Source organism: Pseudophryne corroboree, chromosome 3, assembly GCF_028390025.1.
Source record: "Pseudophryne corroboree isolate aPseCor3 chromosome 3, aPseCor3.hap2, whole genome shotgun sequence".
In the NCBI taxonomy this organism is placed as follows: domain Eukaryota; kingdom Metazoa; phylum Chordata; class Amphibia; order Anura; family Myobatrachidae; genus Pseudophryne; species Pseudophryne corroboree.
The window spans coordinates 671528037-671672215 of NC_086446.1; the positions used below are offsets into that span (position 1 = coordinate 671528037).

Here is a 144179-nt window from a genome sequence, read left to right on the forward strand (position 1 = left end):
TTTCTGTACAGAAAATTTGGATTCATTCAGGTTGGCAGCTTTACCCCAGAGGCAATACAGTTTTTAAACTAAATTTAGAGTAACCTGCTTTTGAAATCTGATAGTTATGTGCTATTGTATTAAATGTCTACTATCCCACCTTTGAACTAAACAACACTATTGTATAATTTGTACTTAGTGCCCGCATTCTTACGCACTTTGCGCAAACACGCGACCACGCGTGTCTCTTACGCTGCGTGCGCAGTCCTTTACTTTGCCCGAGACACGTGTACAAAACCCTGCGTCCGCAATAAAACAAATCACACAGCTCTAAGTATAAATGTGAACAATACTAATTACTATTGCCCACTAGACACAACTTGTTCTGTATAAACTTTTATGCAGACCTGCGTTTGTGTCTTTATACTTATTTCCTTAAACATTTATTTTTAGTTTTAACTATATAGCAACAAATGTATCCGGTTTCACACAGATCTATAATGACTCTAGCAATAATCAATAATTTAAATGATATGATTCAGATTGGATAGCTATCTTGCAGAACATACACTGATGTAAACACACACATAATTATAATAATATTATATATATGTATACCATTCACTGGTCTCCTATGAGACACCTTACCCATTCAGTGCTTCTAAGTTGCATATCAACAGAGGTTCATATGCCTGTTCAAGAGGGTAGTGGGACAGGTTAATTAACATTTCAATGGCTATCTTATAGCAAGCAGATTCTGCAAGTCTTGGAAGGAAAAAGAGAAAAAAAAAACTTTGTTTATATCTGTGTGTAATTCTTACATCAAGTATTCATCTATTAATTCTCACTAGGCCCAGCTGAAACTATTTGTAATTGATTATGGCATGGGTTAAATAAATGCATTGGTAACTCATAAATGGTGTTTGATGTGACCAAGGAGAGCTGATTATTCTGAGCAGTGAAAATCAGCCATTAAGAAAACGACCTTCCCAAAATGGCCGCTGCTCCTCCCCCTTCCACATCCATGAGGGTTACACAAAATGGTGGACAGGCCATGTGGTTAGTCCAAAATGGAGGACAGACCATGCGGCTTCCTTTGTCACAAAGAAATCACACATCATACAAGCACCAGAATTTATTTTAGGCCTGAGTTAAAAATAAAAACTATATCAAGGCTATGCAGCAACTTTTAAATATACTTTTAAACCTACTTAAACAGATAAAAATCCAATCTGAATCAAACACAATATGACTTATTTGAACCTTGTTTTGCAACAATAAAAATACATTTTAGCATCTTAAATATTATGAGAAACGCATTGTCCCTTGAATTTCATATCAGCGGCTTACTGATAACACAACAATACATTAACGTGGATGTTATTTTCATCAGCTTCTCGATGCGTCCATCAGAGCCGGTCAATTACAGCCGCGTTTGTAATGTACAGTGCATCATTAAGAACGTGATATCGCGGACCAGCCCCATCTAAGAATGCCAAATTGAATTCTCACAAATATTTAAAATGCCCGCTCTAATATATATTGTAAACATCTGCACCTCTTATTACCATATCCCATGACTGTGCGCTATACATCGCAAAACACTGCATCCCATAAGAGAAAACAATACACCCACACATTATCTGAGTTCCAAAGCTCATTGACGTATATATTTGTTATTAAAAAGGATATGGATTCAATATATATTACAAAGTACAGTATACCTATAGTTACATGATTACAACTAACACAGTAAGCAGATTTAACTTACAGTTACATACAGTTACATGCCAGCGATACAATACCATTATCCTTAAGTTATATAAATTCGTCTTTCCATATCACTCTCTCTCTCTGTAATGTAATGCTGGGACTCCATCTTCCTCTGAGACCTTACAGCAACTCTGAGACCAAAACAGGAACTACCTTCCTGTGTGATCAGTGTGTTATCTAGTTTCTGGGGGAGGGATTCACGATGAGTCACCAGTTCCTTTGTATGTGCTGAACAGGCTCAGCCCTGGGGACGTCCAAAGGGGCTGGCCTGAGCTTCCTGTCCACTGTCCTATTCGGAACATCCATTGTTCTAACAAAAGTGATTTTAGCTTTTATACATGTCATCATAACTATCTGTCACAATGTCCTACAACTTAATAACAAGTATCAAATTAATCTACACATTAAGCTGGTTGTTTTAATAGAAATATGACAGGTCTATCTTGCTTCGTTCAAATAATACACATTCATGACATTAATTCATTAGATATAATTTTAAATTATCATGATGTCTGGCGCTTGATATTATTATAATTATGTACTGTATGAAATAAGTGTCGAATCCATCTCTGTGGCATGTCCGTGTAAATGTGTGTGTTACCATATATTGCTGTGCTCGCTGCGCGTATTTGTAGTATAGCGACTTATATGTGTGTAGAGTTTGTATGTTCTTTAATGTAATATTTTTGACTTCGACAGTCCACCCTTTGGCAGTAAACAATAGCTGCCCTCAATTATTAACATAAGTTACATGATTACAACTCACACAGTAAGCAGATTTAACTTACAGTTACATACAGTTACATGCCAGCGATACAATACCATTATCCTTAAGTTATATAAATTCGTCTTTCCATATCACTCTCTCTCTCTGTAATGTAATGCTGGGACTCCATCTTCCTCTGAGACCTTACAGCAACTCTGAGACCAAAACAGGAACTACCTTCCTGTGTGATCAGTGTGTTATCTAGTTTCTGGGGGAGGGATTCACGATGAGTCACCAGTTCCTTTGTATGTGCTGAACAGGCTCAGCCCTGGGGACGTCCAAAGGGGCTGGCCTGAGCTTCCTGTCCACTGTCCTATTCGGAACATCCATTGTTCTAACAAAAGTGATTTTAGCTTTTATACATTTCATCATAACTATCTGTCACAATGTCCTACAACTTAATAACAAGTATCAAATTAATCTACACATTAAGCTGGTTGTTTTAATAGAAATATGACAGGTCTATCTTGCTTCGTTCAAATAATACACATTCATGACATTAATTCATTAGATATAATTTTAAATTATCATGATGTCTGGCGCTTGATATTATTATAATTATGTACTGTATGAAATAAGTGTCGAATCCATCTCTGTGGCATGTCCGTGTAAATGTGTGTGTTACCATATATTGCTGTGCTCGCTGCGCGTATTTGTAGTATAGCGACTTATATGTGTGTAGAGTTTGTATGTTCTTTAATGTAATATTTTTTACTTCGACAGTCCACCCTTTGGCAGTAAACAATAGCTGCCATCAATTATTAACATAAGAAAAAATATTTCATACCATAATCTGTGACCTAGACACAAGTATGTATGCATTTCGCAAATCAGACACTTGACTATATTTGGGGAAGACAGGGAGGAGGAGGAGACATCCTCTATATGCAATCGGCGGTCACGGGACCACTGGTTGGGTGTGAGACAACATTCAACCTATAGAGTATGCTGGGACAGTGCTTTGGCCTATAATGTCTGATTTGCGACAACATTTCACACATACATGTACCTACGTCCTTGTACACTGATGTTTGGATTCGATTGAGGTTCTGCTGGGTAGATGAAGTAGACACAAACAAATCGTGAAAGTGACATATAAAATTTTCATGATCTATATATTCTTATCATTTTCTGAACATTGTTTCCATTTCTGGAACGTATGCTAGGTCTGTTTAATCATTGAACAAGGGTTATAGGTTATAAGTAGTGTCCTTCCTAAATAACATAAACCTTCGGAGTTCGGGGAGAGCCACTCATAAACCTTTCTCCCACATATATTAATGAGCTCTTTATCTGCAATGTGTGAATAGCCATTGTCTGACTGTTCCTGATTACCTCTGAACTCCATAACTACTAGACCTTTGATTTTTCTCTGACTTTAACAAACTGATCGGCTAATCCTGGGATCCTATAAGGAGATCACTCCTTCCTACAGAACCAGTTCCAGTCCCACACTCGACTCCTCATAAAAAAAAACCTCGCAAAAATAGAATATCCTGAAAGAAAATGTTTGTCAGCGGGAAAGAGAGAAAAGAGAAATAGAACAAAACAACTCTTGTTCATAACAAATCAATTACAATGACTGGTCTTTCTGCAATCCTTTAGTACGCTCAGGTAGTGTTCAACAGTGCCGCCTCTCAGTCTTCACGGAACAAAGTCTCTGGTGATATGAGGTTCTCTTTGCCTTGCTCTTTGGACACACAGTTCACTTGGAACACACAGTTCACTTTGCTCTCCACTTTGCTCTTTGAACACACAGTTCACTTGGAACACACAGTTCACTTCGAACACACAAACTTGATGAATGTGAGCAATAAACTACTTTGTCATGAGTTCTCTCCGGGTCAGCGACCTTCTTGCAGTGGGACGAGTGGACCCAAGTCTCTCTTTCGGCGACCTTTAGTGCTGTCAATAAATCTTGGTATGGTCCTTCCCACCTGTCTATTAGGCAACCTGAGCGTAAGAACAATCACACAGTCTCTTGGTTCACAATCAAGACAGTTAGCATTTGGCATACCAGCAATCAACAGTTTCAAGTTCTTTTGTCAAGTTCTCAAATGCTGGCTCATCTCAATAAAGTACTGTACTGTCACCTCATTGGTGTATTTCTGATCATTGTGCGGATCAATCATGACATGAGGTTGTCTTCCAAAAACAACCCAAAAAGACACAAATACCAAAACAAAAACAAAAACAAATTTCGAAGAGGGTGATTCTTTGAGTGAAGATCTGGGAGTGGTTCCGAAGCTACATAATACTAGTGGCAGTATCTATGATCACAATAGTACAATTTCAAGCTTTGCTCCTACTTCTAGGGGTACCATTATCTACACACAAATTTCTGCGCAATTTTCCTTTGCGGTAAACACAGCAGCATCCGTGGCAGCAGGAAATGCCTCTACCCAGTTTGAGAAAACATCAGTGCACACCAATACATAACAATAATTCCTAAAGGGTGTTAACTGTACGAAGTCGATTTGTATTTCCTGAAAAGATCCGTCTGCAGGAGGGATATGGGATGGCTCTGTTGGTATTGCTTTACCAATATTCTTCCTCAAGCAAGTAAGACAGGTCATTGCTCTCTTACCTGCATGAGAATAGAATCCTGGCGCACACCAGTAGGGTCTCATCAGCCTGCACCTACCCTCTTTGCCTAGATGAGTCAGACCGTGTGCCACCTCAGCTAGACTTGGAAGATATGCTCTGGGGGCTACTGGCTTACCGTGTCCACCTGCCCACAGTCCTGAGGACTCCTGGACATACCCCTTTGTCCTCCAGACTGCCTCTTCCTGCAGGGAACACAAATTTTTGTATCTTAATTTAACTATCGTGTGTTTGCAATGTAGAGTACCATGAGCATAACTAAAAAAAAAAGACATATCAGTGTCTATACAAAATTTTCCTTCACCAGTAGTCCCATTCTCCACCCTTTGTGCATGACAAGGCACACAGCAGTAATACTGGTGTCATCGTGCTGTTGAGATATACTGGGTTTGGGCAGAACTCTGAAGGACCTAGGCATGCGGAGTTTGAACTGTACTTGGGTCCATGTATTGTACCACCCTGTGTGAACGCAAAAGATGAAGAGGAAAACTGTAGAGAAACAGAATAGAGGTTGGTGACAGATGAGTTTGTAGAGGTGGAGAAGATTTTATAAAAATTTGACAACTGGATTGGGCACTACGGGGAAGTGATTCTCTACTTGGACTACTCCTTAAAAAAATTTTCTGTGTGTCTTATCTCTACTGGGACTATCCCAGCCATCAATCCAGTGTCCTGTCCATCCTAAGTTCATATGGAACCCGGTATCTGTGAGTTAATTTTCTCTACCTGTGATGGACATGCATCTAGAACAGCGAAATGTAACATTAGTAAGTTGCATTTATTCTGTTCTTCCCATTAACCGAATCTGTGTTTTCTATATGGCTCGTGATTCCTTACTATATGTCCCTTGGTCCCGTCTATGTGTTTAATAATGTGGCTTGTGTTTTCTGTCTAGGGGATCTATATTGACTATGTGTCCTACTACTCCTACATCTCTGGCAAAATGCCCTTCCTTCCTACAAGTGTAACATATTATTGACCATTAGGGATCTGGGGTTTGGGCTGATGGGTCTTTCCTGTATGTGCCAGTATACTTACCGTCCTCAACCTCTCCACCTGTTGGTCTCTGCGCCTAACACTATTCTTGTGATGTTCAATAGCACACTATCTAAGATTAGCTACTGTGACCTTTCCAATTTTGCAAAGAAGTCTGCACCCTGACACTCAATGCCTTATTGAGCCCGTCCATTTGCACAGAGACAGCCACCTCCCATTTGCCGAATTAGTGTTTACCAGTGGTCTTATCCAGATGGAGAGTTTTCTATTACTGCAAGAGACAAAAACAAAAAAAAGTTTAACAAGCTTCTAGGTCATGCAAAGTATTTCATTCAATCCTTCTCATCCCGTATTAAGGGTCTGTACGTGGTCCAACAAACATTTTCAAGCTCATCTTTACTAGGGGCATTACTAGGAATGAATACTTCTTATATGGTAACTGAAAGAAATACCCTGGGATTACCTTGTCTCTGTCCGCTTTCCTACTGGCAAATACTAATGTGCGGACAGGTTTTTCTCCATTTCTGACGTTACTTTCTTGATTTTTTTTTCTTTTTTACTATATATGTACACGAATGATACCATACTTACCTGTTCCACTGGTCTCAGCCACTTCCCCCACAGGCTACTGCTCTTCTTTTACCGGTTGGATACTCCTCTGGGTGCATGAGAAATGGCTGACAACAATCAGGTCACCTTCTCCTCCTAAATAAAACTTCAACATTCATTAGTACATATATAGGTTACAGTCATATTTTTATTATTTTTATTATTTTCTATAGTTTGTATGCTGGCCGTAACTGCTTCCACATCTACATAAGGCGGTGTACTTGCATTCCCTTTTTTTTTCTTTCTACTTATTTATTTATTGTTGCTACAAGTTCAAACAGTTCTTATTTTTCCATTCTTGTCTTATATGACTTTGGTTAAACATACCACCTGCAGTACCTTAGGATCAAACTCACCAACCCGTCTTGCTGCGACAGGTTTAAACACTTTGTATGTCTGACCCTTTGTTTTCGGGATTTTATCAGACATATTCTTATCCTTAAGTTCTGCAATACCTCTGGTTCAAAGCTGCCCACTTTAGGGAATGGTACCCTATCTTTGTCAGTCATACATTCCCATTCAGACAAAAAGTCTTCCGTGTGTGATCCATATTTACCACACATAATAAACCTCGCTGACCCCCTGGGCCGCGGCACCTCAACCTGAACCCTAGTTACCAAACGCCCACTGCTTGTGCAATTGGATCCCATTGCAGACTTTTTCCTTTATACGCAATCCCCAATGCACACCGCAGATAGACGGTGAAAGTTCTCAGAGCGCTTTCACCCACTCCTTCATCACTGAGTACCACGACTCACTCCAATAGTGACCACCGCGTACCCAGCGAGACCCTAACTGGTTTCTATTCACTGGAAGCGTTTAGGAGTGACTTACGTATTCCAGTGAATATCTGCCGCTGGAGAATTTCCTGAGAGAGACCAGCGAAAACTCCCTATACATCTATACACAAATCACACTTGCGTATGATCTATACAGCGCTAATGATACCGCAATTTTACGCAAAAGTTCGTAAAGGGGTATCCAGTTGCGCTATATATATCGCACCCACAAATGCGCGGTATATATATACTTGTTACCTATCTGCCGTACAACCACGGGTCTTTGTACAAACTGAGACCCTCAGTCCGGAGCGTAATACCTTCAATACTTCGCAATACAATGCACTATCACGCTCCTCTACAAATCACCTCACGATTTACGTATTTCAATCTATATTAACGTGAGGCAGCCACTTCACGCCACCAAGCCTCCTCTTACTTGATGTACCACGGGACCCGACTTCCGGGGTTCAGTTCCACTCACTCCTACGTTCGCTCTCTCAAGTACACTTTGTCTTTTCTGTACAGAAAATTTGGATTCATTCAGGTTGGCAGCTTTACCCCAGAGGCAATACAGTTTTTAAACTAAATTTAGAGTAACCTGCTTTTGAAATCTGATAGTTATGTGCTATTGTATTAAATGTCTACTATCCCACCTTTGAACTAAACAACACTATTGTATAATTTGTACTTAGTGCCCGCATTCTTACGCACTTTGCGCAAACACGCGACCACGCGTGTCTCTTACGCTGCGTGCGCAGTCCTTTACTTTGCCCGAGACACGTGTACAAAACCCTGCATCCGCAATAAAACAAATCACACAGCTCTAAGTATAAATGTGAACAATACTAATTACTATTGCCCACTAGACACAACTTGTTCTGTATAAACTTTTATGCAGACCTGCGTTTGTGTCTTTATACTTATTTCCTTAAACATTTATTTTTAGTTTTAACTATATAGCAACAAATGTATCCGGTTTCACAGAGATCTATAATGACTCTAGCAATAATCAATAATTTAAATGATATGATTCAGATTGGATAGCTATCTTGCAGAACATACACTGATATAAACACACACATAATTATAATAATATTATATATATGTATACCATTCACTGGTCTCCTATGAGACACCTTACCCATTCAGTGCTTCTAAGTTGCATATCAACAGAGGTTCATATGCCTGTTCAAGAGGGTAGTGGGACAGGTTAATTAACATTTCAATGGCTATCTTATGGCAAGCAGATTCTGCAAGTCTTGGAAGGAAAAAGAGAAAAAAAAAACTTTGTTTATATCTGTGTGTAATTCTTACATCAAGTATTCATCTATTAATTCTCACTAGGCCCAGCTGAAACTATTTGTAATTGATTATGGCATGGGTTAAATAAATGCATTGGTAACTCATAAATGGTGTTTGATGTGACCAAGGAGAGCTGATTATTCTGAGCAGTGAAAATCAGCCATTAAGAAAACGACCTTCCCAAAATGGCCGCTGCTCCTCCCCCTTCCACATCCATGAGGGTTACACAAAATGGTGGACAGGCCATGTGGTTAGTCCAAAATGGAGGACAGACCATGCGGCTTCCTTTGTCACAAAGAAATCACACATCATACAAGCACCAGAAGTTATTTTAGGCCTGAGTTAAAAATAAAAACTATATCAAGGCTATGCAGCAACTTTTAAATATACTTTTAAACCTACTTAAACAGATAAAAATCCAATCTGAATCAAACACAATATGACTTATTTGAACCTTGTTTTGCAACAATAAAAATACATTTTAGCATCTTAAATATTATGAGAAACGCATTGTCCCTTGAATTTCATATCAGCGGCTTACTGATAACACAACAATACATTAACGTGGATGTTATTTTCATCAGCTTCTCGATGCGTCCATCAGAGCCGGTCAATTACAGCCGCGTTTGTAATGTACAGTGCATCATTAAGAACGTGATATCGCGGACCAGCCCCATCTAAGAATGCCAAATTGAATTCTCACAAATATTTAAAATGCCCGCTCTAATATATATTGTAAACATCTGCACCTCTTATTACCATATCCCATGACTGTGCGCTATACATCGCAAAACACTGCATCCCATAAGAGAAAACAATACACCCACACATTATCTGAGTTCCAAAGCTCATTGACGTATATATTTGTTATTAAAAAGGATATGGATTCAATATATATTACAAAGTACAGTATACCTATAGTTACATGATTACAACTAACACAGTAAGCAGATTTAACTTACAGTTACATACAGTTACATGCCAGCGATACAATACCATTATCCTTAAGTTATATAAATTCGTCTTTCCATATCACTCTCTCTCTCTGTAATGTAATGCTGGGACTCCATCTTCCTCTGAGACCTTACAGCAACTCTGAGACCAAAACAGGAACTACCTTCCTGTGTGATCAGTGTGTTATCTAGTTTCTGGGGGAGGGATTCACGATGAGTCACCAGTTCCTTTGTATGTGCTGAACAGGCTCAGCCCTGGGGACGTCCAAAGGGGCTGGCCTGAGCTTCCTGTCCACTGTCCTATTCGGAACATCCATTGTTCTAACAAAAGTGATTTTAGCTTTTATACATTTCATCATAACTATCTGTCACAATGTCCTACAACTTAAAAACAAGTATCAAATTAATCTACACATTAAGCTGGTTGTTTTAATAGAAATATGACAGGTCTATCTTGCTTCGTTCAAATAATACACATTCATGACATTAATTCATTAGATATAATTTTAAATTATCATGATGTCTGGCGCTTGATATTATTATAATTATGTACTGTATGAAATAAGTGTCGAATCCATCTCTGTGGCATGTCCGTGTAAATGTGTGTGTTACCATATATTGCTGTACTCGCTGCGCGTATTTGTAGTATAGCGACTTATATGTGTGTAGAGTTTGTATGTTCTTTAATGTAATATTTTTGACTTCGACAGTCCACCCTTTGGCAGTAAACAATAGCTGCCATCAATTATTAACATAAGAAAAAATATTTCATACCATAATCGGTGACCTAGACACAAGTATGTATGCATTTCGCAAATCAGACACTTGACTATATTTGGGGAAGACAGGGAGGAGGAGGAGACATCCTCTATATGCAATCGGCGGTCACGGGACCACTGGTTGGGTGTGAGACAACATTCAACCTATAGAGTATGCTGGGACAGTGCTTTGGCCTATAATGTCTGATTTGTGACAACATTTCACACATACATGTACCTACGTCCTTGTACACTGATGTTTGGATTCGATTGAGGTTCTGCTGGGTAGATGAAGTAGACACAAACAAATCGTGAAAGTGACATATAAAATTTTCATGATCTATATATTCTTATCATTTTCTGAACATTGTTTCCATTTCTGGAACGTATGCTAGGTCTGTTTAATCATTGAACAAGGGTTATAGGTTATAAGTAGTGTCCTTCCTAAATAACATAAACCTTCGGAGTTCGGGGAGAGCCACTCATAAACATTTCTCCCACATATATTAATGAGCTCTTTATCTGCAATGTGTGAATAGCCATTGTCTGACTGTTCCTGATTACCTCTGAACTCCATAACTACTAGACCTTTGATTTTTCTCTGACTTTAACAAACTGATCGGCTAATCCTGGGATCCTATAAGGAGATCACTCCTTCCTACAGAACCAGTTCCAGTCCCACACTCGACTCCTCATAAAAAAAAACCTCGCAAAAATAGAATATCCTGAAAGAAAATGTTTGTCAGCGGGAAAGAGAGAAAAGAGAAATAGAACAAAACAACTCTTGTTCATAACAAATCAATTACAATGACTGGTCTTTCTGCAATCCTTTAGTACGCTCAGGTAGTGTTCAACAGTGCCGCCTCTCAGTCTTCACGGAACAAAGTCTCTGGTGATATGAGGTTCTCTTTGCCTTGCTCTTTGGACACACAGTTCACTTGGAACACACAGTTCACTTTGCTCTCCACTTTGCTCTTTGAACACACAGTTCACTTGAAACACACAGTTCACTTCGAACACACAAACTTGATGAATGTGAGCAATAAACTACTTTGTCATGAGTTCTCTCCGGGTCAGCGACCTTCTTGCAGTGGGACGAGTGGACCCAAGTCTCTCTTTCGGCGACCTTTAGTGCTGTCAATAAATCTTGGTATGGTCCTTCCCACCTGTCTATTAGGCAACCTGAGCGTAAGAACAATCACACAGTCTCTTGGTTCACAATCAAGACAGTTAGCATTTGGCATACCAGCAATCAACAGTTTCAAGTTCTTTTGTCAAGTTCTCAAATGCTGGCTCATCTCAATAAAGTACTGTACTGTCACCTCATTGGTGTATTTCTGATCATTGTGCGGATCAATCATGACATGAGGTTGTCTTCCAAAAACAACCCAAAAAGACATAAATACCAAAACAAAAACAAAAACAAATTTCGAAGAGGGTGATTCTTTGAGTGAAGATCTGGGAGTGGTTCCGAAGCTACATAATACTAGTGGCAGTATCTATGATCACAATAGTACAATTTCAAGCTTTGCTCCTACTTCTAGGGGTACCATTATCTACACACAAATTTCTGCGCAATTTTCCTTTGCGGTAAACACAGCAGCATCCGTGGCAGCAGGAAATGCCTCTACCCAGTTTGAGAAAACATCAGTGCACACCAATACATAACAATAATTCCTAAAGGGTATTAACTGTACGAAGTCGATTTGTATTTCCTGAAAAGATCCGTCTGCAGGACGGATATGGGATGGCTCTGTTGGTATTGCTTTACCAATATTCTTCCTCAAGCAAGTAAGACAGGTCATTGCTCTCTTACCTGCATGAGAATAGAATCCTGGCGCACACCAGTAGGCTCTCATCAGCCTGCACCTACCCTCTTTGCTAGATGAGTCAGACCGTGTGCCACCTCAGCTAGACTTGGAAGATATGCTCTGGGGGCTACTGGCTTACCGTGTCCACCTGCCCACAGTCCTGAGGACTCCTGGACATACCCCTTTGTCCTCCAGACTGCCTCTTCCTGCAGGGAACACAAATTTTTGTATCTTAATTTAACTATCGTGTGTTTGCAATGTAGAGTACCATGAGCATAACTAAAAAAAAAGACATATCAGTGTCTATACAAAATTTTCCTTCACCAGTATTCCCATTCTCCACCCTTTGTGCATGACAAGGCACACTGCAGTAATACTGGTGTCATCGTGCTGTTGAGATATACTGGGTTTGGGCAGAACTCTGAAGGACCTAGGCATGCGGAGTTTGAACTGTACTTGGGTCCATGTATTGTACCACCCTGTGTGAACGCAAAAGATGAAGAGGAAAACTGTAGAGAAACAGAATAGAGGTTGGTGACAGATGAGTTTTTAGAGGTGGAGAAGATTTTTTTAAAATTTGACAACTGGATTGGGCACTACGGGGAAGTGATTCTCTACTTGGACTACTCCTTAAAAATTTTTTCTGTGTGTCTTATCTCTACTGGGACTATCCCAGCCATCAATCCAGTGTCCTGTCCATCCTAAGTTCATATGGAACCCGGTATCTGTCAGTTAATTTTCTCTACCTGTGATGGACATGCATCTAGAACAGCGAAATGTAACATTAGTAAGTTGCATTTATTCTGTTCTTCCCATTAACCGAATCTGTGTTTTCTATATGGCTCGTGATTCCTTACTATATGTCCCTTGGTCCCGTCTATGTGTTTAATAATGTGGCTTGTGTTTTCTGTCTAGGGGATCTATATTGACTATGTGTCCTACTACTCCTACAATCTCTGGCAAAATGCCCTTCCTTCTTACAAGTGTAACATATTATTGACCATTAGGGATCTGGGGTTTGGGCTGATGGGTCTTTCCTGTATGTGCCAGTATACTTACCGTCCTCAACCTCTCCACCTGTTGGTCTCTGTGCCTAACACTATTCTTGTGATGTTCAATAGCACACTATCTAAGATTAGCTACTGTGACCTTTCCAATTTTGCAAAGAAGTCTGCACCCTGACACTCAATGCCTTATTGAGCCCGTCCATTTGCACAGAGACAGCCACCTCCCATTTGCCGAATTAGTGTTTACCAGTGGTCTTATCCAGATGGAGAGTTTTCTATTACTGCAAGAGACAAAAACAAAAAAAAGTTTAACAAGCTTCTAGGTCATGCAAAGTATTTCATTCAATCCTTCTCATCCCGTATTAAGGGTCTGTACGTGGTCCAACAAACATTTCCAAGCTCATCTTTACTAGGGGCATTACTAGGAATGAATACTTCTTATATGGTAACTGAAAGAAATACCCTGGGGTTACCTTGTCTCTGTCCGCTTTCCTACTGGCAAATACTAATGTGCGGACAGGTTTTTCTCCATTTCTGACGTTACTTTCTTGATTTTTTTTTTCTTTTTTACTATATATGTACACGAATGATACCATACTTACCTGTTCCACTGGTCTCAGCCACTTCCCCCACAGGCTACTGCTCTTCTTTTACCGGTTGGATACTCCTCTGGGTGCATGAGAAATGGCTGACAACAATCAGGTCACCTTCTCCTCCTAAATAAAACTTCAACATTCATTAGTACATATATAGGTTACAGTCATATTTTTATTATTTTTATTATTTTCTATAGTTTGTATGCTGGCCGTAACTGCTTCCACATCTACATAATGCGGTGTACTTGCATTCCCTTTTTTTTTCTTCCTACTTATTTATTTATTGTTGCTACAAGTTCAAACAGTTCTTATTTTTCCATTCTTGTCTTATATGACTTTGGTTAAACATACCACCTGCAATACCTTAGGATCAAACTCACGAACCCGTCTTGCTGCCACAGGTTTAAACACTTTGTATGTCTGACCCTTTGTTTTCGGGATTTTATCAGATATATTCTTATCCTTAAGTTCTGCAATACCTCTGGTTCAAAGCTGCCCACTTTAGGGAATGGTACCCTATCTTTGTCAGTCATACATTCCCATTCAGACAAAAAGTCTTCCGTGTGTGATCCATATTTACCACACATAATAAACCTCGCTGACCCCCTGGGCCGCGGCACCTCAACCTGAACCCTAGTTACCAAACGCCCACTGCTTGTGCAATTGGATCCCATTGCAGACTTTTTCCTTTATACGCAATCCCCAATGCACACCGCAGATAGACGGTGAAAGTTCTCAGAGCGCTTTCACCCACTCCTTCATCACTGAGTACCACGACTCACTCCAATAGTGACCACCGCGTACCCAGCGAGACCCTAACTGGTTTCTATTCACTGGAAGCGTTTAGGAGTGACTTACCTATTCCAGTGAATATCTGCCGCTGGAGAATTTCCTGAGAGAGACCAGCGAAAACTCCCTATACATCTATACACAAATCACACTTGCGTATGATCTATACAGCGCTAATGATACCGCAATTTTACGCTAAAGTTCGTAAAGGGGTATCCAGTTGCGCTATATATATCGCACCCACAAATGCGCGGTCCAATCGCACAGCATATAGGTACTTGTTACCTATCTGCCGTACAACCACGGGTCGTTGTACAAACTGGGACCCTCAGTCCGGAGCGTAATACCAAAAAAAACCTTTTTACTTCAATACTTCGCAATACAATGCACTATCACGCTCCTCTACAAATCACCTCACGATTTGCGTATTTCAATCTATATTAACGTGAGGCAGCCACTTCACGCCACCAAGCCTCCTCTTACTTGATGTACCACGGGACCCGACTTCCGGGGTTCAGTTCCACTCACTCCTACGTTCGCTCTCTCAAGTACACTTTGTCTTTTCTGTACAGAAAATTTGGATTCATTCAGGTTGGCAGCTTTACCCCAGAGGCAATACAGTTTTTAAACTAAATTTAGAGTAACCTGCTTTTGAAATCTGATAGTTATGTGCTATTGTATTAAATGTCTACTATCCCACCTTTGAACTAAACAACACTATTGTATAATTTGTACTTAGTGCCCGCATTCTTACGCACTTTGCGCAAACACGCGACCACGCGTGTCTCTTACGCTGCGTGCGCAGTCCTTTACTTTGCCCGAGACACGTGTACAAAACCCTGCGTCCGCAATAAAACAAATCACACAGCTCTAAGTATAAATGTGAACAATACTAATTACTATTGCCCACTAGACACAACTTGTTCTGTATAAACTTTTATGCAGACCTGCGTTTGTGTCTTTATACTTATTTCCTTAAACATTTATTTTTAGTTTTAACTATATAGCAACAAATGTATCCGGTTTCACACAGATCTATAATGACTCTAGCAATAATCAATAATTTAAATGATATGATTCAGATTGGATAGCTATCTTGCAGAACATACACTGATATAAACACACACATAATTATAATAATATTATATATATGTATACCATTCACTGGTCTCCTATGAGACACCTTACCCATTCAGTGCTTCTAAGTTACATATCAACAGAGGTTCATATGCCTGTTCAAGAGGGTAGTGGGACAGGTTAATTAACATTTCAATGGCTATCTTATAGCAAGCAGATTCTGCAAGTCTTGGAAGGAAAAAGAGAAAAAAAAACTTTGTTTATATCTGTGTGTAATTCTTACATCAAGTATTCATCTATTAATTCTCACTAGGCCCAGCTGAAACTATTTGTAATTGATTATGGCATGGGTTAAATAAATGCATTGGTAACTCATAAATGGTGTTTGATGTGACCAAGGAGAGCTGATTATTCTGAGCAGTGAAAATCAGCCATTAAGAAAACGACCTTCCCAAAATGGCCGCTGCTCCTCCCCCTTCCACATCCATGAGGGTTACACAAAATGGTGGACAGGCCATGTGGTTAGTCCAAAATGGAGGATAGACCATGCGGCTTCCTTTGTCACAAAGAAATCACACATCATACAAGCACCAGAAGTTATTTTAGGCCTGAGTTAAAAATAAAAACTATATCAAGGCTATGCAGCAACTTTTAAATATACTTTTAAACCTACTTAAACAGATAAACAATCCAATCTGAATCAAACACAATATGACTTATTTGAACCTTGTTTTGCAACAATAAAAATACATTTTAGCATCTTAAATATTATGAGAAACGCATTGTCCCTTGAATTTCATATCAGCGGCTTACTGATAACACAACAATACATTAACGTGGATGTTATTTTCATCAGCTTCTCGATGCGTCCATCAGAGCCGGTCAATTACAGCCGCGTTTGTAATGTACAGTGCATCATTAAGAACGTGATATCGCGGACCAGCCCCATCTAAGAATGCCAAATTGAATTCTCACAAATATTTAAAATGCCCGCTCTAATATATATTGTAAACGTCTGCACCTCTTATTACCATATCCCATGACTGTGCGCTATACATCGCAAAACACTGCATCCCATAAGAGAAAACAATACACCCACACATTATCTGAGTTCCAAAGCTCATTGACGTATATATTTGTTATTAAAAAGGATATGGATTCAATATATATTACAAAGTACAGTATACCTATAGTTACATGATTACAACTCACACAGTAAGCAGATTTAACTTACAGTTACATGCAGTTACATGCCAGCGATACAATACCATTCTCCTTAAGTTATATAAATTCGTCTTTCCATATCACTCTCTCTCTCTGTAATGTAATGCTGGGACTCCATCTTCCTCTGAGACCTTACAGCAACTCTGAGACCAAAACAGGAACTACCTTCCTGTGTGATCAGTGTGTTATCTAGTTTCTGGGGGAGGGATTCACGATGAGTCACCAGTTCCTTTGTATGTGCTGAACAGGCTCAGCCCTGGGGACGTCCAAAGGGGCTGGCCTGAGCTTCCTGTCCACTGTCCTATTCGGAACATCCATTGTTCTAACAAAAATGATTTTAGCTTTTATACATTTCATCATAACTATCTGTCACAATGTCCTACAACTTAATAACAAGTATCAAATGAATCTACACATTAAGCTGGTTGTTTTAATAGAAATATGACAGGTCTATCTTGCTTCGTTCAAATAATACACATTCATGACATTAATTCATTAGATATAATTTTAAATTATCATGATGTCTGGCGCTTGATATTATTATAATTATGTACTGTATGAAATAAGTGTCGAATCCATCTCTGTGGCATGTCCGTGTAAATGCGTGTGTTACCATATATTGCTGTGCTCGCTGCGCGTATTTGCAAGTATAGCGACTTATATGTGTGTAGAGTTTGTATGTTCTCTTTATGTAATATTTTTGACTTCGACAGTAGGATGGGGAGAGGTCCCTGACACAGGGAGGAGATTAAGAGCTGCCTCTGTTGTTCATGCTGCGGACCGGCACCGCAGCCCTTTACAGTGTGACAGGCTCTGAGCATCAGCAGGGAGGGAGAGCGGCACCCCTCTCAAGCCCAGCACCGCCCTGCTTTGCAGACCTTGCCGAGGTCTGCTTGTGCTACCGGCGCCGATGCAAGGCGCCCTCTGAAATTTCCAGCGCCTGGAACCACCCTCCCTACGCCCCTGCTCCCCGCAGAAGTGCAAAGGCATCGCACAGCGGCGATGCCTTTGCACTTCCAGAGTAGCTCCCGACCAGCGCAGCTTTAGCGTGCTGGCCGGAAGCTACTCGTCGCTCCCCGTCCTGCAGCGGCTGCGTGTGACATCACGCAGCCGCCGCGGCCCGCCCCCCCAACGGTCCGGCCACGCCTGCGTTGGCTGGACCACTCCCCCTAAACAGCGACTGCCTCTACCTCAGAGGCAATCGCTAGGCAATGATGGCTGACATGCGCCAGTGCTCTGCGCCGCTGGTGCATGTGCAGTTCCGACCCGATCGTTGCGCTGCGACAAACTGCAGCGAGCGATCGGGTCGGAATGACCCCCAATGTTCAGTATCATGTCCCTAGTACTAATACTGCTTTCATATATTGCATTGGCTATTTAAACCACACTCACATTAGATAAATGAATCCCATATTGCAGTGTGCTAGTAGAGAAGCCGTAGATACTTGCTTGTGTTTGCCCCTCAGGCTGAAAGTTGCCCGCCAGCCCCTGGTTAGGAGAGTTGTCAGGCTTTAATGAGGAGTATGAAGGTATCTGAAGTGACATGTAGGATTCATCTCACGTACTGTATATAATGTGCCAACACTAAAATGTTCATTCACATTTTAATCTATGCTTGTATAGATGTAACTGGTTGTCACTATAGTTAGAATATAATTCTGTTTGATTATAATCTCTATTGCAATTAATCCTGCACTACCAATACCTGGCTGCTTCTAATGCCCTTTCACAAAGCCGCAAAAAGCCAGGTTATTGCCAGGTTAACCCAGGTTGTGTCTCGGTGTGAATGGGATAATCTGGGTCCAGTGACCTGGGTTGGTCGGGGAAGGATGTCATCTCCAATCACCCGCTAAGAGAAGCCTCAGCAATATCCCCGGTCCAGCCTGCAGTGTGAACGGATTTCAAGCCCGTGACAACAGCTTAAAACTCATGTTCAATGGCCCTGGCTACATCCGGGAATGCAGTGTGAAAGCGGCATAAGAGGTGTTCTTTGATGCCAGTAGCCGTGGAGTCTCCAGACTCTGAATATTACTCACCTCTTGGTACACTGTAACACTTTAACTTGACAGGTTTCAGACCTGTGTCTCCAAAGGGCTCCAGTAGCTTCTCTGACAGTTATTACTGTGTACTGTAATACCTCCCAACCAGTGGCAGCTCCAGAAGTGGGGCTGCAGCACAATCCAAATTTAAATAGGGGAGCTACACTAACTGCTAGTAAAGGTGCACATACACCTAAAGATTTCTCTTCCAATCTGGCTGGTTGGAACGAAAATCTGGTAATGTATGGGAGTAAATGACATGGGGCCTAATTCAGACCTGATCGTAGATGTGCTAAATTTAGCACATCTACGATCAGGCACACTGACATGCGGGGGGACGCCCAGTACAGGGCTAGTCCGCCACGCATGTCAGGCCTTCCCTTCCCGCAGAAGTACAAAAGCATTGCACAGCGGCGATGCTTTTGTACTTCATGAGTAGCTCCCTGGCAGCGCAGTTCGTGCGTGCTGGCAGGGAGCTACCCGTCGCTGTGCTGGTCACTGCGGCTGCATGTGACGTCACACAGCCACTGCGGCCCAACCCCTGCATGGTCCGGGCCCGCCTGCGTTGCCCGGCCCACCCAGCGACCACCTCTGCCTGTAGAGGCAATCACAGGGCTGAGACAGCCATTGACTGTCTGCCATGCACTGACACACTCAGGCGCCCACGCAAGCGCAGTTCAGACCTGATCGGCTTCTGTGCGAAAACTCACAGCACCGATCAGTCTGAAGTAGGCCCATGAATGGGAGCAAATGACAGTTGACCGTTTCAAATAATGTTATTCGCTCCCATCTATTACCAGATTTTCGTTCCAACCAGCCAGATTGGAAGATAAATCTTTAGGTGTATGGGCACCTTAAGTCCCGGCCGGCAATGTTTGTCAGCAATTGGGATGGCAGTTGGTGTGGCTCTCCTACTGTATTTGAATGTTGGACAGCGCTGCTGCCGCACCTCTGGGGCTTCCACTGCTCCCAACTGTTCTGATTTTGGCAGGACGGTCCTCATTTGTTAACCTCAAAAGGATCAACTTATATAAATGAGGGTGGCCTGTAGCAGGATTATTTGGGGTGGGATGTGGTTTTGGCAGAAAGGGTTTATTTTATCCCGATTTATATGCAAATGTTAGGAGGTGTGTATTTTTTTTTTTTAACAGTATGTGCGTTAAAATGGGGTGTATTCAATACCTGTCGGAAACTGCCCTCTTGTCAGGAATACAGCAGTTTCCAACTGTTTCAGGTCAGAAGGTGTTCCGACCTATTCAATGCCGACACTTTTTTTCCGACAAGTCGGGAATTCCCAACTTGTCGGAAAGCACTCGGAAGCCGCCGATCCACGTGTGTTGTCTGAAATGTGGCTAAATCCGACAGGTTTTAGCCCCGTTTCCGACAATGTCAATCCGACTTTTAAAAAAGTCGGACTGGCATTGTCGGTGAATGAATAACGAGTACCAGGTTATTCTCCCGGCCTACTGCTCCTGCCCGGCACAGGGAGGACACAGTGACACACTGCAGCCCACAGCCAGCCCCTCTCCGGCTGCACGGATCGCCCTCCCCAAAAGTGCAGAGGCGGCCTGTGCCCCGGTACCTGCAGATGCTCCTGGAAGCAGATGGGAAGTATCTGATCCATGGCGGTTACTGCTGCCGTCTCTCTCTCCCTTCTACCCGGTGTGTGGCTCTCTCCGGCTGCCTCTCTCTCGCTCAGGGGACGGTGGACAGATGAATCGATCTCCCGGCTGTGCCGCCTGTCTGTGGCTGCTGGGGCTGTCTCTCAGGCAGGAGCCGCAATGGTGGAAACGGGAAAGCTGCCACTGCAATCCAGAACGACAGCTTCACCCTCACTCTGCACCCTGCCCCCTCCTGTCGAATTTGGCTCGTTTATTGAATACTGCTTTGTCAGATCCTTTCCGACAATGCTTGTCGGAAAGGATCCGACAAGCATTTAATATACCCCTAGAATGGTGTCAGACAAAATGAGTATAATCTGTTTTTTGTAGACAAGGACAACAAGACAATAAAATCATCTAATGACACATTACAAAGTGCAGTACCTTTAAAATGTACAAGGATGGTAAGCTTGCCATGTTGGATTTAAGATATTATGATCTGTTGAAAGGCGATAACTATTTATAAAATACTGTAATTCCTATTTAATGCAGTTGGACCTTATTTCAGCATCAATAGCACTGAACTTCTTTTACAACTCTTATTTTGGTCAAAAAATGCTTACCGCAAGCAAGTTACTTCTGGTGAAGGCAACTAATCAAAGTATTTGACACTTTTGTTGTTCAGACCACTGTACTTTTTAATTGACTAACAATGTTTTCTATTGATGATCTAACCTGTCCCTCTCATTCTGTCACATATAATGCACTGCCAGGCATTTTCTCCGATCTCTCCAAAGGATAGATCTTCAGCTCTGGAAATCTATCTGACAAATGATACTGCTAGAACAATAAGCGGGGACTGTATAAACAGCAATAGTTTCCTTTTATTTATTGATTATTTATGCTCTCTATTTATTTGTTTGATGGGAATTATCCATCTGTCACATACAGTTCCCTGGTACACGGAGAAATGTTTTAGTGAAGAAGAAAAGCTGGAACTGTGTTTTTTGTATGCGCATAGAAGCAGGTTTAGATTTAATTACTTATATAAAATGTGGATGTTTTAGGTGAACATTATGGGAAACACAAAGTTGGACAGAAATTAAAAACGGTGCACAGGTAATTGTGTAAAGAGGTGCTGTAGCTTAAAACAGTCAATCCAGTGTTTTCATTTGCTCTATCTCCAGAACCATGGGGTTTATTCAGGTCGCATCGCTAATTGATGCAACGCAATAACTTTGGCTGAACATTGTGCTTTACCCCTATACTCTTTCAAACCTAAATGATAAAACCTTTCCAGACTTTTGTGAGTGGCAGGACCACTGTTTCCCGTAGTTTAATGGCCTGATTACGAGTTTATCGCACAAAGCTGCTTTTTGCAGCCCGTGCGATCAACTATACTCCGCCGATGGAGGTGTTTTTTTTCCCATAGCAAGGCTGCGATCGCTTGTGCAGCCCTGCTAAGGGGAAAAACATTTGTGCAGTTTCTAAGTAGGTCTAGACATACTTACCAGCTGCGACGTTTTCAGTCTGTTCGGTCCTGGCTCTGACATCAAACACCCGCCCTGGACACGCCTGCGTTTCTTCAAACACGCCTTCGTTTTTCTTTCCACTCCCAGAAAACGGCTCAGAACGCTGTGTTGCCGCCCAGGAACTCCCACCGCCTGTCAATCTTCAAGCGATCTCTGCTGCGATCACTTTCTTCATTCCCTTCGTCGTTGCCCGGCGACGCACGTGCGCATTACGGCCCCCGCGCATGCGCAGTAGTGACCCGGTCGCAGCTGTGTGAGTGAAAGCACGCTGCAATTGGGTCATAATGACCCCCTAAATCTGCTAAACAAAAACGGCTAAAGAGCAATTAAAGTCACTTTTTAAAACTAATGTAGCAGCTGCTGTGTATTACTTTACTGAATATTATACATTATACAGTATATTGTAACTGGTGTGCTTATAGTAGTTATATATAACTTAATACATGCTCCTCACTTCGCTCCTCTGCTGAAGGTTCCTTTGTTAAGAAAAGCTTCTGTATCTAATCAGGCATGTCTATTGAGTTTTTAGAAAACTCTTATGTGTTTTGAGGGTAACAGAAGGGAAGGAGCTAAGATGGTACGGGAGCAGTACAGTCAACACCAAAAGAAACATTGCATTCAATTCTTATATACAATTGAACATGTACATTTCTAATAATCTGCCCCGACACAGTATATATCACTGATCTTGGAGGGAAGACAAATAATATCATCCAGACATGAGTAAAATATAGAGGAGCAGAAGATAGTACATAACAGATAATGATTTAATATTATGTTCTACTGCAAAACAAGTAAGGTCACGAGGTGGGGTGGGGGTGTACAGGGGTCTTGAGAGACCCAATCTCCAGGCAATTTGCTGTCAAAAGGGTTATACACCATAGTTTAGGGGTGAGATTTTTGTGATATTTTAGCCAGGGTGGAACCAGATGGCTGAAGTTAGAAATCATTAATTATATATGCCTCATTGTATAAGCAAAAGAAACTCTTTCTAATATGACAACTGAGGAGGAAGGGTCAGTTTTCTTTCCAAATGGAGACTATCTGGCATCTGACAGGTGTGATTCGGATATGCCATACTGTATTAGTCTCTGTGTGTGTTTTAACTTTTGAGATTGGTGGCAGTAGTGGGGAATATAAAAAGTATATAAGAGTGCTTCTATTTGTAATATTAAATATAAGATTGTAAACCTCTTTTCACATTGGAATTCATTTTGGACAACCCCATCAGATGTGGGGAGGCTACCCTCTGGCCTGCAATGATTCCAGTAGAGCTTATTTGAGTCTGGAAAATATAAATTAATTATACGTTCTTTAATTGACAAGCATATGATGGATGATGCTACCCATCCAAGGTCATAAATATCCTTGTGTCCCAGCAGATGAATAACAAGGCCCTGGCAGAGGCCAATAACCAACAAAAGGGATTGAAGCATTCAATGTTGGGGCTTCTGCAATGCCAGCAATAAAATTGACATAAATTTAAGGTATTGGAACAGTTCTGGTTCTGAAATATAGTCGACTTTACAGCAAGCGAGGGGAAAACACAATAGATGAAAATTGTCCAATATGGACAACAATACTTGCCTTTTTCATATAAAAAAGGATCTGTGATTGAGAAGAAAATGTTTGGTTGTTCAAAATTGGGAAGAGTGGAAGTAGCTGGTAAAAGAGCCAACATATGGATTTACAATCCCATATTATAAGGGACACCCTACAATTAGTGCCTTTTAAAATCAAGGCTCCTGCACTGAGAAGGAATCCAAAGGGAGGATGGAAGCAAAACCATATTGGTGAGTGCAGATTTGATAACCGCTAAAACACTAGTCCTGGAGTTCTTTTGCCGATACATCAATTGGTAATGCTAAGGGGCATACTCAATTATGCACGGGGTTTAACGGGCAGAAACAGCACTGGGTTTCCATTGGTTTTGCAAACCAACAATTTACTAAAGTCAATACCGATGGAAAAATGACCAAAACCCCACTTTAGAACATCAGAGCAATTGTGGGTATTTTTTTAACATAGACAATTATATGTGCCAAAGATTTACTAAGGGTTGGTTTGCAAACTGACCAAAAAAATAAAAACAGCCTAAACATGATGTTAAACCTGCCCAAACAATAGATCTGCCTATGGCAGGCGAGTTTGGGTGAAGCCCTGCACAGATTATTATGATCTCTGCAGGCTTTGTTACTGTAAAAAAGTAAATTAAAAAGATGGGCATTGACGTCTGCTTTTAAATGACAGTCAAAACTTATGCATAGTAAATGGTGTTTTTTAAGACTACAAACTGACGTTGACAATCATCAATACCCATCGGCTTTCAAATACTGTAGAACAAAAAGATGATCTTTAGTTAATTTACTCCGAAGTGCTTTTTGAAGACAAGAATCTCCCCTCACAATCACTTCTTTAGAGGGTATTCAATTAAGTCAGTTTTTATTGCCTAGGCAAAAAAGTGTGACTTTTTTCGCTATTTTTAGAGTGAATGGGGATGCACCCTTATCAACATCAGGGCCGTTTATTTACCTAGGCGAAAAATTCAGCAGTAGCGAAAAACATGAGGATCAGTGAATCCACATGTTTTCTCACCTGCACAGGCATTTTTTTCCAATGCCTTTTCACTAAAAAAAAAGGTGAAAAGGCATTGGCGAAAATGCCTTAATAACAGGTGAAAACGGGCCTCAGTTGAATAGGCGAATTCAATAGCTGTGAGATTACCAGAGCTAATTGAATACCTGAATTGTCTTCCTAATGAACATCATAAAAATCTACATTTTTGTGAATATCTTATTACCTCTATTAAAAGCACTATTATGTAAACCAGCATGTCTATTCCTTTAGCAGAACTACATGTGGTCTATAGATTGCAAGCTTTTAAGCATTGCCCCTTCACCTCCTTGTCTGTTCGTTTTATTACAGTGTTTGTTTCCAGTTGTAGAGTATGAATAAATGCTCATAACAGTGTGGTCCTCATTAGCTTTTACTCATTGAATTTTAACTTATGTGTCTAACGATAGACAAAACAAGGACAAACGTTCCATTGTGTCATTATTTTCGGCTCCTGTTGTTGTTTATTAGGTTACTTCCCAGATGCAATGACTTAGGGGGTCATTCAGATCTGATTGCTGAGCAGTGTTTTTTGCAGACCTGCGAACAGATAGTCGCCGCCTACAGGGGGAGTGTATTTTTGCCGGGCAAGTGTGCGATCGCATTTGTAGCAGGGCTACACAAACTGATTTTGTGCAGTCTCTGCGCAGCCCAGGACTTGCTTTTCCAGTGCGATAGAAACCTGCTGAGTCCACCTGCTATTTTTCCGGACACTCCCTGAAAATGGTAAGTTGCCACCCACAAACGTCCTCTTCCTGTCAATCTCCTTGCGAACGCCAGTGCGAATGGTTCCTTCACACAATCCCGCCCGTTGCAGCCGTGCGATGCGCCGGTGCAGTGCGGTGCATATGTATGCGCAGTTCAGATCTGATCACCCATTGTATGAAAATGTACAGCAGCGATCAGATCTGAATGACCCCCTTAGACAAGATGAATTTATTCCTATTATGTCAGGGGTATTTCCAGCGGTGCAAGTATGCGGGTACGCTCGGGTACGGAGTACCCATAAGAATTTGGCAGCGGGTACTCAGTACCACCTGCCACACACTTTGCCATTACCACAATTATAATGTGCCACAAAGCAACAAGACCATGGTGCTTGGCAGCATGACAGCTCCTCCCACTTTGCCAGGGTTACTGGGAGTGCGGCAGTGGCTGTATTTTCCTGTTATAATGGAGGCATTACTATATATTGTTATTAAATTGGGGGCATTACTATATATTTCTATTATACTGGAGGTAGCACTATATATTTCTATTATACGGGAGGCATTACTATATATGTTTAGCCTTGCCTCCAGATAAAAAAAATAAAATAAGGGGCTGTCGTGTGGCCACGCCACTAGTGTCATGTAGCCACTCCCACTAGCAGCATGTGGCCATGCCCCCTCACAACACATGACCACACCCATTTTTCGGCACTCAGTACCACTAAGAAAATATTTCTACTTGCACCACTGCGTATTTCTTAGGTGTGTGTGTGTGTGTGTGGGGGGGGGGGGGTCGTGCAGGGCATTTCCAAAATCATCAAATTATTCCTATAGTAATGGTTCAATTACATATTGGAAACTCACTGAAGAATGAAATATTTAAATATCTATTACCTGATAGAACCCAAGTGGTTACTTTTAGAAAGTAGAAAGTAGGTAGTCCGTTAGTGGGTCTATGGGCCTGATTCATGCTTGTAAGCACATGCCTACGCAGATGCAAATTTTTAGCAAATGGACTTGCTGATTATTGCAAGCTGCCGCCCAGAAAAAAATATAGACGCCCACAGGACCCATTGCACATTCCTCAGCATCTGCGCACACATATGCAGCATCGTCACAGTAATGAGGAACATTAACTCCCCAAGTGATGGTCATGCCATTTGGCCGCTGTAGTAGCGAAGCTGGCGCCATGTTTCTTTAGGTACATGATTGCAGCTGAAGGCAGATACACGCCCTGAAAATGGCAGCGACATGCCTGCATTTTTGCCACCACTCCCCGTTACCTTCGCCAAACGGTCCTTTCTTGTCAGTCACTCATTGAAATCCTCACTGTGAGCGGCATCACAAAGGTACCTTGGCACGTGCGCAGTGTGTTCGCGGTGCATGTGCAGTCTACTGATACTCAGTTGCGTGAAGATCGGCATTGCGTACAAACATGAATACAGGTGTGTGCTCCGGAATGAGAAGGTAGGGCTGCTGATTCATTAATGCTTATGATAAGTGTCATTCTGTATGCATTACAGTCATGAAGGTTGTACACATGGGGGATATTCAATTTGGCCCGAAGAGACATCGGGAGTAAAAAACCCCGATGTTTCTTTGGGTGCTGCGGTCGGGCTATTTAATTTGCTCGGCCAGTAACAAGTCCTCTTACACCCGAAAACACACAGGTTCAGTGAAACCTGTATGTTTTCGGGTGAAATAGCCCCGTTTTGAAAACGGGGCTGTTATCGGGCACTTTGCTTCGCCTGCTGGAGGCAGGTGAAGCAAAACCCCCGATAAGCCACGGCACGCCCGGGCTTATCAGGGCCAATTAAATAGCCCCCGCCGGTCGATACTTATCACCCGGCACCCCGGGCCAAATTGAATACCCCAGATAGCAAGACTGGAAGGCAATAATAAGAGTTTCGTTGCTGCATTGGTTAAATGTTAAATGTGGACTTACAGTATGATTGGTTGGGCATCGTGTTTCCACCAGGTGTGAGGGAGGTCTCTTGGGTTAGATGTTGGTCCTCTTTCTCTATGTAGGTCAGTAAAGATAGAAACATATAATTGACGGTAGACAAGAACCACTTGGCCCATCTTGTCTGCCCATGTACATGCACACACTAGGGTTAATTTTATTGTCAGGAGCAGCGGTTAAAGTGAGCCGGAACGGGGCGGAACTGCGTTCCGTCAGTTCCACTTGCGTTCCATTCCTCTGGCTCACCTCACCCCATGTGTCCCCGGCGCCGCAGCAGGGAGATGACGGGCGCCCGCTGAGATTGTGTTGCGAGCGGGCGCCCATCTCCCTGCACAACGGCAGCCGGAGGCAGGAGCTCAGTACTGAGCTCCTGCTTCCTGCGCAGTCACTGTGCGCTATGGGAGAGACGTCATGACGTCTCTCCCATAGTGCCAAGGAGCGGACGTCCAGATGACTGCAGTGGCCGGACACGGAGCGGGGCTTGGTAAGTATGGTGTGTTGTGGGTTTTTTTTTAAATTTGTGTAGCGGCGCATCTACTGGGGGGCAAACTACTGGGGGGGGGGGCATTACTACTGGGGGGAAAACTATTGAGGGGCATCTACTGGGGGCAAACAACTGAGGGGACATTACTACTGGGGCAAACTACTGGGGGCATTACTACTGGGGGGCATCTACTGGGGGCAAACTACTGGGGGGGCATTACTACTGAGGGTCATCTACTGGAGCAAACTACTGGGGGCATTACTACTGGGGGGCATCTACTGGGGGGCAAACTACTGGGGGACATTACTACTGGGGCAAGCTACTGAGGGCAAACTACAGGAGGGCATTACTACTGGGGGGCAAACTACTGAGGGGCATCTATTGGGGGCAAACTACTGGGGGCATTACTACTGGGGCAAACTACTGGGGGACATTACTACTGGGTGCAAACTGCTGGGGGCAAACTACTGGGGGCAAGCTACTGGGGACAAACTACAAGGGAGCTAACTACTGGGGGCAAACTACAGGAGGGCATTACTACTGGGGGCATAACTGCAGGGACATTACTACTGGGGGCATAACTACAGCGGCTAAACTACTGGGGGCATTACTACAGGCAACATTACTACTGGGGGCAATATTACACAGGGGCATTACTACTGGGGGCACTACTAATGAGGGCATTGTAAAGGGGGCACTTCATAAGGGGCATCACTCCTGGGGACATAAGGGGCACTGCTATTGCGGGCATTGCATAAGGGGCACCACTACTATGGGCTCTATATAAGGGGCACCACCACTGTGGGCATTGTATAAGAGGCGCTACTGCTGTGGGCATTATGTGTATTATGGGGTGCTACTACTGTGGGCATTATTACTATTGTGTAACACGCCCCTTTTTTTAGACCACGCCCCCACTGCGTGCGCAATACCTTTGTTACATTGGCGCTATGGGGAAGGGGGTGAGTTCCACCACCTCACTAGGACCACTTTAAGCACTGGTCAGGAGCCAATTAACCTATCATTATTTTTTGGGATTGTGGGAGGAAACCCACGCAGGCGCAGGGAGAATATACAACTTCACTCAGTTAGGGCCGAGGTGGGAATCAAACCCGTGACCTCTGAGTTGTGAGGCAGTAATGCTAACCATTACACCCTCCTTACTGCCACAGAGTGATGTAGTGAAGTCTACGTACTGTGTAATTGTCATTGTAAGTCAATAGATGGAGAAACCATGAATATATTAATGCAAAATAAAATAGGTGTAAATAGGATACTTTTATAAAGATGTGACGCTAATAAAATGTGGACATAAGACTGGGAGTAACAAGATAATGTTGAACAGAATATTATGTATGGATGAACATGAAATAGTTAAAGTATAACTCTGGAGTGTGGATGGTGTCAATATATGGAAAAAGGTAATAGGTAATTGTGATAGGATGAAAATAATACAGCTAAATGTATATGCTATGGGAAAAAATATACAATCCACAGCAACAAATAGGGTATGGAAAGGTATGTATGCAGACAGAATTGCTCCCATGGACACACTGTATGAGGCGTTCCTTTGCACATGCTCACTGAATCATATAGTTTCACTTTCACAAACTCGCTTTCAGGGAATAAGCATGACAAAATGTTCAGATGCCTGTAGTTCAAGCTCTGATTTATATCTGCCGTAACGGTATATATGACCTGGATGCAGTTTAAGTTTGTGCAACTTTATGGAAACTTCAGAAAAAGTTTTGAAACTACTGTACAACTATTTCTTCCTATTGTGTGGGCATTGCCTGCAAGCTGTTCTCCCACAGCACTACTCCTCCTGGTATGGCTTCTCCTGTACGTGAAGTAGCAGGCCAAGGTATGTTCCTGGCAGCTGCCAGTGGTATCTGTCTAGCATGTAATTGTAAGGGAGCTGTTCTTCACTTTCCATAATCTGTTATGTGCTGAGTGCCAGCAGTTTGTTTAGATTGCTTCAGCTTTGTAGCACCTGGATTGTTTCCCTTCTTTACATACTCTCCTGTGGGGATATTATTCTTAGGGTGTGTACACACGGTGAGATTTTTTCTTAAAATTTTGACTATATAGTCAAAATCGTAAGAAAAGTTAGTGCAGATCGCAAGGTGAAAGTCACCTTGCGATCCCGATGCGCGGCCCCGCCAGGTCGGCATCGCAAGAAAAGATAGACTGTGCAGGCAAGTCAATCCTTGCTAGATCGGTGTACTATCTAGTTCATCTCATATGTCAGTGACATCTCACATAAGCCAAAATCTCACAAAAAGCCAAAATCGTAAGCACACATAGTACAGATCTCAAGAAAAGTTAGTCAAAATCTGTCCTATCTGGCCTCCGGGGAGTTCAAGGGAAATCGCAAGTAAAAATAGGACATAGCAAGGATCTCACCGTGTGTACACACCCTATGTGTGCTTTATGCCTGGGCGCAGGCTGATACCACCTGTGTGGATGGTGTACCCGGAAATCCTAAGCATAGGTGATTATACTGTACAGTACATCCCCCTATACATTAATAATATTGGGGCAGATGTATTAACCTGGAGAAGGCATATGGAAGTGATAAACCAGTGATAATTGCAAGGTGATAAGTGCACTTTGGTCCCTTCACAAATAATTTGATAAGCCTTCTGGTCATTTTTGCAAGTTGATGCTGGGTTGTTGCATGAATCCTACCTGTCATTTGACCTATCAATTGTAAATAAGAATTATAGAAATGTGTATTTTAAGCTGTAACCCTTTTCCTGCCATCAGTCTGTGTTTAGGAAGCTGTATCGGCTTTGCTGGGAATAATATTTTATTATATTTTTATTTTAATCAAGAGAGTTTTGTATTTTTTTTTTTTGGAACAGATAGGTATTTAGGGTACCATAAATTAAATGTGTTTGTTAAAAATAGTGATTTGCACCGGAAATTTTTCGGGTTTTGGTTTTGGATTCGATTCCACGGCCGTGTTTTGGATTCGGACTTGTTTTGGCAAAAGCTCCCTGAAATTTTTTTGTCGGATTCGGGTGTGTTTCGGATTCGGGTGTTTTTGTACAAAAAAACCCTCAAAAACAGCTTAAATCATAGAATTTGGGGGTCATTTTGATCCCATAGTATTATTAACCTCAATAACCATAATTTCCACTCATTTTTAATCTATTCTGAACACCTCACACCTCACAATATTATTTTTAGTCCTAAAATTTGCACCGAGGTCGCTGGATGGATAAGCTAAGCGACACAAGTGGCCGACACAAACACCTGGCCCATCTAGGAGTGGCACTGCAGTGTCAATCAAGACAGGATGGCACTTCAAAAAAATTGTCCCCAAACAGCACATGATGCAAAGAAAAAAAGAGGCGCACCAAGGTCGCTGTGTGACTAAGCTAAGCGACACAAGTGGCCGACACAAACACCTGGCCCATCTAGGAGTGGCACTGCAGTGTCACCACGCAGGATGGCCCTTCCAAAAAATAGTCCCCACACAGCACATGATGCAAAGAAAAAAAGAGGCGCACCAAGGTCGCTGTGTGACTAAGATAAGCGACCCAAGTGGCCGACACAAACACCTGGCCCATCTAGGAGTGTCACTGCAGTGTCACGCAGGATGGCCCTTCCAAAAAATACTCCCCAAACAGCACATGACGCAAAGAAAAATGAAAGAAAAAAGAGGTGCAAGATGGAATTGTCCTTGGGCCCTCCCACCCACCCTTATGTTGTATAAACAGGACATGCACACTTTAACCAACCCATCATTTCAGTGACAGGGTCTGCCACACGACTGTGACTGAAATGACGGGTTGGTTTGGACCCCCACCAAAAAAGAAGCAATTAATCTCTCCTTGCACAAACTGGCTCTACAGAGGCAAGATGTCCACCTCATCATCATCCTCCGATATATCACCGTGTACATCCCCCTCCTCACAGATTATCAATTCGTCCCCACTGGAATCCACCATCTCAGCTCCCTGTGTACTTTGTGGAGGCAATTGCTGCTGGTCAATGTCTCCACGGAGGAATTGATTATAATTCATTTTAATGAACATCATCTTCTCCACATTTTCTGGATGTAACCTCGTACGCCGATTGCTGACAAGGTGAGCGGCGGCACTAAACACTCTTTCGGAGTACACACTTGTGGGAGGGCAACTTAGGTAGAATAAAGCCAGTTTGTGCAAGGGCCTCCAAATTGCCTCTTTTTCCTGCCAGTATAAGTACGGACTGTCTGACGTGCCTACTTGGATGCGGTCACTCATATAATCCTCCACCATTCTTTCAATGGGGAGAGAATCATATGCAGTGACAGTAGACGACATGTCCGTAATCGTTGTCAGGTCCTTCAGTCCGGACCAGATGTCAGCATCAGCAGTCGCTCCAGACTGCCCTGCATCACCGCCAGCGGGTGGGCTCGGAATTCTGAGCCTTTTCCTCGCACCCCCAGTTGCGGGAGAATGTGAAGGAGGAGATGTTGACAGGTCGCGTTCCGCTTGACTTGACAATTTTGTCACCAGCAGTTCTTTGAACCCCAGCAGACTTGTGTCTGCCGGAAAGAGAGATCCAAGGTAGGTTTTAAATCTAGGATCGAGCACGGTGGCCAAAATGTAGTGCTCTGATTTCAACAGATTGACCACCCGTGAATCCTTGTTAAGCGAATTAAGGGCTCCATCCACAAGTCCCACATGCCTAGCGGAATCGCTCTGTGTTAGCTCCTCCTTCAATGTCTCCAGCTTCTTCTGCAAAAGCCTGATGAGGGGAATGACCTGACTCAGGCTGGCAGTGTCTGAACTGACTTCACGTGTGGCAAGTTCAAAAGGTTGCAGAACCTTGCACAACGTTGAAATCATTCTCCACTGCGCTTGAGACAGGTGCATTCCACCTCCTATATCGTGCTCAGTTGTATAGGCTTGAATGGCCTTTTGCTGCTCCTCCAACCTCTGAAGCATATAGAGGGTTGAATTCCACCTCGTTACCACTTCTTGCTTCAGATGATGGCAGGGCAGGTTCAGGCGTTTTTGGTGGTGCTCCAGTCTTCTGTACGTGGTGCCTGTACGCCGAAAGTGTCCCGCAATTCTTCTGGCCACCGACAGCATCTCTTGCACGCCCCTCTCGTTTTTTAAATAATTCTGCACCACCAAATTCAAGGTATGTGCAAAACATGGGACGTGCTGGAATTTGCCCAGATTTAATGCACACACAATATTGCTGGCGTTGTCCGATGCCACAAATCCACAGGAGAGTCCAATTGGGGTAAGCCATTCTGCGATGATCTTCCTCAGTTGCCGTAAGAGGTTTTTAGCTGTGTGCGTATTCTGGAAAGCGGTGATACAAAGCGTAGCCTGCCTAGGAAAGAGTTGGCGTTTGCAAGATGCTGCTACTGGTGCCGCCGCTGCTGTTCTTGCGGCGGGAGTCCATACATCTACCCAGTGGGCTGTCACAGTCATATAGTCCTGAGCCTGCCCTGCTCCACTTGTCCACATGTCCGTGGTTAAGTGGACATTGGGTACAACTGCATTTTTTAGGACACTGGTGAGTCTTTTTCTGAGGTCTGTGTACATTTTCGGTATCGCCTGCCTAGAGAAATGGAACCTAGATGGTATTTGGTCCCGGGGACACAGTACCTCCAACAAGTCTCTAGTTGGCTCTGCAGTAATGATGGATACCGGAACCACGTTTCTCACCGCCCAGGATGCCAAGGCCTCAGTTATCCGCTTTGCAGCAGGATGACTGCTGTGATATTTCATCTTCCTCGCAAAGGACTGTTGGACAGTCAATTGCTTGGTGGAAGTAGTAAAAGTGGTCTTACGAGTACGACTTCCCCTCTGGGATGACCATCGACTCCCAGCAGCAACAACAGCAGCACCAGCAGCAGTAGGCGTTACACGCAAGGATGCATCGGAGGAATCCCAGGCAGGAGAGGACTCGTCAGAATTGCCAGTGACATGGCCTGCAGGACTATTGGCATTCCTGGGGAAGGAGGAAATTGACACTGAGGGAGTTGGTGGGGTGGTTTGCGTGAGCTTGGTTACAAGAGGAAGGGATTTACTGGTCAGTAGACTGCTTCCGCCCAAAGTTTTTGAACTTGTCACTGACTTATGATGAATGCGCTGCAGGTGACGTATAAGGGAGGATGTTCCGAGGTGGTTAACGTCCTTACCCCTACTTATTACAGCTTGACAAAGGCAACACACGGCTTGACAAATGTTGTCCGCATTTCTGTTGAAATACTTCCACACCGAAGAGCTGATTTTTTTGGTATTTTCACCAGGCATGTCAATGGCCCTATTCCTCCCACGGACAACAGTTGTCTCCCCGGGTGCCTGACTTAAACAAACCACCTCACCATCAGAATCCTCCTGGTCAATTTCCTCCCCAGCGCCAGCAACACCCATATCCTCCTCATCCTGGTGTACTTCAACACTGACATCTTCAATCTGACTATCAGGAACTGGACTGCGGGTGCTCCTTCCAGCACTTGCAGGGGGCGTGCAAATGGTGGAAGGCGCATGCTCTTCACGTCCAGTGTTGGGAAGGTCAGGCATCGCAAACGACACAATTGGACTCTCCTTGTGGATTTGTGATTTCGAAGAACGCACAGTTCTTTGCTGTGCTTTTGCCAGCTTGAGTCTTTTCATTTTTCTAGCGAGAGGCTGAGTGCTTCCATCCTCATGTGAAGCTGAACCACTAGCCATGAACATAGGCCAGGGCCTCAACCGTTCCTTGCCACTCCGTGTGGTAAATGGCATATTGGCAAGTTTACGCTTCTCCGACGACAATTTTATTTTAGATTTTTGAGTCCTTTTTTTACTGATATTTGGTGTTTTGGATTTTACATGCTCTGTACTATGACATTGGGCATCGGCCTTGGCAGACGACGTTGCTGGCATTTCATCGTCTCGGCCATGACTAGTGGCAGCAGCTTCAGCACGAGGTGGAAGTCGATCTTGATATTTACCTATATTTGGAACCTCAACATTTTTGTTCTCCATATTTTAATAGGCACAACTAAAAGGCACCTCAGGTAAACAATGGAGATGGATGGATACTAGTATACTTATGGATGGACGAGCGACTGCCGACACAGAGGTAGCTACAGCCGTGGACTACCGTACTGCGTCTGCTGCTAATATAGACTGGATGATAATGATATAAAAAATATATATATATCACTACTGCAGCCGGACAGGTATATATTATATAATGACGGACCTGCTGGACACTGTCAGCACTGCAGACTCCTAATGTAAGCTACTAGTATCAAGAAGATAGAAAAAAAAAAAAACACCACAGGTAGGTGGTATACAATTATGGATGGACGAGCGACTGCCGACGCAGAGGTAGCTACAGCCGTGGACTACCGTACTGCGTCTGCTGCTAATATAGACTGGATGATAGTGATATAAAAAATATATATATATCACTACTGCAGCCGGACAGGTATATATTATGTAATGACGGACCTGCTGGACACTGTCAGCACTGCAGACTCCTAAAGTAAGCTACTAGTATCAAGAAGATAGAAAAAAAAAAAAACACAACAGGTAGGTGGTATACAATTATGGATGGACGAGCGACTGCCGACACAGAGGTAGCTACAGCCGTGGACTACCGTACTGCGTCTGCTGCTAATATAGACTGGATGATAATGATATAAAAAATATATATATATATCACTACTGCAGCCGGACAGGTATATATTATATAATGACGGACCTGCTGGACACTGTCATCACTGCAGACTTCTAAAGTAAGCTACTAGTATCAAGAAGATAGAAAAAAAAAAACACAACAGGTAGGTGGTATACAATTATGGATGGACGAGCGACTGCCGACACAGAGGTAGCTACAGCCGTGGACTACCGTACTGCGTCTGCTGCTAATATAGACTTGATGATAATGATATAAAAAATATATATATATCACTACTGCAGCCGGACAGGTATATATTATATAATGACGGACCTGCTGGACGCTGTCAGCACTGCAGACTCCTAAAGTAAGCTACTAGTATCAAGAAGATAGAAAAAAAAAAACACCACAGGTAGGTGGTATACAATTATGGATGGACGAGCGACTGCCGACACAGAGGTAGCTACAGCCGTGGACTACCGTACTGCGTCTGCTGCTAATATAGACTGGATGATAATGATATAAAAAATATATATATATCACTAATGCAGCCGGACAGGTATATATTATATAATGACGGACCTGCTGGACACTGTCAGCACTGCAGACTCCTAAAGTAAGCTACTAGTATCAAGAAGATAGAAAGAAAAAAAAACACAACAGGTAGGTGGTATACAATTATGGATGGACGAGCGACTGCCGACACAGAGGTAGCTACAGCCGTGGACTACCGTACTGCGTCTGCTGCTAATATAGACTGGATGATAATGATATAAAAAATATATATATATCACTACTGCAGCCGGACAGGTATATATTATATAATGACGGACCTGCTGGACACTGTCAGCACTGCAGTCTCCTAAAGTTAACTACTAGTATGAAGAAGATAGAAAAAAAAAAACCCACCACAGGTAGGTATACAATTATGGACGAGCGACTGCCGACACAGAGGTAGCTACAGCCGTGGACTACCGTACTGCGTCTGCTGCTAGTATAGACTGGATGATAATGATATAAAAAATATATATATATCACTACTGCAGGACAGGTATATATTATATAATGACGGACCTGCTGGACACTGTCAGCAGAATGCGTTTATAGAATAAAAACACCACACGACGAGTGTTTAACTTTTCAGGCAGACAATCACAATATACTGGTGGTCACTGGTCACTGGTCAGTCACACTGGCAGTGGCACTCTGGCAGCAAAAGTGTGCACTGTTAATGTACTCCTGCTATAACTGCTCCCCAGTCTCCCCCACAATTAAGCTGTGTGAGCAGTGAGCACTCAGCACAGTCAGATATACATAGATGATGCAGCACACTGAGGCGAGCACAGATATGGTATACTGTGTCACTGTGTATCGTTTTTGTTCAGGCAGAGAATGGATTATATTAAATAATAATAAAACTGCACTGGTGGTCACTGGTCAGTCACTAGTAAACTCTGCACTCTCTGAGTACTCCTAAGCTCCAGTAAATCAAGTGTCTCACTCTCACTATCTATTTCTATTCTAAACGGAGAGGACGCCAGCCACGTCCTCTCCCTATCAATCTCAATGCACGTGTGAAAATGGCGGCGACGCGCGGCTCCTTATATAGAATCCGAGTCTCGCGATAGAATCCGAGCCTCGCGAGAATCCGACAGCGGGATGATGATGTTCGGGCGCGCTCGGGTTAACCGAGCAAGGCGGGAAGATCCGAGTCTGCCTCGGACCCGTGTAAAAAGCGTGAAGTTCGGGGGGGTTCGGTTTCCGAGAAACCGAACCCGCTCATCACTAGTGAAAATACGAACGCTGGAATCCCGACCGTCACTCTGCCGGCAAGGGTGCGAGTGGAACAAAGCCCCTTGTGGGCTCGGTGGCTTGCTTCGCTCGCCACAGGTTCTATTGTCGTGGACAGCCAGGAGTGGGAATAGCTGCTGCGGCGCTGCCGGCATTCTGGTGGTCAGGATTCTGCCTGCCGGTATTCCAACCATATCCCCACTAAAGAACAGCAGTACGGATGCTGATAGGTTAATTGGATCCCAACAAAATAAGCCCTAGCGTGAATGTGTGTGCATGTACATGCGGTAGGGAATATAGATTGTAAGCTCCACTGGGGCAGGGACTGATGTGAATGACCAATATTGTCTGTAAAGTGCTGTGAAATGTGCGTGCGCTATATAAATAACTGGTAATAATAAAAATAATAATAATAATAATAATAATAAAAAACAGCCATTGTGCATCTGACTTGATACTGTACTATATATATATATATATATATATATATATATATATGTATATATATTGATAATGCTGATTTAAATTACCTTATAAGCTTCACAAAAATGGGTAAGAGACAGAGTACGCAATTGGCGTATGGGGTACCGTAAGGGTACGCACTTAGCGTAGCATACGCTCGGCCGTGATCGAGACGCACATGCGGCACGCTCGCTCACAGCTTAATGCGTGGTGTCGAGCACGCTATAGGCGAGCGACTACCGTAATGCTACGCTCGGGACCACGAGGAGATCACGAGCGGCGCAGACGCTTACAAGATGACAATCAATAAACCTTGAATGTAACACACAGAAAGGATACTCTTATACTGTAAACCTTGTACTGAAACACTGTAGCGATATAACGCTGCTTAACCTTGTTAACACTAAAGCTGTTTGAGCGATCGAGACGCTCCTATTACCCACTGCAATGTAATGAACACACGATACCGTGCTAAGGATCCAACACCTTTACTAACAAGCTTTTAGTTATATTGAAAAAGGTAAACAGTTACAAGTCATACACTACAGACTAACATATAATTCTAACAGATTATCTAGACAGAAATATACAATATTGTTACAATCTTATACTAAACAGAGAGAGAGAGAGAATGTGGCCAATACAAACAAAGAGCGAGATGATTACAGAGAATTACTTACACACACTGGGAACGATCGCTGCGCAGTCTGGCACCAGCTCCGAGTTAGTCAATATGAAAACCGTTTGTGGAGTGAGGGGGAGCTGCTCAGGCTGGCTGATCTTATATACACTGAGTACAGTATACTACAAAGGGACCTACAATCTCATTGTTCATTGGACACAGGAATGTCTCCCCGCATCATATCAAAAGGTCATAGGTTAGTTTGAACAGGTGGGCTGTGACTATTTCAAACAGCTCAGGTGGGTGGGAATCTCCGGATTCCCGCCGCATGGATAATGAACTGCAAATATAGAATATGTCCAGAAACTACTAATGGCCATAACTACACGCAGGAGCGATTAATCTTTACCTAACCAACACCGGATTATTGCTATTAAAATACTCTTCGGTTAGGTACCAGACACCACTGTTCAACCTTAAACAGACCCTTTGTACCACGCAAAGAGGGATTCCCAAGTCCGTGAACAAGTCACATTAAACAAACTTACAGTTATTACTAAAGGGAACATTACCTATAAAACATGCTATTTGGTTCTATCATTAAACGATTGAGTCGCCCGCTAGATGCACACAAACTCTACCGTAAATGCACATACCACACGCTCGAGCGCATGGCCGAGGCGCCATCACGCGGCTGCGTATATCCGCACGCACGGGAGAGAATGTGCACATGCAGCAGGCACGCGCATGAGGTGAATATATGGCAACGTGTAGCGTGATATTTTTCTGACTTTGACAGTCCACCCTTTGGCAGTCACCAATAACTGCCACTTCCTAAAACAGTTCAAAAAGAGAAAAATATATGTCATGTATAATACATTTCTATGATTGGGTAAGGGAGAAGAGAAGAAGGTGGGAAAAAGGTATGACCTAGTGAGATAGTAGAAGCATGTGTGTATGAGTCCATGTTTGAGGGGTCATGTATCATTGTGCCGTACGTGTTTTAAATCAAGCTTCGAGGTATTGCGAAGTATACATTTGAATTCCTTCTTATCCCGTATTACGGGCCTGTGGAATGGCTGTCAAACTTTACTGAGCTCTTTTCGGCTTTTGGTTGCAACAAAATGGGGGAGCACATTTTAGTTGATGATACATGAATGGGGGGATATGTGAGTGCTGATATCTGTGTCTATATTCCCTATTGACTATGTGTGTCATTACCTGAAGGTTGTAGAAATGAAGATAAGAAGCAATTATGGTAAATGCAGTCATAAACTATGTGAGTTTAATATACATTTGCCGATTGAGGTCTTGTCTGATGTCTTGTCTTGATGTACATGTTGACTGTAGTCTCTTTGGGCTTTTGCTATAATGCGAGCAAAGCCGTTTCAATGTCCATAAAATTTTAAATCACTAAAGTTCTGGGCTAGCGTTTTCATTAAAGTCACTAGGGATATTTGGGGCCGGCAACATAGTCCATAAAAAAAATCTTTGTATAAATGTGGTCTTCAAATCCTTCTTCCAAGCGGGTCTTTGTACCTTGGAGAAAAACAAAGGAGAAACGGGTGAAAGAAACGGACTGTGGAATCACATTTTCATCACAACATTGTCTCTATCGTTGGGTCATAAATCAAATTAGTCGTTGTTATTGCAGTATCTTCACTTCTTAAACTCATCACTCGGGCACTATGTTTACACTTCGTTAAAACCCGAACGCATCTAAATATCAGACCGACCAATATGATGACACCCAGAATACACAAAAGAAATTTCCCTACATCCATGATAATACCTTGGGCCCATTCTCCTAAACCAGAGAACCAATTTCGTGGGTTCAACCATGACACCCAACTGGTCAGCTCATTACCCACAGCGGCAAGGGTGAGATTGTGTTTCCTTCGGAACTCCCATTTTAATTGCAAGATGTCATCCATCTTTTGGTCTATGACCTCGGCTGGGTCCTCCGTGCTGTTTGTAATATACGTGCAACACTTTATTCCATATTGAGTCGCTAGGGTAACACAATACCCGCCTGTCACAGCTGTGAGATAATTGAGAATCATCCTATGCTGAACCAGTTCTGTTTTGTAGGCTTGTAACTCTCTCCCCGTATACCTGAATGTGTCGTCATACATTTCAGTGATACTTGTCCACTTAGCTCAAGTACCTCTCCTACCGTTAAAGGGAATGGTACTAGTCCTGATTTGCTATGGCCTTGAGGTACTTGAGAGCATACCCAACAGTCTGTCTGATTTAATACTTTACCCACTAAGGAGTGATAGTCACTCAATGGATGCCGATCCATATGGATATTAAAACTGGACTGACATTTCTTTATGCACCCATCCTCAACTAAGTTATTACAATGCCTACGGATGCAATTTTCTTCAGCTAACAATCCTTCACATTGTCTACAAATAACATGGCTGCTAGATCGTTTTCTGGTACTCGCCTTTGCTTGGTGATTGTGTTGCTATTGGAAATTTACGCCTCCGTCTCAGTCATCAGAAACCCATTCTGGATCCTTTCTCGACCTCACTGGTACTCTCACCGAAACAGACTGCTCTGGTCAACATCATGGTCAACAGGAAAATCCGGATCACAGTCTCTTGGGGCGAGTCCATCTTACAGGAGGAGAAAAAGACATTTGTAATGGGGGTACAAAAACAGTTTGAGGGGGAGAGAAACTTGTTACGATAATTAGTTCTCTAGTCTTTGTTGTTCTTCTTGTTCTGTTGTCATCTCAAAGGTGCTGTCTCTCAGTCTTCCAAACGAACACTCCGGTGATACAATATTCCTTCCAAATCAGCGATCTCTCTGTAAGGAGCAAAAATCTTGCATTACCATTTGTCTATCTGATGTGTGACATACCATCTTTAAAACATGAGAAAGAGAAAGAAGAAAAAAAAAAACAAAAGAGAGAGAGAACAATTCATATATATGTGTTACATAAACCAACAATAAACAACGAAACATTGTCAGATCTTCCGTTCACCATCAGGCTGTCACATCTACATGTCCAATGGTATCTTTGCATAGTCTCTCCCACCAGTATTTCCATACTCCACCCTTTGTATCTGGCCAGGATACATCGATGCTGGTTGGTCATACTGGGGTTTGGTAGACTTCTGAAAAGGTCAGGTAGTCAGGTGATGTTGGAGCTGTTGTGGTGAACGTCAGAGATGGGGAAAAAGAAACATTTTACAGATACATTACAATTTTTACCCGGTCATTCCTGTGTCTTCAAGGAATGACCTCCCAATTTCATTAACTGTTACCTCAGGCTTTATCAAGGTTAATGATCAACTTTCCTAATCATAAATTATATGTGTGGACCAAAATTTGACATGCGTGATACCTGATTATAATTCCAAGTGTCGTAACTCTGCTCGTGTTCTTGTCTAGGGGGTCTGACTTTATGTGAGCTGTTACAGTTGCTGGCATAATGCCCTTCTCTTTTACAAATGTAACAAGCCTTGGGCTTCCTCCAAGTGCCAGTGACCTGAGGTCTTGGTTGATTTGATGCCTCCTCAAACGCTTGGATGCTCATCACCATCAACCGCTTTCCCTGTACTTCCCTGATTCCTTGGATACCATGGTTATGTTGTTGTCTAGGGGGTTGATATACCTTCTGTAAATTTCTTGATCTACAATCTCTTGCATAATGGCCTTCCTTCTGGCAATTATAACACCTTATCACCTTGGACTTAACCACAGGGATCTGAGGCTCCTTACGTCTCTGTGTTTCCCTGTGCTTGCTGATGTTTTGCTCATGCCCAACAGCGGACTTTCTTAGTGCAGCCACCGAGATATTTCTCCAGTTTGGGTTGGTGGTCTGTACCTTTGTTCTCAACACCTCCTTTAAACCATTCATTAATAACTTAACCGCTACTTCTTTATGCTGTGCATTTGTTTTGATGTCTGTGATCCCAGTGTCTCTAGCCATTACTTGCAGTGCTCGTTCGAAATAATTAGAAATACTTTCCCCTTCGTTTTGTCTTATGGAGAAGATTTCTTTCCACTCGACAACGGCTGGGAAATATACTCCTAACTGTCGAATGATCTGCTTAATACATTCCTGATTGTGTTCCTCCGTACGAGGTACCTCTGTGTCTAATTTACAATCAGCAATAAATTTCGCAGGGTCAACGCTGGAGGGCTAACATGCCCTCAGCACTGTCCGCCAATCTTTGTTGGTGGGTTCTGTGGAGTTTCCTAGTTCTTTAATAAATCTCTGACATGCAACTAGATCTTTCCTAGGATCAGGGAATTCAGACATAATTGACCTTAATTCTGTCCGAGACCAGGGACGGCGCATTGCACTGTCCTTGACGGGAATGATTCCCTGAGCGTCAGTCTTCCCATTGGAGACTGTGATCACCCTGACAGGACTAAATTCAATGACATCATCTTGTGTTGGTTCTTCAATATGAGGTACATTTGTTTGTGCATGATATATAACACCGTACGTACCTGTGGACACGACCTCACCTGACCCTCCGTTAGGGGGTTTGATTATTGCCTTTACCGAATTGGTCGCGTCCACCTGGATGTCTTGTGTGGTGGCTGCTGGAAAAGGTGCCGACATCGTTCTGGGCTCACTTTCTTGCTGGTAATCCTGAGGGAAGTTTAACATGGGGTGCGACTTGCACAGGTTAACAGTTGTACATTGAACAGTATTGCAATTATCATTGTTACGTTTATTACAATTATTCTTATCATTTATAATACAGTTGCTAAGTGCATTTTTATCATACACCAGTGTGCCATTCTCTGTAACCACCTTCTCTCCCATTGCCACATTTCTCTCACCAAGGTGAGAGTCAGCTGTATGAGCTAATTCTCCTTGTATTTCACTTTCCCGTTGCCATAACTGTGAACAATCATTTTGTCTAATCCTCTGCTTGGCAGATTTTATTAGACCTATCCTTTTTCGTAGGTTCTGTAATACCTCAGGGTTCAGACTGCCTACCCGGGGAGACTGTTCCCCATCATCCTCTGTCATTCGTTCCCATTCTTTGAATACCTGATACCTTGCGGACCCTTTGGGCCAGCAACTACCAACGTGAACCCTTGTTGGACGTCCCTTCTTTGAACAACTGGCCCCCATCGTTTGTAGATATTGCTGTCTTAGCTAATTCTCACAAACAGACCAGATTGCCCGCGGTAAGGCGACGGTGAAAGTTCAACTAGTGCCTTCACTCACTCTGCGCCCCAATTGGCCTATCCAATCCGTGGGATCTTTTGTAACCTCTATTTACTGGGGCGCGTGGGAGTATGCGATCCCTCCCCAGTAAGTATTGGTTGTTGGAGATTTCCTTAGTGAACAGCGAAACTCCCTTAAAATAACAAAAACCTACACAAATCACGTTAGAATGTACAAATAGCGTTTATGATCCCACAATAAATTTTTAATGGGTATCAAGGTAACAAACTAATGCACACAATTACGTGCGGTCCAGTCGCACAGCGCATAAATAACTACATATTTATACGCTTTACGACCAATGGAATCAGTTGTTTAGGCTGCGAAACCTTCAGCCGGAGCTTTTAACTTGACTATATGGGTGCTACGCCAAACCCCTCGGGCTGCGCTTAAATACCTCGCAGTCCTTTTGTCTGCGGAAACTACTTGCTCCTTTTACCTTCTACAATGTTAACGCGGGCAAGCCAGTCCACGCCACCAAGTGTCCACTCACCTGATGTGGTCTCCGACGGGATCCCGATTTGTGGGTTCACAAAAATAATACCTTAAGTTCCACACTCACTCCTACTCACTCATATGCATACTGATCTTTCTGTACAGAAATTCCTTTCATACAGGCAGGAGTCCAATCCCTGGGTTTTGCAATAGAAAAAGGTTTTCTTTTAACTAATACTTTTTGGAAAAACTGAACAACCGTGTGCTATTATCAGGTGGCTATACTATACCGCCCACCCTAAACAAGGTTATTGTGTGATTTGAGTCTCAGTGGGCGTATCCATACGCTCCGTTGCGTAAAACACGCCGCGTGCGTATGCCTTTGCGTCACGTACGTGATCTCGCACGTTGTCCGAGACACGTATGCACAAAGTGCAGATATGCCCACAGCGACACAATCAACACGCTTCTATCAATGTAAACGATATTCAACTATGATCGCTTACCGTACACCACACAGTATTTGCTATGCTGTGTGCGTGTCCTTTACAATTATTCCCTTAAAAATTATCCTATTTAATCTCAACTAAATAGCACCAGATTTCTTCAGCACATGTCTAATAATCAATTCTAATGGCAACAAGAAAGTGAGCTGCAACAATGTAGATGTGTGCGTGCGTGTGTGCGTATGCAAAAACAGAAATAAACAGTTTTAAAAGATACTAATGTATTGTTCTTACCTCCGGTTCCGGATTTCACCCCAGCACTCCTACAGCGTAGCGTAACAGACGCTTATCTAGTCAGCACCACTGTATCCCTCACCACCAATACGGATACGAAGGGATACTGCGTTCCCGCCCTTTGCTGACAGATAAAGTCTGATTACAGTAGTGAGGATATGTGGAGGACGGACGAGCCCTCAATTGATAATGCTGATTTAAATTACCTTATAAGCTTCACAAAAATGGGTAAGAGACAGAGTACGCAATTGGCGTATGGGGTACCGTAAGGGTACGCACTTAGCGTAGCATATGCTCGGCCGTGATCGAGACGCACATGCGGCACGCTCGCTCACAGCTTAATGCGTGGTGTCGAGCACGCTATAGGCGAGCGACTACCGTAATGCTACGCTACAAGCGTAGCAGACGCTCGGGACCACGAGGAGATCACGAGCGGCGCAGACGCTTACAAGATGACAATCAATAAACCTTGAATGTAACACACAGAAAGGATACTCTTATACTGTAAACCTTGTACTGAAACACTGTAGCGATATAACGCTGCTTAACCTTGTTAACACTAAAGCTGTTTGAGCGATCGAGACGCTCCTATTACCCACTGCAATGTAATGATACCGTGCTAAGGATCCAACACCTTTACTAACAAGCTTTTAGTTATATTGAAAAAGGTAAACAGTTACAAGTCATACACTACAGACTAACATATAATTCTAACAGATTATCTAGACAGAAATATACAATATTGTTACAATCGTATACTAAACAGAGAGAGAGAGAGAATGTGGCCAATACAAACAAAGAGCGAGATGATTACAGAGAATTACTTACACACACTGGGAACGATCGCTGCGCAGTCTGGCACCAGCTCCGAGTTAGTCAATATGAAAACCGTTTGTGGAGTGAGGGGGAGCTGCTCAGGCTGGCTGATCTTATATACACTGAGTACAGTATACTACAAAGGGACCTACAATCTCATTGTTCATTGGACACAGGAATGTCTCCCCGCATCATATCAAAAGGTCATACGTTAGTTTGAACAGGTGGACAGTGACTATTTCAAACAGCTCAGGTGGGTGGGAATCTCCGGATTCCCACCGCATGGATAATGAACTGCAAATATAGAATATGTCCAGAAACTACTAATGGCCATAACTACACGCAGGAGCGATTAATCTTTACCTAACCAACACCGGATTATTGCTATTAAAATACTCTTCGGTTAGGTACCAGACACCACTGTTCAACCTTAAACAGACCCTTTGTACCACGCAAAGAGGGATTCCCAAGTCCGTGAACAAGTCACATTAAACAAACTTACAGTTATTACTAAAGGGAACATTACCTATAAAACATGCTATTTGGTTCTATCATTAAATGATTGAGTCGCCCGCTAGACGCACACAAACTCTACCGTAAATGCACATACCACGCGCTCGAGCGCATGGCCGAGGCGCCATCACGCGGCTGCGTATATCCGCACGCACGGGAGAGAATGTGCACGTGCAGCAGGCACGCGCATGAGGTGAATATATGGCAACGTGTAGCCTGATATTTTTCTGACTTTGACAATATATATATATATATATACATATCCAGTGGCGGAACTAGCGAGCGGTGGGCCCAGGTGCGACAAAATGCTTTGGGCCCCCCCCCCACATCCCCCCACATCCCCCCCCCCACATCCACCCCCACACACATACCATCCAAGTCCACCCCTCACCCCTGGAGAGGATCTGGTGAGGGGGACCTGCTCAGGGCCAGAGAAATGGATACCTAGCAACAGTGCCGTAACTAGACATTTTAGCACTGTGTTCAAGAAACGGCATTGGAGCCCCACCCCTGCATGCAAAACAGGGGCAGTGCGCGCCGTAGGCGCGTGCAAAAATACATAGTGGCGTGGCTTCGTGGGGAAGGGGTGTGGCCACAAAATAATACCAATTCATAAAACTGTACACAGTAGTCTCCATTATTCAAATTACGCCGGACAGTAGCAGTAGGACAGATTCCTCTTTTTTTACACATTACAGCAGACAGCGTGCCCTTTTTACACATAACGGCAGACAGCGTGCACTTTTTACACATAACGGCAGACAGCGTGCCCTTTTTACACATAACGGCAGACAGCGTGCCCTTTTTACACATAACGGCAGACAGCGTGCCCTTTTTACACATAACGGCAGACCGCGTGCCCTTGTTACACATAGCGGCAGACAGCGTACACTTTTTACACATAACGGCAGACAGCGTGCCCTTGTTACACATTACGGCAGACAGCATCCCCTTTTTACACATAACGGCAGACAGCGTCCCCTTTTTACACATTACGGCAGACAGCGTGCCCTTGTTACACATTACGGCAGACAGCGTGCCCTTGTTACACATTACGGCAGACAGCGTCCCCATTTTTACACATTACGGCAGGCAGATTCCCCCTTTTTACACATTGCGGCAGGCAGATTACCCCTTTTTACACAGAGCGGCAGGCAGATTACCCCTTTTTACACATAGCGGCAGGCAGTCCCCCATTTTTACACATTGCGGCAGGCTGATTCCCCCTTTTTACACATTACGTCAGGCAGTCCCCCCTTTTTACACATTGCGGCAGGCTGATTCCCCCTTTTTACACATTACGTCAGGCAGTCCCCCCTTTTTACACATTGCGGCAGGCTGATTCCCCTTTTTACACATAGCGGCAGGCAGTCCCCCATTTTTACACATTGCGGCAGGCTGATTCCCCCTTTTTACACATTACGTCAGGCAGTCCCCCCTTTTTACACATTGCGGCATGCTGATTCCCCCTTTTTACACATTACGTCAGGCAGTCCCCCCTTTTTACACATTGCGGCAGGCTGATTCCCCTTTTTACACATAGCGACAGGCAGTCCCCCATTTTTACACATAGCGGCAGGCAGTCCCCCATTTTTACACATAGCGGCAGGCAGGCCCAAGAAAAAAGAAAGAGAAAGAAAGAAAGAAAAAGAGAAAAAGAAAGAAAGAAGAATTATACTTACCCTCTCCGCCGGCTCAGGCTCCTTGGTGCAGCCGCGTCAGACGATTCCCGGGCAGTAGAGGAGGTGGAGGACGGAGGTGAAGAAGGGAGCCGCAGCAGCGCTTTGTTACTGGTGGAGGCGCTGCTGCTGCTGCCCCTCTGCTTCCCTATAGGCTGTTCTCGGAAGACAGCCTATAGTGAAGCAGAGGGGCAGCAGCAGCAGCGCCTCCACCAGTAACAAAGCGCTGCTGCGGCTCCCTTCTTCACCTCCCTCCTCCTCCTTCCCCCGTCCGTGCTGCTGCTCCTCTCCTCTCCTCTCCGGGCGGCTGATCGCTGCGGGCAGCGGTTGCCTGCAGCGCACAGCGGCATGTAATGAGTCAGTTTGACTCATTACATGCTTGGGCCCCTGGACAGAGGCGGGCCCCAGTGCAACGCACTGCTTGCACTGCCGGTAGTTCCGCCTCTGTATATATCAATTTCCATGTAATTTTTTGCGTAGAATTCAAATATATTCTCAGACATTTGTGGGGGAATGTAATAGGTTGTGAGAATCAGGAAGTGAGTAAAAAAGGAGAAGAACTCTCACAAAATCTCTCACTTCCTGATTCTCACACCCTATTAAATTCCCTCCTTGATATCACATAAGTTTTTTTTAGATATTTTGAAAATTTTAAATACGAAAAGTAAAGTATTTATCACAGTAAGTGCTTGGCAAGACTCCCTTCTGCCTACGCTATGGGGTACACATCCTTCCCAGACTCCTCATCATCTATGTCATTAGAATCCCTCTCCTCATCTTCCTCATTCTCCTCCATGTGGTGGTCCTGGGGAAGAACCTCCTGTTAGTGCTGGATGCCATTTTGTTTACTTGCTCCTGTTGCAGCTATTGTCTGGCATGCAGAGGGGAAGTAACCAGGAAGCTTCGCGGACTGTACTATTATAATCAGTAACCAGGGAATATTCTCATAGTGGGCTGCTTTGTGACGGAGTCTCTGTCTCTGTGTCCCAGCACTCTGGCTGATCACCATAAGGAGATATGTGGCCCTCACAACCACTGCCAGTGACCAGTGCAAGTGGCAATTTTACCTTTGTTTTAATTTCTCAATTTTAAATCAGTTGTATTCTTAGCTTGTGTTCCTTATTTTGTGTCTTCATTGAGTACATTTTTTGCACAGCCGCTAAAATTGGTGGGTGTGTAAAACTATCATGATCATTTTTGTTATGTATGCAGTTAGTTCACACCAACAATTCAAAGAAAGCCTTTTAGCGCCTTGATAAAGGAGGCTTATAAAATGTACTTTGACTGTGCTCTTGGTGACCAGGATAAAATCTGAGCACGCCATATTTCTTGCAGAACCTGCGCAACTAATCAGACAGAATGGTTGAAAGGAAATCATTGTATGAAGCTGGTCCCAATGGTATCGCACGAGCCTAGGGACCACTGTGCTGTTATTTTTGTCTGACTACTGTAGTATTGCTGGGCATTCCAGTAGATCTAAGCACACTATAAAATATCCCAAAATGTCTTCAGCACTAAATCCTGTGCCTCATGGGGAAGGGCTGCCTGTTGCTGTACCTCACATATCAGTGAATTAGGGAATCATCTCATATCACAGAACAGAAAAAATTTGGTTCCTGACTTGGAATAAGCTAAACGTTTAGGTTCTAGGCTGCAACAATGGAACCTTCTGGCTAAAGGTTACATGGGCAGACTAGATAGGCCCAGTGTCGGACTGGGGCATGAAGGGCCCACCGGGGAATGCAGTGATAGGGGCCCATACTTAGGGGTGTGGCCAGCCTCCACAGAGGCTTGAAATACACAATAGTTTAGTGCAGTGTAATGGAACATATATCTACCATGTATAATACAAGTGCACAGTCTGGAACCTGATCCCAAGAGGAAGGAGTGGGGCCTACCGTTGGTTTCCCTGGTACCCTTGTGGGCCAGTCCAACCCTGGATAGCCCAAGCCATTCTTATCTGCCGTCAAAATTCTATGTTTCTAAGGTATGATAATTTCAAATTTTAAAACAAGAAACTTTTCTTTGTCCACATTTTTTTAAAATAAATAAATAAATAAATGTGTGTGTGTACTGATGTTAATGGTTTAATGATTGAGTTTGCTGTTCAATATGAGTGAGTGGCAACTGTTTATACACGGTTGATTCTATTTCGGAGTGAGAGAAGGGACCTTCTGACGTATCTAGGGGAGGAGACACGTCACCAGGGGGAGGAGCTACGGGCGAACAGAGTACCCGAAAAGTACCCTCACGGGCTCGCTTCGCTCGCCACCTGATTACTAAAGGTAATAGTTGGTGGCGTGGATAGTAGAGGAACTGTCCCGCTGGCCTAGCTCCTCCCCCTTGTGTCATGGCTCCTCCCCTTACGGAAAAGGTCCCTTAGCCCACTTGATTCTAGCATCTACCGTTTATACACTGGCCTATGCAGCACACCTCAAACACACTTATGAAAGTATGACTGTGTTATAGGAGGGAATCAAGTATAAGGATCATGGGTGACGTCTTTGTTGTTATTGCTGTTAGGTTAGCAAGATGGGTTCACAAAGTTCTGGGCTGAGGCTTAGGCTGTGCACTTCTCCAAGGAGTTCAGTTCAATGTACTGGGTGGCAGGACGTAGTGCATCGGCCATCTAGGGTTATCACGGGCAGTATAATCAGGACAATAATTAACTTTCTGGCTGCTCCACCTCCTCCCTCCCCACAACCCTTCTCCGCCCTCGTCCCTCTAGCACCCAACTCCAGCTTCTACAGTGTGTGGCTCGTTACTGTGGACTGGCCCCTACTATGGAACCAGCCCTGCGCCCTTTTCAAATGTTCCTCCCCTATTCCCACCAAAGCTACCCCTTCATCCTTTCTCTTTGCCATTTTGGACCCAAATGCTCCCACCTGCCCCTCGTGGCACTGATACTGTAGATAAAGATGTCTATAGAAGTCTCGATAGATATATCTCTGTCGTCAGGTAGTTGGTGTGGCTGGTAACTCCAGCTGCCCCTGAGGGCACTGCATTCAGCAATTTAGGGTCACCAAAACAAAATTAAATCTTGGAGCCCCCCCCAAAATAAATAAATAAAATAAAATAAAATAAAAAAAATATATATATATTATGGCGCACCTGGGGTTGAAGCAAGCCTCTTTACTAATTAATTAAGCTGTATGGTACTTTATTCCACCCCTACCACGTTAACATTTGTATTTATTTATTATTCACAGTTTCTTACTGTATATAGCGCAGCAAGTTCTGTTGAGTTTTACAATTGGAAACAACAGTGATAAAACAAAAATAGGTAATAACAGACAGTCATAGAGGTAGGAAAATCATTGAATCCCCGTTATGAATCTGCAAGTAATACTTTCAAATTATATCTACTAGAAGATGTGGAAAACTACATATCCAAAAATCTGATTGATGGTAGAAATAGTCATCAAGGCCTTGTTAGCAATAAAGTTACAAATCATTGTTACATTTAGTTTCCAGAATTAATTTGATACTGTACTGTATTGGAAAAGGAATCACATAGACCAGGTAAAACTTCACCAGTTTCTTTTATTTCTTTAGGCTGCACAGCACAGGAATCTCTTAGCATAGCAGTGCAGGTTTACATCAGCAAAAATTCATAGTAGTACATGATCACATCAGTACCAGCCCTGACATCCCCACAACCCCTTCTGGATGCTTGCCACCATCAGAAGCCCTGTGTCTGTGCACTGAACACATACTTAAAATAAGATTTTAAACCTACCGGTAAATCTTTTTCTCGTAGTCCGTAGAGGATGCTGGGGACTCCGTAAGGACCATAGGGTATGGACGGGCTCCGCAGGAGACATGGGCACTTTAAGACCTTTTAATGGGCGTGAGCTGGCTACTCCCTCTATGCCCCTCCTCCAGACCTCAGTTATAGAACTGTGCCCAGAGGAGACGGACAGTACGAGGAAAGGAATTTTGTTAATCTAAGGGCGAGATACATACCAGCCCACACCACACACACCGTACAACATGGTATATACTAAACCAGTTAACAGTATGAAGAAACAGTATCAGCCAGAGACTGATCTCAACTGTATCATAACCCTTATGTAAGCAACAACTATATACAAGCCTTGCCGATTTAGGGGTACATTTACTAAGCAGTGATAAGAGCGGAGAAGTGAGCCAGTGGAGAAGTTGCCCATGGCAACCAATCAGCACTGAAATAACATCTATAATTTGCATACTATAAAATGATACAGAGCTGCTGATTGGTTGATGGGGAAATATCTCCACAGGCTCACTTCTCTGCTCTTATCACTGCTTAGTAAATGTACCCCTTAGTCCGCACTGGGACGGGCGCCCAGCATCCTCTACGGCAGGCTTTTTCAACCAGTGTGCCGTGGCACACTAGTGTGCCGCGACCAGTTGCAAGGTGTGCCGCGGAGTCAGAGTCGCTGCCTGCACCTTCAGAGCTAACTGTGGCCCAGTCTCTTCTTAGAGGATCAGTCGTGCCCCGCCTGTGACCTATGCCTTGATGACGCGGCGGTGTGATATCATAGGTCACGGCCACCGCGTCTCACCACCCAGCCAGCCCACTTGCCTGCATACACATCTTCCAGTTCCCGCCCACATCCACAACTTTCCCTGCCCACCCACATCCACACCTGCCCGACCGCCCGCTGCTCAGTATTCGCAGCACTCCACTATGAACAACCCCCGCCACTGGGGGACAGGGAGGAGGACAGCTGACAGGAAGGGGCTAATATTTGTTATTTTATTTCTCCTGTGGGGAGCAAAAGGATTTATGGGGGGAACACTGTAAATAATTTATGTTGGGAGCAATGGGACTAATTCATATGGGGAGCAATAGGATTATGTGGGGAGCAATGTGATTGATTTATGTGTGGAGCAATGTGATTGTTTTTTCTGTGTAGGCCAATGTATGTGTGGATTATATTTTTTTACTGTGAGGGCCAATGTGTGTGGGGGTTTTTCCGTGGGGAACTGATGGTGTGCTTTAGCAATTTTAAAATATTGTATGGTGTGCCGCGAGTTAAAAAAGGTTGAAAATCACTGCTCTACGGACTAGGAGAAAAAGATTTACCGGTAGGTTTAAAATCTTATTTTCTCTTACGTCCTAGAGGATGCTGGGGACTCCGTAAGGACCATGGGGATTATACCAAAGCTCCAGACCGGGCGGGAGAGTGCGGATGACTCTGCAGCACCGATTGAGCAAACATGAGGTCCTCATCAGCCAGGGTATCAAACTTGTAAAATTTTGCAAAAGTGTTTGAACCCGACCACGTAGCTGCTCAGCAAAGCTGCAATGCCGAGACGCCTCGGGCAGCCGCCCAAGAAGAGACCACCTTCCTAGTGGAATGGGCCTTTACTGATTTTGGTAACGGCAATCCAGCCATAGAATGAGCCTGCTGAATCGTGTTACAGATCCAGCGTGCAATAGTCTGCTTAGAAGCAGGAGCGCCAACCTTGTTGGCTGCATACAGGACAAACAGTGCCTCCGTTTTTCTAACCCGAGCCGTTCTGGCTATATAAATTTTTAAGGCCCTGACTACATCAAGGGACTTGGAATCCTCCAAGGCATCCGTAGGCCGACACCTGATTGGATGGATATGTGGAAGGTCTTTTTTTTGTATATTCTGTTTTTATTCAAGAAAATCAAAAATTACATCACATTTAAGTTCAGAAAGCTATTATAAATGCAGTTAGGATTAAGTACATTCCAATCTTATGGCATCAAAATAGTAAGCTGTCACAGGTTCCGAAGGTCATTACAAGTAGAGTCGTTGATATATCATCCTGTAACATTTAGTACATTATCCATTTGCCTCTGTTTATACAATAAATCTAATCATAGCATCGAGATAGTAATAGTAAGGTAATTAGAGGATGGGGGGTTGGGCGAGGTAAGGAGTGGAGGGGGGGGGGGGGGAGGGTCAGGGACCGGGGTTGACCAATACCAGGGGATTCGTGAATTATGAGGAGGGTGTAATGCCTCCAGTATGGGAAACTGATTACATTGCTAGTTCACTTGGTTGCATAGAGGTAATCTTTGTACTCTTTGGAAGATGTATATTCTATCCATGGCAGCCACATGGCCATGAATTCCGAGAGTTTATCTCTAGATGCCAAGAAAATGTTTTCCATGTTCATGTAGTAGTTAATCCTCTCAAACCATAGTTTTCTCGTGGGTGGATTTGGGGACCTCCATAGTGTGGGGATGATTGCCCGCGCTGCGTTGGATAGGTGTCGGAGCAGTGACGATTTGTGTTGTGCCAGTGGGATAGGGGAGTGGGAAAGCAACCAGAAGGCCGGGTCAGTATGGACAGGTGTGTGGAGTATTTCTTGAGAGATAGAAATGACTTCTGCCCAGAAAGGGCGTATTAAGGGGCAAGTCCACCAAATATGCATTAGGGAGCCTGTTGCACCAAGGCATCTCCAGCATTTGTCCGTCACTCCCGGGTACATGTGGTGAAGAAGGGAGGGGTGTCTGTACCACCTCATTATCAGTTTGTATTGGGTTTCCCTAACTTGTATGCACACTGAGCTTTTGTGGGTTTTGAGGAATATCGTTCGCCACTCTTTGTCCGTCAATCGAATTTCCAGGTCCCTCTCCCATGCCTTTTGAAAGGATGTGTGTGTTTGGGCTGCAGTGTCTTGTATTAGTTTGTAGAGTGTAGAGACTGTATGTTGGGTGGTGCATCTGGAAACACACAACCTCTCAAACTGTGTTAGTTCCCTTGAAGCTTGGGGGTGTCTATGCCCGGAGTGTATGTAGTGCCTAAGTTGTAGGTATTTCCAAAAATCTTGTTGTGGGATGTCCCACTTTAGTCGCACTTCTGAGAACTGTTTGACCCCCGTGGAGGTTGTTAGTTGGCCTACCCTAAAGAGACCCGCGAGGGCCCAATTACCGAAGTGGGATGGCGTTAGGCCGGGTTGAAAGTCGGGGTTGGCTAGAAAAGAAGTCATTGGGCCAAAAGCGGATGAAATGTTTGGCCAGTTGCGTGCTTTTTTCCAGAAGGAGAGGGTTGCGTTGATAGTTGGGTGGGTGGTAGGGGTTTTGGGCAGGGAGGGGAGCCACGGGAAGATCTCTGGGAATTGCTGCATGTAGAGTCCCTCTAATGCCACCCATTGTTTAGTGTCCCGACTCCTCGTCCAGTCCAAAACTCTATTGAGCAATATTGCCCAGTAGTAGCCTCTGATATCTGGTAATTGAAAGCCACCGCTCCGAGTGGGGCGGATCATTGTGGATCTGCTAATTCTAGGTCTTCTCCTAGACCATATGAATTGCTGTGTCAGGAGTTGTATGGACCTGAACCAGGAGTCTGGGATTTGTATTGGGAGAGTTTGCAATTTGTACAGTAATTTAGGGAGCGTATTCATTTTTACAACGTTTACTCTCCCCAACCATGAGAGTGGCTTAAGATACCATCTGCTATAATCAGCTCTGATCATCCGGAGCAGGGGGGTGAAGTTCAGGTTAAACAAACGGGATAAGTCTTTCGGCAGCAGTATACCCAGATAGGGCAGGTGTGAGGTGTTCCAAGTAAAAGGGAAGGATCGTTTAAGTATATTCACGGTATCGGGGGGCGAGGATATGTTCAGGGCACAGGATTTAGACATGTTTATCTTAAAGTTGGAAAGTTGTCCAAAGTGAGTCAGTTCCTGCATGAGGGTGGATTTGGGGACCTCCATAGTGTGGGGATGATTGCCCGCGCTGCGTTGGATAGGTGTCGGAGCAGTGACGATTTGTGTTGTGCCAGTGGGATAGGGGAGTGGGAAAGCAACCAGAAGGCCGGGTCAGTATGGACAGGTGTGTGGAGTATTTCTTGAGAGATAGAAATGACTTCTGCCCAGAAAGGGCGTATTAAGGGGCAAGTCCACCAAATATGCATTAGGGAGCCTGTTGCACCATGGCATCTCCAGCATTTGTCCGTCACTCCCGGGTACATGTGGTGAAGAAGGGAGGGGTGTCTGTACCACCTCATTATCAGTTTGTATTGGGTTTCCCTAACTTGTATGCACACTGAGCTTTTATGGGTTTTGAGGAATATCGTTCGCCACTCTTTGTCCGTCAATCGAATTTCCAGGTCCCTCTCCCATGCCTTTTGAAAGGATGTGTGTGTTTGGGCTGCAGTGTCTTGTATTAGTTTGTAGAGTGTAGAGACTGTATGTTGGGGGGTGCATCTGGAAACACACAACCTCTCAAACTGTGTTAGTTCCCTTGAAGCTTGGGGGTGTCTATGCCCGGAGTGTATGTAGTGCCTAAGTTGTAGGTATTTCCAAAAATCTTGTTGTGGGATGTCCCACTTTAGTCGCACTTCTGAGAACTGTTTGACCCCCGTGGAGGTTGTTAGTTGGCCTACCCTAAAGAGACCCGCGAGGGCCCAATTACCGAAGTGGGATGGCGTTAGGCCGGGTTGAAAGTCGGGGTTGGCTAGAAAAGAAGTCATTGGGCCAAAAGCGGATGAAATGTTTGGCCAGTTGCGTGCTTTTTTCCAGAAGGAGAGGGTTGCGTTGATAGTTGGGTGGGTGGTAGGGGTTTTGGGCAGGGAGGGGAGCCACGGGAAGATCTCTGGGAATTGCTGCATGTAGAGTCCCTCTAATGCCACCCATTGTTTAGTGTCCCGACTCCTCGTCCAGTCCAAAACTCTATTGAGCAATATTGCCCAGTAGTAGCCTCTGATATCTGGTAATTGAAAGCCACCGCTCCGAGTGGGGCGGATCATTGTGGATCTGCTAATTCTAGGTCTTCTCCTAGACCATATGAATTGCTGTGTCAGGAGTTGTATGGACCTGAACCAGGAGTCTGGGATTTGTATTGGGAGAGTTTGCAATTTGTACAGTAATTTAGGGAGCGTATTCATTTTTACAACGTTTACTCTCCCCAACCATGAGAGTGGCTTAAGATACCTTCTGCTATAATCAGCTCTGATCATCCGGAGCAGGGGGGTGAAGTTCAGGTTAAACAAACGGGATAAGTCTTTCGGCAGCAGTATACCCAGATAGGGCAGGTGTGAGGTGTTCCAAGTAAAAGGGAAGGATCGTTTAAGTATATTCACGGTATCGGGGGGCGAGGATATGTTCAGGGCACAGGATTTAGACATGTTTATCTTAAAGTTGGAAAGTTGTCCAAAGTGAGTCAGTTCCTGCATGAAATGGGGAAGGGAGGTGGTCGGGTACGTTATTGTGGCCAGGAGATCATCAGCAAATAAGGAGAGTTTATGTTCTGTATCCCCTACTATCAAGCCTGTGATGTGGGTATTAGCCCTAATGGCCCTTGCAAAGGCCTCAATGCATAGGATAAAAAGTAGAGGTGATAAAGGGCATCCCTGTCGTGTCCCGTTGTTTATACAAAAGGGTTCGGACAATGTCCCGTTAATTCGGACCCGGGTTGTGGGTGATCTATAGAGTCCCATGATTCTGCCAAGTGCCAGGGGACCCAGTCCTATGTGCCCCAGGACAGACCTCATAAAGCCCCAGCTGACTCTGTCGAAGGCCTTCTCAGCGTCAGTAGACAGTAGTACAGTAGGAGGGCCTCCCTGGGACGCTATATGGATTAGGCTTAGGACCTTAGTGGTATTGTCTTTGGCTTCGCGGTTCAAGACAAAGCCCACCTGGTCATTATGGATCAGGGATGGTAGTAGGATGTTTAGTCTGTTTGCCATTAATTTTGCAAACAGCTTGGCGTCAATGTTTAGAAGGGATATGGGCCTGTAGCTGGAGCACACCGAGGGGTCTTTACCGGGTTTAGGCAGTACCGATATGTGGGCTTCCAAGGATTGGGTCGAGAAATGGGTGTCTGCAGAGATTGAGTTGAAGGCCTGGAGAAGGTAGGGGGAGAGTAGGTCTTTGAATTGTTTGTAGTATGTAAGTGTGAAGCCATCTGGCCCCGGACTTTTACCAATGGGAGTCGAGGCTAGGGCATTTTCCAATTCTAACTGGGTGAAGGGTTGCTCTAGTGTTTCTCTATCTTCTAGGGTTAGAACAGGGTAGGATACTTTTTCTAAGTATGCTTTTGCCTGTAAGAAGTTGTGGGGGGTGGATGTATTTTCGTCTCGGTTCTCTAGGTTGTATAGGAGGGAGTAATATTGTTTAAAGCACGCGGCTATTTCAGGGGTCTTGAATCGGGGGGTTCCGTCTCGGTCTATTATGCTATTGATGTACAGGGATGAGCGTTGCGCTTTGAGGGCTTGGGCAAGGAGGCGGCCAGGTTTGTTACCCCACTGGTAGTATTTGGAGTTACATTTATGGACAGAGAGTTGGATACTATCTGTGAGAGCTTTTTTCAATTGGGCACGAGTGTCTATCAGGTCTAAGTAGTCAGGTTCTGAAAGGGACATTTTGTGTGAGGACTCGAGGCGGTGGAGACGTTCTAGTAATTTAGTGATATGAGCTGACCTCTGTTTTTTCATGAAAGTCCCCAGCTGTATGAGTTTGCCTCTTATGGTGCATTTATGTGCTTCCCACAGAGTGATCCTGGAGACCTCGTCAATGTCGTTAAAGGAAAAATATTCTGTCAGGGCCTTTTCTAGTTCGCCTTTGCAGTATTGGTCTTGTAAAAGTAACTCGTTGAGGCGCCAGGTCCATTGGCCCGGGGCGGATTGGGGGGTTAAAAGGGTCATATGTATTGGGGCATGGTTCGACCAGGTTATCGAGCCTATGGAGGAGTCTATTAATTGAGGGAGGTGTCTGTGGCTCAAAAATATATAATCAAGACGTGAGTAAGCATTGTGCGGGTTCGAATAAAAAGAGTAGTCTCTGTCAGAGGGGTGGAGTATTCTCCAGGAGTCTACCAACTGTAAATCGTGGAATAGTCGCTTAGCCTGTCGGTGTTGACGTTGGGATGTTCGGGGTGAGCCAGAGGATGAGTCTAAGGATGGGTCCATTGTCCAGTTCAGGTCTCCCCCCATAACCACAACCCCCGAGAGTAGAGGCTCAATCAGGGAAAGGGCCGAGCGGAAAAAAGGGATCTGGTCCTTGTTTGGGGCATACAGAGCCACAAATGTGTACGGACACATACATAGTTTGCAATTGACTACCAAGAGGCGTCCTGGGATCGGTTTGTGGACAGTTATATCTGATAGTTGGAGAGTCCTAGAGAATATTATCGCTACTCCCTTAGACTTGGTGCCTGGGTTGTTGCTGTAGTAGGCCTGTGGGAAGCGAAAGTTAGTCAAGGGTGGGTTTTTAGCGGAAATTTTGAAATGTGACTCTTGGATTAGCGCGACATCTACTCTGTCAGCCCATAGGGACCGCAATAGAGATGATCTTTTCTCTGGGACATTAAGGCCTTTCGCATTAATTGATGTTATTTTAATTCTTCCGGGGGGGGGTCATGGTGGGTATGAGTCATGAAGGGGGGTTGCACGTCTGGAATGGTCAAGGAGGGGGGGGGGGGTATGGGGAAGGCGTGAAAAGGGTAAAACATGGGAAAAAGGTAAACAACAACATTAACATTTAGATAACCCGCATTGAGGACACCAAGCCAATTAAGGGTTGGTGACCTAAGAGGCATTTCTGCCAAGGGCGGGTGAAGGGCGGTTAAGGGAGCTTCCGCCAAGGGCATTTTGTCAATAATCAAAAGTTGAGCTAAAGTAAACAAACATACATAATGTTAGATAATTGTAAACTGTTAAGTATAATCTATAAATTGTAAACTGTAAACCTCGCTAAACTGTATGTTGCACCGAGTGGTTGGTTGCAGTAAGTCTCATGTTCAGTGAGCTTCGTTTTGCAGTCCGTACCTCAAAGTGGAGTAAGGGGTCAAGACCCCGCAACGGCTAAATGTCGAATAAAGGTCCACCAGAGGTATAAGGTAATCCCACACTGCGTACATGAAGCCGTGACCCTCCTTTATTGTTCCATCGGATGGCTCGTGAATCCTCACCTAGGGGGGGATCCTTTGGAGTTTCTTTTGCTGCAAGGGATCTCATGATCAAAAAGTACGCATTTGCAATCGATGACTCGTGACATAACAGGGGAGGGGGACATGGCCCCAACGACAGCGAGATGTCGGTTCAGAGGTCATCAGTGATGTGAAATTATATCACGCTATGATCTAGGAGACTTTGTCCATTCGCCATTTTTCTGTCAGGTATCGCGTAAGTCCCTGTCGGGGGGGGGGGGGTCCGTTGGAGTTCCTTTTCCCAGCTCTCCGCACCTCTGTCCAGGGTGCCCCAGTGCGCAAGGGTTGAAAAGATGGCAGCTCTGGGGTGGGAAAGTCCCAGTCACGTAGATCTGGTTTCGGAATGCCCAGTCCTGTACAGAATTCCGGGAAATCCGAAAATGAGTTAAGGGTGTGGGTTTTCCCCAATTGGGAGACTTGGAGATTGAAGGGAAAGCCCCATCGATATTTCAACTGGCGTTTACGGAGTTCATCCGTTAGGGGCTTTAGGGCCTTCCGCTGTTGGAGTGTGTGCCAGGACAAATCTTGGTATATCTGGATCATTAAACCGTTGAAATCAACTCCGTCGAGTTGGCGGACTTTGCGCATGATGTCATCCTTTTGGGAAAAATAGTGCAATCTGCAGATCACATCCCGTGGTCTGTCCGCAGAGAGACCTCTTGGTTTTAGGGCTCTGTGAGCTCTATCGAAAGTAATGGTATCGTTGGGATCATTGCCTAGGATCTCGTTAAAATTTTTTGTGAGGGCGTCAATCAAGCCCGTCTGAGGAACATCTTCCGGCAAGCCCCGTATACGGATATTGTTTCTCCTCCCTCTGTTATCCAAATCTGTTAAACGAGTTTGGAGTGAGCGGATCTCTGAGGACTGAGCATCAATGATGGTAGTCAGCGACTTTAAAAATGTGTCGGAGGAGTCCTGATGGTCTTCTAGGCTCGTCACCCGGTCCGAAATGTGGGAGATATCTTGTCTCACGGCCGCCAGCTCACGCCTCACTGTATCTTGTAGATCTTGCTTGGTGGGTAGGTTCATCATGTAAGCTAAGATGTCCTGTAAGTCCCTGTTTCCTGGGGAGCCGGTGCGTGACGCTTCCTCGCCTAGAGGAGGTGGGTGGGGGGTCTGTGGGGGTGCGAGGGCGTCTGCAGCAGGTGAGCTACCAGCCAAGGCGGGTGGGGTGGGTTGTAGAAAGGATCTCATGGCGGATTGTGATATGTTTCCTCGCGGAGTTGATGTTTCGGCCTTTTTGGAGGGCCTTTTGTTCCTGGTCATCACTCAATCAGCAGTGGTGGGGTTAGTTTCTCTAACTGCAAGTCAACGAGGTTAGATTTGTTTACATAGCTCACATAAGAATGCCTTCAGTGGAGCAGCTCCCTGTGGGTTGGCATCAGCAGGGCATTACGGTGGTCGCGACAACGACATCCAAGTGTGATATACGTCTGGAGGCGTCATTCACTCAGGATTCTGGAGAAACATTCAAATGATTAAGTGTGTTTAACTGTATTTCTTCGGTGAATTATCTTAAGGTAGCCACCAGGGGGAGCTTTCACTGTGGGTTATGGATCAGGGTCTATGCAAATGTCTGTCTCAGAGTCTCTCAGGTGCATAGATTAATTGAGTCCCCAGCTCCTGAAGAGTAGCTAGGCCGTGGCCCGCAGTGGGGGCTCCAAGGCCTCTCTCGGCTCCGCAAAATCCAGCCTCTGTGTTTCTAGTGGTGCCACTGAACAGGTAGGATTTGAGTGGGTACTGGGTTAGTTATAGTGGGCCTCAGTGGAGGTATTATTAATTGTATTAGGGCAGCAGCCTTTTGTATCAGAGGATGAGGCCTCTCAATATAGCAAATCAGGGGGTATTGTGTGGGCTGTAGTGCCCGCAGGACGGAGGGAGCACGGGCGGACACAGCCGCTGGCGGTAGTATCAGGCAGTCCGGGCAGCCGGACGTGTCGTGCCGTGTTGCAGGGCCGTGTGTGCGTCAGCGGTGTCGCGGGAGCCGCGGCCGCCTGGGGCCAGATCAGCAGCGGTGTCTCGGGCTCTGTACGTGGAGCAGACTCACCAAATGATGTAGTGTCGCCTCTCCGCTGTCCCGCTGAGGTCCAGGGGTATCAGGTGAGGCGTGTAGGGCCGCCAGGCGCCGTCGGGCTGCGAGGTCCACCTCCGGATATAGCGGTCCGGGCTCCTCTCCAAATCCAGGCCCCGGCTTCTATCCGGGGAGAAGGCCGCAGTCCGCAGAAGCGCTTATAAGCACTCCCCGACTCCGCGGGTCTCCCCAGGCTGTAGTGGTGGGATAGGAGGTGCTGTTGTGATACCTCCTGGCTGTGTGGAGGTTGATGAAAGGGGGTTTTCAGGCTTTAGTGGCGTGTTTACTTGGGGAGCTGAGGTGAAACACAGCCACCTTCCCTGCCAGCCAAGCCACGCCCCCTATGTGGAAGGTCTTAACCGACAGTGTCAACTCCTTACATAAAAGGTTCGATGACGCAGCAGCCTTGGGACAGCCGGGGTCTCAGCCCCCGCCTGCCCAGGCGACTCAGAAGCCGTCAGGGGCTCATAAACGCCCGCTAGCTCTGATGGTAGACACAGATGTCGACACGGAGTCTGACTCCAGTGTAGATGAGGATGAGACAAATGTACAGTCTACAAAAGCCATCCGATGCATGATTACTGCAATGAAAGATGTATTGCACATTTCTGATATTAACCCGGTTACCACCAAAAGGGGTATTATGTTTGGGGAGAAAAAGCAGCCAGTGACCTTTCCCCCATCTGATGAATTAAAGGATTTGTGTGAAGAAGCGTGGAGTTCCCCTGATAAGAAACTAGTGATTTCTAAGAGGTTACTGATGGCGTACCCTTTCCCGCCAACGGATAGGTTACATTGGGAAACATCCCCTAGGGTGGACAAGGCGCTAACACGCTTATCTAAAAGGGTGGCACTGCCGTCTCAGGATACGGCCGCCCTAAAGGATCCTGCGGATAGAAAGCAGGAAGCTATCCTGAAGTCTGTGTATACACACTCTGGTACTCTACTGAGACCTGCTATTGCTTCAGCCTGGATGTGTAGTGCTGCAGCAGCATGGACTGATACCCTGTCAGACAACATTGATTCCCTCGACAGGGATACTATTTTGCTAACCATCGAACATATAAAAGACGTCGTCTTATATATGCGGGATGCACAGAGGGACATTTGCCTGCTGGCATCTAGAATTAATGCAATGTCCATTTCTGCCAGGAGAGTATTATGGACTCGGCAGTGGACAGGTGATGCTGATTCTAAAAAACACATGGAGGTTTTGCCTTATAAGGGTGAGGAATTATTTGGGGGCGGTCTCTCGGACCTCGTATCCACAGCAACTGCTGGGAAGTCGACTTTTTTACCTCAGGTTCCCTCACAGCCTAAGAAAGCACCGTATTATCAAATGCAGTCCTTTCGGCCTCAGAAAGGCAAGCGGGTCAGAGGAGCATCCTTTCTGGCCAGAGGCAAGGGTAGAGGAAAGAAGCTGCACCAGGCAGCCAGTTCCCAGGAACAAAAATCCTCCCCTGCTTCCACTAACTCCGAAACTTCAGCAACCAGTGGGTTCGCTCACAAGTGGATCTCTGGGCTGTACAAATTGTATCTCAGGGATACAAGCTGGAGTTCGAGGCGACTCCCCCTCGCCGTTACCTCAAATCAGCCTTGCCAGCTGCTCCCAGGGAAAGGGAGGTAGTACTGGCGGCAATTCATAAGCTGTACCTCCAGCAGGTGATAATCAAGGTCCCCCTCCTTCAACAGGGCAGGGGTTACTATTCCACAATGTTTGTGGTACCGAAACCGGACGGTTCGGTGAGACCCATCCTGAATTTAAAATCCTTGAACACTTATATAAAGAAGTTATTGCAAGCCTGGAAGAGGGGGATTTTATGGTGTCGCTGGACATCAAGGATGCTTACTTGCATGTCCCCATTTACCCACTTCACCAGGAGTACCTCAGGTTTGTGGTACAGAACTGTCATTACCAATTCCAGACGTTGCCGTTTGGTCTCTCCACGGCTCCGAGAATATTTACCAAGGTAATGGCCGAAATGATGATACTCCTTCGAAGAAAGGGAGTTATAATTATCCCGTACTTGGACAATCTCCTCATAAAGGTGAGGTCCAAAGAGCAGTTGTTGGTCAGCGTAGCACTCTCTCAGGAAGTGTTGCAACAGCACGGCTGGATTCTGAATATTCCAAAGTCGCAGCTGATTCCTACGACGCGTCTGCTTTTCCTGGGAATGATTCTGGACACAGAACAGAAGAAGGTGTTTCTCCCGGAGGAGAAGGCCCAGGAATTGTCATCTCTGGTCAGGGACCTCCTGAAACCAAAACAGGTGTCGGTGCATCACTGCACGCGAGTCCTGGGAAAGATGGTGGCTTCTTACGAAGCAATTCCCTTCGGCAGGTTCCATGCAAAGATCTTTCAGTGGGATCTGTTGGACAAATGGTCCGGATCGCATCTTCAGATGCATCGGTTGATCACCCTGTCCCCAAGGGCCAGGGTGTCTCTGCTGTGGTGGCTTCAGAGTGCTCATCTTCTCGAGGGACGCAGGTTCGGCATACAGGACTGGGTCCTGGTGACCACGGATGCAAGCCTCCGAGGATGGGGGGCAGTCACTCAGGGAAGAAACTTCCAAGGACAGTGGTCAAGTCTGGAGACTTCTCTACACATAAATATATTGGAACTAAGGGCCATCTACAACGCCCTGAGTCAAGCAGAGCCCCTGCTTCAAAACCAATCAGTACTGATTCAGTCAGACAACATCACGGCGGTCGCCCATGTAAACCGCCAGGGCGGCACAAGAAGCAGGATGGCAATGGCAGAAGCCACAAGGATTCTTCGATGGGCGGAGAATCACGTGCTAGCACTGTCAGCAGTGTTCATTCCGGGAGTGGACAACTGGGAAGCAGACTTCCTCAGCAGGCACGACCTCCACCCGGGAGAGTGGGGACTTCATCAAGAAGTCTTCACACAGATTGTAAATCGTTGGGAACTGCCACAGGTGGACATGATGGCGTCCCGCCTCAACAAAAAGCTAAAAAAATATTGCGCCAGGTCACGGGACCCTCAGGCGATAGCTGTGGACGCACTAGTGACACCGTGGGTGTACCAGTCGGTTTATGTGTTCCCTCCTCTTCCTCTCATACCCAAGGTACTGAGGATAGTAAGAAAGAGAGGAGTAAGAACTATACTCATCGGTCCGGATTGGCCAAAAAGAACTTGGTACCCAGAACTACAAGAAATTATCTCAGAGGACCTATGGCCTCTGCCTCTCAGACAGGACCTGTTACAGCAGGGGCCCTGTCTGTTCCAAGACTTACCGCGGCTGCGTTTGACGGCATGGCGGTTGAACGCCGGATCCTAACGGAGAAGGGCATTCCGGATGAAGTGATTCCTACGCTGATAAAAGCTAGGAAGGATGTGACAGCAAAGCATTATCACCGCATATGGCGGAAATATGTTGCTTGGTGTGAGGCCAGGAAGGCCCCAACAGAGGAATTCCAGCTGGGTCGATTTCTGCACTTCCTACAGTCAGGGGTGACTATGGGCCTAAAATTGGGGTCCATAAAGGTCCAGATTTCGGCCCTATCTATTTTCTTTCAAAAAGAACTGGCTTCACTGCCTGAAGTTCAGACGTTTGTTAAGGGAGTGCTGCATATTCAGCCCCCTTTTGTGCCTCCAGTGGCACCTTGGGATCTTCACGTTGTGTTGGATTTCCTGAAATCACACTGGTTTGAGCCACTTAAGACCGTGGAGCTAAAGTATCTCACATGGAAGGTGGTCATGCTGTTGGCCTTAGCTTCAGCTAGGCGTGTGTCAGAATTGGCGGCTTTGTCATGTAAAAGCCCATATCTGATCTTTCATATGGACAGGGCAGAGTTGAGGACTCGTCCCCAATTTCTCCCTAAGGTGGTATCAGCGTTTCATTTGAACCAGCCTATTGTGGTGCCTGCGGCTACTAGGGACTTGGAGGACTCCAGATTGCTTGATGTAGTCAGGGCTTTGAAAATCTATGTAGCCAGGACGGCTGGAGTCAGGAAAACTGACTCGCTGTTTATCCTGCATGCACCCAACAAATTGGGTGCTCCGGCTTCAAAGCAAACTATTGCGCGCTGGATCTGTAACACGATTCAGCAAGCTCATTCTGCGGCAGGGTTACCGCATCCTAAATCAGTAAAAGCCCATTCCACAAGGAAGGTGGGCTCTTCTTGGGCGGCTGCCCGAGGGGTCTCGGCTTTACAGCTTTGCCGAGCTGCTACTTGGTCGGGTTCAAACACATTTGCTAAGTTCTACAAGTTTGATACCCTGGCTGAGGAGGACCTTGCCTTTGCTCATTCGGTGCTGCAGAGTCATCCGCACTCTCCCGCCCGTTTGGGAGCTTTGGTATAATCCCCATGGTCCTTACGGAGTTCCCAGCATCCACTAGGACGTCTGGGTAAAGGGACTATCTGGGTAAAGGGACGTTTATGGGACCCTGAAGGGTCTTGTGACACCGTAAGAGCCATGGATTGACTCCCTGCTTGGTCTTTGGACTCTGCCCTGTCCAATCTCTTATGTCAGGGGTGGGGAACCTTTTTTCTACCGAGGGCCATTTGGCTATTTATAAAATCCTTCGGGGGCCATACAAAAATTCTCAACTTAAAAAATGACCCTGCCCCCCAGCAGGTCTGCCCCATAGAGGTACTGTGTGCCCAAAAATTGGGTGTGGCCAGTTAAAATGGGACGTGATACACATATGCCCCCAATAGTGCAGTGCCAGATCCACAATTGCCCCCACAGTGCCAGGTATACAAATGCCCTTCACAGTGCCAGGTATACAAATGCCCCCACAGTGCCAAGTATACAAATGCCCCTCACAGTGCCAGGTGTGCAAATGCCCTTCACAGTGCCAGGTATACAGATGCCCCCACAGTGCCAGGAATACAGATGCCCCCCACAGTGCCAGGTATACAGATGCCCCTCACAGTGCCAGGTATACAGATGTACCCACACTGCCAGGTATACAGATGCCCCCACAGTGCCAGGTATACAAATGCCCCACAGTGCCAGGTATAGAGATGCCCCTCACAGTGCCAGGTATACAAATGCCCCTCACAGTGCCAGGTATACAGATGTCCCCACAGTGCCAAGTATACAGATGCCCCCACAGTGCCAGGTATACAAATGCCCCCACAGTGCCAGGTATACAGATGACCCCACAGTGCCAGGTATACAGATGCCCCCACAGTGCCAGGTATACAAATGCCCCTCACAGTGCCAGGTATACAGATGCCCCCACAGTGCCAGTTATACAGATGCCCCCACAGTGCCAGGTATACAGATGCCCCCCACAGTGCCAGGTATACAAATGCCCCCCACAGTGCCAGGTATACAGATGCCCCCACAGTGCCAGGTATACAAATGCCCCCTACAGTGCCAGGTATACAGATGCCCCCCCCCCTTCCGTGCTACTTACCGCTCCTTTCGGCGGGACACGGAGGAGAGCGCGGCTATGTTGGGCAGCGGCGTCTAGAGCTCCTGATTGGCTGCCGGTCCGCGAGCTCTGATTGGCTCACGAACTGGCGGCTGGTTTCAAGTTCTACACGCCGCCGCGCTCTCCTCCCTGTCCTGACACTGACAGCTGAGACACGCTGCCGCCGGACTGAGCGGCGGCCTGTCTCACTGGGAGAAGCGGGTGGGCCGGAGCAAACGGCTTCGCGGGCCTTATACAGCCCGCGGGCCGGAGGTTCCCCACCCCTGTCTTATGTAATAAAGCCACACTAGCATTCAAAACATTCCACATGTCCACTAAATCTGCCGTCGGCTGTGCCGACGGAGACACTACCACCATCTGCTCTGCTTCCTCCCTAGACAAGCCTTCCGCTACAGACATGTCGACACACGCATACTGAGACCCCCCACACACACTGGGATTTATGGATATGGGGACAGACCCACTATAAGGCCCTTTGGACAGACAGAGAGAAAGTGTGCCAGCACACACCCAGCGCCACTTCGTTCTGAAACAAGGTCCCAGACCTGTAAGCTCTTTTTATAACAAATTTAGCACCAAATCAATGTGCCCCCCCCCCCCCTCGTTTTTGCCCCATGTTACTTGTACAGCAGGGGAAGAGTCCGGGAGCAGCTTCTCTGCAGCAAGCTGTGGAGAAAATGGCGCTGGTTAGTACTGAGGGATCAAGCTCCGCCCCCTCGATGGCGGGCTTCGGTCCCGCTATTTGTTTATACTGGCGGGGTTTTTATACATACTGCCTCTGCAGTGTCTATATATCTGTGCCAGTCTAATATGAGGCCATAATTGCTGCCCAGGGTGCCCCCCCTGCACCCTGCACCCTTGCTGTGCCTTGTGTTTGTGTGGGAGCAATGGCGCACAGCGCAACCGCTGCGCAGTACCTCATGAAGATCTGAAGTCTTCTGTCGCCTTTGATGCCTTCTTGTTTCCTATACTTACCCGGCTTCTATCTTCCGGCGCTGTGAGGAGGACGGCGGCGCGGCTCTGGGACGAACAGAAAGGACGACACCTGTGTTCTGACCCTTTGGAGCTAATGGTGTCCAGTAGCCTAAGAAGCAGAGCCCATCAGTCCAGGAAAGTTGGTCTGCTTCTCTCTCCTCAGTCCCCCGAAGCAGGGAGCCTGTTGCCAGCAGTGCTCCCTGAAAATAAAAAACCTAACAAAAGTCTTTTCTAGAGAAACTCAGTAGAGCTCCCCTGCAGTGCATCCAGTCTCCTCTGGGCACAGGATCGGACTGAGGTCTGGAGGAGGGGCATAGAGGGAGGAGCCAGCTCACGCCCATTAAAAGGTCTTAAAGTGCCCATGTCTCCTGCGGAGCCCGTCTATACCCCATGGTCCTTACAGAGTCCCCAGCATCCTCTAGGATGTAAGAGAAAGGCAGATTACAGGTGCTGTTATTTAATTAGCCTAGCTTCTGGCAGACAGCTATTTGAGGCAAAACCTGGACTGGACCCTTCAGTCCTGCTGCTGCTGCTCTACACCTGGGAAATCCCCTTGTTCCACATTAACCTCATGTGGAACTATGCTATCCCTGCCACAGTATGTTTTGTCAATTTAATTGTTTTGGAGGCCAAAATGGTGTTAAGATTTGGGATAAATGTAATAGGGTGTGAGAATCCGGAGGTGCGGGAGTTTGTGCGAGAATGCCCATATGTTTAAAGCAGCAATCATTAACAAGGCAAAACCAACCAGGTTTTTGCCTTGGAAATGATTGGGTTTGGTCTGATATGCCAGAGGTCAGAATACCGACCACGGCATCCCGATGGTGAGAATCCCAACAGGGAAAAGATAAGTATACTTACCTTTTCCCAGTGCCCCCAATCTCTAACACTCCTTTCCCGCAGCCTAAACCTAACCCCCCCCCCCCCCCCCTCCCCACAGCCTAACCCTAACCTTCCTCCAGCAGCTTAAACCTAACCTCCGTTCCTTGCACCGTGGTTTACCTCTCCGATGGCCTGGCAAACACTCGTTCAGGATCCTAGTCAGGATGCCGACGCCGGCATTCCGAGCAGTGTCAGGATTCCGGCATCAGTTCTTCGACTGCCGTGATACCGACTGGATCCCAAATGATTTCCACTTTAAAAATACAGGCATTCTCGCACAAAATCTCGCACCCTATTACATTTAGCCTACGGTGTTCATTCAAAATCTTGATTTAGATTATGTATCAAAAAATCTGCATTTCTTTGTATATCAGATATTCTTCGCTTGATATGATTTCTTACTAAATATAGAGATAAAAGGTATCCAGTTATCAGAGTGGTAAATAGTTTTCTTATTCTTCGCTAGAACCGGTAAAGGTATTAGCACATGGCTGGATTAACAGTGGGGCGGATGGAGCTGCAGCGTATTGCGTAACTGTATACATTTAAATACAAAATTATGTACATGTCAAAATGATATAAATTGTAGTACTATAAGTTCTTTTCTTGTTTGTCTCTAAATATATGAAATGTCATATTCTGCGTAGGCTGCATGGAGACACGATTCACATCATCATGGTGCAGTCTCCAGCTGCTGTCGGGATGGCACTGTTGGCATTCTGACTGCCGGTTCCTGACCACATCCCTTTTCTCTGGCTTCTACAGTCCTAATATTGTTACACAATGCATCAAGTGTTACATAACGCTCACTGCATTTCAATATCAAAACGAAGAATTGGTCCATGCATAGATCTGTATTTATAGGTGAAATGGGCAGATGCAGCATAGGGTATGGCAGAGAAATGGCTTTATATTGGTTTATTTTCAGTATTTATTTAAAAGAATGAAGTGTCATATAAAGGGACCTGAGCCCTTGGACTGCAGAATCTCTAATTAGGGTGTTATTATGTGCAGTGCCCAGGAAACAGTAAATATAAGTACAGTATGTAACCACGTACACCAGCGGTGGCCAACCCACGTCTCTCGAGCCGCATGCGGTTCTTTCATCCGCTGCATGCGGCTCGTTCGGCTCGTGCCCACCGCTGCCCCCAGCCCCAGACACATGCATGCCTCTCCGGCGGCGCGTCTCTCTTCAATTCGGTGCCGGCCTGCGAGCCAATCAGAGCTCGCGGACCGGCAGCTAAGGCTCCATGTTGGCTGCCGGACCGCGAGCTTTGATTGGCTCACAGACCGGCGCCTAATTGAAGAAAGACACTGGCGCCAGAGAGTGAGCAGCAGCAGCGTGGGGTGCAGGGGGGCTGGTGAGCACTGTGTGGACATGTGTAGCAGGCACTGGGGGCATAGCAGGCACTGGGGGCATAGCAGGCACTGGGGGCATCACAGGCACTGTGGGGACATGTGTATCTGGCACTGGGGCCATATCTGGAACTGGGGGCATAGCAGGCACTGTGGGGACATGTGTATTTGGCACTGGGGGCATAGCAGGCACTGTGGGGACATGTGTATCTGGCACTGGTGCATAGCAGGCACTGTGGGGACATGTGTATCTGCACTGGGGGCATATCTGGCACTGGGGGCATAGCAGGCACTGTGGGGACATGTGTATCTGGCACTGGTGCATAGCAGGCACTGTGGGGACATGTGTATCTGCACTGGGGGCATATCTGGCACTGGGGGCATAGCAGGCACTGTGGGGACATGTGTATTTGGCACTGGGGGCATATCTGGCACTGGGGGGCATAGCAGGCACTGTGGGGACATGTGTATCTGGCACTGGTGCATAGCAGGCACTGTGGGGACATGTGTATCTGCACTGGGGGCATATCTGGCACTGGGGGCATAGCAGGCACTGGGGGCATAGCAGGCACTGTGAGGACATGTGTATCTGGCACTGAGGGCATAGCAGGCACTGGGGGCATATCTGGAACTGGGGGCATAGCAGGCACTGTGGGGACATGTGTATCTGCACTGGGGGCATATCTGGCACTGGGGGCATAGCAGGCACTGTGGGGACATGTGTATCTGGCACTGGGGGCATAGCTGGCACTGTGGGGACATATGTATCTGGCACTAAGGGGCATAGCAGGCACTGAGGGGACATGTGTATCTGGCACTGGGGGCATAGCTGACACTGTGGGGGCATATGTATCTGGCACTGTGGAGACATGTGTATCTGGCACTGGAGGCATATATGTATCTGGCACTGTGGGGGCATATATGTATCTGGCACTGTGGAGGCACCCATTTTTGTTTTTTTGTATGTGGCACTGTACTGGGGCATTATATGTATGTGGCACTGTACAACATGACGAAAAACGAGATTATGATATAAGATCATACTTCTACAAACATCATACCGAAAGGTGTGCACACAAAAATGGGGTGTGGCTTTGTGACAACTAGGCCACGCCCCCACATTTGCGCGTGCGCCTCATAGTGGCTCTTGATCTTGACTACAGATATTTTCTGGCTCTTTGCCTCTGACTGGTTGGCCACCCCTGACGTACACACCTAGGATATAAACGACCCGCAGATCCTTCAAGTTCAAAAACACTCATTGTAAGCACATCCACGCCGTCCATTACATACTGTATATATATATATATATATATATATATATATATATAAAAGATTTCCCCAGGGAGCTGAAATCGTTCTTTGGTATGCACAAATTTTGTTTGTATAATATAACAATCTTAAAAAAGAGATTTTTTATTTTAAAACACAGTAAATAAAACTGTTTACAATTGACCAAGATGACAATAAATGACAATAAATGATGTTCGTACAGACAATAGTTGTATTGGTAGTTCAAACAACATCAAGAGTGATCTTCCTTGAAGAAATGTCAGAAAACAATGTTTTAAACCAACGCGTTTCATCCTACAGACTTCATCAGGGGTATATTATAATGTTAGGCTAGGAGTGTTACTTACTGATGTGAGGCACTATTCAGTGGTCTGCTTTGTTCAAATTGACACTTGGATGATATCCAGTGATTAGCTGCTATATGGGCTTAATTTAATCCAATTGGCACTATTGCAGTGGTCCGCTTTGTTCAAATTGACATTTGGATGATATCCAGTGATTAGCTGCTCTATGGGCTTAATTTAATCTAATTGGCACTATTGCAGTGGTCTGCTCTGTTCACATTGACACTTGGACGATATCCAGTGATTAGCTGCTCTATGGGCTTAATTTAACCTAATTGATTCAAAATTACTTATGTAATTTCAAACCGGGCTTTGCTCAGTGGAAAATCACTAAAATGGGTCCCTTCTAATTTAAATTGATATTACATATGGTGAAATTTGGTCCGATACCATTTTAAGTATTGTTTATTTGCCTTTTGAAGACACGATAAGATGTATGTCCATATTGTGATTCTTTGATTAGAATATACCCCTGATGAAGTCTGTAGGATGAAACGCGTTGGTTTAAAACATTGTTTTCTGACATTTCTTCAAGGAAGATCACTCTTGATGTTGTTTGAACTACCAATACAACTATTGTCTGTACGAACATCATTTATTGCCATTTATTGTCATCTTGGGCAAATTGTAAACAGTTTTACTTACTGTGTTTTAAAATAAAAAAATCTCTTTTTTAAGATTGTTTTATTATACAAACAAAATTTGTGCATACCAAAGAACGATTTCAGCTCCCTGGGGAAATCTTTTTTTCTATATTGTCTGTAATAACATACCCCATCTAACAGGGGGTATTTTCCCTAAGGTGTAGCTCTTCACATTTCTAGCGCGAGAAAGGTCTTGTATCTCTCCAAATATATATATATATATATATATATATATATATAGTATTTATACACTGATCACTGGAACTGTTATGGACTATTTGCTGACATAAAGTAGTCCTCTGTCTGTCCCATCTGACTTCAGATTTTTTTTTTTTTTGTATCGTTCTTTATATAATTTGCAATCCCAGACTTAGTTTTTTTTGGTTGATGGAGTTGGAAACAGAGACTTCAGCACAGACTGAGACCCAAGAGAGCTGACGCTGAAATTCATCAGCTTGTTTTTGTCTGGTGCTCTCCTCGCATTGTAATGTCTGGCTGCTCAGCTAAAACCTTACTTTGCTCACAGGGCCAAGAAAAATAGTACATATTATCTGTAATGGGTTGTCGCTGACCCTCGTGCCCTTTTCTCATTGTTAGATACATCTGTCCCACATCTTCTGTTTGTCTTACAGGAATTGTGGCAAGTGTCAGCTACTGTGATAATTAGACATTAAACTAAAAAGAGGATTATCTATGCATCTGGTGATTTAAATGTTTTGAATATCATTAATATTTTCAGACTACCTGACGAAGTGTCTTTTTTTGTTCATAAAGATTTTCCATTTGAGACTTTCGTGCGATGTGCAAAGCGAAATAAGAACGGGTGCACCACTGAGTAAGTCGTTTATCAGACAAATTATTTTAGAAGTTAGAATACACTTATGTACTTGCTATATTCTAAAAGGTAGTGTACAAGAGAACCTATAGAACATAAAACTTAGACAATGCATAATGACCAGCAAATTCACAGATATATAAATTCTTTGGGCTTGATTCAATTTAATGTGATGAGGGATGTAAGCAGAAATCCTCTTGTCGGGCTTAACATCGCTGCCAATTGAATAGCTCCCAGACCTCCTTCCCTGTTAACATTTTGTTGAATTGAATTGAACCCTTAGTGGTTTTCAAGGTAACATGAGGTAATCGATGCCAGTACAGTGGCGTAATTATAGTGGCACAGAAGGCGTGAAAACTACAGGGCCTTGACAATGGATATGCTAGATTCCCCCATCTATGAGTCTCTAAGTTCAGAAACAGTGATGAGGGGCCAGGAAGCAGGAAATTCACTTTTCAACCCCTGGGGCAGCTTTAGGGCTTTTGGAGTTCACTGTATAAATGTATTTTGCGCCCCTTACATGCAGGTTGCCCCATGAAAAAATATCTCTTTATTTCTAAGGACTTTTACCACCCCCTCTTAAGGTGGGTACACACACTGGGCAACTTACTCTAGTTAACAATCAGCCCTATATAGCTGATTGCTAAATAGGGGAGATCGCCAGTGCATGCACACTGAACAATATCGATGAACGATATCGTTCAGTGACATCATCTCCTGCACTACCCGAACATGCAGCTCAACAATATAGTTAACATTGAGCTGCATGTTCGGTAGATCATAGATGAACGAGAACGACCTGGGGGTGCGCGCATCGTTTATCCATGCACATTGGACAATATGAACGATAGATCTTCCAAAAAAAGATCGTTATTGTTCATCTCGTCCTGTGTTGATGCCCAGTGTGTACGGCACTTGTGATTACACTCTTGTCAGTCTGCAGGAAAGAGGGGTCAATATTGTGAATGCTGTTTCAGTATTGCCCCTTTTGTCCTACAGTATACTTGTGATAGTCTCACTCCTGTGCTCATGTACTAACTAACCCTTACTTTTGTAGGGGCTGACAACTGCACTGTATGAAATCAATTACATTTTCTCCAAAGTACCCAAAGATCCTAAACTGTGATTTGCTGTTATGTTTCACAGTAGGAAATGCAACAAGTACATCCCATGAGTACACTTCATGTGCATGTTGTATCATCACCCACACTGAGCATGATACACTGCTTATGGCAAAGGCACAGAAAACGCAGCTCACCTCTACTGCAGAGCCCCAAACTAGTGGTTGGGGTAATATTAACTCAAGAGCATTACATAAGCTTGACAGAGTTTTAAATACTTTTAGATTAATATGTGACCCTAATTTTGTATAATTTAAATTGTAGGCAATTTCTTTTAAACGTAAGTTAACATAAGTATGTGCACTGATTCTTACTGTACATATATGTATTAGTGAATGAATGTTGTCTGTATGTATTTTAGCCTTAATAATGATTTTTTTAGTGGTAAATTTTGATTGCCGACAGACAATGCAAAAAATTGTCTAGTGTATGCTTTGTTTAGTCAGTTATATCTCCAGATTTTTTATTTACAGCATTGCCACAGAAAATGGTAAACAATGTATTGAGCTTCCAACTTCCCACATCCATGACTCCAAGATGCTACTTCAACTGGACACAAAGGACCATGAGGTTATCATGGTTGCAGATGGCTCTGCTAAGACGTCATTGTATCACGTTACCACGGAAACTGATATTGATACTACTGCAGAACTGTTACCATCCGGGGGGAGCCAAAGTCATCATCATGCCACGAGAAGTGCAGTCAGTGAGACTTTGCCCCCACAACCCAAGCACGCTGTTTGTCCTATAAAGTTTAATGATAACTTAATTGAGAACTCTTCAAATAAACATCCTCAAGGGAAACCTACGGCAAGTACTACACAGCCATTCTGTTTCGGGATATCCGCTGATAAACAGAAAAAAATCCCAATTTCTGTGATTGTTGAAAAAGGATCTAAGTTTGTGACGTCAGAAGATGAGAACTTCACCAACTGGGAATACAACATAGAACATTTGGAAACTTCCACATCTCAAAATCTAAGGCTGACTTTTGTGGACTTTCAGAAGATTAACCTTTCAAATGATCTTACTGAAATAAAATCTATAGATATGAAAGAACCAAATCAGGAAATTTCTGATCAACCAAACAGAATGGAGTCTACAGTAAATCCAGCTGAACCATGCAATAAAATACCAAAGGATCAATTGGATATTGGTGAATCAGAGTCTCCAGTCATTGACACAACTGATCTCTACAATGATGTACTTGACACATCGCTGACATCTAAAACTGAAACTGATGAACAGTTTGAAGGGTATTCACAATGTTTGTCAGACCTCAGTCAAACCATGAGTGTTGATCGTTTTACTGATTTAGGTTTCCCTGAAGAAAAAAAGATCTTATTGCTTAAATACACTGAATGGCAAGTTTTCCATAGCAATATAAACATGTATACTGATCAAAATTTAGATGGCCACAGCTCTGCGGAAACAACAGAAAACTATCGTCACATTGATATGGATCATAAAAATAGCTCTGTAAATCATAGAAATGTTGATATTGACCATCAAGCTGATGGACTTTGTGCAGAAGTAAATCAAAGTGAAGAAGAGATATATTGTTTTAAGCCTAAAAGGCAAGAGAGCCATTTTGGTTATAACAATGTTAATGACAAGAAAGAACAAAAGATAAACACTGGAAATAATGGTATTAACTTCACTGATCCGAAAACATGCTCTAAAGAAACAGATAAAAGACCTGAAACGATTATGATGGTAGAACACAGAGGTATCAACAATAGTCTATTCGGTCAAGACACACCCACTTCTCCAGAATGTTGTACTAGCAAGGCTGGAGACGTTACTCTTTTAAGTTCTTTTAAGACATTATTACATGATAGCAATGTTGATAGCAATATTAACAGAAGCAAACTGTCCAATCAGCTGACTCCAGAAGCATGTTCTTCTAAAGAAGTGCTGTCATCTTCATTTAAAGACACTGAAGAACAAGCCTACATTTGCTATAAGAAAGCAGTTGTTGATAGCATAGGGCTCATTGGTGGTAACAAGATGGACAATAAAGTTCCAGATGGAAAGACACGGATGCTGTTTACTTCACTTAGCCTGGAACCAGACACATACCACACCAAAATGCAGAACAAATTGCCAGATAGTAGAGTTGCATGTGTATGTGGGAATGGATTCCAGAATGAAGTGGATGGCACTAGATACGTTTCTGAAGACAGACATGTCAGACAGCCACATATTGTGATAGCAAAACTAAGCAGTAGTACATCCCAACCGGGTACCAATACTTCCTCAGGATCTCAATCCATTTTTTCAGAATCTAGGAATGAGAGATGCGACTGCGATGTGACGTTGCACAATTGTATCAATATATTCCAACAGGAAGATATTGATCCTTATGCCAAGACATTGCTTGATGAACTTCATGAAGAAATTGAACCTCCTGATGGTCAATTGATCCAAGTTTCCCTAAATTCTAAGATTACTGATGCTATGCAATATATGGATCATGAGAATGGCATTACATTAAATGAAGAACAAATAACCAAAACAGTGTCTTCACATAACATAATGTCAGAGACAGGGGAAATAAAACTGCTGAAAGAAAACCCACAAAATAATATTACACATGACATTGCTTTATACACAGAGTCTAATAGTGGCAACAAAGATTCAATTAGAAGCTCTGTAGAGACAGATAACGGAAACCATTTAATCTTCAATGCAGAATTTGAAAACATCACGCCTGATCCAAATTTTCTTTACACCGACAGCATTATTTCTTCTGGTAATTCTGTACATCAGTGCATGTCATCCAATTCTCATCCATCCTATCTGTGCACAACTAACTCTCCTGATCCACCCTACCAGTGCACAACCAACTGTTCTGATCCATCCTGCCTGTGCACAATTACTTCTCCTGATCCATCTTACCAGTGTACCACCACTTCTCCTGATTCATTATACCAGGGCACAACCAGCTCTTCTGATCCATCCTATCAATATACAACCACCTCTTGTGATTCATTATACCAGGGCACAACTAGCTTTTCTGACCCATCCTATCAATGTACAACCACCCCTGCTGATTCACTCTACCAGTACACAACCACTTCTGCTGATCCATCTTACCAGTGCATAACCACCTCAGCTTGTTCAACCGACCAGTTCCAGTGCATAACAACCTCTTCTGACCCATCCTACCAGTGCACAATTACCTCTGCTGATCCATCTTACCAATGCACAACCACCTCTGCTGATCCATCTAACCAATGCATAACCACCTCTGCTGATCCATCTTACCAATGCACAACCACTTCTCCTGACCCATCCTACCAGTGCACAATTACCTCTGCTGATCCATCTTACCAATGCACAACCACCTCTGCTGATCCATCTAACCAATGCATAACCACCTCTGCTGATCCATCTTACCAATGCACAACCACTTCTCCTGACCCATCCTACCAGTGCACAATTACCTCTGCTGATCCATCTTACCAATGCAAAACCACCTCTGCTGACCCATCTAACCAATGCATAACCGCTGATCCATCTTACCAATGCACAACCACTACTGCCTATCCATCTTACCAGTGCACAGCCCCCTCTGCTGATCCATCTAACCAATGCATAACCACCTCTGCTGATCCATCTTACCAATGCACAACCACTTCTGCTGATCCATCTTATCAATGCACAACCACTTCTGCTGATCCATCTTACCAGTGCACAACCACCTCTGCTGATCCATCTAACCAATGCATAACCACCTCTGCTGATCCATCTTACCAATGCACAACCACTTCTCCTGATCCATCTTACCAGTGCACAACCACCTCTGCCAATCCATCTTACCAGTGCGCAACCACCTTCCCTGATTCAAGTTACCATTGCAAAACCATCTCTACAGATCTTTCCTACCACAGTACAGCTACCTATCCTGATCTTTCCTACCAGTGCACAGGCACCTCTGCTGATCTAATTTACCAGAACACAACCATCTCTCCTGATCCAAATTACCAGTGCATAGCCACCACTCCAGACATACCTGATTCATGCTACCAGAGAACAAGCAGCTCTACTGAGCTATTCAATCAATGCACCACAACTTTCCCAGATGCTCAGTTAATTGCTATAGTAAATGAGGCACGTGAGATACATCACATGACTCTGCAAAGCTCAGTCAAGGCACCAACACAAGATGAATATGGAAATATAATCAAACAGAATGAACATTATTTCCTGGAAGAATTGAGAAAAATATTCCTAGACCAACAAGGCAAAGGCCTCACACTTTTAGATTCTGGAATTGTTTTAACAAGAACAGTGAATCATTTGGGAGAAAATATTACCCTAGTTACACTGGTTAGTTGCTTTTATAAGATTCTTTTAAAATAAATGGTTCAGATTATCTATCTATCTATCTATCTATCTATCTATCTATCTATCTATCTATCTATCTATCTATCTATCTATCTATCTATCTATCTATCTCCGAAATCTCAAGTCACTTTTGAGCGTGACTAAGGGTGTGTACACATAGTGAGATCCTTGCTATGCCCGATTTTTACTTGCAATTTCCCTTGAACTCCCTGGAGCCCAGATAGCACAGATTTTGACTAACTTTTCTTGAGATGTGGACTATGGGGGTCATTCCGAGTTGTTCGCTCGTTGCCGATTTTCGCTATACTTTGATTAGTCGCTTACTGCGCATGCGCAAGGTTCGCAGAGGGCATGCGCTTAGTTATTTTACACAAAAGTTAGGTATTTTACTCACGGCATAACAAAGCTTTTTCATCGTTCTGCTGATCGGAGTGTGATTGACAGGAAGTGGGTGTTTCTGGGCGGAAACTGACCGTTTTCTGGGAGTGTGCGGAAAAACGCAGGCGTTTCAGGGAAAAACGCGGGAGTGGCTGGAGAAACGGGGGAGTGTCTGGCCGAACGCTGGGTGTGTTTGTGACGTCAAACCAGGAACGAAACTGACTGAACTGATCGCAATGTAGGAGTAAGTCTCGAGCTACTCAGAAACTGCTAAGAATTTTCTATTCGCAATTCTGCTAATCTTTCGTTTGCAATTCTGCTATGCTAAGATACACTCCCAGAGGGCTGCGGCTTAGCGTGTGCAATGCTGCTAAAAGCAGCTAGCGAGCGAACAACTCGGAATGAGGGCCCACGTGTGCTTACGATTTTGGCTTATGTGAGATTTTGGCTTATGTGAGATGTCATAGTGAGATAAACTAGATAGTACACCGATCTAGCAAGGATTGACTTGCATGCACAGTCTATCTTTTCTTGCGATGCCGACCTGGCGGGACCGCGCATTGGGATCGAATCGGGATCGCAAGGTGACTTTCACCTTGCAATCTGCACTAACTTTTCTTGCAATTTTGACTATATAGTCAAAATTTAAAGAAAATATCTCACCGTGTGTACACGCCCTAAGATAGTGACTCCTTTGCTTTCTGATGATTCAGTGTCAACAAATTTTGTTTCATGCCCAAAATCTTACAAATATTGCATAAAATGACCATGAGCTTTAAGGTGTTTATGAAACATTAATGCATTTCATGCTTGGACTTAAGGGCCCTACACACTGGCCGATTTTTTGAAAGATATGAACGATCTCGTTCATAAATGAACGAGAACTCGTTCATATCTTTCAGTGTGGAGACTCCTGCGATGAACGATGCGCGGCCCCGCGCTCGTTCATCGCTGGTCTCCCGTCGGCTGTGCATGCAGGCCAATATGGACGATCTCGTCCATATTTGCCTGCACTTCAATGCAGCCGCGTGACGGGGGGAGTGAAGAAACTTCACTCCCCCCGTCACTGCCCCCCCGCCGCTGGGTCGCTCGTCGGCCGTATCCGCCGTCGGGCAGCTCGGCGGCAGGTCGGCCAGTGAGAAGGGCCCTTTAGGCACCATCCCCAAAATATCTCATTATGCTATGCAAATATTCCAAATAGGGAAAAATCCAAAATACTTCTGGCCCCAAGCATTTCGGATATGGGATATTGAACCCATAATATACAATAATAGTTTATCTGCAGGTATGCTTTGCCAAACACAAAAATACCCTTCTTTCTTGTCCAATCATCTGTGATTTCAGACACCTTTATTAAAACCAATCACTCTCCCACACACACTCATTTACCATTTTATTGCTCATACTAATCCTGGAGATAAGAGGTACTCTAGCAGCAATAGGCATGCTGGAATTTGCAGTTCTACAAGTACCAGCATACCCAAACAATTTAAGTACCTGCTGCGGTGACAGTAGGCCAGCATGGCATGACCTAATGCTGGTAGGGGCTATTGCTGTTCATCCCACTGAGTTTGCTATCAGCCTAAGCAATGAGCGCTAGTGCTGATATTACTTTGGCGGTGAAGGGACATGTTTATTTTTACATGCGTTTATTTAACTATCATCATCAGCGTGGATCTTGAACCAGGGGTAGAGCATGTGTTTTGACAGGCACATTTTCAGCTGTCTCTACTTTTACATAGGCAGCAAGGTGATGCGGTTAATTTACCGGCAGTTGGGATCCTGGCTGTCAGAATACTGACGCCGGAATCCCAACACTGGTCACAATGCCGGCACCGGAACTCCAAAATGGTGAGAATACAGACGTTGATATTCCGACAGTCGAAATCCCAACCCATTTAAGTATAGTGGTGCAGTTAGGTTTAGGTCCAGGGATGAGGGTGGGGGGGATGGTTGGTGAAGCCGGAGTTTAGGGTTAGAGGTTGCAGGGGCAGGTAGTAGGGTTATGGTTAGGCATCTGCAGGAAGGCTTAGGGTTAGGTTGTGGGGGAGGTTTAGGTTTAGGCTGCGGGGAAGTGGGGTGAGGTTTAGGCACCCCTGCAGGGAGGTTAGGGTTAGTCACTATAGGAGGAGGATAGGGTTAGTTTGCGGGAAGGGAGGGTTAGGGGTTAAGGGGCGGGAGAGAACAGCCTTTAGTCACCCCTGTCGGCATATAAACCATCGAGTTCCTTGCCTCGGTCTGGGATCCCAGCTGTCGGCATTTCATGCTGAATCTGCAGCAAGTTATGTGACTCTTCCTTACTGTATTCACCTATATCAGTAGTTCTCAAACTTTCACTATCATGGTGCCCTTAGACCCTTAGCATCCTTTTCACTACACCCCTAGGCCAAGGAAGAGATTCCATTAGCAGAATGGCTCTGTCCATTAAAATCCCCAAATTGTACTTACTGTACCTGCCATCTTCAGGGTCAGTCTTGTGGTACTGCACATAGGGGGTAATCCCAAGTTGATCGCAGCAGGAATTCTGTTAGCAATTGGGCAAAACCATGTGCACTGCAGGGGAGGCAGATATAACATGTGCAGAGAGAGTTAGATTTGGGTGTGGTATGTTCAATCTGCAATCTAATTTGCAGTGTAAAAATAAAGCAGCCAGTATTTACCCTGCACAGAAATAAAATAACCCACCCAAATCTAACTCTCTCTGCAAATGTTATATCTGCCACACCTGCAGTGCACATGGTTTTGCCCAACTGCTAAAAAATTTCCTGCTGCGATCAACTTGGAATTACCCCCATAGTTATGCTTCTGTTTGCCCATGTAACTGCTGATTATCAGCCACCAGCACTGGCGTTTCCTATCACATGGAGCAGAAGAGAAGGAAAAGGGCATGAAGAGGGGAGAAGTGGAAGATTTAGGGGAGAAGGTGTGGTGCAAGTGGGTTGTTGGAGCAAATGGAAGGCAATGGAGGGGAAACAAATGGGGTAGGAACATAATGGGAGATATATTCACAGGAGATGGACAGAGAGGCACATGCAAGTTGGAGTCATAGAGATAACTAACAGATGGTGACACTGGATAGGCCAGCCTATCCAGGGGAGCCTCTGTGGGTGTAATAAGTAAGAAATGTGTTTCATTCTAAATAGGCCTTATGGCTAACACATTATTTGTGAGCATGCAAAGTATGGCAAAATCACAGATGTGTCCAACACTGTATCAGCCCCTGAATGTTACACATACTTTGGTGTCAGGGGGTAATTCAGAGTTGATTGCAGCAGCAAATTTGTTAGCAGATGGGCAAACCATGGGGGTAATTCCAAGTTGATCGCAGCAGGAAATGTTTTAGCAGTTGGGCAAAACCATGTGCACTGCAGGGGGGGCAGATATAACATTTGCAGAGAGAGTTAGATTTGGGTGGGTTATTTTGTTTCTGTGCAGGGTAAATACTGGCTGCTTTATTTTTACACTGCAATTTAGATTGAACTCACCACACCCAAATCTAACTCTCTCTGCACATATTATATCTGCCCCCCTCCCAGCAGTTCACATGGTTTTGCCCAACTGCTAACAAATTTGATGCGATCAACTCTGAATTAGGCCCTGAGTACCGTCCCATATAGGTAGGTTATTTAGTTCATACTTGTCTACATGTAAATGTCAGTGTTCGTTTAACGTATCTTCATTTAATTTACCTTCACACAACGATTTACAACACAATTATATTTTTATAAAAGACAAAACAGAAAAAAACTTCTAACTTTGGGGGCAATTCAGACTGGATCCACCCTGGCAGGCCCACTAAGATGATAACAGCATCTCTGGGCTGCGACCGCTTCTGCCTGATTGACAGACAGAGGCGGTCGCGGGGCGGGAGGGGGCATGCCAATAGTGTTAGAATGCTGTTGGCGGGGCGTGGTCTGGACAACACAGGCGTGTCCGGACTGTTGAGGGGGCGGGCCGCGGCAGATGTGTGACATCACATGCAGCCGCTGCGACCCGGGACACGGCGGGTAGCTGACTGCCAGTGCAGCTAGGCTGCGCAGACAGGGAGCTACTCAGCGGGTGCGAAAGCATCGCCAATGAGCAATGCTTTTGAAGCCTTGCGGGGAGGGGGTAGGGCCTGACATGCAGGGTGGACTAGCCCTGTGCTGTGCGTCCCCCACATGTCAGAGAAACTAATCATAGATGTGCTAAATCTAACACATCTATGATCAGATCTGAATTACCCTCATTGTTTCCTACATTTGGACAACTATTCCCCTCTCTCCCCCGTGTGCTGTCACAAATATAAAGATGTCCTAGGCGACATAGCCTTAAAGAAGTTTAGAATATGCAGTGCTGATGATGTACACTGCAGGGTTATCAGCGCACAATCTGTATATCCGATGCATCTCTGCAGGAAACATGCTGTCGTTACTTCTAACAATGAGTATTATATTTCAGTGGGACGGGTCAGAGCTGGGAATGACTATTCCAAGTTCAAAGTTGTTCCTGTATTACCATCTGGAGAAACACTTTGTCACTGAGCAGCTGAATGAGGATTGGTACTTTGCACAAGACCGTATAACAAAAGTAAACATGCTGATGAAAAAGGTATTTAATATACTTTTTCTTTATTTTCTCCTTTATCTACACAGCAACAAACTATAAAATATCTCACTGTAACATGTTTATGTGACACACTGCAGTTATTCACTACATTGGACTCCAAATTCTATTTATCATTTATCTAGCTATCTCTAGAAGATAATAGCTAGAATCTGATTGGTTGCCATGGGCAACATCTCCACTTCTAAAAACATGCACTTAAGTAAATGTATTCCCTTGTATTTTGTTCATTCTTTATACCCATTTTTTTGAAGGCCAACTTTTCAACAGTATTAAAAAGTAAAAGCCCACCTCTCTTACTAAGGGGTCTATTCATGAAGCAGTGAAAAGAGTGGAAAAGTTGCCCTTGGCAACCAATCAGTGTTGAGGTAACATTTATAAAGGGCATTCTATAAAATGGGAAGCATTCGATATCCCAAGAGGGAGAATAGTGGTCGGGATCCCGGCGCCGGTATGCTGATGCCGGGATCCCAACCACTATTCTCCCTCTTGGGGTATCCACAACACCCCTGGAGGGAAAATAAATAGTGTGGTGCACGTAGTGCCCGCAAGCAGGGCCGGATTAAGGGCCACATGGGCTTGCAGCTGAAAATATTCAAGGGCCTACTGTGAGATGCTGAGGAGCTGTGATCAGTGTGGGTGTGGGTGGGGCCAGAGCCACATGGGTGTGTACACCCCTAAACTATCAGCTCCACTGTTTCCCTAAGTGCATACAAATACAAAAATTCCATACATTTCTGAAAAAACTAGAAAAACAATGTTAATACTTATGATTTATGGCTGATTGTGTGGACAGCTGACTGGCTGATTATGTTGCCATTATGATGGGCCTATTTTTATGTGGAGGCCTGGAGCTGCAGCTCCATCAGCCCCATTGTTAATCTGGCCCTGCCCGCAAGGGGCTGTTTTGCACTCGCCCCACTGCTGGCATTCCGGCGGTCGGGATCCTATCACTGATATGCTGGGCAGCCGGGATATCGTAGTAGACCCCTATAAAATTATAGATAGCAGCTGATTGGTTGCCATGGCAACTTTTCCACTGGCTCACTTCTCCACACTTTTTAATGCTTCATGAATAGACCCCTCAGATTGGTGGTCAAGCCACTGTAACGCTCTGATGCCAACTTTAGAGTAGTTATTTCGCAGAGTCCTGTGTTATTCCACATTTTGATGATGAAGTCCATTAACGTTCAAAGTGTCAGTGTCAATAGTTACTGATCTGGGACATGATCAGAGCCATCTTAACATATAGGCACACTGGGCAGTTGCCCAGGGCTGCACGATTCTAGGGGGTGGTGCCTCCGGAGCTTTGTGGGAGGCAGGTAGGGAATGCTGCCTGGCTGCTCTGATTGTGAATTACATACAATCAGAGCAGCCAGGCAACATTCTCTACCTGCCTCCCAGCCTGCAGCCAGATAATGAATGGCTGTGAGCATGCTGACTGATGGATGGCTAGAGATATCCACCAATCAGAGTGCTGACAACCATTCATTGTATGGAAGCATGTGGAGAGACAACCAGGGACTACAGGAGAAGTGAGTTATACATTTTTTTCATTTATTCCCGTGAATGGGTGGTTAGGGGCCCCATTGCATTGCTTTGCTCAAGGCCTACAATGAGCCCGGGACATGATTGCATGAAGAAGCATCGTGATGAAGCACATGGTACTCTGATATGCCCTTCTTACAAAAGAGGTCCTCTTTTGTGGAGGGCATGATTTAATCAGTGACACCAACAACACAGTCTGTGTTTGGGGAGGCAAAGGGGGCAATTACCTAGTGTCCAAAATCACAGGTAGTCCCATGCTGCTTTTTAAAAAAAATAAAAATATAATATATTTGCTGCTACTGCTCACCAGCAACCACTCCTTTCCTATCGTATTTACACCCACCAGATCCTGAACAGTTATCATCCTGCTGGTACTGTAGCTGCCCATAATCCTGTCATACACAAAACACTGACTGGCTGAGTATATGAACATATACTGATGAAATGTCAACATGATTAGAATGTTGACAAAATTTTACTGGTGGTCTAGCTGTGACTTACCTGATTTGGTGGGTCTGGGGGCTACAGTGGTGTCTCCTGGGTCTGGCGGTCAGCTGATGGTGACTCCCAGCTGGTCCTTCAGCATTTCTAGCAGTGAGTATCGCTAACTCCTAACCCTATCCTTCCCACCCATAGCCTAACCCTAACCCTCCCCTTAATGCCTAACCATAACCTCCTCTCCCATAGCCTAACCCTGCCCCTTTTGCCCAACTGTAACCTCCCCTCCCATAGTCTAACCCTAATGCTCCCCCTAATGCCTAACCGTAACCTCCCTTCCCATAGCTGAACCATAACCCTCCCCCTAATACCTAACCATAGCTTCTCCTCCCTTAGCCTAACCGTAACCCTCTCCCTAATACCTAACTGTAACCTCCCCTCCCATAGCCTGATGCTAACCTTTCCCTTAATGCCTAACCATAACCTCCTCTCTTGTAGCCTAACCTTAACCCTCCCCCTAATACCTAATCATAATCTTACCTCCCATAGCCTAACCCTCCCCTTATTGCCTAATCGTATCTTTCCCTCCCATAGCCTAACCCTCCCCCAATTGCCTAACTGTAAATTCCCCTCCCATAGCCTAACCCTAACACTCCCCCTAATGCCTAACCGTAACCTCCCCTCCCATAGCCTAACCTTAACCCTTCCCCTAATGCCTAACCATAACCTTCCCTCCCATAGCCTAACCCTCCCCCTAATGCCTAACCGTGACCTCCCCTCCCATAGCCTAACCCTCCCCCTAATGCCTAACAATAACTTCCCCTCCCATAGCATAACCCTAACCCTACCCCTAATGCCTAACCGTAACCTCCCCTCCCATAACCTAACCTTAACCCTTCCCCTAATGCCTAACCATAACCTTACCTCCCATAGCCTAACCCTCCCCTAATGCCTAACCGTAACCTCCCCTCCCATAGCCTAACCCTCCCCCTAATGCCTAACCATAACTTCCCCTCCCATAGCCTAACCCTAACCCTCCCCCTAATGCCTGACCATAACTTCCCATCCCATAGCCTAATCCTAACCCTCCCCCTAATGCCTAACTGTAACTTCTCCTCCTATAGCCTAAAACCCTAACCCTCCCCTAATGCCTAACTGTAACCTCCCCTCCCATAGCCTGATGCTAACCCTCCCCCTAATGCCTAACCATAACTCCTTCTCCTGTAGCCTAACTCTAACCCTCCCCCTAATATATGGCCCATTTTGAAGGACTCCACCCAACCACCCTGTTCTCCGCCATTTGAGCCTTGTGGTCCTTCCAAGGTCAGCAAGGCCCTTTGGACCTTGTTGGATGTTGCCCTATTGTTGCTGGTTGTGAAGGTGCAGCCATAACAGTTCCAGCTTCAGGGTCCCAAAAATGTAGGTCTGCCACTGCTTGCAGTGAGACTGGAATGGCACCCTTCTGCTTGCAAAGCTGCGAAAGGTGAGAATTCTGCATATGGGTGAATATACGTATTTTTATTTGTGTGTATGCAATGCTGGGGCAATTATTGCTGCTTTGCATTTCACTATGCATCAGTCCCCTTGTGGATTATGGTCCCTATAATGTGATTCTAAGAACTCACATTACAAACATTATTTTCTGTCAGATCTACAGAAATAAACCCACAGCTATGGTAGGCGTGAGTTCCTCCGCCGCCCAAAGTTTTACAGAAGTTCCACTGTACAGTTTACCTCATAATTGGCATCATAAATTGTTAGAAGGAGAAAATTCAGCAAGTGGAATAGGAGAAGGAGAAACAATTCCATTTGGCTTCCTTTATTTAAAATTATTGCTCAAATTCATCTTTTTTACCCTCCTCCTCCATAACTGCATCTCCCTACTGCATTTCCCTAATCATGATAAATTCATACTCATATCCTCTCCCATCTCAGACACGATAGCTCAAAAAGGAAGTTTTGTTCCCCCTTGATCGTCTCAGCAGCTATTTGGCTGTTTGCCGTCATTATTTCTTTAGAATATTTACTCATGAATATTAAGCACTGCTATTAACAAGGGAACCTGCTGACAGTTCCAAGGATAATGGAGACTATCATTTCTAGATATTCTTAAACCCAACGGGAGTGTGGCAGGCAGAGGGGGAGGGAACATTTGTAATTAAAATTTGAGATCTTCAGATTAAATTGGTGGTTATAGTTGTCCCTTTTTTACGCTGACTCAAAATAGATATTACAGTGGTGCATATGGGTTATTGCATGTAAAATACAACAGTGTTTTTCAGCTCAGTCACTTCTTTTCAAATGTAAATAAATTTGCTGTTATGTCCTCCATTTTGGTATAGACTAGATGAATGTCTCATTTTACTCACTACATACATTTCTGCTGAAGTCTTACTAATTCTTACAGCCATAAGGTGAATAGTTGGTTAGATTTATATGTACCTATAGGTTGAATGTCTAGTTACTTGTACCACATTATTTTCTTGCATATTTATGACACATGACGTAACACTTAAAAAGCTTGTACCTGATAACGACCAACCACTTACAGGTTTATCTTACACAGTGTTCGTAATGAGCTAACTCAAATATAGGGGTGTATTTACTAAGCATTAGAGAGAGATAAAGTGGAGAGGGATATGCTGAGTACACACAGCTCACAGACATATCGCATCTGCCTGGCAGCGACCGCCCCCACACTTGCTGCAGAGGTGTCTGGTGACTGATGTCACAACTGTGCAGGCACGTGTAAATGCCTGAACAGTACTGGCATCAGGCACAACACAACGGTCAGACGATCGTTAAGTGTGTATGCACTTACAGTTCTTCAGAAAGGTCAACCTAGTGTGTATGTACTCAGCTATAAAGTACCAGCCAATCAGCTCCTAACTGCTATGTTACAGGCTGTGTTTGAAAGATGACAGGAGCTGGTTGGTGGGTACTGTATCGCCATCTACTTTTTCTCTCTCCAAGACTTAGTACAAAACCCCCCAAGTCTTAGTAAATAGAACCCATAATCCCTGATATAATAATAGTTTAATGGTATAATCCAGTGGTTCTCAAACTTTTTTGAGTCATGGCACCCTAGAGTATCAGAATTTTTTTCACGGCACCCCCTTGGCCAAAAGTTTCTTACTGAGAAATTCAGTAAAAAAAAAATTATTAAATTAAGTATATTGTTTATATATGTCATCCTTAAGTTCAGCTATGTGGTGAGGGACAGGATTCACTTCTGTTTGACCACATATGTTATGATTGGAAGCCACAAGCACTGCTTTTGTCTATTACATTGACCGTAAATAATTTGAATTGGTCTTGGACCACCAACCCAGGGCACCCCTGCAAGTACTTCGAGGCACCCCAGGGTGCCACGGCACACAGTTTAAGAACCACTGTATAGTCATTTATACTGATGTGTTCTCATTTGCCTGTTCTGTTTACACCATGTGGCACAAGATGCCTGAAGTAACTTAGATGCTTCGCTATGGGTAGCAACTCCCATCCTTGAGTACTTTTTCATGAATTTAGTAACTCAATTGGCTAATAGTGTACTAAGGCCCAGATTTATCAAGCCTTGGAGAGTGATAAATAGCACGGTGCTAAAGTGCCAACCAATCAGCTCCCAACTGTCATTTTTCAAACACAGCCTGTAACATGGCAGATAGGAGCTGATTGGCTGGTACTATATCACCGTGCAATTTATCACTCTACAAGGCTTGATAAATCCGGGCCTAAGTACTGTAGCAATAGTGTACTAATGGTCTGATTCAGAGGTGCACACAAACTGCATGCAATGCGATATTCCCTTAGTTGATTGCCTGCAACCCCCATGGAGCATGCATTACACAGAGTGTACGTACAAAGGAGCTGTTGGGATCGGGCCAGGCGGTATCAGAAACGAAGCAGCAAAGTCATGGGCATTCCTGGGTAGTGACTGAGAGGTGGCACAAACAAAGTCTGTCTTATGGGCGTGTGATGGCAGTGTTGCGGCTGTGCCTGTGAAAGCGGTAGCATTCCCAGGCACACAGCTGCTTCCAAAGAGGCTATACTCAGATGGAAAATCTGCACCTACTATAGGGCGAGAGCAAGTGTTGATGGTGCGCACGATGGTGGTTTGTTAAGAGACTCCGACGACATTACAGCATGCAGAGAGGCAGAAAGTGGGTGCCTCAGTGCCGGCACATTCAGACGCAAGCATCTACACCAGGGGAGGGGTGAAACTAGCATTTACAAATTATCGCACAACACAGACTTCAGCAATAGACACAAACAGCAGCCACCTCTGCATCAGGACCTAAGCAGCTAATAATGGGCCTACCCAATCACCAGGAATATGGCGCAGCATCCCTTTTCCCAACTTTGATTCAGGTTTGGTATCTGTAACTACTATAATGTGATCCAAGGAATTTAGCTGCCAATTTTGAGATTGGCAGGACGTGTGAGCAGCAGCTCCCTAGGAGACTGTGGCAGCCAGAGGCAGTGGGCTGTTATCATCTCCCTGAGGGTGCTGACTCAACAGGGGAATTGTGTTCAAAGTCCGACGATGTATTGAGGAGCTGGATGGATACCTCTTTCTGGATGTGCTAAGTGGTGGGTCAGACAGCCTATCTCTGCTGCTGCCATCAGTAATCTACAGAAGGGAGTGAGTCTGGTGGAGGCCTGGGACAGTTGCTGAGGACAAATGTTCCCCTATGCAGCTCACTGCGCCCCCTCTGTGCAGCATGCACCACTGTCCATAGCATTTTTTTCCAATGTTACTCAGGCTTCCCCCTGCTCACAATAGCCCTGTGGGTGAGGAAAGAAACCCTTCCCCATGAGATTATATTGTCAACTCTCATATTGGGGGTTTTATTTAGCATTCTCTGGGTCACCATAGATACAGTGTATGAAAAGTTGACCTTAATGGACCTACGTCTTTCTTTAACCTTGCTAAGTATGCAACTATACACATTTTGCAGATATTTTACTATAGTTTATTTATAACTATAATACCATTAACAGTGAACTAAATCACCAATGTTATAAATGTGTGTAGCATCAGATGAAAAACAATTGAAGATGGTCATAGATGTGTCAGCACTGTTATTCAGCAAAAACATGGAACGATAGGATCTGTTACGAATATAGCCACACGTGTGGGTGTTCATGTTGGCCGGTGAGGCATTCAGCATTGAGTGGCCAGACCAAAGTGTGTTTAGTAGTCAGCGAATCACAACATACACAGGCCCACTGCAGTAATCTGTCTACTGGACTGACAGTCAAGACCAAAAATGATTCAGTTGAGTTTTTTCATCTGACTATTCTCATTTATCATATTTTGGGGCAACATATAGGGATATGGGTCAATTGGGCATTATCTCCTGCAATCTCGCTGTGTGCATGGCTGTTGTCATAATTAGGTGGACTCAAGATACTTTTGACTATTTGCCATTTGCTTATTAATGCTGACTGACAAGGAGTGTCTCCAGGCTCCTTGCTATAACTGCTGCTTGACGAGGCTGTAATAGGCTTGGAGGATGCGACGTTACTACTTGCTGTACACTCATGATAGATCTTTGAGTTGTGCTTTCTGGAATTGCTGCTATTTTCAAATGTTTTTTTTCAAATGGAGAAGGAAGGGTCAGAGAAATGTAACAGGGATATAATGTGCCCTGGACAGGCCCCTGCACTCATGATGTGACATCATGAATAGGGGGCATGGTTGCAGTTAGGAACAGGAAGCTGAGATTCTGACACATCTCTTGAGTAGATGTGCATGGTGCAGGGTGCTGTTCCAGGCACCTTCTAAGCCAAGTACAGAAGTCATAGGTCAGTTACATTGCTGCTCCCTCAGGCTTGCACTCTTGGTGGTGGCACCGCTTGAGCAGCCCTAGTAATGGCCTGGGAAGGTTGGTTCTGAATTACATCTCACAAAAGCACAAAGAGTCAGGTAAATATATCTCAGCACTGATGAGTGCTAGAACTTGAGAAGTACTACACAGGGAATAGTAAGAGCAAACTCGTTAGTTTTGTGCTTATATTATTTTTACAACATGCAATTTTCATGCACATAACCTCATAGATTTATATTTATTTGCAGCCTAAAGGCACAATATTAATACAATACAATACAGCAAAATCTTTCACAAACTGTAAAAATATCTGTATGGAATCACTTAAACTATCCCAATGACTCATGTTCGGTCTGCCGTCTTTCTTTCCTAGGTACCCGTTACCTCCAACTGGGTGAAGTCACTGCATAATTTCTTATGCCTCCCAAGTCACCCCAGACTGCTGATCCCGTATGCGGTAATCACTGATAGGCAGGGCTCCATCCTCTTTCTGATGGAACACAGACACGTACTAGGTATACAATTTAATTGCAGTGATTCACGATGTGTAATTCAAGTCTCCCCTTAACACTGACTGTAACCTGATATAAGCTGCATTAAACATTTGGTTTTGGATCCTGTACTGTAGGCTCAGGCAACATGCTGTTCTGTATAACAGAGTGTACAGAAACTTCAGACTTTATTTGCAGTTAATGTATGTGACTACTGAACTATGAAAGTCAAACCTTTGAGAGAGATAAAGTGAAGCTGCCCATAGCGACCAGCTTCTAATTGTTAATTTATAGACTGTGCTAGATAACTGATAGCTGGAAGCCTATTGGTTGCTGTGGGCAACTTCTTCACTTTCTCTCTCAAAGGTTTGATACATCTCCCCCTACATCTCTCGGTTATTATTTCTTGGACACATACCTCCCAAAAATAGAGGCGTTGCTCTAGAGCAGGGGTTCTCAAACTCGATCCTCAGGGGCGCACACAGTGCATGTTTTGCAGGTCTCCTCACAGAATCACAAGTGAAATAATTAGCTCCACCTGTGGACCTTTTAAAATGTGTCTGTGAGTAATTAATACACCTGTGCACTTGCTGGGTTACCTGCAAAACATGCACTGTGTGCGCCCCTGAGGACCGAGTTTGAGAACCCCTGCTCTAGAGGCATGCCCAGTGGACACTCCTGCCCAGTTTGGACCTGCCCCGCTCACATCTAATTCTCTCTGCACATGTTACATCTCCCCAACTTGCCGTGTAAGAAGGTTTTACCAAAGTGCACAGTTACTTGCTCTTTTTTAATTTATTCCCACCTCAGAACCAGTATATAGTGAAGGTGACATTATACATATGTACAGTAGATATTGGGACGTAATATTGTCTTAGATAATTACCTGGCAGTAAGTTAAGGCAATTGTATAAAAGGGTTGGGTACGTGATCCCGGCACTCGGAATCCCAGTGATTAGAATACAGACGCCGGGATCCCCACCGTCAGAATGCCGGCATGGGACTCACGCAACGAAGCCCCTTGCCGGCTCGGCGGCTCGCTGCGTTTGCCACAGGTTCCTTTCCCACTCCATGGGTGTCGTGGACACCCAGGAGTGGGAATAGCTATGGCAGCGCTGCTGGCATTTCAGGATCTCTGCCCCAGTATTCTGACCTCCGGGATTTCAACCCTTCAGGATCCTGACTACATCCCGTATAAAAGGGAGTAGTATAAGTCCTACATAATGTAAACTGTTCTTTTCTCTCTTCAGGTGTGGGGAACCCCCCACTGGGTATTGTGTGGAATACAAGGAAAAGCCTTTTGGAATTATTGCATTTCCTGAAATATTGCAGAACATGCAAATTGTTGCCCAGGAACCTTAAAGATTCCATATTATACACAAAGCAGGTCTGTAACCTTACACTTTCTTTGAACATACTTTGATTTAGTTTGGGTAAAGCTAGCTCAATTGTTAAGGATTAATACTTCTGAGGAGAACCACTGGCAAAAAATCTTTACAAATACCTATACAGTCATTCATTATATTATTCTACATCTCATGCTTTTGAACCTAAAACTAAGGGCAGTTACGAACCATATAAAGGTGGCAGGGTATTACTCACTTTTTGCTCAAGTTTTCCTAATTCTCTGGCAAACTCATACCAGGATGTTTGCCACGTTCCTGTCTTGCAAAGCAGCCCCTAACAATCACTGATAGGGTAAATTTTAGCGTACTGCGTAGAACGTCAATGCTCTTTCATGTAGAATTGCAACTGGAAGATGCATTTGTGTATGGGTGAGGTTGGGATCCTCGCAATTGAACAGCATCTAACCTGTACAAAAGTACGAATATGGTCACAGCACACTTTAGTATACAGCATTCCTCCTGCTCATGTCCTTATCGTGTCCTCAGATGGCACAGGTGACCATCTACAAGCCCAGTTGCAAGGAATGCTTTGTATTTAAACCAATAGACTGTAAATGAAACAGATTGCACTCACTCAATCACTTGTCAGCTCACATCGCCCGGCTAGTATATCTGTATTATTATCTATTATTTCTGTATCACAAGATCTCTGTACGCTGTAGCCCCTGCTAGTCGGCATGCTGACTGTCGGGATTTAGAGGGTTCGGGATGTAGCCGTCGGTAATGTGACTGGCGGTCTCCTGACCGTCAGTCACATAACTACGTCCCAGATACAGTAAACAGCATAGACAGATACAGGGGTGAAGCAACGGCTTTTTGCCACTGGGGAAAAAAGACTCTGCAATCCCCCCCCCCCCTCCCCAAATGCTTAGTAGTCATCCTTGGGTTGCAGGAATGCAGACGTCAACATTGTAAACAAGGAAATGCCTGTTGGGTAGTAGCATACACCATTACATTAAAGTGCCAGCACCTGCTGCTTTTATTTTGTGGTCCTGGGTTGTCTTCACATTTAAGTGGAGTATTTAGGCTCCATTATCTCGACTCATTAGGTAAGTATTACTACCCGTACTACATTACAGATGTAGCCATGCTCTTCTTTGCTGCGATGTAGCATGCTGCAACACGGCTTGCTGGGGATTTCGGGATTATTCAGTCCCCTTTGCTTTTTCAATACCAGGCAGCGTAGCGCGTCCTCATGAGCCTCAGATGCTGCCCGGCTCCCCTTGCTCAGCTCCCCCTGCCCCCAGCTGTGCGCACTGTGCAGTGTGATATGATGTCAGAGGTCATGCTGTACAGGCCGCTTCTCAGACCTCACTGGCTGGGCGAGGCGGTGTGTGTGTGTGTGGGGGGGGGCGGTGTTTGGTTACTTGGAAACAAACAAATCCTGGGATTGATCATTTTTCAATCCTGGTTTCCAGGATTGAAAAAATAGGCCGCGATTGGCCACCCTAGTCCTGATGCAGTACTCGGATTTCGCTGATGCATATCGGAGGCGTTTCCCTATGCTGACTCCTGCTGCATTTGCATTTTCATTATTCGGAAATTACACAAACACTCCCCCACACTTCCCTGCGGCTGTGCAATTCCATACAAATCGGAATTAGGTTCAAAGTACCAACCAATAAGCTCCTTACACCCCTTTCACACTGAGCCAAGACCCTGGGTCCTGGCTCAGTGTGAACGCTAACGCATATACAGTATTTACCTTCTGTCAGTACCTCAGAAATCGCCGGAAAAATGGCATGAGTACTATTTCCCTGAAATCTGTGCATATGCAGTAGAGTGATGCCTGAGAAGATGGCGCACATGCGTCGATGAGAGAGGGGATCCCACATGAAGGCATAACACATTCCCCCTCCTCTCTTTATCCACCCCTAGGGAGGAGGCTGAGTGGAGTGGGCAAGATGGAGTGTGAGTGGTGATGAGGTTGGAAATGTAGGGGGAAAATGTGGTTCAGACCAGTAAAAGGAGCTAGTGGACAGTGTGACAGAGGGAGCAGCAGAGTTAGAGCAGAATCACATTCAAACAGAAGAAAATAAGGCGGCCAGCAGAGGTGAGGTACAGTAAAGTGACGCAGTATAACACAAATTTCTCTGACGTCCTAGTGGATGCTGGGAACTCCGTAAGGACCATGGGGAATAGACGGGCTCCGCAGGAGACTGGGCACTCTAAAAGAAAGATTAGGTACTATCTGGTGTGCACTGGCTCCTCCCTCTATGCCCCTCCTCCAGACCTCAGTTAGAATCTGTGCCCGGCCAGAGCTGGGTGCTCCTAGTGGGCTCTCCTGAGCTTGCTAGAAAGAAAGTATTTGTTAGGTTTTTTATTTTCAGTGAGATCTGCTGGCAACAGACTCACTGCTACGTGGGACTGAGGGGAGAGAAGCAAACCTACCTGCTTGCAGCTAGCTTGTGCTTCTTAGGCTACTGGACACCATTAGCTCCAGAGGGTTCGAACACAGGGCCTGACCTCGATCGTCCGTTCCCGGAGCCGCGCCGCCGTCCCCCTTGCAGAGCCAGAAGACAGAAGAGAAGCGATGAAATCGGCGGCAGAAGACTCCTGTCTTCATTAAGGTAGCGCACAGCACCGCAGCTGTGCGCCATTGCTCCCACAGCACACCACACACTCCGGTCACTGTAGGGTGCAGGGCGCTGGGGGGCGCCCTGGGCAGCAATAAAAATACCTTTGGCATAAAAATACACATAATACAGTCTGTGACTGTATATGTGTAAAACCCCCGCCATTTATAGTCAGAAACAGGACAGAAGCCCGCCGCTGAGGGGGCGGGGCCTTCTTCCTCAGCACACCAGCGCCATTTTCTCTTCACAGCTGCGCTGGAAGGAAGCTCCCCAGGCTCTCCCCTGCAGTACAACAAAGGTAATGAAGCTGTGTGCTCGGTGAGTGGTGGTGTAACTGTATATGATTGTCAGCAGCGACTTGGAGAGGGAATGCCAATCCCTCCAAGAAACACTAAATACAAACAAAAACCAAGTTGCGCTCAACAATCAGAATAGAAACATTTATTATAAAATTTATAAAATAACAGCAATTCTCCCGGGAGTGCAATTAATATAAATGAATTATCATAAAATATATACGGTACAGAATCACTGTATCCCAATGAATTATAATACTGCAAGTATTATTTAGTAATTTGTAACAATTTGGCCACAAACGATATGATGTATTGAGCAGTAGTGATAGTAATTACACTCTTTTAAACACCATATAGGTCTGTGTGCCAGTAACAACTCACTTGCTATGTAGAAGTCCCCAAACAGTCCTTATTCCATGCAAACATATATTGGTTTTCAAATTTTTATGGATAGAAGTTATCCTTGTGGAAGGTAATAAGCACTCAAATACATGTAGGGATGGACAGATGAATTATGTCCACCAAAACCAAACCGCTGTAATGGTGTTTGGCAGGGAGAGCCCGGAGTGATGTTTCTACAGCCAGCCGTTTTACCCCCGCACGGGGGAGGGGAGAGCGGTGTCTGAGATAGCCGTCGGGTTTGGAATGGAATAAAGCCGTGCATAGGCTATATGACCCGGATAGCTGGATGTTGACTCTGTGACACGGTGTGCATGCGCTCTCACCCAAAAACGGCTATGCTTACCTCCCACGGGCAGCTCCGACTGAGCCTCCCTCCAATTCACCTGATGTAGACAAGGGACTGTTGGAGCCACAGATGTGTTCCGCTGGCTGTATGTGAAAGGCAGCCACACTCTGAATGGTGATGTCGGAGTTGCGTCTCCTAGCTTGGCTCCAATACGGACTCGCTTTGACGGACCACCGGCTAGGTCAGGAAGGCACCGGAGCCCCGGCACCTGGGCGTCAGCAAGGGGATGTAAAGCTGTGCAGTGCAGCGGCCGTTAGGAACTGATCTACTGTGTGGGCTCAGATTGAGCTTGACTTCAATAAGTGGAAGGGTACACCTGTATCCTTAACGCGTTTCAACGCCAGCAGGGCGTCTTCTTCCAAAAAGGCAGGTCCCCTGCAGTATCCTGGTACACAAAGGGTGAAAAGAGAGGGGGGGGGGGGCACATAAATTTAGGCGCAAAAATTGTATATACAGCAGCTACTGGGTAAACACTGAGTTGTAGTGTAATCCCTGGGTTATATAGCGCTGGGGTGTGTGCTGGCATACTCTCTCTCTGTCTCTCCAAAGGGCCTTGTGGGGGAACTGTCCTCAAATAGAGCATCCCCTGTGTGTGTGGTGTGTCGGTACGCGTGTGTCGACATGTCTGAGGTAAAAGGCTCCTCTAAGGAGGTGATAGAGCGGGTATGTGAGAGGGTGTCTCCGTCGACAACGCCGACACCTGTTTGGATATGTGTAAGTGCTAAGGTGAATTTATTGCACAAATGGTTAGGGAACAGACAGGAAATCTACCCATGTCTGTCCCTATGTCACAGAGACCTCAGAGTCTCACAATGCTCACTATCCAAAATAACAAACACTGGTATCGACACGGAGTTTAACTCCACTGTCGACTACGATAATGCAAAGTTACAGCCAAGATGGCTAGAAGGTATTCAATATATGATTATTGAAATAAAAGATGATTTGCATATCACTGATGACTCATCTGTCCCTGACACGAGAGTACACATGTTTAAGGGGAAGAATGCTGAGGTAAATTTCCCTCCTCTCATGAGGAAAAAGAGCGGGAATCTCCAGACAAGAGACGGCAGCTTCCCACAAGAGAATTCTCAGGCTGTATCCTTTCCCCACTAGGGCCAGGATGTGTTGAGAATCTTCCCCTAGGGTGTCCTGTTGCACAGACGGTAGCACTTGCTATTCTCAGGGATCCTGCAGATAGTGTGCACATTCTAGTATACTACCCAGACCGGCGATTGTGTTGGCATGGGTTTATAGCGCTGTGGCAGCGTGGACAGGTACCTTATCAGCAGAGATTGAGACCCTAGTAAATATATTAAAGATGCTGTCTTAAGTGATAGATATATAGTTATAAAGCATGCCCAAAGAGACATGAGTATACTGGGTCCTAGAGTCAAAGCTATGTCGATCTCTGCTTGACGTGTCCTGTAGAATATGCATTGGACAGATGATGCCAACTTAAGAGGCATATGGAAGGCTGAGGATTGTGTGGAGAAGGGTTCTCGGGCCTGGTCTCCACAGCTATAGCTGGTAATTCTGCTAGTTTGCCTTATATTCCTGCACAGCCTAAGAAAGCACGACATTATTAAATGCAGCCTTTCGAATGAAGTAACAAGAAAGTCTGAGGTGCGTCCTTTCTTGTCAGAGCTGGGATCAACACAGCTAGTTCCCAGGAACAGAAGTCCTCCCCGGCCCCTACAAAAATCCACCTATGCCGCTGGGGCTCCACAGGCAGAGCTAGGCCCGGTGGGGACACGCCTTCGTAAGTTCAGCCACAAGTGGGTTCACTCCCTGTTAGGTCCCTGGGCAATAGATATTGTGTCTCAGGGATACAAGCTGGACTGTGAGAAGATGCCCCCTCACCGACGGCCCTGCGGGCTTCCCCCCAAGAGAGGGAGCCAGTGTTAACTGCAATTCACAAATTGTATCTTTAACAGGTGGTGGTCAAGGGTCCCCTCCTTCAACAAGAGGGTGTTATTATTCGACCATGTTGTAATCCCGAAACCGGACGGTTCGGTCAGACCCATATTAAATTAAAAATCCCTGAACATATACCTGAGAAGGTTCAAGTTCAAGATGGAATCGCTAAGAGCGGTCAGGGCAAGCCTAAAAAGAGGGAGACTTTATCGTGAATCGGGTCATAAGGGATGCATACCTTCATGTCCCCATTTATCCACCTCATTAGGCGTACCTCAGAATTGCGGTACGGGATTGCCATAACCAAGGTAATGGCGGATATGATTGTGCTCCTGCGGAAGCAAGGTGTCACTATTATCACGTACTTGGACGATCTCATACAAGCGAGATCAAGAGAGCAGTTGCTGAACAGCGTATCACTTTCTCTGGAAGTGTAACGGCAACACGGCTGGATTCTATATATTCCAAAGTCGCAGTTGGTTCCTACAGCTCATCTGCCTCTCCTAGGCACGATCCTAGACACAGACCAGAAAAGGGTTTATCTCCCGATAGAGAGAGCTCAGGAGCTCATGACACTGGTCAGGAATCTATTAAAACCAAAACAGGTGTCAGTGCATCACTGCACTCGAGTCCTGGGAAGGATGGTGGCATCATACGAGGCCATCCTCTTAGGCAGGTTCCATGCGAGGACCTTCCAATGGGACTTACTGGACAAGTGGTCCGGATCACCTCTTCAGATGCATCGGTTAATCACCGTATCCCCCAGGGCCAGGGTATCTCTCCTGTGGTGGCTGCAGAGTGCTCACCTTCTCGAGGGCCGCAGATTCGGCATTCAGGACTGGATCCTGGTGACCACGGATGCAAGCCTCCGAGGGTGGGGGGCAGTTACACAGGGAAGAAATTTCCAAGGTCTGTGGTCAAGTCAACAGACTTGCCTCCACATCAATATCCTGGAACTAAGGGCCATATACAACGCCCAAAGTCAAGCGGAGATCCTGCTTCGCGACCAACCGGTTCTGATCCAGTCAGACCGCAGGGATTCATGTAAACCGCCAAGGCGGCACAAGGAGCAGGGTGGCGAGGGTAGAAGCCACCAGAATTCTTCGCTGGGCAGAGAATCAAGTAAGTGCACTGTCAGCAGTGTTCATTCCGGGAGTGGACAACTGGGAAGCAGACTTCCTCAGCAGGCACGACCTCCACCCGGGAAAGTGGGGACTTCATCAGGAAGTCTTCACGCAGTTTGCAAATTGATGGGAACTGCCTCAGGTGGACTAGATGGCGTTCCACCTCAATAAAAAGCTAAAAAAGGTTTTACGCCGGGTCAAGGGACCCTCAGGTGATAGCTGTGGTCGCACTAGTAACACCGTGGGTGTTCCAGTCGGTCTATGTATTCCCTCCTCTTCCTCTCATACCCAAGGGCTGAGAATTGTAATAAAAGGAGGAGTGAGAACAATATTCTTTGCTCCGAATTGGCCAAGAAGGACTCGGTACCCGGAGCTGCAAGAAATGCTCTCAGAGGACTCAGGGCTTCTGCCTCTCAGACAGGACATGTTGCAACAGGGGCCCTGTCTGTTCCAAGACTTACCGCGGCTGCATTTGACGGCATGGCGGTTGAACGCCGGATGATAGCGGAAAAGGGCATTCCGGATGCAGTTATTCCTACGCTGATAAAGGCTAGGAAAGACGTGACAGCAAGACTTTTTCACTGCATATAGCGAAAATAATTGCTTGGTGTGAGGCCAGGAAGGCCCTACAGAGGAATTCCAGCGGGGTCGATTCCTGCACTTCCTACAGTCAGGAGTGACTATGGGCCTAAAATTAGGATCCATAAAGGTCAAGATTTTGGCCCTATCCATTTTCTCTCAAAAAGAACTGGCTTCACTGCCTGAAGTTCAGAGGTTGTTCCGGGGGTGCTGCATATTCAGCCTCCTTTTGGGCCACCGGTGGCACCTTGGGATCTTAACGTTGTGTTGGATTTCCTGAAATCCCACTGGTTTGAGCCACTTAAGACCGTGGAGCTAAAATATCTCACGTGGAAAGTGGTCATGCTATTGGCCTTAGCTTCGGCTAGGCGTGTGTCAGAATTGGCGGTTTTGTCATGTAAAAGCCCTTATCTGATCTTCCATATGGACAGGGCAGAATTGAGGACTCGTCCCCAATTTCTCCCTAGGGTGGTATCATCGTTTCATTTGAACCAGCCTATTGTGGTGCCTGCGGCTACTAGGGACTTGGAGGATTCCAAGTTGCTGGACGTAGTCCGGGCTTTGAAAATTTATGTTTCCGGAACGGCGGGAGTAGAACGTCTGACTCGCTGTTTATTCTGTATGCAGCCAACAAGGTTGGCGCTCCTGCTTCGAAGCAGACTATTGCTCGCTGGATCTATAGCACGATTTAGCTGGTTCACTCTGCGGCTGGATTGCCGCATCCAAAATGGTGAAAGCCCATTCCACAAGGAAGGTGGGCTCTTCTTGGGCGGCTGCCCGAGGGGTCTCGGCTTTACAGCTTTGCCGAGCTGCTACTTGGTCGTGGTCAAACAAGTTTGCTAAGTTCTACAAGTTTGATACCCTGGCTGAGGAGGACCTTGAGTTTGCTCATGCGGTGCTGCAGAGTCATCCGCACTCTCCCGCCCGTTTGGGAGCTTTGGTATAATCCCCATGGTCCTTACGGAGTTCCCAGCATCCACTAGGACGTCAGAGAAAATAAGAATTTACTCACCGGTAATTCTATTTCTCGTAGTCCGTAGTGGATGCTGGGCGCCCGTCCCAAGTGCGGACTCTCTGCAATACATGTATATAGTTATTGCTTAACTAAAGGGTTATAGTTATGAGCCATCCGTTAAATGAGGCTCAGTTGTTGTTCATACTGTTAACTGGGTATGGTTATCACAAGTTGTACAGTGTGATTGGTGTGGCTGGTATGAGTCTTACCCTGGATTTCAAATCATTTCCTTGTTGTGTCAGCTCTTCCGGGCACAGTTTCCCTAACTGAGGTCTGGAGGAGGGGCATAGAGGGAGGAGCCAGTGCACACCAGATAGTACCTAATCTTTCTTTTAGAGTGCCCAGTCTCCTGCGGAGCCCGTCTATTCCCCATGGTCCTTACGGAGTTCCCAGCATCCAATACGGACTACGAGAAATAGAATTACCGTTGAGTAAATTCTTATTTTTACATTGCTCCATGTCACCCTGCATCTCACAGCTTGCAGGCTCTTAGCAATCACATGTATCCCATTGCAGCTCTCAAACTCTCTTCAGTGTTGCCCCCAGATGCCACTCACCCTTTCTTAAGAATCATAACTCTTGACATAGGGCTCTTGTGCAATTTTGCAGCTCTTTACATGGACACTATACATATGTCTCCATACTCTTTCACTCTCTACTGCCTTTAAGGGCCAGCAATATCCAAATTGTCACATGCAAGTCTGGCTCCTATGCACCCTTTCTCCCTCTCATGTGGCGCTTGTTGCCCTGCCGCTCAGTCACACTCCCTTTGATTGATACGGCTAGCCTGCATCACTAATAATGTAACTCAGGCCCGCAATCAATGAGGCAAGTAAACACCCCATTGGGAGTTACACAAGGAAATAGATAAAACTAGTAAAGGCCATATAGTAATGAGGATACTGAGGAGGCTGAGATAGGACATGGTGTTCTATGAAATATACTGTATATGCCACTGAGATCATTTAATCAAAAGAGAGGATGCATTAGAGGTATCCCTAAGAGCTGTGGTTTCCAATGTATAGCTCCTTTGGACCTAACGGTATCTATAATGGTCGAAAGGGGTGGGGAGAGGGAGATTTCCTATACTGAACTATTGCATCTCTAGGAGTTATAAAAAAATTAGTCATCTGACTTATTTTTATAGCAGAGTTGTAATGTAAAGCATTCTTTCACAGTGTTCTACTGCAGCTCATATGTACTTTATAAGTGTAACACACTGTAACTTGGTGTGCTGGGATTTCTATAAATGTTAGTACATATGCGATCAGCATCGTGGCGCAGGGCGGCGATGGGTGGCGATGTACATTAGTACATCCCGCCCTCAGAGCCGTTCATCTCTCCCAATGGCTGCACTCCAATAGTAGTACTCCCAATACTCCTTTGCTTACCTTCAGAGGCGGATTGGCCATAGGGCTTACAGGAAAGATCCCCGGTGGGCCGACGCACCCGTGGGGCCTGTTTTGTTTTTATTACATATGGTCTTATTTATAGACATAATGAATAAGATGCAAAATATTTTGCTTATATGAAAATTACTTTGCCACTTAGCCTGTGTTTGCAGATGATCTAGTGTATGCTCTGTCTCCCTGCTTGGCTAACATATAAGATTGAGTGAATAGTGATTGGGATACGCGGTTGGTGTAATAAGCAAGAAAATATATCTTTCTAAAGAATTATATAGTTTCCTAAATTCTGAAGGTGTATCATATAATGTGCTCATAATATTTAATTTTATTTCTTTTTAACTTCCCCCTTGGTGCTGGACATGCCCACTATCTGGAAAGTCTTGGGTGGAGGGTGCTGCTGCCATGGCCATGGCTAGACCTTACACCTCTGGTGCTGCCCATGTGGGGCCACTAGTACAATTTTTTCCAGGGCCGCTTTTTGTTCCCAATCCGCCCCTGCTTACCTTACATTCCAGCTGTATTGTGTATTGAGATTTGTGGTGCTAATTGTCACTTGTGCTCCATTTAGTTTTATATACTGTAATGTGATGTTGTGTTTCCCCTGTTTTGTTCTAATGTGTGCTATACAGTATGTACGGCACTGCAAACCACTGGTGGTGCCTTATAAGCAAAATGTAATAATAATAACTTGTATCTGCCAATCACTGGCCAACAGTCCATTCCAAATAGACTTTCAACCATCTAGACCCCAGCATTGACAGTAAAATAGTCTGAGAATAATCTCCCCTAATATAATAGACAGGTTCTTTAGTGCTTTCTTAAAGAGTGTCAAGTATCTAAACAAACTTTCATATCATTGTTTTATTCACAGGGAATTTTCTTTGACCCAAGCAGCCTTTGTAACAATGATGATCTCTGTGAGCTTAGGAAGTGTCTTAGAGATGCTTTCTTGTGTTTCCTGTGTAATGGGCAGCAGGTATGTACAGAATATCTGTTTCCGGCCTAGCAAAGTGAAAGTGCAGTTACGAATGATGACAGTTGTGGAGGGCGGTGTAAAATCAATGGTTAGCATGGGTTTCCGCTTGCACATGCACAAACCCACATATTAGTCCTACGGGTCTACTACGGTATGCCGGCGCTCGGGATCCCGGCACCGGTATGCTGGGCACCAGGATCCCGACCGCCAATATACCGGCCGCGGGGCGAGCTCAGTATTTATTCTCCCTCCAGGGGTGTTGTGGACACCCCAAGAGGGAAAATAGTTGTCTGTATGCCGGCTGTCAGGATTCCGGCGCTGGTATGCTGAGCGTGGGATCCCGACAGCCGGCATATTAAGTGCCACCCGCCTTTCAGATGTGTGCATTAGCATAAGGGGTAATTCAGGCTTCTGCTTCCGCCCACTACAGTCACTTTGTGTGCGACTCCACAACGCACAGTTGAAACTTTGTGGAGATTATTTTCTCTATCGTAAGAGAAGGAAAAATTATCGAAGTCAATTAATAAACATCGACTGTCTGGTTTAAATTTGTCATATTTACAAAGGTGCAAAAAATGTTGAACTTTGGCTACATTGACCTGCAAGCAAATATAAGCGATATAGGGGCAATTTCAGTATGAATTGCAAGTAGCGATTCGTACGGAATTTTTGCTGAGGGGCCATTGGCGCATGCGCAGCAGGCCCTACTGCACATGCGCCCGCAATTTCTGCGGAGGACCGCAGAAATTACGACCGCCTCTGCCTGTCAATCAGGCAGAAGCGGTCGTGAGGCGGGAGGGCGGCTGCAACGCTTCGTTTTCTGGATGGAAACGGAGCATTGCAGGGGCGTGCCAGCCCAAATGGTGGGCTGGTACACACGAACGGGGGCGTGTCGGGGATGCGGCCGCGTGACGTCACACGCAGCCGCTGCGACAACAAAAATGGCCCCAGGACTCCTGCGGCCACAGCTAAGCTGCACCGGCAGGAGTCAGCCTTAATTTCTGCTAACAAGCAGAAATTGCGTGCTGTTCGCAATTTCTGCTTGAAGCAGGGGGGGAGGCGCCGGTCAGCATGCTGGGCGGCCTTGCCCAGCGCTGGACAGCCCCCAGCATGCGTGCTAATGGTTAGAAAATTCTGCTGATTAGCAGAATTTGCTAACCTTACTGAATTGGCCCCATAATGTGATTGCCAGAAATCTGCGCAAAAACATAGCATGCAAGGCTACAATGGGGCCGACCTCTTAATTGAATTGCCCCCTTTGTATCTCAGTAATGTCACTATTTCCTGGATTGATAAATACTCCTCGTGGAGGCAATGGTTTCAGAGTCATTTGTGTTTGTATAGTACCATAAACATCTTACTTCATAAACTTTACATTTCTGTTCTAGCAGGAGCTTGATTGGCACTCAGAAGTCCTTCTGGAGAGAGCGTGCCAAGTACTGGAGGAAGACTGTCTAGCACAGATAAATCCAACAAGCCATTTCTTCTCATCTCAGCCAAGACCCGTTCCGTTCTGCCTTCCTTATTTTCCAAATGAAAATGAGGCAAGTGAATGAGAAACTGTCATCAACGCTTGAAGAGGAAAATGTATATTATTTGCGTTGGTATGTAGTTACGATGTCGCATTCAGAATTTTGACACTGTAATGTCGAAAGATTCAGAATGTTGACATATTTGATCAGCATCTCGACATGTACAGTGCATAATGTTGAAAACACAGAAACTTAGAATTTGACGGCAGATAAGAACCACTTGGCCCATCTAGTCTTCCCTAAGCGCGCACACACACACACACACACACACACACACACACACACACACACACACACACACTTAATTAACCTGTTAACATACCAGTATATTTTTGGATTGTGGGAAGAAACAGAAAACATGACGAGAATATACAAACTTCACACAGATAGGTTCGTGATGGGAATCAGTACTGTGAGGCAGTAATGCTAACCATTACACCATCTGTACGTATGCTCATATGAGCGTTAGGGTTAGATTAGGGTTAGGCTGTCGGTTCGATTTAGGTTATGGTTAGCATAAAACATACCTCCCAACTGTCCTGAATTTGGCGGGACAGTCCTGGTTTTCACGGTCTGTTCTGCTGTCCCACCCACGGGCCGCAGTGTCAGCGGTGGGGGGAGGGGGGGCAGTTGGGAGACATCCCACAAATATCACTCGCTGCTCTGAGCAGAGCAGCGGTGAATAGATACTGTGCGCATGCGCACAGTGTCTATTCCCGCCCGAGAGGGACAAGGGGCATGGCCAGCAGCTCTGTTCATGCCCCCATAATGACGACAATGGGGGTGTGGCTTGCAATCGTGGCACTTGCCACAAGGCCACGCCCCCTTTCCAATAGGCCACTCACCCTAATTTCGGGAGCACATTGATGTCCCTCCCTGGTTTAAAGCAAAGTTGGGAGGTATGATAAAATACTGTAGTACTGCTGGCATGTTGAACATGTCAACATTATGTCAGTGTCCAAATTGTGACCATGTCAGCATTCTGATTGTTATCATTGTAAATGTGGACATATATATCACCCTTTGTGCTGCTATACATATCACACAATAAGTATAGTTTACTAACTGTAGAATATATGACCGGGCAGTGCATGAACTTATGTCCAACGTACCAATTTGGCTACTTTACACAATGGTGCACATCCACTTTCTACTATTAGGATCTCATTGGTATAGAGGGAACATACTGAAGTTAGTGTCAGGGCCATAACTAGGGTGGTGCGGCCGGTGTCACGGCACAGAGCACACATGCTCTGTGGGCGCAACTGGCCGCTACAATTTGTAATTGCCAGGCACCCTCTGCAATGTAAATTAGTATCAGTGCATCTGGCTTCTACTCTGCCTGGGCGCACCGCTATATATACATTGCAGCAAACGGGCTCCATTCCCAGAGGAGCACTGCGCATGCAGCGGATGTCGTGCAGCATAATGACATCATGTGGTGGACCTGGCGGCCAGATGTCTGTACTGAGCATCAGAGCAGGGAGGGCAGTGTATGCCAGTCGCAGCCCACCCCTGTCCCATTGCACTGGGCATTGGAGCAGGGTGGTAAAATTGGAGGGAAGAGGCAAGAGGCAATACTTAAATAAATGATAGAGGTGAAGGGAATTAGGCATGTACATGCGGGGCAGCTATTGAGGTTAGTTAAGAAGGAGGAGTAAAGGAAATCAGGCAGGTAAAGACTGTAAAACTGCAACTGAGACAGGAGAGTCATCCTATAGGAGAGGACAGGTGCACCAGCTACAACAGTGATGCAGGGAGAGAAAGAGCAGGCTGCAGTTACTTGGCATATGCTGGGACTGTTTTACTAGAATGGCATAATGTGTGACCATATGTGTATGAAAGCATTACTAATGTGGGGCATAATGCGTATAAGGGGTGCTGCTACTGTATGGTATTATTTGTATAAGGGGTGCTACTACTGTAAGGCATTATTTGTATAAGGTACATTACGTTGCGTAATGTGTATAAAGGGCACTACTTTGTGGTATAATGTGAATAAGGAGTAATACGGTGTGGTGTAATGTGACTAAGGGTCACTACTGTGTCATGTAATGTGAATAAGGGACACTACGTGTGGTGTAATGTGACTAAGGGACACTACTGTGTGATGTAACGCGAATAAGGGACACTATGTGTGGTGTAATGTGTATAAGGGACACTACATTTGGTGTAATGTGGATAAGGGACACTACTTTTTGATGTAACGTGAATAAGGGGCACTACATGTGGTGTAATGTGAATAAAGTTGCACTACTGTGTGGCATAATCTGAATTGGGAGTACTAGTGTATGGCCCCTTCCCAGCAACACCATGCCCCTATTGAAAATATGGGGTGTGGGGATGCAATTGTTCTTGTTGACACAGGGCACCAAAATTTCTACTTATGGCTCTGGTCAGTGTAAAATGTAACTTTACGGTTCAGACTATTACCATAGCTACTCCCCCTAAAAGACTTATTACACCCAAAAGAGATTTGTGCAATAAGGCTACTGATGAGCATCCCTTTGCAATTTACTTGTAAAGGAAGGCTGTCTGTGTAATGTGGCTGACAAGGAGTGTCTCTGCAATCTAGTTGCCTGTGGTTAGCCTGTACAATATACCGTAGCTTGCTGTGGTGAGTCAGTGCAATCTAGCTGGCTGTGGTGAGTCAGCACATTATAGCTGGCTGTGGTGAGTCAGTGCAATCTGGCTGGCTGTGGAGGAGTTTATTTGCAATATAGCTGGATATGGTGAGTCTTGCCATTTAGATAGCTGTGGTGAGTATCTTTGCAGTCTAGCTGGCTGTGGTGAGTCTGTGCAATATAGCTGGATGTGACGAGTCAGGCAGTATAGCTGGCTACGGTGAGTCAGTGCAATATAGCTGGCTGTCATTAGTGTCTATAAAATAAAGCTGGCTGTCGTGAGTATACACTCACCATAGCCAGCTATATTCCACAGACACTAACCACAGTTAGTGTGCAATATAGCTGGCTGTGATGAGTCTCTTTGCCATGTAGATGGTTGTGGTGAGTCTCTTTGCAATCCAGCTGGCTGTGATGAGTCTGTGCAGTATAGCTGGCAGTGACAAGTCAGGCAATATAGCTGGCTGTGGTGTCTGTGCAATATAGCTGGCTGTGGTGAGTATACACTTACCACAGCCAGCTATATTGCACATACACTAACCACAGGTAGTGTGCAATATAGCTGAATGTGTTTGAGCCTCTTTGCAATATAGCTGGGCTCTGGTGAGTGTCTGTGCAATACTGTATATCAGTCTATGAAAAGTTAGTCAGTATAGCTGGCTGTGGTGAGTGTCTGTGCAGTATAGCTGGCTGTGGTGAGTGTCTGTGCAGTATAGCTCGCCGTAGTGAGTCTGAGCAATATAACAGGCAACAGTGCGCTCTGTTCATTGAAGCTGGCAATGACAGATCCTACATATCTGTACGGGATGTAGTTATGTGACCAATGGTCAGGAGACCGCCGGTCACAATACCGGCACCTACATCCCGAACCCTCACTATCCCGACGGTCGGCATGCCGGCCAACAGGGACTATTCCTCCTTGTGGTTGTCCATGACACCCATAGAGTGGGAATAGAACCTGTGGCGAGCTCAGCAAGCCCACAAGGGGCTTTGCTGTGCTCAACCCCTCCCCCGCCAGCCATCTAACAGCCGGGATCCCGACGTTGGTCTCCTGATCGCCAGTCACACATACCCAACCCATATGTACTATGTGGCATAGAGTGTTGGGTCTGTACAGTATGCCATGTAATGTGTGGCTGGTAATTGCGAGAAGGTACTCTGATCAGTATGGCTGACATATATCACTGCTGTTGGTTGTGTGGTGGGACTTAGTGCAATATGATTGTGTTAGAATGTCTTGGTTCATTTCAGCTACAAAGAGGATATCTATGCAGTGTGGCTGTTAAGGGGCCTGTGCAATAGACCCTTGGTTATAATAATAATATGGGTACACTAGGGTAAATTACCTTCCAGCTGTCCCAAGTTAGGTGGCACAGCTTCTATTTTAGGGCTTTGTCCTGCCCTCCCACCTGCAGTCGTGTGTTCCATGGTGGGTGAGTGGGAAGGACTGTGCCATTCACCACTGGAAGGAGAATGTTGTCCTCTAAGACACCCTCAGTATGGCTGTATATTGATTTACCAAACTCAAGTTTTGATTCAGCATTAGGCACAGTAGTCATAGGGATGACTGTTTCCTGCATGCTACTTAAGTACAGACGGAGGAGGGGATGAATTGTGTACTGCAGTGATCCTCTCTTCTGATCTGTAAAACTAGAATGTTAGTAAAGGAGAGGTTAGCCAATGGGGTGGTGCTAAAAGTGCCTGCAGGTTCCATTTCTGTAAATCACTGGAAGCTGCAACATATTATAGAAAATACCTAAATATTTTCTCTGCTTTATATTTTTTCATTGATTAGGGACAATGTGCCTGGTTAAGAGATGAACTGATTAAGAGATGAACGATATTGCGTCGCCCGTTGCAGTTGTGGGTGTGATAATATGCTAATGCTATTTTATGCCTTCCCCTTGTGCACTAGCATGCGCCAGAGAATGCAAGCCCTGATACCCACTTTTTGCACCCCTGTATGCAGTAGCAAAGACAATGGTTCAAGACAGTCCACCATCAGGGCATCATCTCAACCACCATCAACACTTGTACCAGTCTATGGCAGGCGCAGTGACTCCATCTGAACATGGCCTTTATGGAAGAAGCTATGTCAGATAATGACACTGACACACCGGTGGCAGCCGCATTACACGGCCATGAGATGGCCTTTTTTGCGCTCGCTTCCGGCCACCTCTCAGATGCTGTCCAGGAACACCCATCGCTTGACTACTGTATCCCTAATGCCACCTCCTCCACACACAGCAGCACATTGGGCCTAATTCAGGCTGGATCACTGCAGCGGCAGCGATCACAGTCTGAAGCATTTTGCGGAGTGTGTTCGCGCAGCGGGCGCACTGCGCATATGCACCCGGGAGCCCAGTGAGATGCTAAAAACATCTCAGGGCTGCGATTGACAGGCAGAGGCGGATGCAGGGTGGGAGGGGGCGTGCCAACAGCGTTAGAACGCCGTTGGCGGGGCGCATTCCGGACAATGAAGGTGTGTCCAGACCACTGGGGGAAGGCGGGCCGTGGTGGATGTGTGATGTGACAGCTGCTGCGACCCGGGACGTAGGATGTGCACTAGCTGTGCAGGCAGGGAGCTACTCACCGGGTGCGAAGGCATCGTCGCCGTGCGATGCTTTCGCACCCATGCGGGGGGAGCGGGGTCAGAGACAGACATGCAGGGCGGACTATCCCTGTGCTGGGCGCCCCTCCGCATATCTGAGAGAATGATCGTAGATGTGCTAAATTTAGCACATCCATGATCAAGTCTAAATTCGTCCCCTTGTGCAGTCACAGTGACACCAGTAAGGGTTTTCAGAAGAGAAACCAGATGATTGCAATAAGAAATTATGTAATTTAAACCTCTAGGATGGGGGCTGGCATGAAGGCTGATCACATGACTTAGCCTACCTATGGTGTGTCTCTATTTTGGATTTTATTTAAGGTTTGGTCTGTGGGCCAAAACCTCTTTGTTCCAGTCTTCCCATCTTTCCTTCCTTATAGTTTTCTTGGTTGGTGATTTATTGTTGGCTAAGAACGTCTACTGTCCAGTCCGGGTGCAAAATATTTTTGGGTGCACTCCCTTCGTTGACTGGGAGTTGGCTGTACAACCCTAACAGGTGGCAGTATGATTGCCCAAACGGGTGGGTAGTCAAGTTAGAAGGCAGGTGTTGAGTTGTGCACCTTGGGCATTATCTGGCTACAATGAAACGTGTTGGTTGTTATTGTGCACTGTGAATTGTGCAGATTCTGGACGTCCTTTCTTTGCTACCAAACTTTCCCTTAAATATAAATGTAAATAAATAATTAATAACTAACAGCTTTTCTGCCAAATGTATGTCTCTGCGTCTTTCTGTATTAGATTATTATTATTAGTCATACAGGTTGAGTCTCCCTTATCCAAAATGCTTGGGACCAGAGGTATTTTGGATATGGGATTTTTCCGTATTTTGGAATAATTGCATACCATAATGAGATATCATGGTGATGGGACCTAAATCTAAGCACAGAATGCATTTATGTTACATATACACCTTATACACACAGCCTGAAGGTAATTTTAGCCAATATTTTTTATAACTTTGTGCATTAAAATAAGATTTTACTTACCGATAAATCTATTTCTCGGAGTCCGTAGTGGATGCTGGGGTTCCTGAAAGGACCATGGGGAATAGCGGCTCCGCAGGAGACAGGGCACAAAAAGTAAAGCTTTTTCCGATCAGGTGGTGTGCACTGGCTCCTCCCCCTATGACCCTCCTCCAGACTCCAGTTAGGTACTGTGCCCGGACGAGCGTACACAATAAGGGAGGATTTTGAATCCCGGGTAAGACTCATACCAGCCACACCAATCACACCGTACAACTTGTGATCTAAACCCAGTTAACAGTATGATAACAGCGGAGCCTCTGAAAGATGGCTTCCTACAACAATAACCCGAATAAGTTAACAATAACTATGTACAATTTATGCAGATAATCCGCACTTGGGATGGGCGCCCAGCATCCACTACGGACTCCGAGAAATAGATTTATCGGTAAGTAAAATCTTATTTTCTCTATCGTCCTAGTGGATGCTGGGGTTCCTGAAAGGACCATGGGGATTATACCAAAGCTCCCAAACGGGCGGGAGAGTGCGGATGACTCTGCAGCACCGAATGAGAGAACTCCAGGTCCTCCTTAGCCAGAGTATCAAATTTGTAAAATTTTACAAACGTGTTCTCCCCTGACCACGTAGCTGCTCGGCAAAGTTGTAATGCCGAGACCCCTCGGGCAGCCGCCCAAGATGAGCCCACCTTCCTTGTGGAGTGTGCCTTTACAGATTTAGGCTGTGGCAGGCCTGCCACAGAATGTGCCAGTTGGATTGTGCTACAGATCCAACGAGCAATCGTCTGCTTAGACGCAGGAGCACCCATCTTGTTGGGTGCATACAATATAAACAACGAGTCAGATTTTCTGACTCCAGCTGTTCTTGCAATATATATTTTTAATGCTCTGACAACGTCCAGTAACTTGGAGTCCTCCAAGTCACTTGTAGCCGCAGGCACTACAATAGGCTGGTTCAGATGAAATGCTGACACCACCTTAGGGAGAAAATGCGGACGAGTCCGCAGTTCTGCCCTGTCCGAATGGAAAATCAGATATGGGCTTTTGTAAGATAAAGCTGCCAATTCTGACACTCTCCTGGCAGAAGCCAGGGCTAGAAGCATGGTCACTTTCCAAGTGAGATATTTCAAATCCACCTTATTTAGTGGTTCAAACCAATGAGATTTTAGAAAATCCAAAACTACATTGAGATCCCACGGTGCCACTGGAGGCACCACAGGAGGCTGTATATGCAGCACTCCCTTCACAAAGGTCTGGACTTCAGGGACTGAAGCCAATTCTTTTTGAAAGAAAATCGACAGGGCCGAAATTTGAACCTTAATAGATCCCAATTTGAGACCCATAGACAATCCTGATTGCAGGAAATGTAGGACTCGACCCAGTTGAAATTCCTCCGTCGGAGCACTCCGATCTTCGCACCACGCAACATATTTTCGCCAAATTCGGTGATAATGTTGCACGGTTACTTCTTTCCTTGCTTTAATCAAAGTAGGAATGACTTCTTCCGGCATGCCTTTTTCCATTAGGATCCGGCGTTCAACCGCCATGCCGTCAAACGCAGCCGCGGTAAGTCTTGAAACAGACAGGGACCCTGCTGAAGCAAGTCCCTCCTTAGAGGTAGAGGCCACGGATCTTCCGTGATCATCTCTTGAAGTTCCGGGTACCAAGTCCTTCTTGGCCAATCCGGAACCACTAGTATCGTTCTTACGCCTCTTTGCCGTATAATTCTCAATACTTTTGGTATGAGAGGCAGAGGAGGAAACACATACACCGACTGGTACACCCAAGGCGTTACCAGCGCGTCCACAGCTATTGCCTGCGGATCTCTTGACCTGGCGCAATACCTGTCCAGTTTTTTGTTGAGGCGAGACGCCATCATGTCCACCATTGGTCTTTCCCAACGGGTTACCAGCATGTGGAAGACTTCTGGATGAAGTCCCCACTCTCCCGGGTGAAGATCGTGTCTGCTGAGGAAGTCTGCTTCCCAGTTGTCCACTCCCGGGATGAACACTGCTGATAGCGCTATCACATGATTCTCTGCCCAGCGAAGAATCCTTGCAGCTTCTGCCATTGCACTCCTGCTTCTTGTGCCGCCCTGTCTGTTCACATGGGCGACTGCCGTGATGTTGTCCGACTGGATCAACACCGGTTTTCCCTGAAGCAGAGGTTCTGCCTGGCTTAGAGCATTGTATATTGCTCTTAGTTCCAGAATGTTTATGTGAAGAGACGTTTCCAGGCTCGTCCATACTCCCTGGAAGTTTCTTCCTTGTGTGACTGCTCCCCAGCCTCTCAGGCTGGCGTCCGTGGTCACCAGGATCCAATCCTGTATGCCGAATCTGCGGCCCTCCAATAGATGAGGACTCTGCAACCACCACAGAAGAGACACCCTTGTCCTTGGAGACAGGGTTATCCGTAGGTGCATCTGAAGATGCGACCCTGACCATTTGTCCAACAGATCCCTTTGGAAAATTCTTGCGTGGAATCTGCCGAATGGAATTGCTTCGTAAGAAGCTACCATTTTTCCCAGGACTCTTGTGCATTGATGTACAGACACCTTTCCTGGTTTTAGGAGGTTCCTGACAAGCTCGGATAACTCCTTGGCTTTTTCCTCCGGGAGAAAAACCTTTTTCTGAACCGTGTCCAGAATCATCCCTAGGAACAGCAGACGAGTTGTCGGCATTAACTGGGATTTTGGAATATTCAGAATCCACCCGTGCTGTTTTAGCACTTCTTGAGACAGTGCTAATCCCATCTCTAGCTGTTCTCTGGACCTCGCCCTTATTAGGAGATCGTCCAAGTATGGGATAATTAATACGCCTTTTCTTCGAAGAAGAATCATCATCTCGGCCATTACCTTTGTAAAGATCCGAGGTGCCGTGGACAATCCGAACGGCAGCGTCTGAAACTGATAGTGACAGTTTTGTACAACGAACCTGAGGTACCCCTGGTGTGAGGGGTAAATTGGAACGTGGAGATACGCATCCTTGATGTCCAAGGATACCATAAAGTCCCCCTCTTCCAGGTTCGCTATCACTGCTCTGAGTGACTCCATTTTGAACTTGAACTTCTTTATGTACAGGTTCAAGGACTTCAGATTTAGAATAGGCCTTACCGAGCCATCCGGCTTCGGTACCACAAAAAGAGTGGAATAATACCCCTTCCCTTGTTGTAGAAGAGGTACCTTGACTATCACCTGCTGAGAGTACAGCTTGTGAATGGCTTCCAAAACCGTCTCCCTTTCGGAGGGGGACGTTGGTAAAGCAGACTTCAGGAAACGGCGAGGTGGATCCGTCTCTAATTCCAACCTGTACCCTTGAGATATTATCTGCAGGATCCAGGGATCTACCTGCGAGTGAGCCCACTGCGCGCTGTAATTTTTGAGACGACCGCCCACCATCCCCGAGTCCGCTTGAGGAGCCCCAGCGTCATGCTGAGGCTTTTGTAGAAGCCGGGGAGGGCTTCTGTTCCTGGGAAGGAGCTGCGTGTTGCTGTCTCTTCCCTCGACCTTTGCCTCGTGGCAGATATGAATAGCCCTTTGCTCTCTTATTTTTAAAGGAACGAAAGGGCTGCGGTTGAAAAGTCGGTGCCTTTTTCTGTGGGGGAGTGACTTGAGGTAGAAAGGTGGATTTCCCGGCTGTAGCCGTGGCCACCAAATCTGATAGACCGACTCCAAATAACTCCTCCCCTTTATACGGCAAAACTTCCATATGCCGTTTTGAATCCGCATCACCTGACCACTGTCGCGTCCATAAAACTCTTCTGGCCGAAATGGACATAGCACTTACCCGTGATGCCAGTGTGCAGATATCCCTCTGTGCATCACGCATATAAAGAAATGCATCCTTTATTTGTTCTAACGACAGTAAAATATTGTCCCTGTCCAGGGTATCAATATTTTCAATCAGGGACTCTGACCAAACTACCCCAGCACTGCCCATCCAGGCAGTCGCTACAGCTGGTCGTAGTATAACACCTGCATGTGTGTATATACTTTTTTGGATATTTTCCATCCTCCTATCTGATGGATCTTTAAGTGCGGCCGTCTCAGGAGAGGGTAACGCCACTTGTTTAGATAAGCGTGTTAGCGCCTTGTCCACCCTAGGAGGTGTTTCCCAGCGCTCCCTAACCTCTGGCGGGAAAGGGTATAATGCCAATAATTTCTTTGAAATTATCAGTTTTTTATCAGGGGCAACCCACGCTTCATTACACACGTCATTTAATTCTTCTGATTCAGGAAAAACTATAGGTAGTTTTTTCATACCCCACATAATACCCTGTTTAGTGGTACCTGTAGTATCAGCTAAATGTAACGCCTCCTTCATTGCCAAAATCATATAACGTGTGGCCCTACTGGAAAATACGGTTGATTCGTCACCGTCACCACTGGAGTCATCGCCTGTGTCTGGGTCTGTGTCGACCGACTGAGGCAAAGGGCGTTTCACAGCCCCTGACGGTGTTTGAGTCGCCTGGACAGGCACTAATTGATTGTCCGGCCGCCTCATGTCGTCAAACGACTGCTTTAGCGTGTTGACACTATCCCGTAGTTCCATAAATAAAGGCATCCATTCCGGTGTCGACTCCCTAGGGGGTGACATCCTCATATTTGGCAATTGCTCCGCCTCCACACCAATATCGTCCTCATACATGTCGACACACACGTACCGACACACAGCAGACACACAGGGAATGCTCCTAACGAAGACAGGACCCACTAGCCCTTTGGGGAGACAGAGGGAGAGTTTGCCAGCACACACCAAAAGCGCTATATATATATCAGGGATAGCCTTATAATAAGTGCTCCCTTATAGCTGCTTTGTTATATCAAATTATCGCCATAAATGTGCCCCCCCCTCTCTGTTTTACCCTGTTTCTGTAGTGCAGTGCAGGGGAGAGACTTGGGAGCCGTCCTGACCAGCGGAACTGTGAGAGGAAATGGCGCCGTGTGCTGAGGAGATAGGCCCCGCCCCTTTTCTGGCGGGCTCGTCTCCCGCTATTTAGAGAAATTAGGCAGGGGTTAAATATCTCCATATAGCCTCTAGGGCTATATGTGAGGTATTTTTAGCCTTTATAGGTAATCATTTTGCCTCCCAGGGCGCCCCCCTCCCAGCGCCCTGCACCCTCAGTGACTGCCGTGTGAAGTGTGCTGAGAGGAAAATGGCGCACAGCTGCAGTGCTGTGCGCTACCTTTTGAAGACTGCAGGAGTCTTCAGCCGCCGATTCTGGACCTCTTCTGTCTTCAGCATCTGCAAGGGGGCCGGCGGCGTGGCTCCGGTGACCATCCAGGCTGTACCCGTGATCGTCCCTCTGGAGCTTGATGTCCAGTAGCCAAGAAGCCAATCCATCCTGCACGCAGGTGAGTTGACTCCTTCTCCCCTCAGTCCCTCGCTGCAGTGATCCTGTTGCCAGCAGGAATCACTGTAAAATAAAAAACCTAGCTAAACTTTTTCTAAGCAGCTCTTTAGGAGAGCCACCTAGATTGCACCCTTCTCGGCCGGGCACAAAATCTAACTGGAGTCTGGAGGAGGGTCATAGGGGGAGGAGCCAGTGCACACCACCTGATCGGAAAAAGCTTTACTTTTTGTGCCCTGTCTCCTGCGGAGCCGCTATTCCCCATGGTCCTTTCAGGAACCCCAGCATCCACTAGGACGATAGAGAAACAAAGTGTGTGTACATTCACACAATTCATTTATGTTTCATAATCATATACACCTTATACACACAGCCTGAAGGACATTTAATACAATATTTGTAATAACTTTGTGTATTAAACAAAGTTTGTGTACATTGAGCCATCAAAAAAACAAAGGTTTCACTATCTCACTCTCACTCAAAAAAGTCTGTATTTCGGAATATTCCGTATTTCGGAATATTTGGATAGGGGATACTCAACCTGTATTACTATTCTATTATTGTTAATTGATTTGCATACATGGCACACCTGATCTGATAGAAGGTTTATAATTTGCGCATGCGCAGGATTGAATAATCAATGATCTGCGCAAACATTGGCAGTGCGCTCAATTAGCATCCACCTCCCAATGTGTCTTCCTCAGGAAATGATTAATGTTACTTGGTACCATGTGTCTGAGAGCCCATCTGATGACAATGATTTGGTTTATTTCTTTTTAACCTGTGACTGATTACGCAGCAGAATGCAATCTAAAACAGCATCAATTTGGTAAAAATAAGAAAAAAGAAAACATTTAATTACATTTGCCATATAAACACAATTTTATAGAAAAGTTTAATTTTCAAAAAGATTTAGCATTGCCTCCATTTAGGACAGCCAACGGCCAGTATTTTACCATTGTGGCTGGTATTTTATCTTTAGGAAATGTGATAAATCCCCTTCATTAATGTAGCAAAAGGAAGAATTTTGTCAGTATTATGGGCTTGATTCAGATGTGGTTGGAGCTAATATGCTGTATTACTGGTCTGAACTCCGTCCAAGGATACAGTATTGGATTTTCCCCAGCACCATTGGGCAGCTTGTGGCACTCATGATGACGCGCAAGCCGTCTTTCGCAGAAGCCATAAAATCTCTATGCAATGATATGGATCCCTAGCCTCTTCCCTCTGCCTAAAACAGGGATGGGGAACCTTCGTCCCTCCAGTTGTTGTTGAACTACACATACCAGCATGCATTGCTACAGTTTTACTATTTGGCTATACTAAAACTGTTGCAAGGCATGCTGGGATGTGTAGTTCAACAACAGCTGGAGGGCCGAAGGTTCCCCATCCCTGGCCTAAAAGGTGGTGACACGCCTCCGTTTTCACAAACAGAGGCCATCGCCGCCCCCTTCCTGCTCCCAAATGGCATCAGACTGTCAATTACTGATAGTTTGATGCTGTCCCTGCGTCCTGTGTTGCAGGACCTGTTCACTGTAACTTGTGACGCAGGACAGAATAACAACCGGACCTGAATAAAGTACTATATTTGTACCTTTTCAAGTGTTTTTGTTTGTATAAAGTTTTCTTTAATAATTACAAATACACATAATAACATTATAAATAAGTACAATAACCCGTAGAGTACAAATTAGAATATACATTTAAAGGTATTATTTTCATTTTAACCAAAAATAATATTTTTGTGAATTAATTTGACAGAAACAGAACTATTGGATAAATATCACTAATATTTAGGTGAGATAAACCCCTGGAGGCAGGGCCATAGCTAGTACATTCCTGGAGGTATTGAACTGTTGCTTGTAGAGAAACAGTGAAGATGTACTGTAGTCACGTTGTCCATGTAATAATGTACGCATGGTTGACGTTTTGTCACTGGCGACATATTGCAAGTAAACATTATGGTTATCAACTTTCTGAAAATTATGGCATTTTGTCTGCCAGCATGTTGTATGTCTTGATGTAATGACCGAAACCAAAGCAAGGCTATGTGAGTAACGTTCCTAGATATCTGCTGATCTTTGTCCTGTCCTTACGTGTTTAGGTCCCAGTTTTTCCAAGATAGCTCCAATGTTTTGGCAGAGTTACAGTGATATCCAATTAGCAGAGATTTTTCCAGATGTTTCATCATCCGTATTTTTTTACAGGCTATCCAGTTTGGTCACCTGTAAAAAAACAAAACAAGTACATTCTCTCCCGAAAACACACAGGTTCAGTGGAACCTGTGTGTTTTTGGTAGAAACAGGCTGTATCCGGGATTTGGTTTGGAAACAAAATCCCTGATAAACCGCAACAGGGCTAGTGCTGGCTTATCTGAGCTATTAGGAGAGCCCCCGGCGAGACAATTAGCAGTGAAAATGAACCGCAGCTAATTGGGTACCCCCTTAAGTTTTTCATCAACAATGTTGCCTAGACTTTAGATTCTCAAAATTCCAGCACTGAATGGAATGTCCACTGAAAATATTACATTTTCACCTTGTAAGGACATAGGAAGGTGAGGTTGTAATTTATTAATACAGTTGCTCCTTTCATATTGTCCAACTATCAGTGCTCAGAGCTGCTGCCATGGCAAACTGTTGTGGTTATATGTAATAATAATTATAATAATAATAATTATTTTTATATATATATATATATATATATATATAAAATCCTCAATGTGGTCTGGCACTCTCCGCTCCACTTGGGTACTGGCTCAGGTGCCTTCCTCAAAGAGTATGAATCCTGATATATCCACAGAATGATGGAGGCGGCACTCAGAGACTGCGTAGGTAGGTGAAAAAACAGCCCGTGTATTTATTCAATGTTTCGAGGGTCGAACCCCCATCTACAGGAAACACAAAACATTGTGTTTCCTGAAGACGGGGGTTCGACCCTCGAAACGTTGAATAAATACACAGGCTGCTTTTTCACCTACCTACGCAGTCTCTGAGTGCCGCCTCCATTCTGTGGAGATATATATACATATATACCATATAGATATACCTATATAAGACATGTATCTCTTTGCCTGTATACACCTTGATAAGAGAGGGCACAGTCCCGCTGATACATTGGTGATGTAATCGGTATGGCGATGTATCATGCACTTTATTGAATACTATTTGAAGTTCCTATATACATCGCAGTTTTAACTACGGGTTCACAAAACTCATGTCAATAGAAGACTGGGCTTTTATTTTATGAGACTGGTATCTCCCAGATTAAAACATTTTATATTTATAAATCAAATCTGCATTTATTTTGACCCATTACTTTTTTTATTATAATATTTCTAAATATTATTATTACTAATTGTATTAAAATTAATTGGCTGCTATGAGTTCTTGTCTATCCAATCACTTATGATGGTTTTGCGTTTTAAATGACTGATCTGTATAAATGTTCCTGATGAAAACTGTTTTTTCTTTTGATTATTAATACATAAAATTAAAGCATTATATACAGTGTTGTGTCATTTATTGTCATTTTTAATAATGTTAGTTGTGGTTTTATTTACCATGGTAAGGATTTACTTTTGCTCATCCTACCCTGTTAAAATCCTCACCCTGGATAATAACATAAATTAAGTTAAACTTTTTCCAGCCTTATACAGTATTTTGCCTTACAACATTTAACTAATACCACTTCCAGACAGAAAAGTCTGAAAGTCACGGCAATTACCCGGCATTTCAATGCCGGGTCGTTTTGCCTGGACCTGCCTGACCCCCCCCCCCTTCACACAGACATGAAAATTACCTGGTCGAGAACTTCGACCCGGTAATTTGCAGATCAACACGGGTATTTTGTCTGTGTGAAAGGGTCAACCCGTGTCGAAATTCCCATGTCTCCGACCCTGGTAGATTCCAGGGTCGAAGTCCTGGGAATTTCAACCCGAGTCGACCCTTTCAAACAGAAATAAAACCCGTGTGTTTCATGAAGTTACCGGGTGAACTGCTTCACCCGGTAATTTCATTTTCTGTCTGAAAGGGGTATAATGAAGGAAAAAGGCTACAGCGCTGAAGATTAGTAAAAAAATAATAATAAATATAAAAAACTAGAATAACCAGATGGAAAAGTGATCAGTGCCTGATTTAATACTTTGTAAAGCCATCTTCTACTGCCATTACAGCCTTCAGTCTGTTTGGCTATGTCTCTACAAGCTTTAAGCACCTAGGTTGGGAAATATTTTTCTATTTCTCTGACGTCCTAAGTGGATGCTGGGGACTCCGTCAGGACCATGGGGAATAGCGGCTCCGCAGGAGACAGGGCACAAAAATAAAGCTTTAGGATCAGGTGGTGTGCACTGGCTCCTCCCCCTATGACCCTCCTCCAAGCCTCAGTTAGGTTTTTGTGCCCGTCCGAGCAGGGTGCAATCTAGGTGGCTCTCTTAAGGAGCTGCTTAGAAAAAGTTTTTAGGTTTTTTATGTTCAGTGAGTCCTGCTGGCAACAGGCTCACTGCATCGAGGGACTTAGGGGAGAGAAGTTCAACTCACCTGCGTGCAGGATGGATTGGCTTCTTAGGCTACTGGACACCATTAGCTCCAGAGGGAGTCGGAACACAGGTCTCACCCTGGGGTTCGTCCCGGAGCCGCGCCGCCGACCCCCCTTGCAGATGCTGAAGATTGAAGGTCCAGAAACCGGCGGCAGAAGGCTTTTCAGTCTTCATGAAGGTAGCGCACAGCACTGCAGCTGTGCGCCATTGTTGTCACACACTTCACACCTTAGGTCACGGAGGGTGCAGGGCGCTGCTGGGGGCGCCCTGGGCAGCAATGTATAATACCGTTTATGGCTAAAAAATACATCACATATAGCCCTTGAGGCTATATGGATGTATTAAACCCATGCCAGATATCTCAAACTCCGGGAGAAAAGCCCGCCGGAATAGGGGGCGGGGCTTATTCTCCTCAGCACACAGCGCCATTTTCCTGCTCAGCTCCGCTGTGAGGAAGGCTCCCAGGACTCTCCCCTGCACTGCACTACAGAAACAGGGTAAAACAGAGAGGGGGGGCACTTTTTTTGGCGATATTTTATATATTTAAGCTGCTATAAGGATACAACACTTATATAAGGTTGTTCCCATATATATTATAGCGCTTGGGTGTGTGCTGGCAAACTCTCCCTCTGTCTCCCCAAAGGGCTAGTGGGGTCCTGTCTTCGATAAGAGCATTCCCTGTGTGTCTGCTGTGTGTCGGTACGTGTGTGTCGACATGTATGAGGACGATGTTGGTGTGGAGGCAGAGCAATTGCCGATAATGGTGATGTCACCCCCCAGGGAGTCGACACCGGAATGGATGGCTTTGTTTATGGAATTACGTGATAATGTCAGCACATTACAAAAATCAGTTGACGACATGAGACGGCCGGAAAACCAGTTGGTACCTGCCCAGGCGTCTCAGACACCGTCAGGGGCTGTAAAACGCCCTTTACCTCAGTCGGTCGACACAGACCCAGACACGGACACTGAATCTAGTGTCGACGGTGAAGAAACAAACGTATTTTCAAGTAGGGCCACACGTTATATGATCACGGCAATGAAGGAGGCTTTGCATATCTCTGATACTGCAAGTACCACAAAAAGGGGTATTATGTGGGGGGTGAAAAAACTACCTGTAGTTTTTCCTGAATCAGAGGAATTGAATTTGTGATGAAGCGTGGGTTAACCCAGATAGAAAAGTGCTAATTTCAAAAAAGTTATTGGCATTATACCCTTTCCCGCCAGAGGTTAGGGCGCGCTGGGAAACACCCCCTAGGGTGGATAAGGCGCTCACACGCTTATCAAAACAAGTGGCGTTACCGTCTCCAGATACGGCCGCCCTCAAGGATCCAGCTGATAGGAGGCTGGAAACTACCCTAAAAAGTATATACACACATACTGGTGTTATACTGCGACCAGCCATCGCCTCAGCCTGGATGTGCAGTGCTGGGGTGGTCTGGTCGGATTCCCTGACTGAAAATATTGATACCCTGGATGCACTCTGGCATCGAGAGTAAATGCGATGTCCATATCTGCCAGAAGAAGTTTATGGACGCGACAGTGGTCAGGTGATGCGGATTCTAAACGACATATGGAAGTATTGCCGTATAAAGGGGAGGAATTATTTGGCATCGGTCTATCGGATCTGGTGGCCACGGCAACTGCCGGAAAATCCACCTTTTTACCTCAGACCCCCTCCCAACAGAAAAAGACACCGTCTTTTCAGCCGCAGTCCTTTCGGTCCTATAAGAACAAGCGGGCAAAAGGACAGTCATATCTGCCCCGGGGCAGAGGAAGGGGTAAGAGAGGACAGCAAGCTGCCCCTGCCCAGGAACAGAAGCCCTCCCAGGGTTCTGCAAAGCCCTCAGCATGACGCTGGGGCTTTACAAGTGGACTCAGGAGCGGTGGGGGGTCGACTCAAGAATTTCAGCGCACAGTGGGCTTGCTCACAGGTGGACCCCTGGATCCTGCAGGTAGTATCTCAGGGTTACAGGTTGGAGTTCGAGAAGTCTCCCCCTCGCCGGTTCCTAAAGTCTGCTTTGCCAAAGTCTCCCTCAGACAGGGCGACGGTATTGGAAGCCATTCACAAGCTGTTTTCTCAGCAGGTGATAGTCAAGGTACCCCTCCTACAACAAGGAAAAGGGTATTACTCCACGCTATTTGTGGTACCGAAGCCGGACGGCTCGGTAAGACCTATTCTAAATCTGAAATCTTTGAACCTGTACATACAGAAATTCAAATTCAAGATGGAGTCACTCAGAGCAGTGATAGCGAATCTGGAAGAAGGGGACTTTATGGTGTCCCTGGACATAAAGGATGCTTACCTGCATGTCCCAATTTGCCCTTCACATCAAGGGTACCTCAGGTTCGTGGTGCAAAACTGTCATTATCAGTTTCAGACGCTGCCGTTTGGATTGTCCACGGCACCTCGGGTCTTTACCAAGGTAATGGCCGAAATGATGATTCTTCTTCGAAGAAGAGGCGTATTAATTATCCCTTACTTGGACGATCTCCTGATAAGGGCAAGGTCCAGAGAACAGCTGGAGGACGGAGTAGCACTAACCCGATTAGTGCTGCAACAACACGGGTGGATTCTGAATTTTCCAAAATTTCAGTTGACACCGACAACACGTCTGCTGTTCCTGGGAATGATTCTGGACACGGTTCAGAAAAAGGTGTTTCTTCCGGAGGAGAAAGCCAAGGAGTTATCCAAACTTGTCAGGAACCTCCTAAAACCAGGAAAAGTGTCTGTGCATCAATGCACAAGAGTCCTGGGAAAGATGGTGGCTTCTTACGAAGCGATTCCATTCGGCAGATTCCACGCACGAACTTTTCAGTGGGATCTGTTGGACAAATGGTCCGGATCGCATCTGCAGATGCACCAGCGGATAACCTTATCACCACGGACAAGGGTGTCTCTTCTGTGGTGGTTGCAGAGTGCTCATCTGTTAGAGGGCCGCAGATTCGGCATACAGGACTGGGTCCTGGTGACCACGGATGCCAGTCTGAGAGGCTGGGGAGCGGTCACACAGGGAAGAAACTTCCAGGGAGTATGGTCAAGCCTGGAGATGTCTTTTCACATAAATATACTGGAGCTAAGAGCGATTTACAATGCTCTAAGTCTGGCAAAACCCCTGCTTCAGGGTCAGCCGGTGTTGATCCAGTCGGACAACATCACGGCAGTCGCCCACGTAAACAGACAGGGCGGCACAAGAAGCAGGACAGCAATGGCAGAAGCTGCAAGGATTCTTCGCTGAGCGGAAGATCATGTGATAGCACTGTCAGCAGTGTTCATTCCGGGAGTGGACAACTGGGAAGCAGACTTCCTCAGCAGACACGATCTACACCCGGGAGAGTGGGGACTTCATCCAGAAGTCTTCCACATGATTGTGAACCGTTGGGAAAAACCAAAGGTGGATATGATGGCGTCCCGCCTCAACAAAAAACTGGACAGGTATTGCGCCAGGTCAAGAGACCCTCAGGCAATAGCTGTGGACGCTCTGGTAACACCGTGGGTGTTCCAGTCAGTGTATGTGTTCCCTCCTCTGCCTCTCATACCAAAAGTACTGAGAATTATACGGCAAAGGGGAGTAAGAACGATACTCGTGGCTCCGGATTGGCCAAGAAGAACTTGATACCCGGAACTTCAAGAGATGCTCACGGAGGATCCGTGGCCTCTACCTCTAAGACGGGACCTGCTTCAGCAGGGACCGTGTCTATTCCAAGACTTACCGCGGCTGCGCTTGACGGCGTGGCGGTTGAACGCCGAATTCTAAGGGAAAAAGGCATTCCGGAAGAGGTCATTCCTAGACTGGTAAAAGCCAGGAAGGAGGTGACTGCACAACATTATCACCGCATTTGGAGAAAATATGTTGCGTGGTGTGAGGCCAGGAAGGCCCCCACGGAGGAATTTCAATTGGGTCGATTCCTACATTTCCTGCAAACAGGATTGTCTATGGGCCTCAAATTGGGGTCCATTAAGGTTCAAATTTCGGCCCTGACGATTTTCTTCCAGAAAGAATTGGCTTCAGTTCCTGAAGTCCAGACTTTTGTAAAAGGAGTACTACATATACAGCCCCCGGTTGTGCCCCCAGTGGCTCCGTGGGACCTTAATGTAGTTTTGGATTTCTCAAATCCCATTGGTTTGAGCCACTCAAATCGGCGGATTTGAAATATCTTACATGGAAAGTAACCATGCTACTGGCCCTGGCTTCAGCCAGGAGAGTGTCAGAATTGGCGGCTTTATCCTATAAAAGCCCATATCTGATTTTCCATTTGGACAGGGCAGAACTGCGGACGCGTCCTCATTTTCTGCCTAAGGTGGTGTCAGCGTTTCACCTGAACCAGCCTATTGTGGTGCCTGCGGCTACTAACGATTTGGAGGATTCCAAGTTGTTGGACGTGGTCCGGGCATTGAAAATATATATTTCAAGAACGGCTGGAGTCAGAAAGTCTGACTCGCTGTTTATATTGTATGCACCCAACAAGCTGGGTGCTCCTGCTTCTAAGCAGACGATTGCTCGTTGGATTTGTAGCACAATTCAACTTGCACATTCTGTGGCAGGCTTGCCACAACCAAAATCTGTCAAGGCCCATTCCACAAGGAAAGTGGGCTCATCCTGGGCGGCTGCCCGGGGGGTCTCGGCATTACAACTCTGCCGAGCAGTTACGTGGTCGGGGGAGAACACGTTTGTAAAATTCTACAAATTTGATACCCTGGCTAAAGAGGACCTGGAGTTCTCTCATTCGGTGCTGCAGAGTCATCCGCACTCTCCCGCCCGTTTGGGAGCTTTGGTATAATCCCCATGGTCCTGACGGAGTCCCCAGCATCCACTTAGGACGTCAGAGAAAATAAGATTTTACTTACCGATAAATCTATTTCTCGTAGTCCGTAGTGGATGCTGGGCGCCCATCCCAAGTGCGGATTGTCTGCAATACTTGTACATAGTTATTGTTACAAAAAAAATCGGGTTGTTATTGTTGTGAGCCGTCTGTTCAGAGGCTCCTACGTTTGTCATACTGTTAACTGGGTTCAGATCACAAGTTGTACGGTGTGATTGGTGTGGCTGGTATGAGTCTTACCCGGGATTCATTATCCTTCCTTATTGTGTACGCTCGTCCGGGCACAGTATCCTAACTGAGGCTTGGAGGAGGGTCATAGGGGGAGGAGCCAGTGCACACCACCTGATCCTAAAGCTTTATTTTTGTGCCCTGTCTCCTGCGGAGCCGCTATTCCCCATGGTCCTGACGGAGTCCCCAGCATCCACTACGGACTACGAGAAATAGATTTATCGGTAAGTAAAATCTTATTTTTTCCTTGCAGAATAGTTCATCCATCTTCTCTTTAATTCTGACCAATTGCCCTGTCCTTGTTGAAGAGAAACACTTCCACAACATAATGTTACTACTAGTGATGAGCGGGTTCGGTTTCTCGGAATCCGAACCCCCCCGAACTTCACCCATTTTACACGGTTCCGAGGCAGACTCGGATCCTCCCGCCTTGCTCGGTTAACCCGATTGCGCCCGAACGTCATCATCCCGCTGTCGGATTCTCGCGAGATTCATATTCTATATAAGGAACCGCGCATCGCCGCCATTTTCACTCGTGCATTGGAGATGATAGGGAGAGGACGTGCAGCACTCTCTCAGTTTCTGTGTTCAGTGTGCTGCAAATATCTGTGCTCAGTGTGCTGCAAATATCTGTGCTCAGTGTGCTGAAAATATCTACGTTCTCTGCCTGAAAAACGCTCCATATCTGTGCTGCATTGTAGTATAGGAGGACAGTGCAGAATTTTGCTGACTAGTGACCACCAGTATTATATAGCAGTACGGTACAGTAGTCCACTGCTCTACCTACCTCTGTGTCGTCAAGTATACTATCCATCCATACCTGTGGTGCATTTTAGTTGTGCACAGTATATATAGTAGGAGGGCAGTGCAGAATTTTGCTGACCACCAGTATATAATATATAGCAATACGGTACAGTAGGCCACTGCTCTACCTACCTCTGTGTCGTCACGTATACTATCCATCCATATCTGTGGTGCATTTTAGTTGTGCGCAGTATATATAGTAGGAGGACTGCAGAATTTTGCTGACCACCAGTATATAATATATAGCAGTACGGTACAGAAGTCCACTGCTCTACCTACCTCTGTGTCGTCAAGTATACTATCCATCCATACCTGTGGTGAATTTTAGTTGTGCACAGTATATATAGTAGGAGGACAGTGCAGAATTTTGCTGACCACTAGTATATAATATATAGCAGTACGGTACAGAAGTCCACTGCTCTACCTACCTCTGTGTCGTCAAGTATACTATCCATCCATACCTATGGTGCATTTTAGTTGTGCGCAGTATATATAGGAGGACAGTGCAGAATTTTGCTGACCGCCAGTATATAATATATAGCAGTACGGTACAGTAGGCCACTGCTCTACCTACCTCTGTGTCGTCAAGTATACTACCCATCCATACCTGTGGTGCATTTTAGTTGTGCACAGTACTATATAGTAGGAGGACAGTGCAAAATTTTGCTGACCACCAGTATATAATATATAGCAGTACAGTGCAGTAGGCCACTGCTCTACCTACCTCTGTGTCGTTAAGTATACTATCCATCCATACCTGTGGTGAATTTTAGTTGTGCACAGTATTATATAGTAGGAGTACAGTGAGGAATTTTGCTGACCACCAGTATATAATATATAGCAATACGGTACAGTAAGCCACTGCTCTACCTACCTCTGTGTCGTCAAGTATACTATCCATCCATACCTGTGGTGCATTTTAGTTGTGCGCAGTATTATATAGTAGGAGGACAGTGCAGAATTTTGCTGACCACCAGTATATAATATATAGCAGTACGGTACAGTAGGCCACTGCTCTACCTACCTCTGTGTCGTCAAGTATACTATCCATCCATACCTGTGGTGCATTTCAGTTGTGCGCAGTATTATATAGTAGGAGGACAGTGCAGAAGTTTGCTGACCACCAGTATATAATATATAGCAGTACGGTACAGTAGTCCACTGCTCTACTTACCTCTGTGTCATCAAGTATACTATCCAGCCATACCTGTTGTGCATTTTAGTTGTGCGCAGTATATATAGTAGGACAGTGCAGAATATTGCTGACCACCAGTATATAATATATAGCAGTACGGTACAGTAGGCCACTGCTCTACCTACCTCTGTGTCGTCAAGTATACTATCCATCCATACCTGTGGTGCATTTCAGTTGTGCGCAGTATTATATAGTAGGAGGACAGTGTAGAATTTTGCTGACCACCAGTATATAATATATAGCAGTACGGTACAGTAGTCCACTGCTCTACCTACCTCTGTGTCATCAAGTATACTATCCATCCATACCTGTGGTGCATTTTAGTTGTGCGCAGTATATATAGTAGGACAGTGCAGAATTTTGCTGACCACCAGTATATAATATATAGCAGTACGGTACAGTAGGCCACTGCTCTACTTACCTCTGTGTCGTCAAGTATACTATCCATCCATACCTGTGGTGCATTTTAGTTGTGCACAGTATTATATAGTAGGAGGACAGTGCAGAATTTTGCTGACCACCAGTAAATAATATATAGCAGTACGTTACAGTAGGCCACTGCTCTACCTACCTCTGTGTCGTCAAGTATACTATCCATCCATACCTGTGGTGCATTTTAGTTGTGCACAGTATTATATAGTAGGAGGACAGTGCAGAATTTTGCCGACCACCAGTATATAATATATAGCAGTACGGTACAGTAGTCCACTGCTCTACCTACCTCTGTGTCGTCAAATATACTATCCATCCATACCTGTGGTGCATTTTAGTTGTGCGCAGTATATATAGTAGGAGGACAGTGCAGAATTTTGCTGACCACCAGTATATAATATATAGCAGTACAGTACAGTAGGCCATTGCTATTGATATATTACTGGCATATAATTCCACACATTAAAAAATGGAGAACAAAAATGTGGAGGGTAAAATAGGGAAAGATCAAGATCCACTTCCACCTTGTGCTGAAGCTGCTGCCACTAGTCATGGCCGAGACGATGAAATGCCATCAACGTCGTCTGCCAAGGCCGATGCCCAATGTCATAGTAGAGAGCATGTAAAATCCAATAAAAACAAAAGTTCAGTAAAATGACCCAAAAATCTAAATTAAAAGCGTCTGATGAGAAGCGTAAACTTGCCAATATGCCATTTACGACACGGAGTGGCAAGGAACGGCTGAGGCCCTGGCCTATGTTCATGGCTAGTGGTTCAGATTCACATGAAGATGGAAGCACTCATCCTCTCGCTAGAAAAATGAAAAGACTTAAGATGGCAAAAGCACAGCAAAGAACTGTGCGTTCTTATAAATCACAAATCCCCAAGGAGAGTCCAATTGTGTCGGTTGTGATGCCTGACCTTCCCAACACTGGACGGGAAGAGGTGGCGCCTTCCACCATTTGCACGCCCCCTGCAAGTGCTGGAAGGAGCACCCGCAGTCCAGTTCCTGATAGTCAAATTGAAGATGTCACTATTGAAGTACACCAGGATGAGTATATGGGTGTTGCTAGCGCTGAAGAGGAAATTGACAAGGAGGATTCTGATGGTGAGGTGGTTTGTTTAAGTCAGGCACCTGGGGAGACACCTGTTGTCTGTGGGACGAATATGGCCATTGACATGCCTGGTCAAATTACAAAAAAAAATCACCTCGTCGGTGTGGAATTATTTTAACAGAAATGCGGACAACATTTGTCAAGCCGTGTGTTGCCTTTGTCAAGCTGTAATAAGTAGGGGTAAGGACGTTAACCACCTAGGAACATCCTCTCATATACGTCACCTGGAGCGCATTCATCAGAAGTCATTGACAAGTTCAAAAACTTTGGGTGACAGCGGAAGCAGTCCACTGACAACTAAATCCCTTCCTCTTGTAACCAAGCTCCTGCAAACCACACCACCAACTCCCACAGTGTCAATTTCCTCCTTAGACAGGAAAGCCAATAGTCCAGCAGGCCATGTCACTGTCAAGTCTGACGAGTCCTCTCCTGCCTGGGATTCCTCCGATGCATCCTTGAGTGTAACGCCTACTGCTGCTGGCGCTGCTGTTGTTGCTGCTGGGAGTCGATCGTCATCTCAGAGGGGAAGTCGGAAGACCACTTGTACTACTTCCAGTAAGCAATTGACTGTCCAACAGTCCTTTGCGAGGAAGATGAAATATCACAGCAGTCATCCTGCTGCAAAGCAGATAACTCAGGCCTTGGCCTTGGCAGCCTGGGTGGTGTTAAACGTGTGTCCGGTATCCACCGTTAATTCACAGGGAAGTAGAGAATTTATTGAGTTAGTGTGTCCCCGGTACCAAATACCATCTAGGTTCCACTTCTCTAGGCAGGCGATACCGATAATGTACACAGACCTCAGAAAAAAAAAACAGTGTCCTAAAAAATGCAGTTGTACCCAATGTCCACTTAACCACGGACTTGTGGACAAGTGGAGCAGGGCAGACTCAGGACTATATGACTGTGACAGCCCACTGGGTAGATGTATTGCCTCCCGCTGCAAGAACAGCAGTGGCGGCACCAGTAGCAGCATCTCGCAAACGCCAACTCGTTCCTAGGCAGGCTACGCTTTGTATCACCGCTTTCAATAAGAGGCACACAGCTGACAACCTCTTACGGAAACTGAGGAACATCATCGCAGAATGGCTTACCCCAATTGGACTCTCCTGGGGATTTGTGACATCGGACAACGCCACCAATATTGTGCGTGCATTACATGTGGGCAAATTCCAGCACGTCCCATGTTTTGCACATACATTGAATTTGGTGGTACAGAATTATTTAAAAAACGACAGGTGCGTGCAAGAGATGCTGTCGGTGGCCCGAAGAATTGTGGGCCACTTTCGGCATTCAGCCACCACGTGCCGAGGACTGGAGCACCAGCAAACACTCCTGAACCTGCCCCGCCATCATCTGAAGCAAGAGGTGGTAACGAGGTGGAATTCAACCCTCTATATGCCTCAGAGGATGGAGGAGCAGCAAAAGGCCATTTAAGCCTATACAGCTACCTACGATATAGGCAAAGGAGGGGGAATGCACCTGACTATTGCGCAGTGGAGAATGATTTCAACGTTGTGCAAGGTTTTGCAACCCTTTGAACTTGCCACACGTGAAGTCAGTTCAGGCACTGCCAGCCTGAGTCAGGTCATTCCCCTCATCAGGCTTTTGCAGAAGAAGCTGGAGAGATTGAAGGAGGAGCTAAAACAGCGATTCCGCTAGGCATGTGGGACTTGTGGATGGAGCCCTTAATTCGCTTAACCAGCATTCACGGGTGGTCAATCTGTTGAAATCAGAGCACTACATTTTGGCCACCGTGCTCGATCCTAGGTTTAAAGCCTACGTTTTATCTCACTTTCTGGCAGGTCTGCAGAGGTGCAAAGACCTGCTTGTGAGACACTTGTCAAGTCAAGCGGAACGTGACCCATCAACAGCTCCTCCTTCACATTCACCCGCAACTGGGGCTGCGAGGAAAAGGCTAAGAATTACGAGCCCACCCGCTGGCGGTGATGCAGGGCAGTCTGGAGCGAGTGCTGACATCTGGTCCGCACTGAAGGACCTGCCAACGATTACCGACATGTCGTCTACTGTCACTGCATATGATTCTGTCACCATTGAAAGAATGGTGGAGGATTATATGAGTGACCGCATCCAAGTAGGCATGTCAGACAGTCCGTACGTATACTGGCAGGAAAAAGAGGCAATTTGGAAGCCCTTGCACAAACTGGCTTTATTTTACCTAAGTTGCCCCCCCTCCAGTGTGTACTCCGAAAGAGTGTTTAGTGCAACCGCTCACCTTGTCAGCAATCGGCGTACAAAGTTACTTCCAGAAAATGTGGAGAAGATGTTCATCAAAATGAATTATAATCAATTCATCCGTCGAGACATTCACCAGCAATTGCCTCCAGAAAGTACACAGGGACCTGAGATGGTGGATTCCAGTGGGGACGAATTAATAATCTGTGAGGAGGGGGATGTACACAGTGAAAGGGGTGAGGAATCGGAGGATGAGAAGGAGGTGGACATCTTGCCTCTGTAGAGCCAGTTTGTGCAAGGAGAGATTGATTGCCTCTTTTTTGGTGGGGGCCCAAACCAACCAGTCATTTCAGTCACAGTCGTGTGGCAGACCCTGTCACAGAAATGATGGGTTTGTTAAAGTGTGCATGTCCTGTTTATACAACATAAGGGTGGGTGGGAGGGCCCAAGGACAATTCCATCTTGCACCTCTTTTTTCTTTCATTTATCTTTGCATCATGTGCTGTTTGGGGACAATTTTTTGAAGTGCCATCCTGTCTGACACTGCAGTGCTACTCCTAGATGGGCCAGGTGTTTGTGTCGGCCACTTGGGTCGCTTAGCTTAGCCATCCAGCGACCTTGGTGCACCTCTTTTTTTCTTTGCATCTTGTGCTGTTTGCGGACTATTTTTTAACTCGGCCATCCTGTCTGACACTGCAGTGCCACTCCTAGATGGGCCAGGTGTTTGTGTCGGCCACTTGGGTCGCTTAGCTTAGCCATCCAGCGACCTTGGTGCACCTCCTTTTTTCTTTGCATCATGTGCTGTTTGGGGACTATTTTTTGAAGTGCCATCCTGTCTGACACTACAGTGCCACTCCTAGATGGGCCAGGTGTTTGTGTCGGCCACTTGGGTCGCTTAGCTTAGTCATCCAGCGACCTCGGTGCAAATTTTAGGACTAAAAATAATATTGTGAGGTGTGAGGTGCTCAGAATAGACTGGAAATGAGTGGAAATTGAGGTTAATAATACTATGGGATCAAAATGACCGCCAAATTCTATGATTTAAGCTGTTTATGAAGGTTTTTTGTAAAAGAAACCCGAATCCAAAACACACCCGAATCCGACAAAAAAAATTCAGGGAGGCTTTGCCAAAACGCGTCCGAATCCAAAACACGGCTGCGGAACCGAATCCAAAACCAAAACACAAAACCTGAAAAATTTTCGGTGCACATCACTAGTTACTACCAACATGCTACACTGTAGGTATGGTGTGTTTTGGGTCAGATGTATTAACTTGGAGAAGGCATAAGGAAGTGATAAACAAGTGATATGTGCAAGGTGATAAAGGTACCAGCCAATTAGATCCAATATGGAAATTAACAGTTAGGAGCTGATTGGCTGGTGCCTTTATCGCCTTGCACATATCACTTGTTTATCACTTCCTTATGCCTTCTCCAATTTAATACATCTGCCCCAATGTTCTCTCTCTCCAAGTTTTGATAATCCCCCCCACCAAAAAAAAAAGCTTGATTACAATTATTAGTACATTTCCATAAAACAACTTCTGTTCTCCTTTCTTTCCTCATGTACGGTAAGAAATGACAGCAGAGCTGTTGCTCACTAGGGGGCTAATTCTGAGATGGACGTAGCCGCGTGTCCATATGCAGCGGCCGTGTCCATCTGGTCTGCACATGCGCACTGGACACAGTGCACGTGCGCGACCTTACACATTGCGGCCGCATCTAGGTAGAATGTGGCCTCAGTGTGATTGACAGCATCAGACATTCGTGGGGCGGCGGGATGTGTTGAATGAGGGCGTGCTGTCACCATTTTCAAGGCGGCTGCATGGCGTTACACACTGCCACTTGGATTTAAAAAATGGCGGCAGATCACCTGACAGCACAGCCAGGCGTTGCTGTCAGGGGTCAACCTTAGTTTGATGCGTCCGCAATCTAATTGTGGACGTTTCAGGAGGCGGCCTGTCACACATACTGGATGGCCCACAGCATGTGAGGAGATGAACGCAGATCTGTCTGCGTATGCAGCGATCTGCGTCTATCTCTGAATAAGGTCCTATATACAGTACACACTGATCTCTTATCACACATTCCAAAACTCTTCAGCTCAAGGGGGCTGCAAAGGGGGTTTGTGACTGTAGCAAATCACTATGAAATGAGTAGAGAGAGATCTGTCCTAGTTCTGCAGCCCCCTCTGTATTTCTTTCTTGGTATCTCTCTGGCAGTTGGAGACAGGTGCCCAGTGCCTCCAATGTCTCTGGGAGTTACACCACTGGATCATGTGCTATGTTTGATTTTTGCCAAATATTAGTGTTTGAAGTTCAGCAGGAAAAGATTATCTTGGTCTCATCAGATTGTTGCCAGATGCACAGACTGACCAATCTCAGCCATATAGACTTGTAAGTACTTCACTTCATCATTGGTGATTGATAGTGTGGTGATTGCTCTCTAATTGATTCATTGGATATTTAGAGGAAATTTCCCAGCACCCACTCAAATTTGGACATGGCTGTAATGGCACGTGCCCCAGGTGCCGGATTTGTGGGGGTGCTGAGACGGTCGGAGAAAAAAAGCGGGAAGCCCGCCTATTTTCAAGATGGGGTGCCGATATGTCAGTATGTGTATGAATGGTCAGTGGCACTGCCTACAAGCGCTGGTCAAAGCAGCAGCAAGAGGGAGAGTGGGCTTTGCCAGACAGGTCAGTTAACACTCTCCCTCTTTGGCAACTATTATAATATGTGCCGTCAGTAAGTGTTACGCACACCAGTGCCAACAGGAGTATACCGGTGTGTGAACAGAGAGGGAAGCGAAGCAAACAAACTCACAGATAGTGTAACATAACATACACAGGAGGTGATGGAATAACTAATAAACACAAAGTGAACGGAGAAGCCCAAAAGGCTCAGGAATTGGGTGTCTCCCTAGTGTCAGGAATGCTCAGATGGAATAGAGCGGACACTGAAGCGATGTGTAGTGATTTAACATGTGGAGCACCTGAAATGATGTTGCTAAGAGCAACAGGAAAAACCCCAAAGGGTTACCAACGGGTGTGGGAATAAACTCCTTGGTCAGAGATAGAAATATAGACACAAGGAGAGTATCCACAATCCTAACCCCCACTTGCAGGGCACAGGTTCAGCTTACTGCCACTAAACTGACACCTGGACGCCCTGCACAGTGAGGGAGGATTAAGCAAGCAGGTCTGAGAGTACAGCCGCAAACCTGCTGGGTTCACAGAATAGCAAAAGAACCCCAGCAGGTCAAACAACTGACTCCAGTCTTACTGCTAGGTCCGGATTGGCAGAATGAAGTACCGAATCCCAAGGCCTATTCGCAGTAAGCAACAAGTAAATACAAAGTCACACAGTACTAGCTAACTCTCTGGAACTGACTAACAAACAAAGATTCAGCAGCATTTGCCTAGCCTGAGAGGATGGTTTATATAGCAGGTGCTGTCCACGCCCCACTCAGACCTCACAGACTGTGAGCACAAAACCAGCGCCGGATTCCCTGCCGTGCACAGAGCCTGTAACCACTTCACAGTAAAAACCCGGACTGGAGTATCAGCTGCGCTCAGGTTACTTCGCTAACACTTGCCTCCCGGTTGCCATGGCGACGTGGAAGCACAGAGCAGGAGATCCTAACAGTACCCCCCCTCTGACGAGGGGTCAAAGAACCCCTACCACCGGGTTTATCGGGGAACTGCGAGAAGAAAGAGCGTATCAGTCTGGGGGCATGAAGATCACAACTGCGCACCCACGACCGCTCCTCCGGGCCATACCCCTTCCAGTGCACCAAAAATGACAGCCGACCCCGAACCATCTTGGAGTCAAGAACCCTTTCAACCACAAACTCCCTCTGACCCCGTATCAGAAGAGGAGAAGGTCTTCCACTGGAAGAAGGATTACTAACCGCCAGTTTTAAAAGGGAACAATGAAATGTTTTATTGATACCCAATGAACGGGGCAGATCTAACTGAAATGCCACCGGATTGATAACCCTGGTGATCTTATAAGGGCCGATGAACCGGGGGCCTAACTTATGAGATGGCTGTCTCAACTTCAAATTCTTGGTGGACAACCAGACGAAGTCTCCTAATTTGAAGCTGCAGGGTCTTCTCCGCTTATCAAAAACCCTTTTGGTCACTAATGACACAGACACAAGGGCTTTCTTTACTTTCCTCCAAATACCCCTAAGGACTGAAACAACAGAGGAACCACCAGGCGTGGAATCCAGGGGGTCAAAAGAATTGGCCTTAGGATGATGCCCATACACACAAAGGAAGGGAGAGATCCCTGTAGCAGAGTGAGCCGCGTTGTTATAGGCAAACTCCGCCATGGACAGATGAGCAACCCAGTCAGTATGACACTTGGAGACATAACACCTGAGGAACTGCTCCAAGGACTGGTTCACCCTCTCAGTCTGCCCATTAGACTGTGGATGGTAGCCTGACGACAAGCTCACAGAAATCTGGAGATCAGAACAAAATGCCCTCCAGAATTTGGCCACAAACTGGGATCCACGGTCAGAGACCACATCAAGTGGCAACCCGTGGAGGCGCACAACATGCTGCATAAATAACTCAGACAGGCGTCTGGCCGATGGCAACCCAACCAGTGGAACGAAATGCGCCATCTTCGAAAACCTGTCAACGACAACCCAAATGGCTGTCATCCCCGAGGATTTGGGCAAGTCCACCACAAAATCCATGGAAATGTGGGTCCATGGCTTAGACGGAATAGAGAGTGGATGTAATGGGCCGACAGGAACCCCTCTAGGAGTTTTATTTCGGGCACAAACGTCACATGCCCGAACCCACTGATCCACATCCCTAGCCACCGAGGGCCACCACACCGCCCTAGACAGCAACTCCCGAGTTCTGGCAATACCCGGATGCCCTGCCGACCTCTTGGCATGGAATTCCAGGAACACTCGCTGTCTTAACCTAGGAGGCACAAACAAGAGACCTACCGGAAGGTCTGGAGGAGCCTGCTCCTGTGCTCTAAGGACTAATGACAAGAGGTCCTGGGTAATGCCCACTTTAATACATGATGGGGACACAATGGGCAATGGCTCCTCGGTGGTCTCTTGAACTGGAGCAAAACTCAGCGAGATCGCATCAGCCTTGATGTTTTTTGACCCAGGGCGATATGTTATCAAAAAATTAAAGCGAGCAAAAAACAAAGCCCATCGTGCCTGCCTGGCATTGAGCCGCTTCGCTGACTCTAAATATGCCAGATTCTTATGGTCGGTGAGAATTGAGACCACAAACTTAGCCCCCTCAAGCCAGTGTCTCCACTCCCCGAGTGCATCCTTTATAGCCAACAATTCCCGGTTACCCACATCATAATTCATCTCGGCAGATGAAAATTTACGGGAAAAGTAAGCACAGGGGTGAAGGCGATTATCAGACACCCCCATCTGAGAGAGCACTGCCCCAATACCTATCTCAGAGGCATCCACTTCTACCACAAAAGGACGCTCTGGATCTGGGTGTCGCAGCACCTTGGCCGAGACAAATGCCCTTTTGAGACGGGCAAAGGCCGCTTTGGCCTCACAAGACCAGTGAGCAACATCCGCCCCTTTCTTAGTGAGTGCCACCAAGGGGGCCACTATAGACGAAAATCCAGCGATAAACCGTCTATAAAAATTCGCAAAGCCCAGAAAACGCTGAAGCGCCTTCAAACTAGTGGGCTGCACCCAATCCAGGACTGCCTGTACCTTAGAACCCTCCATTTGGAAACCTTCTGAGGAGATAATATACCCTAGAAATGCGATTTGCTGGACTTCAAACTCGCACTTCTCCAGCTTCGCCCCAAGCTGGTGGTCTCTGAGTTTCTGGAGGACTAATCGTACATGCTTCCGATGTTCCTCCAGGGAATGAGAGAAGATTAGGATGTCATCTAGATAAACAACTAAGAATCTATCCAAATATTCCCTGAGCACATCGCTCATGAATTCCTGGAAGACTGCCAGGGCATTAGAGAGCCCAAAAGGCATCACCAAATATTCATAATGCCCTGAGTGGGTATTAAAGGCAGTCTTCCATTCATCCCCCTCTCTTATTCGGATTAGATTGTAAGCACCGCGTAGGTCAATCTTAGAAAAAATGGTGGCAGTACGAAGCTGGTCAAACAAAACCGAAATGAGAGGCAGTGGGTACAAGTTTTTAATCGTGATACGGTTCAATTCCCTGAAGTCGATGCAGGGTCGCAACGAACCGTCCTTTTTACCCACGAAAAAGAACCCCGACCCAACTGGGGACTGTGAGGGTCTGATAAATCCCTTAGCCAAGTTCTCCTGAATGTACTCTGCCATAGCCTGAGTCTCAGGACGTGACAGGGAGTACAACCTGCTCTTGGGAAGCTTAGCATCCGGCAACAAATCAATGGCACAGTCATAGGGGCGATGGGGAGGTAGTACCTCCGCAACTTTTTTGGAGAACACATCCGCAAAATCTGCATAACATCCTGGCAATCCTGGCAAACTTAGCTGCGAGAGCCTGACTGGAAGGCTCAAGCAACTCCTGAAACAATCACTACCCCAACTAAGAATCTCCCCAGAGACCCAGTCAAATTGAGGGTTATGGGCCCTTAACCAGGGTAACCCCAAAACCAATGGGGCAAAAGAACAGACAGTCACATAAAAAGACAATTTTTCAGAGTGTGTGGCTCCAATAAACAAAGGAATTTGGCTGGTGCAGGAGGTAATTTTACCCTGGGACAATGGTTCCCCGTTTAACCCACAGATCTCACTCTCTGATGCCAAAGGTACTGAGGGAACAGAGTGTTCCAGGGCGAATTGACGGTCCATGAAAACCCCATCGGCCCCACTGTCAACAAAGGCCTCAGTCTTGACAGTTTGACCGAGGATCTCCAAAGTCACCGGAATGAGAAAAGTCTTTTGGGGAAATTCTGACTTCTGGCCTGACAGGATATTTCCCTTCACCCTCAGGCCCTGAAGTTTTCCGGCTTTTCTGGGCATGATACTACAACATGACCTTTATTCCCACAGTACAAACACAAACCCTGCTGTCTCCTCCACGTCTTCTCACGCGAGGAGAGGCGGGTAGCCCCAATCTGCATAGGCTCCTCGGAATATTCCTCAGAGTCTGAGGTTCCCTTGGGAAAAAAGGAAACTGCGGTCTCCCTTTCAAGCCTACGCTCTCTCAGCCGTCTATCCACCCGGATGGATAACTGCATGAGCTGATCTAAGCTATCAGGCGAGGGATATTGTACCAGTTGGTCCTTTATCTGGTCAGAAAGGCCCCTTCGGTACTGGTTTCTCAGGGCTGGGTTATTCCACTGGGTATCATGAGCCAACCTCCGAAACTCCGTACTATAAACCTCAGCTGGCCGTCGCCCTTGCTTAAGAACCGTAATCTGAGCCTCGGCTGAAGCCATCTTGTCAGGGTCATCATACAAAATGCCCAGTGCCGTAAAAAAAGCATCAACACTTTTAAGCGACGGACAGTCAGGCTGTAACCCATATGCCCAGACCTGTGGGTCTCCTTGTAGCAAGGAAATCACCATGCCCACCCGCTGAATCTTCGACCCAGAAGACTGGGGCCTAAGCCTGAAATATAGCTTACAGCTCTCCTTGAAACAAAAGAACTGCGAGCGATCTCCAGAAAAACGATCCGGGAGATTTACTTTCGGCTCCTTAACCCCTGAACTTGCCGCTGCTGCTGCGGGAGCTCCGCTAGCGGCCTGCGGGGTGTTCATTTTAATGGACATCTCATTAAATTGTCGAGTCAGGACCTGCACCTGATCGACCACCTGTTGCAAAGTATTTTGAGGGGTATGCTCCATATTCCCACAAAATTTCAACAGGAGTAAGGCTGCTGAATAATATGTTACGCACACCAGTGCCAACAGGAGTATACCGGTGTGTGAACAGAGAGGGAAGCGATGCAAACGAACTCACAGACAGTGTAACATAACATACACAGGAGGTGATGGAATAACTAATAAACACAAAGTGAACGGAGAAGCCCAAAAGGCTCAGGAATTGGGTGTCTCCCTAGTGTCAGGAATGCTCAGATGGAATAGAGCGGACACTGAAGCGATGTGTAGTGATTTAACATGTGGAGCACCTGAAATGATGTTGCTAAGAGCAACAGGAAAAACCCCAAAGGGTTACCAACGGGTGTGGGAATAAACTCCTTGGTCAGAGATAGAAATATAGACACAAGGAGAGTATCCACAATCCTAACCCCCACTTGCAGGGCACATGTTCAGCTTACTGCCACTAAACTGACACCTGGACGCCCTGCACAGTGAGGGAGGATTAAGCAAGCAGGTCTGAGAGTACAGCCGCAAACCTACTGGGTTCACAGAATAGCAAAAGAACCCCAGCAGGTCAAACAACTGACTCCAGTCTTACTGCTAGGTCCGGATTGGCAGAATGAAGTACCGAATCCCAAGGCCTATTCGCAGTAAGCAACAAGTAAATACAAAGTCACACAGTACTAGCTAACTCTCTGGAACTGACTAACAAACAAAGATTCAGCAGCATTTGCCTAGCCTGAGAGGATGGTTTATATAGCAGGTGCTGTCCACGCCCCACTCAGACCTCACAGACTGTGAGCACAAAACCAGCGCCGGATTCCCTGCCGTGCACAGAGCCTGTAACCACTACACAGTAAAAACCTGGATCGGAGTATCAGCTGCGCTCAGGTTACTTCGCTAACACTTGCCTCCCGGTTGCCATGGCGACGTGGCAGCACAGAGCAGGAGATCCTAACAGTAAGTGGTCCTGCTTTGCCTCGATAATGGACAAAGCATGCCCACACAATTATCGATCTCATTAGATGCATGTTAATATATTTCCTCCTGTGTGCCCAATGGCTGTGCACATGTGCGACCTCAGGTCACACAGCTGGCACAGGGGTGGTAAGTATCACTGCTGCCTGGCTAGCAGTGTTACTGATTGTAGGGCCAGCTGTTTTTCAGAGCAGCTGTCCCCACATCCGGCCCCTGATGATGACTAGGCCCCTTAAATCCCTGACGGTGCCCAGCATGAGATTTTTCCAGTAGCAGATTTTGCAATTTAGCAGAATCTGCTATTTAAGCTGAATGAGGACATATGGCTTTTATTTGTGAGTCGTGGTCCTGCTACTGCTCTTGCATGACTATTGCGAAAACCAGGGCGAAACACTCAGGCCTCTTTTGTAACCGCACATGCATCTTCTTGCTCTGAGTCTAGATGTCTCACCTCTAAAACAGGCAAATCAGTGCACAAATTAACACTAAGGGGTCAATTCAATTAGGAGCATGTTTGCGAAAGTGAGTTTGTTTCATGAAACTCACATACATCGCACAAATGTGTGCACCTGAGAAATGGGAGATGCAATTAGAAATGCCAATTTGCAGTACTCGCAGCGATATCTGTACAAAATGCGGCCCGGGACAAATGCATGAAACCCAGAAAAGTGTCAACTGAGATAGTAGGGCCATATACAGTAGTAGGCAGATAAGGGAAGAACTGGAGGTTTTTAAAAGGTGTCAAATGGATGACTTTCTCTTACGTCCTAGAGGATACTGGGGTTCCATTTAGTACCATGGGGTATAGACAGGTCCACTAGGAGCCATGGGCACTTTAAGAATTTGATAGTGTGGGCTGGCTCCGGAGGAGCCGGTCACGCTTATGGAAGCTCCGGAAGAGTTTTCTGCTTTTATTTTTCTACTTGTTATTTTCAGGCAGGACTGGATAGCACCAGCCTGTCTGCTTCGTGGGACTTAAAGGTGTGGGAACGGCCCAACTTCTTGAAGGGTTAATGGTCCCATTCCCCGCTGACAGGACACTAGCTCCTGAGGGAACTATTCGCAAGCCCCACCACGGCGAGCGTACATACCCGCAGGAAAGAAGAGTGGCGAGTACTAAGCCGGCGTGTCGGTTAGCGGTTCGCCAGCTAATATGGCGGCATGAGGGTACGGAGACGCACGGCTTCTAACCGAGGCGGATTGTGTCTCCAGACTCGGTACATAACTGCGTCTCAGTATACTGTACACAGTACCCAGACTGGCAATCAAAGCCTTAAAACGGACCTGTCTCCATTTTAAGCACAAAATTACCTCAGCCAGTATAAAAAAAGCGGGAAGACCGCGTGCCATTGAAGGGGCGGGGCTTCACTATGAGCGGATCCAGCAGCTCACCAGCGCCATTTTCCCTCTGCAGTGGACACAGATGCTGACTGACAGGTACGCGCAACTCCTCCGGTGAGACTCCAGATTACCTCAGCGGTACCAGGGGGTCATAGCGGGGGGGCATTAGTAGTGTACTAAATCCCCAATCTAGGTATTTAATCTGTGATCGGTCTGAACTTGGCATTAGCAATTAGGTTGCTGTGTGCTGGCTCCAATACCTCTGTGTCTCCCTGAAAGGGCTCTTTGTGGGTTAATTGTGTTTTTGACCTTTCCTGTGTGTGCTGTCACATTTACAATATGTTAGGCATAGAGTGTGCTTCATGTACGGCAGAGTGTCCCTCTTCCCCAGGGAGCTCACTACTATGTACTCAGTGTAGTGCACCTTCTCAGGCTAGCAGGGCTGAACCAGCGTGGCTGAATTCCATTAAAGGTATGATTTCCAATATCTCTAATAAATTGTCCCACCATGTGAAAGAGACACAATACTTAAGACAGTCTGTGGATGAGATTCTGAACAAAGATTCAGTCCCCAAACAAGCATCTCAGTCCCCTGCCATTTGTCCGCAAAAATGTACTCTGGCCCATATCCTGCAGTCTGACTCTGACGCTGAGGGGTCAGACATGGAGGGGAAGGAGGTGGACTCAGGGGGAAGGGGGGGGGGTGCTGCTCTCACAGGGAATAGAGGCCCTTATAGAAGCTATCAGAGATGTGCTGCAAATTCCTGATAAGGTGGCAGAGGAGTGTGAGGAATCTTATTTTAATGTAAAAAAGAAATCCTCGGTCACTTTTCCTGTGTCAAAGGAATGGAATACCCTGTTTGAAGAACCGTGGGTTAATCCTGATAAGAAATTTCAAATCCCTAAGAGGTTACTCTCATCCTTTCCTTTTCCTTCTGATTCCTCCTGAGGATAGGAAAAAATGGGAACGTCCACCGATAGTGGATGCATCAGTGTCCAGGTTGTCACGGAAAATTGTATTACTTGTCCCTGGTGCAGCCTCCCTGAAAGACACGGCTGATTGTAAAATTGAGACTACACTCATATCCTTGTACATGGCTGCTGGGGTGGCCCAGAGACCCACTATAGCATGTGCGTGGATTACTAAAGCCATTGCTAAATGGTCAGGTAAACTAATTGAGGGGTTAGATTCCTTATCTAGGGGGGATATTGTTTTACTCCTGCAACATATACAGGACTTTGCAAACTTTATGGTAGAAACCATAAAAGAGGTAGGTTTGCTTA

At 45.6% G+C, this 144179-nt stretch overlaps 1 protein-coding gene across 1 annotated transcript; it reads left to right on the forward strand.

The window, feature by feature from the left end:
* Positions 1-29585: 29585 nt before the first annotated feature.
* LOC135057399 (uncharacterized) lies at positions 29586-105929 on the forward strand. Its single transcript, XM_063963288.1, has 6 exons — positions 29586-29832; positions 73502-73562; positions 75157-79018; positions 83855-84004; positions 104269-104373; positions 105762-105929. The coding sequence occupies exons 1-6, from the start codon at positions 29799-29801 to the stop codon at positions 105927-105929; spliced, it is 4380 nt and encodes a 1459-aa protein (XP_063819358.1). The 5' UTR covers positions 29586-29798.
* Positions 105930-144179: the final 38250 nt, after the last annotated feature.

What these genes read in the sequence shown, in the direction of transcription:
- LOC135057399 (XM_063963288.1), top strand. Translation starts at nt 29,799, where the DNA reads ATGGCTTCTCCTGTACGTGAAGTAGCAGGCCAAG. An exon ending in AAGAACGGGTGCACCACTGA is followed by an intron (nt 73,563 to 75,156) that starts GTAAGTCGTTTA and finishes TTTTATTTACAG; the next exon opens with CATTGCCACAGAAAATGGTA. An exon ending in TAAACATGCTGATGAAAAAG is followed by an intron (nt 84,005 to 104,268) that starts GTATTTAATATA and finishes TTTTATTCACAG; the next exon opens with GGAATTTTCTTTGACCCAAG.